This window comes from Pezoporus wallicus, unplaced genomic scaffold (genome assembly GCF_028554395.1).
Source record: "Pezoporus wallicus isolate ANWC-B61680 ecotype Strahan unplaced genomic scaffold, APGP_CSIRO_Pwel_v1 contig_2012, whole genome shotgun sequence".
NCBI lineage: Eukaryota > Metazoa > Chordata > Aves > Psittaciformes > Psittacidae > Pezoporus > Pezoporus wallicus.
In genome coordinates this window covers 576,837-720,109 of record NW_026639840.1, presented here as the reverse complement: position 1 = coordinate 720,109, position 143,273 = coordinate 576,837, and the positions used below count along the sequence as shown (strand labels likewise).

General features: G+C 42.3%; 7 protein-coding genes and 1 long non-coding RNA gene across 10 annotated transcripts; 5 read left to right on the top strand and 3 right to left on the bottom strand.

The window, feature by feature from the left end:
• Window positions 1-12,322: 12,322 nt before the first annotated feature.
• Window positions 12,323-19,602, top strand: COMTD1 (catechol-O-methyltransferase domain containing 1). Its single transcript, XM_057416369.1, has 7 exons — window positions 12,323-12,457; window positions 13,781-13,911; window positions 15,003-15,108; window positions 15,894-16,012; window positions 16,265-16,319; window positions 18,325-18,458; window positions 19,221-19,602. The coding sequence occupies exons 1-7, from the start codon at window positions 12,376-12,378 to the stop codon at window positions 19,371-19,373; spliced, it is 780 nt and encodes a 259-aa protein (XP_057272352.1). The 5' UTR covers window positions 12,323-12,375; the 3' UTR covers window positions 19,374-19,602.
• A 15,136-nt stretch (window positions 19,603-34,738) lies between these two features.
• VDAC2 (voltage dependent anion channel 2) lies at window positions 34,739-46,186 on the bottom strand. Of its 2 annotated transcripts, none has more exons than XM_057416368.1 (9): window positions 46,168-46,186; window positions 42,246-42,317; window positions 41,150-41,199; window positions 38,834-38,986; window positions 38,698-38,750; window positions 38,036-38,263; window positions 36,691-36,841; window positions 35,652-35,709; window positions 34,739-34,937 (listed from the first exon to the last, which is right to left on the bottom strand). In XM_057416368.1, the coding sequence occupies exons 2-9, from the start codon at window positions 42,310-42,312 to the stop codon at window positions 34,846-34,848; spliced, it is 852 nt and encodes a 283-aa protein (XP_057272351.1). In that variant the 5' UTR covers window positions 42,313-42,317; window positions 46,168-46,186; the 3' UTR covers window positions 34,739-34,845. The 2 variants fall into 2 exon arrangements, with proteins under 2 accessions (XP_057272351.1, XP_057272350.1); XM_057416367.1 differs by lacking the exon at window positions 46,168-46,186 and adding an exon at window positions 45,636-45,876.
• A 19,358-nt stretch (window positions 46,187-65,544) lies between these two features.
• On the bottom strand, window positions 65,545-78,945 carry SAMD8 (sterile alpha motif domain containing 8). Its single transcript, XM_057416366.1, has 6 exons — window positions 78,885-78,945; window positions 71,840-72,444; window positions 70,028-70,123; window positions 69,182-69,299; window positions 68,388-68,538; window positions 65,545-67,479 (listed from the first exon to the last, which is right to left on the bottom strand). The coding sequence occupies exons 2-6, from the start codon at window positions 72,415-72,417 to the stop codon at window positions 67,175-67,177; spliced, it is 1,248 nt and encodes a 415-aa protein (XP_057272349.1). The 5' UTR covers window positions 72,418-72,444; window positions 78,885-78,945; the 3' UTR covers window positions 65,545-67,174.
• Window positions 78,946-79,475: 530 nt separating this feature from the next.
• Window positions 79,476-80,695, top strand: LOC130602975 (uncharacterized). Its single transcript, XM_057416363.1, has 2 exons — window positions 79,476-79,490; window positions 80,033-80,695. The coding sequence occupies exons 1-2, from the start codon at window positions 79,476-79,478 to the stop codon at window positions 80,693-80,695; spliced, it is 678 nt and encodes a 225-aa protein (XP_057272346.1).
• Window positions 80,696-87,044: 6,349 nt separating this feature from the next.
• DUSP13A (dual specificity phosphatase 13A) lies at window positions 87,045-89,716 on the top strand. Its single transcript, XM_057416375.1, has 3 exons — window positions 87,045-87,270; window positions 87,559-87,776; window positions 89,057-89,716. Exons 1-3 carry the CDS (start codon window positions 87,110-87,112, stop codon window positions 89,254-89,256), a joined length of 579 nt encoding a protein of 192 aa, XP_057272358.1. The 5' UTR covers window positions 87,045-87,109; the 3' UTR covers window positions 89,257-89,716.
• Window positions 89,717-92,905: 3,189 nt separating this feature from the next.
• On the top strand, window positions 92,906-115,583 carry LOC130602985 (dual specificity protein phosphatase 13-like). 2 transcript variants are annotated; one of them, XM_057416373.1, is made up of 5 exons: window positions 92,906-93,383; window positions 96,097-96,296; window positions 112,088-112,292; window positions 113,410-113,630; window positions 114,735-115,583. In XM_057416373.1, the coding sequence occupies exons 3-5, from the start codon at window positions 112,135-112,137 to the stop codon at window positions 114,959-114,961; spliced, it is 606 nt and encodes a 201-aa protein (XP_057272356.1). In that variant the 5' UTR covers window positions 92,906-93,383; window positions 96,097-96,296; window positions 112,088-112,134; the 3' UTR covers window positions 114,962-115,583. The 2 variants fall into 2 exon arrangements, with proteins under 2 accessions (XP_057272356.1, XP_057272357.1); XM_057416374.1 differs by lacking the exons at window positions 92,906-93,383; window positions 96,097-96,296 and adding an exon at window positions 105,703-105,868.
• On the bottom strand, window positions 93,446-96,543 carry LOC130602987 (uncharacterized). Its single transcript, XR_008973034.1, has 2 exons — window positions 96,424-96,543; window positions 93,446-94,692 (listed from the first exon to the last, which is right to left on the bottom strand). It is a non-coding gene; the product is annotated as an uncharacterized LOC130602987 (long non-coding RNA).
• A 16,106-nt stretch (window positions 115,584-131,689) lies between the features above and the next one.
• LOC130602983 (dual specificity protein phosphatase 13-like) lies at window positions 131,690-141,321 on the top strand. The gene is made up of 3 exons (XM_057416372.1): window positions 131,690-132,417; window positions 133,112-133,332; window positions 140,835-141,321. Exons 1-3 carry the CDS (start codon window positions 132,227-132,229, stop codon window positions 141,047-141,049), a joined length of 627 nt encoding a protein of 208 aa, XP_057272355.1. The 5' UTR covers window positions 131,690-132,226; the 3' UTR covers window positions 141,050-141,321.
• The last annotated feature ends 1,952 nt before the right edge of the window (window positions 141,322-143,273 follow it).

Below are 143,273 nucleotides of genomic sequence, written 5' to 3'. Positions count from 1 at the left end.
GAGTTAGTAGAGCTCACTCACAGAGCTCTAGGTTAGATTCAAAGTGCGAGGGGGTTGTAGCTGGGTTTGAACTAGTGGGGCAATGTTCTAGTATGAATGAAGACCAGAAGGCCTCCCACCTTCCACGGGTGCCACTAGCGTGCTCAGCTCGCTCCCTGAAATGCCTGTACACCAATGCACGCAGCATGGGGAATAAACAGGAGGACTTAGAAGTCTGTGTGTGGTCTAAAGGTTATGACCTGGTGGCAATTACAGAGACATGGTGGGACAGCTCACATGACTGGAATGTGGTCATGGATGGTTATGTCCTTTTTAGGAAAGATATGTCAGCAAAGCGAGGTGGTGGAGTTGCTCTTTATGTGAGAGAGAGACTAGAATGTATTGAGTTCTGTCCAGGGGCAGATGAGGAGCAAGTGGAAAGGCTGTGCGTGCAAATTAACGGACAGGCTGGTATGGGTGGCACAGTTGTGGAGGTCTATTATAGACCTCCTAATCAGGACGAAGGAGTTGAGGCTTTCTAAGGGGAATTGAAAGCAGCCTCACAACTACATGCCTTGGTCCTCATGGGGGATTTTAACTACCCCGATATTTGCCTGAAGACTTACACAGCCAGTCATTCACAGTCTAGGAGGTTCCTCCAGTGCATTGATGATAACTCCTTAATGCAAATGGTGGACAAACCAACTAGGAGAGGAGCGCTGCTGGATCTAGTACTCACTAACAAGGAGGGTCTGGTTGAAGTAGTGACGGTCAATGGCAGCCTGGGCTGCAGTGACCATGAGATGGCGGAGTTTAGGATCTTCTGTGGGAGGAATAGAATACCTAGCAAGGCCACAATTCTGGATTTCCAAAGGGCCAACTTTGGCCTCTTCAATCAATTGCTAAGGGAAGTCTCATGGGAAAGGGTACTAGGTGGTAAAGGGGCTCAAGATAGTTGGTCAGCATTCAAGGACCACTTCTTCAAAGCTCAGGATCAGAGTGTCCCAATGAGTAGGAAGTCAAGTAGGGGAGCCAGGAGACCGGCATGGTTAAACAAGGAACTGATGGGCAAACTCACTGATCACAAGAGTCCAGACAACCTGCTCAGATGCAGGTGCCTAAAGATATTAACTTGAACCCCCTTAAATTCAGGTTTACAGAGCGTTTTTTCAGGGACAAGCAGTTGTTGGAGCAAAGACAAAAAAATTCTAATTTCTTAGCTGGTACCAGAAGTACATCTTCAAATAACATTAGCCTCACATTAATTTCCCAACTCAATTTACTTATCAGTTTCACAGCCTTTGAGCTCAGCTCTGAGCCAAAGACAAGAGTATCCCTTTGCTGCCCTGTATATACAAATTTTTTTGCATTTCCTGTGAACAAGTCAAATCTCCAGTCATCTTCAGGCCCTCCTCTGATTCAGATTGATCCAAAGATAGTGCAGGCTTTAAAAACCTATAGCTCTTTCTTTATCCAAGAGCGTATTTCATGAACAAATAATTTCTGGTCATTCTGTATGAAGTCCAGGACTTTTTTCCCTTTGCCACACACTGTGTTACATTAGAATAGGCAAAAAGGGAAGCAAGCTCCATAGTCTAAATGGCTTTCACAGTCTCAGAAGGAAAGGAGATAATGGGGAGATTAGGCAGGGAGAAGCAACCCCTACAACCAACAGATTGTATGATGACAGTCATAAGACTAACCAATGATGAAAGTTAACATTTTGTTTCTACAAACGTCTGGGAGGAACTGAACAATGCTCATACTGTGCACTGACATAACAGACAAGTTCGTTTATCATGGCAGAAAGTAAGAAGAAGCAGGATTTTTCTCTAGTCTTCCTGCCACTACCATTTTTATTGCTCAGATTCTGGTTTGTGCTGGGGATACTTACAATATTTCACTCACAGAAACTACTGTGCCTTAGAAAGTATTTGTAAAGAATCATTTTGCTACCTCATGGGTTCAAGGCTCTAAAAATGTGTTACCTAAAGGAAAACAGAAGTGAAGGATGACTTGCAGGAAAGCAAGTCATCCTTTGGCTTTGCTCGAGTTCAATGTGCTTTAGAAAACAAAACAGAACAATATGTGGCATCATTCTGCAACAGCACCAGCAAGCAGGAATCTTTGCCAGGGACATGTGTTCAGTCAAATGTTCTATGTGCATTAATGCCTAACAGAAGCTCTTGGTATCTTCTGAGTGGAGCTCCAGAGGATACCCAGATACTCCCAAATTCCCACACTCCATCAGGGACTGTCCATTAAGAACAGATCAGCTGTCATCTTTGTTCTTTAAGGCAGGAAATAAGTCTGATGGTACAGATTAGAGCCAGGCTTTCAAGCACAGCAAATATTTGGGTCTGGAAATTTATTTTAGCACCAGAAGACCTACTACTACTTCTAAAGACATGGCAATACAAAACCCATGGAAAAGGCACAGAAGCAGTCAGCCTCGCGTTTACTAGGATTGTTACGGGGACACGCCACATCCACCTGCAATGCCATTGGCCTTTAAGTCCAAGCTAATTGTACAATAAACACCAAGTCCACATTTTCTGCCTTATTTTAGATATACAAAAACTCTGTAGGCACATAAACATCAAGAAGCTAAACAGTCCATGAAAGACACTGCAACTAGACTGGAAGAGTTACTAAACCCCATTTGGTCAGAAAAATGGTCTCTGCCTTGGAACCGGTCAAACAGCTTTGATGTTCCAAAAGGCATTTCATCAAGAAGGTGTATGGCACACAGTAATTACCTACGTTCTCAAAAGCACTAAGACGGATGACCAGCTGCATACCTATCCTCCTCCTGGCCTAACTCCCAAGCACTCTGGCATTTTCCACTGTTGCTTACATGAATTAGAAGACAAAGGCAAACTGCATTAAGGTTTCTGCCAGTTGGGTAGCACTTTGGGTTTTAAGGACCACAGCCTAGAATTCAGTTACAACAGTTACCATTTACAACATGCTACAAATACCCTGTTAGGAAACATAACAACTCTCTAACTGCAGAGCTGCTCTGTGCTGTGAAATATGTCAGCAAGGCTCTGCCAGGCTACAATGATGTTAGATGCTCTGCATGTCCTTGAAATAAAAAACGTTCAGGCCACCAAGTCTGAATGGCCTCTCACATACTTTCCCTTGATGAGAAAGTGAAGATGACTCAATTTCTACTTTCTGGGGTTTTTTGTGTCTTCACCCCCCCCCTTTTTTGTTTTTTGGGGTTTTTTTTTTGGTTGGTTGGTTTTGGTTCATTAAAAAAAAAAAAAAAAAGTCAAAATAGTGTGTTCTCTGCTCTGTATCACTACCTTGTGTCCTTACAACACAGGACATGTGAAAAAAACAAAGGCAAATAAAGGCAGCTTCTCTTCCATGATGTGATGGGACCAGAACTTCAATTTACCTTCTTCAAGTTACCTGTTACCTCTGAAGCCTCATTCAGGAAAACTTTGTCTTTCCTTGAGGGAAGAACAATTACAGTAACAAGCAGCTGCTGACTCAATTGCCCCATTACAGCTGCTCCCATTTTCACAAGAAACTATACTGTTTCAAGTACTCCTTTGCCTAGCAGAGCCTTTACTGACATCACGCAGGTGTAGTGTAATTTATTTCAGATACAGGAGATCAAGAGACAGCAAAAATAAAGCTCCCAGTGAAGAGCACAGCATGATTGCATTTCCCCTCTGCGGCAAAGCGTAGCAACTTCAAGAACAAAATGGCGTCAGAAACGATCCTTAACACAATGGATTAGGAGGGTGAAGAAAAAAGAGGGGCGGTGAGGGGAAAGGGAGACACTAAAAACCTAGCAATTCTACAGCTGTACTTGTTACACAAACAGATACAAAGAACAAGGTGCTACCCGTAAAAGAAGAAAAGGGCAACAGGGAACAAAAGGTGCAAAGGACGACAGGAAACAGGAGGTGCAAAGGAAAGACTGCAAAGTAAATTTCTCCCAGACAACTCTTCAAAGAGCATGGCAAATTCAGGAATGGATTCCATAGCGATTGTGCAATGTAACAAGAAAGAGCCAACTGTTATCCAGGTATATTTATGATGCTTTATACAGGGAGGCTATTATCCCCTGGAATGGACTACAGAAGAATCATTTTGCTACTTCACAGGTCTTAGGCTCTAAAAATCTGTGTTACACTTAGGAGAGTAAAAGTGAAGTATGCAGAAGTGATCAAAGGAGAACAGGCTGGTTTTATAGCCTACAGGGGAAACAACTGATCATATATTATTCCTATGACAAACAACTGAGAAAGTAATTGAGAAGCTAGCAGAAACCAATGTTGTTACCTCAACATTATTGATTTTAGGCAGACATCTTCATCTAACACATGACAAAACTTTCGTCATTGCAGTAAAATATAGCTTTCAAGAAAAAAATGACATTTATAAAGACAGTTTATAGTTCAGTTAGACATTTCCATGAAGTCATGCCCGGTCTATAAAGAAATGGAAAGAAAGGGACTTCTGAAACACAAAATAATGAGAAAGTTCAATTAAAGAGTGAAAACATGATTTGAGAATAATAAAGCAGAAGGATATTTAGAACTTCAAAGCATGTAAAGGAAGCAGTAAATAACTATCAGAATAAGGCTTCCTTAGGATTTTATCAAAAGGATGACTGCCACTTAAAAATTCACCACTGACCTCTTTCAGGTGTGGCCCAGCCCAGCCCAGTCCTGTCTAGCCCAGCCTAGCCCAGCCCAGGCTAGCCTAGCCTAGACTGTGTTAGATTAGCCTAGCCTAGCCCAGCCTGGGTTAGCCTAGCCTAGCCTAGCCTGGGTTAGATTAGCCTAGCCTAGCCCAGCCTGGGTTAGCCTAGCCTAGCCTAGTCTGGGTTAGATTAGCCTGGATTAGATTATCCTGGGTTAAATTAGCCCATCTTGGGTTAGCCTAGCCTGGGTTAGATTAGCATAGCATAGCCGAGCCTAGCTCTGCCTGGGTTAGATTAGCCTAGCATAGCCTAGCCCAGCCCAGGCCAACCTAGCCTAGATTGCGTTAGCCTGGGTTAGCCTAGCCTAGCCTGTCTTAGCCTATGCAAAACCAGATTATCCCGGGTCAGATTAGCTCGGGTCAGATTATCCCGGGTCAGATTATCCCGGGTCAGATTAGCTCGGGTCAGATTATCCCGGGTCAGATTAGCTCGGGTCAGATTATCCCGGGTCAGATTATCCCGGGTCAGATTAGCTCGGGTCAGATTATCCCGGGTCAGATTAGCTCGGGTCAGATTAGCCCGGGTCAGCCTAGCCTGGGGTAGATTAGCCTGGGTTAGCCTAGCCTGGGTTAGATTACCCTAGCCTACCCCAGCCTGGGTTAGCCTAGCCTAGCCTAGTCTGGGTTAGATTAGCCTGGATTAGATTATCCTGGGTTAAATTAGCCTATCTTGGGTTAGCCTAGCCTGGGTTAGATTAGCATAGCATAGCATAGCCTAGCCTAGCTCTGCCTGGGTTAGATTAGCCTAGCCTAGCCCAGCCCAGGCCAACCTAGCCTAGCTTGCGTTAGCCTGGGTTAGCCTAGCCTAGCCTGTTTTAGCCTATGCAAAACCAGATTAGCCCGGGTCAGATTATCCCGGGTCAGATTAGCTCGGGTCAGATTATCCCGGGTCAGATTAGCTCGGGTCAGATTATCCCGGGTCAGATTAGCTCGGGTCAGATTATCCCGGGTCAGATTAGCTCGGGTCAGATTAGCCCGGGTCAGCCTAGCCTGGGGTAGATTAGCCTGGGTTAGATTAGCCTAGCCTAGCCCAGCCTGGGTTAGCCTAGCCTAGTCTGGGTTAGATTAGCCTGGGTTAAATTAGCCTATCTTGGGTTAGCCTAGCCTGGGTTAGATTAGCATAGCATAGCCTAGCCTAGCTCTGCCTGGGTTAGATTAGCCTAGCCTAGCCCAGCCCAGGCCAACCTAGCCTAGCTTGCGTTAGCCTGGGTTAGCCTAGCCTAGCCTGTTTTAGCCTATGCAAAACCAGATTAGCCCGGGTCAGATTATCCCGGGTCAGATTAGCTCGGGTCAGATTATCCCGGGTCAGATTATCCCGGGTCAGATTAGCTCGGGTCAGATTATCCCGGGTCAGATTAGCTCGGGTCAGATTATCCCGGGTCAGATTAGCTCGGGTCAGATTAACCCAGGTCAGATTAGCCCGGGTCAGCCTAGCCTGGGGTAGATTAGCCTGGGTTAGATTAGCCTAGCCTAGCCCAGCCTGGGTTAGCCTAGCCTAGCCTAGTCTGGGTTAGATTAGCCTGGGTTAAATTAGCCTATCTTGGGTTAGCCTAGCCTGGGTTAGATTAGCATAGCATAGCCTAGCCTAGCTCTGCCTGGGTTAGATTAGCCTAGCCTAGCCCAGGCCAACCTAGCCTAGCTTGCGTTAGCCTGGGTTAGCCTAGCCTAGCCTGTTTTAGCCTATGCAAAACCAGATTATCCCGGGTCAGATTATCCCGGGTCAGATTATCCCGGGTCAGATTAGCTCGGGTCAGATTAACCCAGGTCAGATTAGCCCGGGTCAGCCTAGCCTGGGGTAGATTAGCCTGGGTTAGCCTAGCCTAGCCTCGGTTAACCCGGGCTAGCCTAGCCTAGCCTAATTTAGCCTGGGTTAGTCTAGCCTAGCCTGTGTTAGCCTAGCCTAGTTTAACCAGGGTTAGCCTAGCCTAGCCTAGCCTAGCCGAGCCAAGCCTAGCCTAATCAGGCTCTCTCCATCAGAGATATTTTACCTGGTAAATTCAAGAGTTTCTTCATATTAGGAAACCACAGCTGACTTACATTCCCTCCCCTGCTCTTCCCAACTAACAGTCTACTAGTACTTCTTGATTTTAAGTCCCAAACCATGCCTGGCATGGCTTTCACATGGTTGTGACAAATTTTTAGTTGTGTAACAGCAATCCTACCTAAAGGTCCCTAGGAACCAGGTCTACCCTGGTGATCATTCATCATTCTTTAATATGCTTGGGGCAGATTATCTAAGAACATCCCAATCCTGCACCTCTCCTGCTGCCATGCTGTTGCTTTAGTTCTGCTTTTTGCACTGGGAACTCTAGGACAGCTGCCCTTCAGCTTAATCGAAGAAGAAAACCACCGGGCTTCCAAAACTAGCCTTCATTTTTGGCATCCGTTCGCACATCTGGTGTAAAACAAATCCAGTCTGCTGGCCTTTGACACTGAATTCTTCAGATGTCGGAAAAGGCAAAAGTTAATGGTATGGGAGAGCCTCGTTAGTGAGGTGTCTGTCACAGCTGTGGCTGATTTATTCACCACTTCTTTCATTTTATTTTGCATATCAGAGTGATAAGGAGCAAAATTTGTCATGTTTTGTTTATGCACTATGCAGTTTAAGGCTCAAGTGCAACAATATCTTGAAAATTACAGTAGGCTGTGTATGTAAAGCAGAATGCTCCACTCAGGTTGTACCCATTTCCATCACATGGGGACCATTTGCAGGAGCAAAATAGTACAAAGCTTTATTCCTTGGTAGCAAGCACCCATTGCATCACTGTGTGTGCAATTGCTGGGCCACAGCCTGGAAGGAGATGATTCAGAACAGTGTGCCGCCTGTTTTGAGAAATTCAATGGGCTTCCAAACCACATCCTTCAGTGGCAAACTCTCTTTGTCAGCCGAACTGCTTCTATCATTTTATCTGTCAAGCTGAGCCACTGAACAAGCTATTTCACTGGGTCTCCCACAGTTAAGCTCAGTTTGAGTTTTACAGTCCTTGATACTTGAGGGATATTTTCATAGAAGCCATTAACTTACTTTGCACTAGGAATTATGCTGCTTGGCAGGGGCTATCTCTCCTCACGATACCTGCATGTCCAAAGCTGAACCTAGTCTTGTAATGAGATGGCAAAAAGTAGTCATATATATTCAAAATGTTGGCCTGTAAGCCACAAAGGCCTAAAAATATTTACCAATATGTCAAAATGCTTCTAGCTGAAAACTGTTTCTAAACCATTCGCTGTTTGCAAGTTTAATGGCTTAAGGCTTATGGGCTCATGAATCACCAGCTTTCTTAGCAGCAGCATTTGAAATGTTGATACCTTAGCCTTGAAATAGATGTGAAGGTACCACAGCCTTTACAAGCTGTTATTGAAAGACATATTTTAAAAGCTCCCACAGAAGACTGAATGTGATAGAAGCAGCTGAGCAAGACGAAAGTAACTGAACCAACTTACCTAAAGTCATTGTTCATGTCTGCGTTCCATTTTAGTGATTACCCTCCAGCTGGACAATGAATCACATTAAAGGAAGCTTTGATACTTACAGTTTGTCTGATAAAAAAATCCAGATGACTTTAGAAGCAATGATGAGTATTTGGGAAACTATTTGTCTTATTTCAAATTACTGATTTCAACTATCAGAAGAAAATTTCAGAGACAAATTTCATTTATCACAGATTAAAAAAAAAAAAAAAAGGATTATACCATTCTTACAATACCAGGATTTTCATTTGAGAAGATGTGTGAACATTCATGGCAAAATATTGCTACAACAGCTACATGTGGAATGAGTATCTCTAAGGTCAAGGTGGTTATAGCAGTAAATGGCAAACACTGCATTACAGAACTATAAAATGAAATGTTAAGTGTACACTATAGTAGAGAGATAACAGGGGTGGAAAAGACAAATACAATAGCAAAACCAACTGGAAGAAAAAAGGAGTCTCAATTGTGAATAAAAAAAATAATAGTTCTATATGGAGTTCAAAATACTTTAAAATACTCTAACATCATCTGATTTCTCCAGCTTTTGCAAAGGGATATACACTGTGGAGTGTAAAATTATTAAATATGTACACTTCATCTACAATGCCTGAGACAGATGAATGAACATGTAAATATGGTAAGTAAAATCTGTTTCAGTTTTAATCAAAGAGATTGCAAAACCCCATTAAAATTACATAAATACAAACAATAAAATGTTTACAGGTTTGTTTATCTGTGAGTAGCTTAAAAGGTATGGGAATTCATGGCTTCCTGGTTTTTCTAACTGGCCCCATCCGTACACATCTTCATGCACCACGTCGATGTGGATAACTTGCTGATCTGCTTTGCCAGTCCCATTTCTACATTTTCTACAGAGCTAAATGACACCAAGGTGGTTGGTGTGTAACGTTTCCACATACAAAACACTCCTGGGAGGAAGGTTTCACCAGAACTACTGACTATTGCAGGTATCAATTACCTAGTGTTGTGGTTTAACCCCCACCAGCAGCTAAGCATCAGTCACTCGCTTGCTGTCCCCCAGTTGGATGAGGGAGAGAATCAGAAGAGTAAAAGTGAAAAATCTCATGGGTTGAGATAAACACAGTTTAATAAGTAAAGCAAAAACCACATGTGGAAACAAAGCAAAACAAGGAATTGATTCACACATCAGCAGGCAGGTATTCAGCCATCTTCAGGAAAAGAGTGGTCCATCACACACAACAGTTACCTGGGAAGAAAAATGCCATTGCTTCCAATGTATCCCCCATTTATATATGGAGCATGAAATTCTATGGGATAAGAATATCCTTTTGGTGATTCATGTCAGCTGTTGTGGCTATGTTTCCTCCCAGCTTCTTGTGTATCTCCTCACTGGCAGTGTATGGGGGAAAAAAAAAAGTCCTTGACTTAGAGTAAGCACTACTTAGCAACAACTGAAACATCAGTGTGTTATCAGCATTATTCTCATACTAAATTCAAAACATAGCACTGTACTAACAAGAAAACTAACTTTATCTCAGCCAAAACCAGGACACCCAGTGACTGTGAAGCAGTGAATACATTACCAATATGAATAAAGTGAGGATTTGCACACACTGAGGCCAGCTACTGACTAGCCAGTCTGAATACTGTCTGTCCTACTCTTTATGTTTCACAAAAGCAGTCATGTTCTGGCTTCAGACTGAAGATGCTGCCAAAGGCCTCCTACCCTTTCAAGAATGCTATTCCAGGGAGAAGGCACTTTCAGGCACAGCAAATATACCTACTGACTATAACACTGGGAACAGTCCTGATCTCCTGTGAAGTCTGTACAACTGGATCTACCTTACAGATATAGGGAGCAGTAGGGTTTGTACCCATGTCCACTTCACACTCAGTTTTCATCTCTAGGTAGCCTTCACCTTAGTCAGCACAAGTAGTAGGCAGAAATCTACCAAAACATTTAAATGCTCAGGTAACCACAGCACTGCTATCATGTGCCTAATTAATCTGATTCCTCAAAGTTTCCTATTCAGTAATATTACCAGACCTATGTAAAATGAAGCAGCTGGCTCTTTTCAATTTGGTTGGAAGACTTTACTTCTTTTATGACTCTAAGAAAGTGTTTCATCTTAACTCACATACCAGTTGTCTAAAGGAAACAATGCACTGTCCAATACCCTGAGACAGTAAAACACCCCCTGACACTGCCGCCCCAACTAAGCTATTGCTGTAGAAGAACTTGTGGGGCAGGGGGTTCAGAGACTGTTCAGTATGTCAGCAATTCTGTTCACCAGTTCTCTTGGAGATTTCAGAAACTTGAAGTTTCCAGAGAGCTTCACGTGAGGCAGCACGTTGAGAGTCGAGAGGAAAACACAGCATCGGAAGCTCACAAATTTAGTGCTCCATGAAAAACCAAGTCCCACAGTTACTCTCTCCCTCCTGCTGCAGTTGTAGAGAATACTCACTAGATGGAGTTGCACAGTCACAAATCTGATTTATGGCCGCTGGAAGAGTTTGCTGTCTCCCACAGTTCTGTTCGGCCTAAAGCTGACACATTGCAGCCCTTCCTGATAACTCATCTTCTGAAAGATGGGATGAAAGGTTTCCATATAAAAAAAAAGCAAAATGTACACAGAGAAAGTGATGAGATACTGAACAAGAGAAAAAGAAGCCGACAACACTCACAGCTTTCAAAATCAAATAAATTTTATAAGTGAACTGAAAGATATTTTATCTACCAAGACAGACCAGATAACTTTCTTTGTTCTGCAAGTCAGAAAGCACTGTAAACTCCTTAGTGCGTGACATGATTAGCTGCTGCAAAGGAAATACAAAAGCTCCGAGCTCAAGTCTCTTTAAATAAAGCCTAGCACATACTAAAAATACAGGGATAGGCAAACCCATATCTCATAAATGCCCCAGTGAAATATTTAATCCTGCACTTAGGGTGTGCTTAAAAAGAAAGAATGTTTTTCTGCTAACTGCTTTAACACTAGATATTTTTGCTACCATAGGACCATAGTTGAAAAGTTACCATCCTAACTCACTGGCACACAATTCACCTGCCTTTCTAGAGATTAGCTATTTGCCAGAAGGGAATTTTTACCTGCTTTCATCCCGTATCTGTTGAGGCCAAGTTGCAACCCACTCCATGGCTGCATATTCCCAGTCGTTGCGCAACACTGCTAATTTCATCTCCTTTAGAGATACAAAATGATAGATCTTCACATGTTGCTCGTGTTTTGCAAAGTACAGATACTGCCAGCACTCCACAAAATGAAAATCAAAACCCTGGCCCACCTCCAAAAGGCAGTGCAGGAGCCTTTCAGTGTGTATCTATGTAACGCAACAAAAGAAACAGAAAAGTTCTTTTAGCCTCCTTCCTAAGAAAAGAAAATGGCATAGTCGCTATTGGTTTATGTATCAACTCCCTCAGTGACAGATCAGACCAGGGAGGAGATTCCTAAACAACCTGGCTGTCAGTGGCAAAGGCACTGCTGCACCTCGCCTGGAAGGTGTTGCAGAAGCGGGCTGAAACAGCGGCAGAGGAAAGAGAGTCCCGTTCCCCCTCTCGTGGAAGATCTTCCTTAATCCCTTTCACTTGGAAACTCACAGTTCTTTCGCGCACAGAACTGAACACCCACAATCTTACATCCTTTTGGTAATGAATCTGCTCACACCTCAGCTGCGAAACCCAGCTGTGCTAGGGAGGGAGGAAGCACATTTCCTAGGCTGGTTGGAGGACAAGGCTCTCACAAGCACGTTTCTCGGAGTTCCTCCATCAGAGCCCATTGCTAGCTCTCACAAAACTTGTGTTTCGAAAAGAAGTCTGCACCAAAGGCATACCGGAGCCTCCGAGGAGGTGGTGGTACAAACCCCAGGCGATGCTTCTGTCACCTCACACGCCGCTACAGAACACGCCAGCGGGAGGAGAAGGAAAGCGCGCACCTCCCGCGGGATGCTCGCCCTCCCGCCAGCAAGGCCCAGCATCGGGCACCCCGGGGAGCGGGTAACTCCGGGCACATGCGACACCGCGAGCACCACCCTGCCAGGAGGCGGCAACAGCAGCCCGGGGCCGCCCCAAAGCACGCCGCGCCACATGCCTCCCGCCCCGGCCCCTCCCGCTGCCTCGTCCCGCCCCTCCCCACGCCCGCGTATGACCGGGCCGCGCCGCTCGCACCCGCCGCGCCGCTCCCGTCCTGTCTCGGCCCCGAAATGCCCCTTTTCAGCGTGCCCAAAGAAGTGGCCGTCGGGACGGCGATGCTGGGGGTCGCCTTTGCCACGGGGATGCTCGCAGGTAAGCGGCACCCACGCACCCCTCCATGCACATGGGGGCTGCGTCCTCCTCGTGTCCCCACCGGGGAACGGACCGGACGGGACCGTGGCGTCCCGGCAGCATCCCTCCACCTTGGGCTGCCCCGCGGACCGGGACTCCGCTGAGCTGCGGCGGTAGGTACGGTGGTGCGCTCAGAGCCAGAGCCTCTCCTGTAACCCAGCTACTGCAGCGCTGGGGCCGAGGCCACGGGCCCAGCAGAGGAGAGGGGAGGACACGCTTCCAGCCCTGCCCTAGGTTGCATTTATTTGGCCGAAGCCCGAAAACGCTGTGTTGGTGTCCTGACCACAGCTTTCTCTTCTGGTAACAGTTTTACTTCCATTCCCCGGGGTCAAGGGAAGAGTGAACCCACCATCAGGCAGGGGGCGGAGGGTGGTGTTGCAACGCAGCCGCTCGGGTACTTACTTACCCCTTGACTTCAGGCAAGTTGTTGAAATAATCTACACCTCGGGGTGATCGTCTGTAAAATAGAGCCACTAACAAAACAAAATAAAAATCTCGAAATAGTGTTCTTCAATCGCAAGCAACTGCCAGGAGATGTGGAACTGAGATTTTTTTTGTTGGGATTTGGTTGGGGTTTTTTGGTTGGTTTTCGTTGTTTTTGTTTTGGTTGTTTGTTTTTTCTTTTGTTATTTCTTTAAAATATTTGGCCCATTTAGTAAAAGAAACATTGGGCATCAAAGCTGTGATCAGTTCTGTATTTAAGTAGACAAGCAATAGTCCTTGAATTTCAGCTTTCAGCACCTACTTCCTTTGAACACTGGTTTCACGCTAAACAAGCCACTGAGCAATGCCATATTTCCTCTGGCAAAAAGGCCAGGAAGTATTCGGGAGACCACAGGGCTTGAGAAGATGCATCAGCTGACAGCCCTAAAGACCAGCAGCCTCTATCAACTGCAAAACAAGGTCCCTGGAGTAAGCAAATAGTGTGCCTCATTCATGCTTCTCTCGTTACACTTGCCCTTTGAGTTTTGATGCAGTTACTTGTGCTGTAAGAACATGACAGCTCATAACCTTCACATCAGCCACTGATGCAGAGTACCACAGCACTCAATTCTTTGCCTTTCAGCCTTTGCAGGCTTGGGCTGGACATCTTAGAGGTTAAAAAGAATAAAATTATATGTGTATATATATATATACCCTGTTGAGCTGTTTAGCTGTGTTGCATTTTCTTTTCACTGGACTTTTCAGAGCGAAGAACTATTTAGCCTTTAGTAATACTTGAGTGTTTGCTTTATTTAAGCAGGCAATAACTGAAAAAGATAAATGTTTGTTTGTTTCTTGTAGGTAAAAGATTCCCTTTAATTTTTGGGACACCCAAATCACCCAGGAGTACTATTGGGAAAAGCAGTCCTATCTGGCAATACATACTGGATCACTCTTTGCGGGAACATCCAATTCTAAAGAAGCTGCGACTGGTCGGTATTTTATGCCCTAACACAACTTTCTGTTTAGTATTGTTACTGTTCCACCTAGGGCTTTTTGGTATTGCCCAGACTTCATCCTGAACAGCTGGACTCTGTGTGATACTCCCTCCTCCATCTTATTGCGTACATACTAGATTTTGTTTTGAACTGGTAATAGCCAGATTCTTCAATGTTCAGGCTACCTAAATGAGTGTAATAATATTACCACACATTTTAGACTTGTATTTTTTTTTTTGAGCTATGGCTCCCAAGCCCATGTGTTTGGTCCATGCTTGATTTTGACCTGAACAGATGACTTCTGTTCATTTCAGTTGGCACATAAGGAAATGGTACCTCAGAGAGGCAACACTGGAGCAGGCTCCAGTATCAGAGCTCAGAACAGACCTCATGACTCAGGACTAAGTCATTTCAAGTGAAACAAACTACTCCTCTATAAAACCAATTAAATACCAAGTACTGGAGCTGGTTGATTAGAATGAGCCCTGGAGGAAGAAAGGAAGTGGGTGGACTGTTCAGCTGTCATGGCACAGCCCTGCTACCCCCTCCTCAGTGCCAGGGGCCCTTCCACACTGGCATAGGTACTGCTTCTCCAGCTCTGTGCTGCATAGCCAGAACCATGTGATCTGAGCTTTGGCAACAGACTTTAACCTATCAGTTCATAAAACCATCCTACATGTCTTGGAGGAATAAGGACATAAAGTACAAAGCTTATAGTTAATTTTAAAAAGTGCATCTGTTTATGTAAATTCACAGAAATAAAGGACTTTAACAGTCAAGCCTCCTCTATGGCTCTCCATCAGCTGTAACTATTGCAGTTTGCTACAGTCACAGTAACTCTGGGGCATATTACTGCTTTGAGTGATTAGCCACTGTTTATGACATACACCGCCCACCCTCCTTGGTTCCTGTTAAATTAAAACCAATTTCTAGCTCGCAGACAGAGCAAAAAGCCATTTAAAATGAGAAAGGCAGGAGAATCTGGTTTTTTCTGTTTTTTTCTCTGTGCATTTTCGCTAGGACATTGTTTTGGAAGTTACGGGTTTTTTTGGCTGACATGCTATTTCCCTCCCCCCCCTTTCTAGCTCACCGCTGATCATCCTTGGGGTAGAATGATGGTATCCTGTGACCAGGCACAGTTTATGGCAAATTTGGTCAAACTCATTAAAGCCAAGAAAGTTATTGAAATAGGTAAGAGTGTTACTTTATTCTCTTTATAGTAGAATAAAGCTCCTGGCTGTGCTTCTCCAAATACAGCTGTGTTTACATAAGTATCTAGATACAGGAAGGCACTGCATACCCATCTTAGCAAACAGGTGGGCAAACTACAATGTGAAAAGTAGCATTAGATTTGCACTTGCTTGTCTCTCTTTGCACTCAGCAATTCTGGCATCAACATGGATGTCTTGTCAACTCTGAGGCAATCTGGAAAAATAAGAGATCACCTGGGTCTCCACCAGCTGCAGCACAGGGTGCATTCTTTCCTTCCTGTGTCAGTTTCTTGCCACAAGGAAATGTTTTGCTGCACAGGCCCTGCATCCAATCCACTTTGCTTGATGCACCTGTATTAGCAGGATGTCACAAAGCCAGACTGATGCTGAGCAGCCAAGTATGGGGTCTCACCATCTTCATTCTTGACCTGGTTATTACCTGGCTGTTACGGTTATTTTGCTGCTGGTCCAGTCCGTTGGCTCAGGATTTAGCTCCACTTTTAACTAAGGGTGCTCCTTACAATGCAGGATAAGGCTTTGCACTGCGTGTCCAGGAGACTTTTGGACAAAGCCACCATGAAGGTTTGCTAAAATATTGGTTCAAAACCAACAAAGTTGAAGCAACAATTCCTCCCAACCCACCATTACATTAAAAATGAAGGGGAAAGCCTTTTGTGTCCATTAATAAATTACCATCCTTGCCTCCTTTGGGGGTTTTACTCTATTATTTATGCTAAATGTTCATGACTCTTGTGATTTTCCTAGGTGTTTTCACGGGTTATAATACCTTGAATATGGCACTTGTCCTGCCAGATAACGGCAGAGTTGTTGCCTGTGATATAAATGAGGACTATGTCAAAATTGGAAAGCCACTGTGGAAGGAGGTAAGCAGCATCTCTTCTGTTACTCATTTTTGCATGTCAAGGGATTTTGGTATCTTAGACTTGCATATCCATTAGAAGCATTCCTATCATTAAAGGAGGCTGAGACACTTCAGCTTGGCAAGATAAATGAGTGATGTCTGGAACCTAGAGATAATAGAAAAAGTATCTGAACAACAGTCACTCTTGGGGTGCAACCTAGTGACATGGGTTTTCTTGACTGCTTTCATTAACTCTTTATTCTTTTCATTCTAGGCAGGAGTAGAGCATAAAATTGACCTACGGATTAAGCCAGCAATTCAAACACTTGGTAAGTATCCTAAAATACTTCTGATTTTACCTTTTCCTAGAAATAGAAGATGAATATAATACTGATGAAATGTAAAGCCAAATATGCTTGTGTATGTGATTCGTTTGCTAACAGTAAGAAGGCTTCCCTTATATGAAAAAAAAATACGTAAATCAGAAAACTTCATAACTTTGGAAGTTCATAGTTTTCCTGCATGCTAGCAGAGAGGAGGAAAACGTTTGCCCTATGTAGTGGGCTATACTGGTCAGTCACCTGCCCTGTCCATCACCTTGTTTAATCTATAAAGTACAATTGTCAGCTGCTTCTGGGAAAGCTGATTTACACAGATTAATTAGACAAAGCCCAATTTCTCTTATCCATTGTCCATTCTAAGCAACTAGTCCTTTGTTATAGACAGGAAGAGTTTTGTGAAAGGGATGAGGTGCAGAAAAAAACAGAAGCCATTGTAAAATTTAGTGTATAACAGTTGAATTGTGTCCAGAAGAGTTCAAATTTAGGATCTGATAGTATCATGCAAGGCGATAACTTTTATCATTCAAGAAAATAAGATGCAGGGCAGAGGAAATACTAATAAATATTCTGAAAATGCAAGAAATTTGCTAGGAATGGAGGAGGTAGAAGAAATTTTCCAGGAAAGGATCCAGATCCACCAATAACCTTGTATTACTTCCAAATTCATCCATCCTTTCAGAAGGGGCAAATAAGCAGTCTGCTAGGATGCACTGCTGTCCTTGAAGTCTGATGGAGAGCTTTGTCTAGGCAGTGCTTCAGCCAAAAAGATCCTGACAGATGATGTTGACAGAGGATAAGGGCAGGGGCTGGCAAGAGGGGATACCAAGAACCTTAGGAAGGTAGCAGTCAGCTGCTCCATAAGTGGTGATTTGGAGTTCTCAGACAACAAGTCAGTTTCTGAGAACTTAAAACCAAATTCCACTTGCCTTGGCCAACAGAAGGACTAGTTACAGCAATCTTTTGATGTGATAAAGATCTACGACAGGGTTTGTTCATGACCTGTTGCTGTGGTTTAAGCCCAGTTGGCAACTCAGCCATGCAGCAGTTCTCTCGCTTCCCCCCCCGCCTCTCCCAGAGGGATGGGGAGGAAAATCAAAAGAATGTAACTCCCCCGGGTTGAGATAAGAACAGTGCAGTAACTAAGGTATAACACAAATCACTACTGCTACCACCAATAATAATAATGATAAGGGAAATAACAAGGGAAGAGAATACAACCGCTCACCACCTGCCAACCAATACCCATCCCAACCCGAGCAGTGAGATCACCCTTCCGGGTAACTGCCCCCAGTTTATATAGTGGGCATGACGTGCTGTGGTATGGAATACCTCTTTGGTCAGTTTGGGTCAGGTGTCCTGTCTCTGCTTCCTCCCGGCTTCCCCTCCTCCCTGGCAGAGCATGAGGCTCAGAAAGTCCTTGGTCAGAGTAAACATTACTGAGCATCAACTAAAAACATCGGTGTTATCAGCGTTGTTCCGAGGCCGAAAGTCAAAAACACAGCACTACACCAGCTACTAAGAAGGAGAAAAACGACTGCTACTGCTGAATCTGTATCATGGTACTTGATAAGCAAAGAGAGATTCGCATTTAGGACTTGTTCATAAATGCACGAAAAATCCTAATTCATTTAGGAAAACAACTCTCCTCAATCAGCTCAAAAAAAAATACCTGAAGGTGTAGAGTGTGCCCAGTTTCAAACTGTTTGCCCTGGTTTTACTGCACCTTTCAGCAGCCCTAGCTGTATGCTGCAGTTTTAGAACTATTCCATGAACTTCTAAGTAGGCAGAACTCAGTAACTGAGTGTTTTATGGCATACATTATGTCTAAATTGGTTTCTGTGGGATAGGCTTTTCTGGTAATTAGCTGTAGAGGAATAAACTGCCTGGTCAAGGCACCACAAACATTATTAAATGAGAACTTTGACACAAATGGATGACTTCCTCCCACACAGCATTAACCAGGGTGCAATGACTCACTTTGTTGCTCATCTAGATGAACTGTTGACCAGTGGAGAAGCGGAAAGCTTTGACTTTGCTTTCATTGATGCGGATAAAGAAAGCTACAATGAGTACTATGAAAAATGTTTGCGCCTCATAAAAAAAGGCGGAATAATAGCTATTGATAACGTAAGTACTGGGGTGGTAGTGATAGTGGCACAGGGCATTACTGCTTTTGCCTCCGGGAAAGAAACAAAGTCATAGTGGGATTTTAGTAACGTCATTTCTGACCTGCAACTTGGTTGCCAATTGCAGTGTTTGTTCTATATTATACAACAGAGGCTTTAAAATTCAACATAAATTCCTAAAGTAAGCTGTATGGAACACTAATATAAGCAAGGAATAAAACCCTTTAAAAGAAAGGACTAATGTGCTAAATACATGTTAGTACATAAACAGCCTGTGATAGCAGAAACTTATCAAATTTTTTGTAATATATTATAGAATATATTCATATTATTTATATTTATATTACAAATGTATTTGTCTGATTTGTCTTATAGTATTTTCTACTATATATAGTACTTACACGAGATCAATGTAACACTTGCAATCAGTAACTACTAATAAGTTACCAATTAATAATTTTTACTAGAAAGAAAGAGTGATGTTAAACTTGAAGCACCTTCAGGGTTATGGTGGCACCTGAATAGGGGCTTTTAGAAATACCTATTGTTTAAACACATCTTTTTCATTTAGGCTTCTAATTTGTAGCAGAGGTACAATTAACCAAATCTGTGGACTCCCAATCCCACTTGCTTATGAGAACTATATTTGAGACTAGAAATCTTAAACACAATAAATACTGATTTCTGGAAAATAAGCAGGACCTTTGTGGCCCATGGAACACACTGGGACAAATTAGGTGCATGACATGTCTTTTTTCAATAGGTCCTATGGAACGGAAAGGTGCTAAACCCAAGAAAGGATGACTTGGCAGCCCAGAGCATCCACCACCTCAATGAAAAGCTTCTCAGAGATGCACGAGTCAATATCAGCATGATCCCAATGGGGGATGGAGTCACATTAGCATTCAAGTTGTAACTGAAGGAAACCCAGCAAATGGGAAACAAAAAGTAGCATCAAATAATACGGAAAAATGCAGGCAGCATCAAAAATGGTCATTTAACCTGTAACTCCACTGGGTATCATAGTCTGGGAAAGTAGAATTTAGGAGCAGCAGGATCCTAAACACAGCTAAGTCGAGAAGAGAGACTTATTTTGAGATCCACTACAATTTCTTATTCTAATTGCAATAAAGCAAATAAAGTTATGTTGTTGCCTTTGTAAGACGGTGATTGAAAAACATCTCACTCTGTAGAATGACAGTTCCCAGCAAGTCAATACAACAAAGTAGTTTTCTATCCTAAAATAGGCTATTGAGTAGCAGAATAATCAGTCCTACTATCAAAAGGAAGTGGAGTTTACTAATATTAATAGCCATTATAAAAAAGGGATTTTAATGAAATGTACATGACATCAGGGAGATCATGAGCCTTCTCTAAAATAATGAAAGTCACCAGTAATCTTTGATGGGCACTACACAACAAGCCTCAAATATATACTTGTCAAAGGATAAGTGGGATTTCCAATACAGAGCACTCCCTAAAACCTTTGTGTGCAAGGACTGGGCTTCTTTAACTTAAGCAACAGCGAAGGTAGATTTTTCTGAAGTCAGAATGAGGAAGAACAAATGGACAAGGAGGAAACCAAAAGAATTCTTCCTGTTCCTTCTCTCCCTCCCGCCTGCCCCCAAAGAAGCAACTTGCTAGTGCTTGTTTCTTAGAAAGCTGCAAACACAGAGCATTGGAGGCAAGTCTACAGAAGGAAAATGATGACTGCATGACGATGCAATACGGCTGTTAACTGGCTATATAAATCATTGCTGCAAGCAGAGATTCCGTTCCCTAAGCAGCATGTGACAAAATTATGCTTTCTCCATGCCCTAGCACAGTATTTTTCCTCAGTATTCTTAAGTCCTAGTTAACTTCATTTGCTGTGTCATTCATTACTCTAGTTTCACCCTGATTCATTCTGTAACATATTTGTCCAAGAAACTAGTTGAAAAATCTCACCTTACCCGGGCACAAGGAAAGAGGCTCAAGTTTCAACATTGTTACAACTGACTACTCAGCTCATGTTTTTGACATTTCGGTTGGGTGGCTTGGGTTTGCATAAGGGACAGACATTCAAGGCACAGGTTTTACCTGTCTCAGACACTCATGGTAGTATACTGCAGTGGTAGAGTAATGAAGAAAGGAAGCATTACACGATGGTTTCAGAGTGGGGCAGTGAGCAAGGAGATCCTGATTCTACATCTGTCACTTGGACTTAAAACCCTGATTCAGCACAGCATGTCAGGATGTGCTTAAGTACTTTGCTGAATTAAGGATTGGCTGCTGTAAAGTTAAATCTGTATCTGGGAGAAGGACAGGACAAGGAGCGTATAGCCCTCAAATGAGATTTTTTTAATAGGGCATAAAGGTTTCCCAATTTCTTTTTTTTCAAACTTTTGTGTCCCTCAGTTTTCTTATCTGCATAAAAGAAATAACTCCTTACTAAAGTCTTAATGACTGCAATAGCTCTTAGATGGACTGACTAAAGAAATATACAAGATCATTATACATTTGCTTGCAAAGCTTCTGGCCATGTTCTATATTGAAATTTTACTTTTTAAGTAGGTAACAAATTGTAAGTATTACAAACAAAAAGTGGGTATGTTAGCAGCTGGAGCAGCCTCTCAAATATTCCTACTTTCAGAGGCTATAGATTGACAATCATGAGTGAGCCAGAAGTTATTCAGAATACGTACCCTGGCATAAGAGTACCATGATGGCCTTTCCCAAACACACAGAAGTGACTGGAAGATTAATTGCAGACTCTGTTTTGCTACTAATTTCCAAGTTGCAAGAATCCTGTTAGCAAAACCAAGCCAAAAATGGGCAACACCACGAGCATTTTGCAAGAAGCTGCCAAATAACGGTTCAGCAACATTCAAAACCAGATATAAACAATCATAGGTCATATATTCAAAAACTCTTGTTCTTTGAATGGTGGGAACTGGCAAAGTCCCCATCACCTGTGCTAGAGGAAGACCTGCCGTATGCCTGAGGCTGAAGCTACGTGCAGCCAGCTAACATTTTGTCCCTGCTTTAGACTCTGCTCCGTTTTAAATATGCAAAGCATAAAGTGAGCATTTTATCAAACCTGCCTCCATCCTGATCGCTTAATTACCATTAGAAAGAATAGCAATATGTCCCTAAACTATAGATTGATGAGCCATCTGTAAGCTGAAACAAAGAGCAGAAGGAAGCTTAATTGAATCAAATATTTAGAATACATTACACTATCTTGTAGTTACTCAGAAGCTGGCCTTCTCTTCAGGCTTCTGTCCTGCGCATCTGGAATTCATCACCACTAACTGCATTTAATCCTTCAACCTTACTACAAAGTGACTACTGATAATACATAATTATGGTTTAACTCAAGTGGTGAATCAGCTTTTGGGAATTTGTGGGGACAATGGAAATTTAGGCCTTCATTAGGTGCTGAGAGTGGACTACTTAATAATGTAGCACAAGTCTTTGTCTCTCTCTAATGGCAAGATCATGTACAGGAGCTTGTGTGTCTGCTCACCCCTGCTAGGTAACACGCCTGCCTTGAGCTCCTGCTCACACTGTAGAGGCTCAGGATTTTCCACTGCTAAAGAGGAGCCGACCTGGGAGCCCAGCTGTTTGTGCAACACCATCATCTCTTCTCGTTGCAAGGATTGACCCCAGAGAGGCCAACACAGGTGACATACATACAGCTGGGACTTGCTTAGGAGCAAATGGAGCTGAAGGATAGTGCATTAAAATAAATAAAAATCCTCCTAGTGCAGTAACTCCCAGAAAGGATGTAGTCCTAGGGTCAGATACCCCAGTCCCTGCTCCAAAGATGTCACATTTATGCTGGTGCTGTCTCATATTTGGATGGTAATGGGGAAAGGAACAGAAGACTGTTTCAGAGCAGCCCTTCCATCTCTACTAGCTGATTAAATGAGGACACTCATTCAGCAGTGCTGCCATGCTCCCCCTTCTTGCTGCCCCTCTCAGGTATACCCAGAGGAAAGACAGCAAGAGCTTAGAGACATCTACAGGTGGGAAACAGTCAGGACTCATAGAATCACAGAATGGTTTGGGTTGGAAAGGACCTTAAAATCGTCTAGTTCCAACCCCCCTGCCATGGGCAGGAACGCCACACACTAAACCATGTCACCTAACACTCCATCCAACCTGGCCTTGAACACTGACAGAGATGGAGCACTCACAACTTCCCTGGACAGCCTGTTCCAGTGCCTCACCACCCTCACAGTACAGAACTTCCTCCTTATACCCAATCTAAACTTCCCCTGTTTAAGTTTTAACCCGTTACCCCTTATTCTATCACTACAGTCCCTAATGAAGAGTCCCTCTCCAGCATCCTTGTAAGCCCCCTTCGGATACTGGAAGGCTGCTATGAGGTCTCCATGCAGCCTTCTCTTCTCCAGGCTGAACAGCCCCAGCTTTCTCAGTCTGTCTTCATATGGAAGATGCTCAAGCCCCCTTATCCTCATGGCCCTCCTCTGGACTTGCTGGTGCTGTCCCTCCAGTTGAGATGCATACAGCTTGGTTTTATCTAACCCATCTACTGAAACTGCACAAGGCCTCCTGCATCCCTGCACCACCCTTGCACTTCCATGAGGAATATCACCATGCTGAGCAGCTCCATCTGCTGTTCCAAAGGGTGGGTATACCAACACATTTGGATAACCTATGACCTCCCCACGCACAAGAAATCTGCATCCACTCTGGGTGGTTTGCAGTACGTTTGATTTTACCACTCATTTCATTTTCACAGGAGCGGCAGCACTATCACATCCCCCCCCCCCGAATGAAAATGTGGAAAGCCACAAGCAAAATGAGAAGGGTCGTTTGGAGAGGGGTGTCTGATGAAATCCCAAACAAGAAGTACTTAGTGGGAACGACAAAGCCAATTCTTCCCTCTTTACATACATAAGAGGCGCAAACCAGCATTTCCTGACAGAGTGAGCACTGAAGTTCCCTTGGAAAAACTTAAAGGTAATAATTTCTTCCTTTTATTGTCTCCTCACCCATCAGCTGCTCTGTTCTCTGGCCTGTCAGGCCTTGCCCCTGGGCAGTGGCTTTTCTCTGCTGCTGCATATTGTGCCAGTGATTTGCACTGGGATGAAAGGCTTTGCACTGCAAGTATAAAGCATTACCTCTGCATAATTCTAATCACACACAAATTGGTCTTATGCATTTGCATCTACTGGTGGTTTCTAAGTCACCTCTTTTATAATAATAATTTTTAAAGCAATCTTTTGAAAAAGGAAATGAACAAACATAAAACCTGTAAAAGAGGAAAATTAATGTGGGATTTCAGACAAGTTATTTATTTTCCTTTTTGGCTCAGTGTAATACTGCAGGGATAAGCACATAACTAGCTGCTTTAATATTTACTCCTATTATAGGAAAAGTAAACATTGCTGATAAGTCACTGCTTTCCAGGATTAGATTTCATATTTTAGAGACTGCTTTAAATTAATGCAGAAGCAAACATTATCTTTTCTTCTTATTCATATATTTCCCTAATGAGTTCCAAGCAAATTGTGCCTACTTATATTTTATGATTTTAAATAATTAAAACATTTTATGGAGGCAACTAAAATTCTCCCCAGAGTTAGCAGAAAGATTATGGATTGAACAGATCTGAAGCTACAAGGGAAAAATTATTATTTAGTTTAAAGGCTCGTAATTTTATTCCTGTTCACCTACTGAAAAACCAAGAGGCTCTGTGCATTTTTACAGCAACCTTTTGAGTTATGTCAGTGAGCCGAAAGTAGTAACTTCTTGACATCATGAAATTAGACTTGCAGAAAATAGTTAATGAAAAGCATTACTGCTGCTGTCACAAGCAAACGCAATCCCTAACTACTGCATACACGCACAACGCCACAGTGCTCCGTATCCAGGATAAAGCCTGGCTGTACGTTCACAACACCAAACATTTGAATCAGATCTACAAATGCAAAACGTCAACAGAAGAAATCTGATCTCGGGGAGGACTGATGCACAGGACACCCAGGCTCTATGTGTCCTGTCACATGGCATGGCCACAGGAGTCCAGAGGGTTATGGCCCAGATGTTACTGGCCTGTAGCAGAAGCCCCAGCAAAAGAAAGGGAGCTTCTGCCAGCATGAGAAGAAAAACAAACGAACCAAACAAACCACAAGAAGCAAAATGGAAACTGACCAATGCATTCTAAAACAGGTATAAAAGAAATCTGCAGAATGGATGCTTGAAAATCTAAATGGAAATAAAAACCAGTAACAGCTGGAGATAAAATTGAGGCTTATGTGTAAGGAACTACCTGCTTGTCTGTGATGTCACTTGTATCTTTAAATGTATGATTTTTTAGGAAGCAAACCGCAGGAGTTTACATTTAAAGGTAAGCAAAACCTGCAGCTCCTTGGGCTAGCTTAAAGAAAAAAAAAAGGGGGGGGGGAGGAAATTACAAAACTTATGCAAATACATATATGTACATATAAAGGTCCAAATTGCTGACTTATAAGCATTCTTGTTTACCCTGTAGGTCCTACCCTTTTCCCTATAACAGCTAAACTCACACAGGCTGTGGCTCATGACGCTCAATGCTTACCTTATTTCTTTATAAGGTACGTTTTTTTGCATTTGCCTACTACAAGTCAACATTGCTGATGTCTGCTACAGGTTAAAGCCTGGAAGGCAAGAGGAGCACTAATACCTGCAACCAGCAGAAGTGGAAAGTTTCATCAGATGGGGACGCACACCTTTCAGTCCAGGCAGTGCCATGAGGGCTTTGTGGGGACACAGAAGAGGCAGCGAGAGCTCCACAATGCTCTGTCTCATGTCAGCCTCCACCTCTGACAAGGTCCAGCTGCACTGTCAGAGGTAACAAAGCATCCATCCCTCAGGTGCTTCCACCCAACAATGTCTCCTCAGCCTCCTGGGCACATCAGCAGGGTATTGGTATGCCACTTCTGCAGTGTCACCTTCAATGTCCTCTAGCCTTTAAATGTCAGCTGCTATAAAATGCTCTCCCAGACACTTAATCCATCTTTTCAATGTAGAGTAATTACTGGGGTCACTCTGAAACAGAAAGCCACAGTTAATTGTGCAACTACTGTGACATCATATATTATAACAAAGAGATTAATACAACCTAAAACAAATTGCAGGGCCCTCCTTGGTTTCCTTTGAACAGCAGAGCTAGACCATATTCCAGTGAGCCTCAAAGTCATCCCCACTGCCAAGGAGCATTAATTCACTAACCAAGTGCAATCGCAAAACAATTCTCACTAGGTCGAACTCCCAACACAGTGGTTCCTTTACAAGAAACCACAGTTTCTCCACATATGTATAGAGTCAGCTTATACAGCACCTCTGGGTCTTCCCACAGCTGTTGTGGGTTTTAGGCACAGTCATTTCCTGGGAACTATTCCCACCAATAGGCAGCAGTCCCTCTCCTTAGGTCATGGGGGTCACCAAGAAGGAGCCAGTAAGGTGTCCTGCTGAGAGCTTGGGCCACAGCACTGTAGCTGAGCAACCTTGCCCCCCATCAAGGGCTGCTGCGTGGGGTCAGACCTATCCTCGCAATCTGAGGCTGATCCAAGCTATCAGTGAAGACTACCTTGAAAGAGAGAAAAGCACAGACACATTTAATCAACACCCAGAGAGCTGGGGCCCCAAAATTCCTTCTGGTTACAGAAAGCATCCCAGGTACCACAAAGCCCATTATACTCCCCTCTCTCATGCATCTTTGGCTACTTTGATGGGTGCTACTAACTTTTGCTTTTCTGATTTTCACCATAACAACTCACATACCAAGTATGTGGGTGATAACCTTTAGCTCAAGCTTAACTTTAAGTGTATATTTAAACTACCAGACATGTACCAGACATAAACTGACAGTCATTCTAAGGCAGGCTAAGGCTTTTGGCTCCTTGCTCACTTCTGCATACCACAATGATGGTTTTCCTTACTGGAACTTTGCAAGTGCTCAGGCACAGAAACCACCTGCTAGGCAAGTCTTGTCTGGGTACCCTCAGCCATTTGCTACAACATGGTAAACTCCTAACAAAAAGTTCAGGCTTGCAGTTGGGTCTGCCTGCTGAACTTGGGAACCATTTATGGTCACCTCCACAAACTGCATTATAGACACATGATTAAAACTGCAAAGCTAAGCACGCAGAAGGTTACAAAAGATTAAATTAATTTGCACAAGCAATCTTAATTTTGACCATCCTTATTACATATAGGCATTATGATACAGATTTTATGATTTCTGCGTTCTACCTCTTACGTGCTCCTTCCCGACATTATTAAGTCTCATTTTACTTCTTTTGCCTTCAGGCTAATAAACCGAGAACCTATAAATAGGTAAATAGCTGGCTTTACACAGGCTGTTCCAGTAGAGGATTCCTAGATCTCAAAAGGGCCAAGCAGCCTTATGCCACGGTCATGTTTCTCTGGAGAAAGAGGTGGATGAAATTAGGAAATCACCAGCAGAAGCTGTAAGTGCCTTTTCTATGTTTAATTATCTTTTCTTTGCACTTTGTGTTTATCTTACTTCATCTACATAAAAGAAAATTGAACTCTAACAGCTACAGCAACACAAAGTCATTTTAGCTAACTCCCTGTACTTTTCCTCCAATGGATCAAAGGCTATCAAGTAGAAGGGAAGAAAAACAGAAGAGGTAGGAGTGGGTATTCCTGGACAACACAAGAGTTATCCAGTGGAGGAAAGCATTAAAATTAAAGCCTGTCTTTTCCTGGAAAGTTTGTACTTTGAATGCTTCTCTTTCCTCCTCTCCCTTGCTGTCAGCCAAGCTGAGGTCTTTGTACCCAAAACCCTGCATGCTGGGTATGCATTTGCTGCTGTGCAGGCAACTCGGCTCATGCAGCCAAGGCAGGCACGTACCAGCTTGCAACAAACACCAATACAATCACTCTGCAGTACGGCCAGCATGCAGGGCTCAGCTCTGCACCCCACCACACCAAACTAAGCATGAGTCTTACAGTGACACTCCATATTTTTAATTCAAGAAATCCCTAATTTCAGGACGAAACTGGATAAACCTAACACAAAAGCCTTGCAAGGCAGTGGGCTCATGCTTCCTGCAGAGCACCTTACTCTGTGCTCAGCAGTGAGTGATGCTTTGCCAAACACAGGGAGAACCAAGAGCAAATGCTGAACTCCATGGCATTCCTCTTGGGATGGGAGTGTGCTGTGAGTTAGGAGGAGCTGCACCTCTGAGAGAGGCTGCTGATGGATGACTGGGGTGGGAATGTGTGGTACACCCCTCTGCCACAGCTTCCCACAGAAGGTACGAAATGGGACTTTGAAACAACTGTTTAGACAGCCGCGAGGGAGAGAAATTTTGAAGCAGAAAGTGTGTTAGCTGGGTTGCACTGGCTGGGAAGGAAGACCTACCAGGACTCCAACATACGCACGTGCTCATGGACTTGCCTTGTGATGAGCATGATAAACCAAGTAAGCTTCAGGCTGCATGAGTATGCTGCACACAATTTCAAGGGCATGCCGATGTACCGTAAATGCAGAGAGGACCTTTGCTACAAAGTGTTAGGTCTCACCTGGAGGCTCACCAGTCTCGCACCAGGACTGAATGCTGCACCAGATTTCCCAAGGAACTTCAAAAAAAGTAAAGCAAAATAAAGTATCTCCTTAAATATGGTGGAGGATCAGCCTTCTGTTACAGAGCCTGCAATACACCCACACTAAATCACAGTACCCTGGGGAGGTATTTGTGAGTTGCTGCTCACTAAAAAACACTTAATAAGGCATTGATTTCTGAAGCACTGGAGTTGCCCACTCAGCTAGTGCCATTTCTGCCAACAAAGACTCTGCAGCTGGAGGGCCACCACCTCACTTGTCACATCGCGGGGATGTCTGTCAGAGCTGATTCCATTCAGCCCAACTGGTGAACCTCCCAAGCACAACAACGAGCAGCCTGCATCCTTACTGCAGCAAATACAACTATACCCTCCTTCACTGTGGGCAGGTTTTCTCCAGGTTAAAGGACACACATCAAGCATCTCCAACAAGGAAAGCCAGAAACACTCCTTGCTCTGCTCCCCAAAGCACATGGTGCTAATTAGAGAAGTGAAAATGATAACAGGTGATTCCCATGATCAATTGCTACCCACCAAACATAGCAAGTTAAAAATCCCTAGAACTGTAAAACTGGCCTGGGCCTGGGCCCAGCCCCTTACTGGGGCACTTGGTAGTGCATGCACTCCTCCCACGCGCAGCACCTGAGGGGCTCAATGCATGTGGCAAAGAGGTGCTTGCTTGTCTGCTTGGTCAGAGACATGAGACCCCAAAAGACCAACAAAAATCATAGAATAGTTAGGGTTGGAAAGGACCTTAAGATCATCTCGTTCCAACCCCCCTGCCATGGGCAAGGGACACCTCACACTAAACCATGTCACCCAAGGCTCTGTTCAGCCTGGCCTTGAGCACTGCCAGGGATGGAACATTCACAACCTCCCTGGGCAATCCATTCCAGTGCCTCACCACCCTTACAGTAAAGAACTTTTTCCTTATATCCAATCTAAACTTCCCCTGTTTAAGTTTTAACCCGTTACCCCTTGTCCTGTCACTACAGTCCCTAATGCACAGTCCATCCCCAGCATCCCTATAGCCCTCCTTCAGATACTGGAAGGCTGCTATGAGGTCTCCACGCAGCCTTCTCCAGGCTGAACAGCGCCAGCTTTCTCCTCCTGTCTTCACCGGGAGGTGCTCCAGTCTCCTGATCATCCTCATCAACCCTTCTACTGCCCTGAGGATCTCAAACTTCCCAAAGAGGGGAGCAGGACACATTAAGGCACCCTCCAGGAGCAGGCAGTGGGGAGCTCAGGGCAGCAGTGCCAGCCACATGGCTCATTGCCTGGCACCATTGATACGCTAGCATTCTGGTTTTGTCTAGGAAAGACAAAACCTTGTCTGTCTGTGAACAAAAGTTGTCCCCGCTCCCCACCTTCCACTGAAATATCATGCACAACAGCTGTTAACAGCCCTTCCGTGTGAAGGGGAGGGTGGTACAGCCACTACTTACAGCAGTGCTAACTACCCTGCTACTGCTTCCCAGGGGAGGCCAGTGCCCCACAGCACCAGCAGCTTAAGCAACCAAAAGGGTACCTGTGCTTCACCACAGTATCCCCATGGCACAGGCCCTGAGCAGACTTGCTGGGCTCTCATCCCTGTCCTCATACTCCAATTGCCTGACTGGGACTCAAATTAATTGCAAAGATGAGGGAAGAGTCTGTGAACTACCTAGACTGTAGCAGTGGAAGACACCTGGGCTACAGCCATACAGTTGGTCCAGCCTCACCACAGTACCTGATGCCATCAGACATGGGAGGACCACAAGTGAGGCAACATTTTGCATCCTTCCCCTTTGTCTTCTGTTTTTCTGCAGCTGGTATGCCCTGTTGTCCTGTCAGCAAGCACTCTGCAAAACCGAGGGAGGCCAGAACATCTCTTTAAAAATCCAGGTATTTCTATAATGGTATTGCCAAGCCAGGAGCATAGCAGCAGTCGAGAAGATAACCTGCTGTATTAATTAATTTGTTCAGAGTCTCTATTGGCAGCCAAATGTAGAGAACAGGACCAGCTGCTCCTTTAGAGGCCGACAGGCGCTGCCTGGCTCTCTGACACGGGGCAGGAGGGCACTCAAATTCCAGCATACGCAGTGTTTCTCCTCCTCGAGTTCTATTCCTATAGCCCAGAATCAGCCTTAGAATGAATTAGCCTTGACGCGTTTATTTCCCCGCTGATTTCTCTCTGCCGGAGAGCTAAGCAGAGGTACCCGAGAAACACCCGCGTTAGTTACATGTGGCTCCCTTGAGACGGGTGAGAGTACGCCAGCGGCCACGAGGTGGCGCCGTTGTCCCGCGGCTGGGCGGGCGGCGCGGGGCTGCAGCTCGATGCCCCCCCCACCAAGATGCTCCCGGGCCTATGAATAGCGACGGTGCGACACAGCCGGGCATTGCAGCCGCTGCGGAGGCAGTTACGGACACGGGCACTAGGAGTAGGACGTTACAGGAATGCTCTTTGAGCAGCTGCAAGGGCAAACAGCGCGGTCACATCTACGCAGAGAAAAACACCACCACCACCCTCCAGGTGAGAGCCAAGCCCCAAACACAGCTTAGCAAAACTCACGATTTCTTACTCAAGAAGTTATGAGCACCAAGTGAAGGTTCAGTTAAGGAGTGTTCTTAATAATGCCACGCACCACGGGTCAATAAAACATCCAAGGACAAAGCTCGCTGGTTCCTCACTAGCTGCCTCCTCCCTCAACCACCCCACCTGTGCTAGGCACAGCTGCAAGGCTGGGCACTTGTGGCTGACTCACACTAGCACACCCAAACCAGCCCTATAAAGGACACCAAGATTAAGCAAGGTCTGTGTAACAGCCATGTAGCATTTAACAGTCACAGCATGGCCTGGGTTGTATGGGACATGCAAGATCATCTCGTTCCAACCCCACTGCCATAGGCAGGTACACCTCACACTAAACTAGCCTGGCCTTAGGAGCTCATAGGAGCATAGGCAAAGTAAACAAAAATGGTACCGAGTTGTTAACAATGCAAAATCACTAAACAAAATCAATTAGCATAAGGATCTTCCCCCACAGACATCCCATGAAAACACCTGCAAAGCCTTGAAACATTTCTGATGTTTGCTCTCGTTAACCAGCATAAAGTGTACTGCAGGTATTGCCATGGTGCTGGTTTCAGCAGAAAATTCTCATTCAAAAACATGGGCTGCAGTAAAGGTCAAATACTTGGATATGAAGCATTCTGCCTGCTTGCTATCTCTAAAGGCCTGTCAGCACTCTTCCCAACCCCAGTAGGTAAATGAGTGTAGACTTGAACCAAATCTGTGCATAACACCCCACATCTAATGGCATTTTTGAATTTCAACTGCGTATTGTTTTTCAGAAACTGCTGCACAAAAAGATTGCCTTTTTAATATGAGCATCAGTATTAAACTCACAGCTACAGAAGATGCCGTATGTTACACTCACAAAAATTAATCCAGTAGTTTCATTACTTCCCATTTGACCCAGAAGCATGTGGAAAGATGAATACAATGGACAGCTAAAAGGCAGGTCCAGAAACAATCATGAGAAGGAAGATGTAACTAAGATACAATGAGTACAGACTACAGTGATTGATATAATCAGTGTTTTTATTTCTGTTCCAGATGAGGAAGAGAAATACTCCACTGCAAAGGGAGGCTGACAAACACAACACCATTTGCAACAAATGGGGCCCCACATAACAACCACACCAGCTTTTTGGGGGGGTTTTCCCTCTCTGCCAGTACACAGGAAGCATTTGTACCTGCCATTAAGACACTACTGCAGCAGGCGTGACCCAGCATTTGTCATCATTAGTGGCTTACCTTGTGTAGAATTACTTTCATCTGTGCTGAGTGGTACCATAAGGAAACAAGGACCTTTAACATAAACCATGCTGAATCACCCATGCATGGGCTGCCTTCTGTTTGCTAGGTTCTACTTCCCACGGAAGCACAGTCACTGTAGATTTTAAATGCATCTTTGCGCCCAGGAAACGGACTATTGCCAAAACAAGCCAAACGCCAGAACAGGACATTAGAGGGCAGTAAGCACACTCTATTACCACCTAGCTTTATCCCAGCGATAAAGAACCTCCACCATGGTGCTGAGGGGTGAAGTTTCCATGGCCATTCCAAAACGGGTCCGAACAAATGTCCTGGTTTTAAAAAACCACTGTGCAAGAGGCAGATTTAAGAATATACCACACCAAGCTGAACCACGTGAAGAGTGCAAGGTTAACTGAAACAACCTGGAGAATTCCGACACCACAATGAGAACACAGGTGCTCAAGTGCAGCAGACCATGATCTCACGTGAAAGGATTTTTATTTGTGAAAGCACGATTAATTCTCCTCGTGATACGCACACAGACAGCGCCTACTCCAGCTGCACCAGGCAGGAATGCAATGCTACAGTTCACACAAACAAGACGCACAGCCATGCTCAGGTCATTGGTTAACTCAAGTTTTTTTGTTGTATTCAGAATGACACCTGACAAAAGGCTGGCTAGCACTTAAAAGCTATTATTAAGGCTTTTTACATGTTCTAACAAAATGGACCTATTTAAACTACTGACACTCCTTGCCACAAAACTCCAATTACACCATGGCTTCTCTAACACACTTGAAAGTCTGAAAGCCATTTTTATAAGCTGCACTTGAGAGACGACAAGAGATAGCCACTGATTTTCCTTTTCATGCTCAAAGTAGTGATTTATGACAGAATATTTTAGAAAAAAATCGCATTTCCACAGTTGTCTTAACTACTGCAGAGCCCTTTCATTTCTCCAGTTGCCTATCAGCATTATAACAAATTAATTAAGGTTTATAGGGTGAGGACTAGTAAAGTGATGCACATAGGAACAGAGTAAAATGAATAGGTTAAAGCTTTCTATTACAAATATTGTATGAAGAGTTGAAGAGAAGAAGCCTGGAAACACTGTGAAGCAACAAAACCAGTTATACTAAAAGGAGAACCCACACTAAAAGTCAAACATTCGGCTGCACAGTCACTAGGCTTTGTCTAGTGCATGAAAACAATTCAAAGTACAGTTCACAAATATTACCATACAGTACGAGTGCACTGAATTGCACCTTACATTCCTCTTCCATCACCAAGCGGTGGAAGTGCTCCTCAGACAAAGACAGTTAGTGAGAGCAGTAAAGGAACTCCCAAGCTCAAAGGCTGTCAAACCTTATGTCACAGTCATATTACAAAACTAGTCAGACTAGCAAGCCTGGCCAAGAGCCTGAGCTGGAAGCTTAAGCTCCACTCTATCTTCTGCAAAGGTGGCTCAGCTTTTCCACAGCTAAAGCCTAAACATGGACAGTTTACAACAGAGTACTTAACTCAAGAATCTGAAGACAACAATGCAGTATGACTCAAGACCTCCAGCAAATCACCAAGACTTCTAACAGGTGAAGTCTAATTCAGTATGAACTGAACACACCTTGCAAACGGGAGATAAAGCTTCCTGATCATAAACTAGCCACCTGCCCTATAAAGGAAGATGCTGTGAACTGCAGACTGCAAGACTAAGTATTTTACCAGGTATAACAGACTGTAAGAATTAGGCTCCAGGCACTCCCCTGAACTCAATAAAGCCCCATTCTTACATGTATATTCCATATTAAAAGCATTCACAGCTAGTTACATTTGACCTTAAAAGACTATGTTCACAGACCAACTATCCCATATACTTCTTTCTTAATCCTTCCTGGAAAAAGATGAGTTTTACCATTATCGGGCATGTTTCTCACCTTAAAATGGGTATCTGCCAAGATGTAGTTGACAACAGGAAAGCAAAACTGGATGCATTTTCTGCCATCTCCATTTAAAATGAAGCCTTTATTTCAGTCATTTTAAGCAGAAACCTCTCACAGCAGTTGGCATAAGTAGGCTGTAATACCATTACACTGTTACATTCAGTTGCAGAGATATGTCTCACTTCATACAAATATAAGCAAAAGGTGTGTTTGTGGTGAGGTTTTTCACCCCTCGGGCAACAGCATCAGGGAGCAGTTCTTAAAATCTCAGTGTGTCAAGTTATCACTTTGCACTCTTCGCATCAAGAGGCCAACTAGTACTACAGGAAATCTTGCCCATGGAACACAGGGGGAATGAAACAGTTGTGTCATGACAAATCTTACCAACAGAAAAACACATTCAACTTGCTTGAGGAATCCAACTGTTCGATGAAAACCATCTATATTAGGTGTTGTCATGGGTGTGGGTCCTTAATTGCACAAAGGTACAGAGCACAACTTCTTGGATTATTTTAAATTAAAACTTAACTCAGCACTACCCTTATATCTTAACTCTTAAAATATCTGAGGCACAAATATGTGTGTGTACTCACTTTATTCATAATTTGTCTTGGGATACCGAACGTATTTCTTCTTCAGGTGATTAAACAAAATTGTTGACCTCATTTCAAAACATCCGCTGATCCATTTTTCATTCAATGGCAATATCAAATGTTAAAGGGAACATAAAAACAAACATGCACACACAATTGTACGGTTTCCATAGATGTCTATTTCATTATTTGTGGGTAGCGCATTAAACAGTTAAATACATTTAAATAATGTTTAAGTGACTGCACTAATGCAGAATTTTAACTAGACGGGCAACCAATTTAACTAGAAACCAGCTAACAAGTAACTGTCTAAATACTTCAAATACAGCTCTTGTTCTAGGTCATCCTTCTTGGGTGGGTGGGGGGGGTGGGGTGGTGGAAATAAAGAAAAGCCTGCTGGTCACATTGGAAATACATTTTAAGGCCAAATTCTTCCGATATCCCTTCTCTGAAGCAGTTTCTTCACCTTTTTTAAGCCTCCAGTTCCAGGCCAAGACCAAGTTTATGGCCACCAGCGTTGATGCTCTTTCCATCTATCAGGGCAGACAGTGTAAGCTTCACACCTGTAAGATTTTTTAAACAGCATGTTTACAACATATAATCAGAGTAGCTTTCATGCAACTCAACTTCCATAACTGCAAGTCCCAGTTGTAACTACTTTCCTATTCCATTACTTTTCTCAAAAGATTTCTACAGAAATTTACCCATTAAACCTATTTAAAGCTACTCATGTGAATCACGCTGTATGTTTTCTGTAGATGTTATAAAGCAGACATACAGTCTCTAATTGATAAGTACAAGACCTCTACTCCACATCAAGGTGTGCAAAGGAGAAAAATCATGCATAGAAAGACACTTGCACCAAGGAAGGGATGGAATGAAACTATGATTTTTATTGTTTTTTAAATAAAGAGTTAACCAATAGTAATATAGCATTAGCAGGTGTTTTCATATTTAATCAGAAGAAGTTAAGTTATGGAGGGTTTACTAAATACAAAGAGCAGGAAGTGTCATCTTTTGGCAACTAATGATTATTTCAAGACCTGCTATCATTCAATACACTATGTTGCAGAAACACCACCAGATACAACAGAATTTGTCTTGCTTAGCTAAAGGTTTGACATGCAAGATAAGCTACTATAAACACATTTACTTTGCCTTCAAGACAAAATTATTCTGAAGAGGGAAACAGTTGCATATGATGCATAGATCCCAAAGATTTTCTTTGTGATGAATAAAAGTTAAGTATATGACATAATTCATGGAATGACCCTTACCTGGCCTCAGGGTCTGGGTGTAACCCACTCCAACTAGACTAGAATTGTTCACTTTTGCCTGAAAAAAAAAGCAAAACAGAACAACATAAACAACAAAGCAACTGAAATGCTGTAACTGATTAGTTTTTTATCGTCATTCAGAAGCTAGAATAACTATAGCAACACTGTCATTATCAACTTAAACTTTACTTGCGCTTTCAATGTCTCTATGCTTACTGGATTCTCTCCTCCCAGCTATGCCCTTGCCCCTCAGCTTACAGCTGAAGTAACATATTTAAGAGCAGACAGAACATAAGGGTTGGGAGAACTGTTACCAGAATGTAGTTTGGCAGGAGACCATTCCCACTCCCCGCGTTTCATAAGACCACAGCAATTTACTACCACAGTGTCCCAAAACAAGCCACTTCAGAAGAATCCTCCACATTTGTATTATTACAAAAGAACTGGCATCTTGCAGGTCCAATCAGTCAAGCAGCAAACATTTCATAGTATCAGCATAAACAATATGTGCAAAATTATTTATCTTACTTTGCATTACTTCCTGTACAGGATGACTCCAACAAACCAGGTTCAATTCTAACTTTGTAACATACAGAAAACTCTCTCTCTATATATATATCATCTTTTTAACGAGTATCACCAGAGTTCCTGCACAGAACATGACAAAGCTTCCCCAAAACTAGTTTTAAAAAAACTACATGAAGTTACAGAACTAGACATGAAGGGTTTTGGGGTTCTTTTTTCCAATTTTTTTAAAATACATTAAGTTCTCTAGGGTAGCACATCTGACAGATTCTAGAAGACTTTGCTGTATGCAGCAATACAGACTTTAAATACATTAAACCTTTATTTAAATATAAGTTATATTGGTTTTAAATTTATTATATTGCATTATATTTTATTATAACTGTCTGAAGTGCAAGAGTAATTCCTATGCAGCTTCCTGACCTATTACCTCCTTTTATACTAACACACAGATCTGCAGAAACTGAAAGCACACAGCGTTTAATGTTACCTTTCTGGTTAGATCAATACTTACAGAGATAGAAGCAGTGGAATCCAACTTGTATTTAGCTGCAATGCCAAAGCGAGTGCTGTTGCTACCTGCTGTCCAAGCCAGGTTTACAGCTGTTTCAAGACTGTCACTCACTTTCTGGTAAATTGACCCACCAAATTCTGAACCATCATTGCTGCCAAATTAAGCAAAAAGTTAAGTTTCCTGTATTTACATAACTCCAACTTTTTTTAACCACTTGAAATTTTTATTTACATGTGAATTCTGAAAGTCTCAGTTGTTTCACATTTTTCAACAAGTGAAGAGGAGACAAACAAAGGCTTAAGTGAAAAATTAACCTGCAATAATTCATGGAAGAAAAAGGTATTTCAGAGTGCTACAGCTAATTCTTGCACTAATGCTGAATTAAGTGCTTGAATGTAATTTCAAATCACATTCTTAAAAAACTAACGGATAAATGTTAATAGTTAAGAAATGGGCATTCTGAACTGCATGGTTATTGAACACATACGAAATTCCTAAGGAATAAGATGACCTTTTTAAAAATATCTGTTACGATATCTGACATTAGTAAACTGAAATTGAATTTAGTCCACACTAGTGTTTTGCAGCTTCTTGCCATACTCCATTTCCAAAAGCCCAGAGACACACAATGCCCGTCCTCCACCTCCGAAAGGACAAACTTCTACCTCAAAAATCATGTCACTTCCTAACTAAACACACTAGAAACATGACAATTTTAATTGACTTGGATTGAAAACAACATGTTATTCAGTAGATTTTGATCACCTTTCTCAGAGGAACATTAAAGATCTGAACGTGGCAAGTCTGAAGAAAGCTTATAAACAAGATGACTTATAATTGTTTAGTTACATTGTTTAATGCACTTTTCATCCCAGACACACAAGAAATTGAACCTACTTGAAAAGTCTGAAAACCAAGTTCTAGTCCTGCTCCAGGAACTACTACTGGCCTATTTACACAGGGCACCACTAATTACTACCTCTAACAAATATACTGCCCTTAGTCAGATATAATTCAATGTAATGGGAAAGCTGGAAAAAGCATTATGATCAGCTCTGCATAACTGAACTATTACACTTCCAATTTGGATGTACTTCAGTATTTGGCAAGCTGTACATCATGCTGTAAGTGCTAACAAGTGGCAGGTACTTACTGTTTTGAAAGAGAGAGATACAAAGTAACCAGTTTACCATTTATTTAGTTTCCTATTGAAAAATGAACTCCACCTAATGGCCTTGCAAGCACCTCTTTGTATTTCAAAGATTTGTATTTTAACTAGAAGGAAAAGAAGGAAAAGTAGAGAAAGCCTGCTTCTGTAAATCTGGACACAATTGTCAGTACTTACACATTAGTATGCAGTTGGAAGTCTCCAGTCTTGTAACCCACAGAAAAGTTATTTCTTGTCAATTTTGATTTGGCACTATCAAAAGTCATCTGATAACCAGCGAGCCAGCCTTCATAACCGAAGACAGCTGAACCATGGATTGCAGGTCCAGCAAAATCAAAGTCAACATCACAACCTAGGTTTAGGCATTCACGTTTAAAAGCCGACTTAATTTTACCACTTTTCTTTCTGAAACAGAGAAACAATTATCTTAAGGTATGATCTTTCTTAACAAACTACCAAATTTGAGCCATATGACTCTACACAATGTATACACATCCACATTCATCTTCTAGACTGAGCCAAAGCACAGCTAGGCCATCAAGAAAGCACAGGGCTACTGCAAACAAGCATTTTGTATGGATGTAGAGGTGTTTTCATACCTCCTGCAATCTTACAAATATTTCTATCACAGAAAATAAACAAAGTGCGCTGCTGTGAAATGTACTAACTCTGTAGAATAAGATGTGATGCTCAAGATCAGAAGCCTTTAGCATTGGGATTTGCTAATTTGGATCAACAGCAAACCATACAAACATTTCTGTCATTACAACAGATCAAATGAACACTGACAGACTGTTGTTACAGCCCTAAATAAGGTTAAACTGTTAAACAATTCTTACCCTGTATTTGGTGAAAAAGTTGTATCAAATGTCAACTTCAAGCCTTTGGCAATCTAATTGAAGGGGGAGAAGACAGAGCTATAAATTTAGTTCTGCTAGTTACAAAAACCAAATAAATACTCTCCTAATCTATTACCTGATCTTCAATTGCAATTTCTGTTCCCAGAGTGTTATCTGTGTTCCATTTTTCTGTGAAAGTCAGCCCATACTCAGCCCACTTGTATTTGGTCTCCAAGCTCCCATTCACTTTTCCAGTGTCTGTGTTCGATGAACCAGATGTTGTGAATTCCTAAAAAGGACAGTGTTCATGTTATACAGAAGATTAATGTGATCCTTAAAGCCCTGCACAGTGCCAAAAGGGAAAAGACTTTCCTTTAGAAATACCAAGATAATCTTATTCTATGCTACAAGTTTAAGAACATTAGGCAACTTGAGAAGGGAGAAGGGGGAACAACATGGACAAAAACTCGACAACTCATGCCACATGGAGTCCTGTCCCCACTTCCCATCACACTGCAGTTTCTGCCACTATTACAAAATGTACAGGGTTGCAACATAACTCAGAAGCAAGACAGGAGTCTGCCTGAAAGCAGAAACAAGTTCTTGAAATACAAGGTTAAGTTGATACTCCTAAGGAGCAAGTTAAACATCAAACCAAGAGCCAGAAACACTATAAGGCATATAATGCAACTCCAGTAAAATTCTTTGAAGGTCACATATGTATTTCCATTATTCCAGTCAACCATCTTCAAAGATAAATCATGTACAACTGTACAATGTCATAGAATGCCATTATTTTTCAAATTGGGGGTGGTGGACTGGTTGTTGGGGATTTTTGTTGCTTTATAAGACTTCTCAGTCTAACTGATGCACCACTCATTTCACACAAGCCATAGGCACATGTGTTTTTACTAGCAGCTATCAAATTCCTATTCCCATGACACTTTGGTTTAATGACACACAGGAAGAACATTCATATTTGAATTATGAAGTAAGTATACAGTCTTACTTGGAATTCTTGAAAGTAGATAAAAGCTAGCAGTATCACTCTCATCTCCCTGTTTAAGTAGTTTGCAATGTCTCTATTCGATTCTCACAAAGAACAAGTAATTATTCAGAAACTAAAGGCAATAACTAGCAAAAGTGCAATTTGTTTTGCAAATGCATGTTAAAGAGCAACTCCCACTGAAATATTATTGCCCTTATGATTTAAGAATTTTTTTTAATTTCTTAAAACATATAAATCAAAATTTTATCTCCAACTTCCTCCAGGCACAGTATTATTTTCAACTCCTCACACTCACCTCCCCCAGAAGGAAATACGGGTTTGAAGTTACAACTCCTTAAGCATTCATATTCTCACAGCCCAAGACATACGGCACCTCGCAAGCATGGACGAGACTGCTCTTTAATAGTGGCTGATCAAATTTAATCATGGCCAAGACATTCACTTCTAGCATGTTAGTGAACCTCTAAAACCATCCACACAGTTGCATAATTCTGGTAAGGTCTATAACCTGGCAAGTGACAGGGACTACACAAATTCAAGTCCTAATAGCTTCAGCTTTAATTTCTTGCCTTGTGCTATTTCTACTGCACAGGTATATGTGACTGCAACCCTTGTGGTAATAGCTTCAGGAGCAGCTAATTATTACGTTATCTCTTATCTCATTTGCAGTGTATACATGCCAGCAATTACTCCTATGGCTTATAACTGATACGGAATTCACACAAAGGCTTAGATTTTTCAGAGGTTTATCAGTATTACTGATAGTCCTCAAAAGAAGTAAGGTAAAATAAGAACAACTACATAGAGGTCTTGCAAACTGTTTCAGTTGGGATACAGACTTCTGGAAAAAAAAAAAAAAAAAACACACCACCACACCACATAACCCATGCACCTTATTTCTAACAGCCAGTTACACTGTTAACGCTTCCAGACATATAAACTCCCCTAAAAATCAACCTTTACATCCTGCAAGTTCTGTAAAAAAGTTACAGGAATCACTGCTTGGATGACGAAGACACCTTGTATGACCGTTACTACAAAACTAGCATCTTTAAAGAGGAACAAAAGATTCAACATGCTAATTCACTGCCAACTACTTCACACAAGCATGAAGATGACAGAAATTTCCTAACATAAATAGTATTACAAGATACTTTAGAAATAAATTATGTGTACAATCACTGCTATATTAACATACTTCATATATTTGTCAGCTATTTGTTTACCTTCAGACATAAGGGACAAATAATAAACCTTATGCAGAATACATTCATATCTTTAGGGGCTTCTGAAATGATTTTACACCAAGATTTATTTATAATTTATGTATAAATTACATAATCTATAAACTACTAACAGCATCTGGAAGGTATCCTTTCTAACTGAATACCAGAACATATTAAAAAAAAACAAACAGAATTATTAAGAGGTATTTAAACTCACCACTCCGCTTGCAGATTTTGTTTTCACATCCAGTTTCACCAACCCAAAACCTTAACAAACAGAAGTCAAAGTTACACCAAAAGGCTTTAAGACCATGCACATTTTCCAAGAAGCTGGTTTCCAAGCAGTCTTAGCAGTGTGACTGCTATGACACACATACATAAAACCAACCACAGACTGACTTCAGTAACACTCTTAAGTTTTAGATGCCACAGTGGGTAGAGAAGGCTACTCTCAAACAAGCCAGGAGTTCTGTTCTGCTATCATTACGTAAAGCAGATAGTTACCTCTCAGTTGTACACTGCACGTTTAACTACCAGTGACTTCCAAAAGTAAATTTAGTGACAGACAAAATGCATTCTTTGCTGCTTCTGGGATGGCATCAGCTTTGTAGTCAATACCATTGGAAGAGCTACTCCAATACATAAAATTCCTCTCTCAGCACCAAGAATAAATATCTCAAAATAAAAAAAAACTGTAAAAGTGAAGTCACTGGGAAATACACAGCCATTGGAACTGTAATATAAGTAGGCTTTATGGGAATATCAATTCATATTGCTGCCCTCTGAGCTGAGTGACAGTCTTGGTGTGAAAGCCCCCACATGTCTTCCCAAAGACCAGAAAGAAATAGCACTGTAACAAAGCAGAATTTATTTATGCAACTGCCTGGTATTAAAACATTTGAAAATGTTGAAGGATCCTTAATCCCAATAGCTATTCCTCTTTCTATTCCAAAAAAGGCTGGTGTTGCAATGGTGTGTACCCCTTTCTGTAGCAACAAATGTTGTGGCTCAGACAGATGGTAAACAAAGTGTACTCCTAAGTTTAATTACACTTGACACTTACATTCTTGCAGGCCTGTACACCTCTGACATTTATGTAGCTAATGCAGTAATATTTAACAGACTTCACACCAGAGCAGCCCACAAAAAAACACCAATGATCTGTTAGTTGACAGTAATGATACTAAGAACACCACTGCCTCCCCCTTCCCAGAAACTCAGGCATTCAAACATTCAATTTCACATCTAGGTTTAAAAAGGCAATTCATTGCTGCACCACAAACACCACGTTTTATAACAGGTACTATTCTTACCATATCCTTTATTGAAGATATCTCTGGCAGATTTGCCAAGGTCTACATATGACGGAGGAATCGCCATTGGAGCTGAAAGGTAATGGGCTAATTAGTAGTGAACCTTTTATCACTGCGCAGGCACAAAAAATGCTACCACAACTCTTTAAAGATACTCTTTAAGGCAGATTCATATATGAAGGCATTTAACATACAGAAAGCTCAAGCAATCACAGTATTCTCTGAAACATGCATAGATTTTCACAGTGATGGTCACTGTGAACAGCGTTTTTCTTGGCTTAAGTAATCTGCTTGTACAGAAGAGGCATTACAAGATCACCCAATCCTTAAGTTTCCAAGTAGATTTCTCCATACATCTTTAATTATCAGAAATCAACTAACAGCTCATGTTTCCAGAGTTGGAAGTGATCACCAAAAACCAGGAAACTTGCAAACTGTCCTTGTGCCACACAGTCAAATTTGACAGATGCCTATGAAAATTAGCCGTAGGGACCTACAAGGGTTTATTTTCAAAATGTAACAAGAGTGCGTATCTGTTCTGCAACACCGTTTGCCTTGTATTCCAAATAGCAGACGTACAAATTAAAAGGGAACATCTAGTGCCATTAACTAGCAATCAGTCTCTCAAAGTTTCCTCCCTCCCTAGAATATACAGCAGCTGAAATCTGGGGGGCTGTCTTGTTAGCTTAAAACAAGCAAGTAGTAGGAGTGCTGGGTCAGTGAGAAAAGCACTCTTTAGAAGTCCTTTTCTAAGACAAGGAGCCTCTGGCAATCTTGCTGTTAAAGAACCTGTCATTCAAGACCAGCTATGACCCAGCCTCCCTGGCTCAATGGACAGATAGCAGCCTACATGGGCCTGTATGGTTCTCCCTGTGAAGATACACTCTATCTGTACCTTCCTTTGGGTAACTGTTACCCCAAGATTTCAATAGCAAAAGGCCACTGTTACAGTGCAAAAGAACAGAAAACTGCACATTTTTAAGAATTAGTAACTTCCCCCATGCTGTGTAGAGAGGGTGTGGGGGTGACACATGGACAAGGAAACTAACTAGATAAGAGCAAAGCCTAAACACACACAAAAGAATCATCTCTTATCTTTTTGAACTGATTAGTCACATTTGTTTTGTGGAGAAAGTCAGATTAACATAACTATCATTTTTGTCAGATTTTTTTGTTTAAGTAAATGGAAAAATATCTTTAGAACCTCAAAAATAACAAATGCAATACTCTCAAGTTTCCTCTCAAAAAGTTTCTTCCCATTTTCATGGGAAAAACTTTACTGGAACATCCAAATCAGAAAAATTTCCTTTAGGGCACAATTCCACTAGACACTTGTTTCAGATCAGCATCCACATTGAAGAAAAACAACACACACACACAAACAGAAATAATTACACCTGCCATAGGCAGCCTCATTGTGTTAGCTGCTACTATTTAAAAAAAAACACCCAAACTTTTCTAGCAAGCAAAGGCAAGGCACAAGACTTTTTGATCTTTCTACAATTTGCAATGCAGTCTTCCAGAGTACCTTACTCCACAACCCTAAACCATAAGAGAATAACTTCAACCACCTTCAAGGAAAAACATTTATATTCACAGCTTAACTATTTTTGAAAAACCCTTCTTTGGTAAGGAATTCTAAACTCTACGACCATGTCACTATAGCAAGACATCCTTTAAGAACATAAGTCTTGTTTTCCATAGTTAAAGTAAATTGTCTCTTAAAACAAAAAAAAGGATATAAGAACGACTTAGAGCATCTGAAGATTAAAAGACTTGGCCCAAATTCAAGTCTATAACTATATACATCTTGAGAAAAACAAAATATCTATAGCAAAACAGACACTAATCCTGGTGACAAGACATTAAATGGTTCCTATTACTTATTCAATAAAAAGAAGCAGGTGGTAGACCAAATTACAAGAAAGTGGGAATGCTTCTCTTTGCCCTCTAAATTTCCACTATACAGCAACTGTACAATTCATAAGCACTTTAACTTAGAGAAAGTTTAGCTATGCATCTTTCCTTTAATGAATAGGTCTTACTTCTAACTAACATCTTCAGAAGAATAATTATTTCTGATTTTGAAGTTTTATACTAGCCTTTACCACAGACATGCTTCTACAGTATAAATAAATGAGCTGTTCACTTCTGTTTTCAACGTCTCAAATCTGACTAGACAACCATTACAGAGAAGACAAGCTAAGCAGTAATGTCCTGAGAGAAGTTAACAAACCGGTACCTGTGTCTAAGTGCAAAGGATTACTACAGTAATAAGGGTGCTGCCATTTTATCTGGCCTAGTTAAGCACCCCTCCCATCACAAGGAATCCAACCAGTATTTGTCAAATATTCCAGCCTACATATCCCAGTTTTACACTAAAAAGTTAAAAAAGAGTACAACTGTCACACTGCTATTCTAATCCCATACCAACAGGGATGGACAAAAGGGAAACATGGAGTTAATTTGGGGTATACTAATTACCTGATAAGCATTGCCATCATCAGAATGTCCATTAAATGAAAACAGGGCCAAAAAAAAAATCATCCCTGCATCCTCTAATACTGGCAAGTTAACTAGGTTTGTAAATTCTTATAATCAGAAGTAATTTTCTTCAGCTCTTATTCTGAAGTGTCTTTCAGTCAGAAACTACTCAATAAAAGTAACTCAAATACAAGTACAATTTAAAAAGAGCTTTGCTGTGAAAACAACTATCAGATAATCTTATTCCTCATTTTAAAATCAAGTGGGAGCTCCACCCTGATCTTTGTTTCATGCCACCCTTAAAAAAAGAAAAAAAGCTTAACTGATCTGTTACTTCAGAGCCTTTTATCTTCTGCAAAAAAGGTAAAGAAACCCAAACATCTCAAGAACAGAAAAGTGTTTTACTGTTATCAAAATTATTACATCACCGTTTTCCTTAGAGGCAGTATTTCAAAACTTCTCGTGCCCTGTAATTAAACGAATGCCAAGGACTTCTATGAGGATTTCTAGCAATTCTGAATATGGAAGATCAGGATACAGGCCAGATCAGGCTATAATTAAAAAAAAAACCCTAGCATACTCATGCAATGAAGAAAAATAGCAATAACTGCACTTAAATTGTATTCAACAGTGTAAATCGCAACAGAGAAACCGGTATTAATCAAAAATTTCTTTGCTCCAATACACCGGACACACGCTGACCTTTAGACTTACACTGCTAACAGAGCTTAAACAAAAAAAAAAACCACCTCACTGCCCTTGCTTCAACTCCATTCTTGTACCTCGGAGGCGGACACACTGGTCTAGCAGTCACGGCTAGGCCAACTTAGAGCTTCTTCCATGGAAAAGCGAAAGGAAATTAAACACGTTCAGAAATCGAAAGCGGGGCGGAGCAGAGCCTCCCACCAGAGAAGGGCACCGAAAAGGGGATGCGGAAAGACAGGCCGGGACGCATGGGACAGAGGTGCACCCCCCAAGGGCAGGGCCCGGGCGGCTGCGCCCAGCGCCAGCTTCTCCCCCGCGCCCGGGCCCGCCACCGCCACTGCCAGGCCCGCCGCCAAGACGAGCGGCGCCCGCTGCCGCTGCAAGGTGAACTCCTCCACGCGGCCATCTTGGGCATCCCGGCCTGACCCCCGCCCGCCGCGCCTTTCCCGCCGCCCCTTATGTAACACGGTCCGGACAGCACGCCGAGGGTGCGGCGCCTGTGGAGGCCATGCGGGGAGGCGGATGGAGACAACGCGTGCGGAGAAACACACATAAACCCCGCCCCGGCGGCCACACCGCTAGCCTGGGCGCTGCGGAAGGCGCCTCCGGCCCCGCCACCCCGGACTCCACGCGTCCCCCAACCCCGCTTGCCACCTACACGCCCGCTCGCACACGGGCGAGCCCCGCCCGCCTCCCCTGCTCCCGCGGCACCGGTCGCGGTCGGAGCCTGCACCTGGCTAGCGCGGGAGGGCGGCGGGGCCGGGGGCGAAAGCGGGTCTCGCCGTGAGGAGGCCGCGCTGCTGCTGCCGCTGGCACTGGAGGGCGAAGTGAAGGAGACACCGATCCGCCCGCCCCGCCGCCGCCGCGCAGGACCCCAGCCAGCCGGGGCCGCCCTGCATACCGCCTACCAGCGCCCGCCGTACCGAGCCGCCGCCCGGCCGGCGTATGGCGCCGCCGCCCGGAGCCAAAAGGCGGGAGCGGTGGGAAACGCCGCATCCTCTAGCGGGGAGCCGGGCGGGGGTGTCGCGGCCCGGCAGGCGCACGGAGGGCAGCCCCGGTAGCGGAGAGGGGTCCTGCGGACGGGCGGGACCCACGTTGGCGGGCGGGGCCGGGTGGCTAGGGGCGGTGGTGGCTGCCGTGCCAGGCGCCTGTGGGGCGGGTGGGGAAAGCGTGGTCAGGCGCAGCGGAAGCAGCGGCTGCTCGGGCTGTGGCGGCCTCCGGGTGCGGTGCTGCAGGGGGAGCGAAACCGGGGGGTGGAGAGAACAAGAAAGGGCCGGGGGGGCGCAGCGCCTCTCGGGGGGATGGCGAGGCAAAAGGCGCCGCAGGTACCGGCTCCGCAGCTGGCCTATGGCGGCCGCACCCAAGGCGCATTTTAGGAGAGTTTAAATGGGCGTTCTCCCCCATGTGGGGATGAGTGGTTGAAGTGCGCTCTCTGCAGTACATAGAGGTGGATCCGTGCCAGGGCTACTGCCTTTCCCGAGGAACTATTAGTGTTGCTGGGAGGGCCTGCCTGCTTCCAGACTTGGCACACAGTCCTTCACCGAGAGCAGCCACGGAGAACAGCTCTTCAGCCCGCCAAGGTGGCATCGGTGGCGTTTGTCCAGAGAGTCCTTGTTGAGGCAGCCCTTGCCCCTCACAGCCCTCAAGACCCTTTGCCCCATAATAATGGCCAGGCCTTGCAGTGCACAGGGGTGATGGTACACTGACTAGCATCTGTCTACAGGGATGCTTGTGTGTACTTTCCCCACAACTCTTTGAACACATTACACCTAACATGCTACCCCAAAACCCACAGGTATACAGCAACATCCAGCAGCACAGCTCTCCCATAGCTATCTGATAGTCATCTAACAAGCTTTGCTACCTCTTTTGTGTGGCAGTCTCCAGTCACCTAAGCTAAATTTTTACCTTCCAGTCATCTCCCACTAGAAGACCCACAAGCACCAGAAGACAGCATTTCTCAGGTCAAGAGAAGCAATAACCCTCAGAATGCTTTCTTAGATAGGGCTGTCCTGGTCCTGCGTAAAACCTCTTGGAGAAAACAGTCATGGGACTGTTCTGCAAGAAGTCACTGCACACCTCTGCAGTAGGAGTCACTGAGTCACCAGTGCAGACTGTTGCTAGGACAAGGACCTGCAGGATAGGCATTCAAGAAATTCATGGTTCTCCCCTGCTAACCTGTTTTACAACCTGATTGAAATTCCTCAAAAAAGTAAAACTCACAAATACAAATTATATTTGCATAGTATGAAAAATGTGTATTATCATCCAACACCACCAATTTGCCAGAACACATGGTACAACAGTTCCAGCTCATTACAAAGAGCAGATTAGCAGCAAGACCTGATATCTTGCCAGTCCCCTCCTGCTGGTTATATTAGTAGATAAGCAACTGATTTTTTTGGTGTAAGTCCAATACTTTCAAATCACAAGACCCAACAGGTTAGTATTTTTCATGTTGATATTTTTATAGAAGATGGGTTGGCATTCCACAGAAGAAAATATATTGACGAGTCAAGAAAGAAAACCACATAGCAAGAGAATGAATAGCAGTAGGAAAAGAAAACTCATCATATTGTGCACAGGAACATCTGTTAGGAATAAATAGATAACTGATTAAGTAAAAATAGATTGTGGCATAAGTTATTCATTATTTAAAGAAATGCATTTATTATTCATATCCATAGTATAAATCCATTCTGAATAAAAGTTCAATTACTTACATGAGACATAAGCTTTTTTGCCTTTTTTTTCTTTTAAAGATTAATATTTCAGTCACAGTTCGCCTTTATTTTTAGCAATCCAGGAAATTAATTACTGCCCCACCCCAAGCAAAAAAAAAAGGCAATGAATCACTTGCTTTGTGAGACAGAGCAGAGACCATTTCAGACAGACAACAGCACACAAACTCCTCTGCATAAACATTCCATGCTTCTGTAGCAACAGCCTCCGCCTGCCAATGTTTTTCACTCTCACTCTCCCCATTCCTTACTCATACAACTGCCTTATTTCTTGCAGCATGTGCTAAAGCTTGACACACCAAGAAAGGCATGCCTTCAGGCCTGCAATAGTAAGCCATCTAAATTATTCTGGACCTTTCTTCTTAGCATTTGCCTCACACCATTCAGTGCACACACCTCCTGTGCCCGTGTGTTCACTCTAAATGGGATGGGTTTCCATTGAAACTGAGCAGCTCTTACTTTTTTGTGGCACTAGCATTTAAACTATTACCACTTCATATGAATATGGCCATATGGACACATAACTGACAGACTCATGTTTTATTGGTGCCACTTGGGGTTGGGGAGTGGAACCAAAACAACCAGAGAAAAAACACACATCACTACATCAGTTTACGGCCATTTGGATGAAAACTCTGCTTCTCTCTCCTTATATTCACTATTACTGAAGTGATAATGTATGTGACCAACAAAGAGAGAGCAAGTGGCTACAGTATCCATCTAATGACTTAGGTAACTTTATGTTCACTTCTAAGGTGAGCCTGAAGTCATTGTCTCCTCTCCCCTCCAGATGCAAACCTTTGAGTTGAAGATTTAGTGGAGAAGAAACCCTGGCAAAAGTCTAGCAATAAACAACTAAGTAAATTAGAACTCCTCAGTCTGACCTCAGGGATATAACAGAGATTATAAAAGTATAACCACCAGGGAAAGGGTGGAAAATAGTTGAAGCTAGCAGGAAACAAGTGTAGAACAAACAAAGAAAAGTTTGTTTCTCCACTAGAGGAGTGCCACTCAGTGGAATGACCTGCCACAAGAAGTTAAATGTTTATATGGGCTCCAGGGAAACTAGGCAGATTTGTGGAAGAGAAGTCCAGTGAAGATTACTAATTACTAATCCATTCATATGGCTCTACAGCCTCTTTGGAGTCAGAAAATCCCGAAAATGCAAATGGGGGTGTCATTTAAATTTACCCTTTTTTTTTTTTTTTAGGCACACGTTGCCTAAATCATTACTTAATTCATTGTCTTGGAGGCAGAAATATTAGGGTAGCTACACCTTTTGGTTAATACCATACAACTGTCCTCATACAAACCAGGCACCAGGAAAGCCCTAAGAGGACAACCAGAAGAGGCCCATACTGCCAACATTCTTTAGAGTGACAGACTTAATGCCTTTTAATTCCTTCCCCTGCCAAGCAGTTTTAGGTAACCTTCTTTCAGTTTAGTTTAAGCAATGAGGAGGAAGTTTAACTTAAACCATATTCTAATATACATTTAAAACAACAGGCCCATACAGAAACCACTTTTAAGTCATCTGATACAAATACATATGCAGATAATCCCTTAGCTCAGAGGAACACCAACAAATATTAGTCTGTGACTTTAGAGCTGAGAAGGCAAACAGAAAACAAGTCTGAGAAAGCCAACAAGGGAACCAACTTGTTTGCAGGCCCTGCTAAGGCTAATGAAGACACAGAGCACCTTACAGCTACATAGGTAGCAAAAGCCAATTGCTTACAGCTCTACAGCCAAGGCAAACGAAAAATCCAGTCCTTCTTGTTATAGCCAATGGAGACACTGCAGACTTTTCAATGCTAAAGCACCCTATTCCCAAATAAGCAGTTAGAGTGACGTGGAAGAGGTTCTGTTAAAGAGCAAGAAGAAATGAAACCGAAATAAGAACTAACCACATGCAGAAGAGCATATATTTACTCTTTCTGTATTTATCATTGGTTTATCTTAAACTCTTTTCCTTCCGTTTTCTTTCTGTTGCAGCTTTCATTACCCCAGGATTTATTTTTTTTAATCATTTTTTTAATCCTCTGTAGCTCAAGGAGTAAGCAACTTTTTAACCAAGCTAACTCCTACCTGCTGGATCTACAAACCATCAGGTTTCCTGACACCATGAAATAAGTAAATGAATAGGCTTCATTCTTTGGAGGAGATATCACCCAGAAAGGGAGGGGCAGTCAAGCAATCAAATGCTGATTTGTAAGGAAAATACAACCATTCATGCAAAACTCACTTTTTGAAACTTAAAGATATATGGCCACTGTTCCTAAATCATGTGGAGGAACAGGTCTGAGTGATTAATGTGACAGTTCTCACCTGAAGTAAGTATGAGAATGACTACTCATTTCTGCTGACATTGCTGACATTTCTGCCCATGGTGTAGACTGTAGCAGTTACTGTATCAGATGGATGCATGACACTTAGTTTTAGAGGTTTACAAATTTTTCAGTTCTCTACGTTTTTTCATAAGAAGGCGAATGAGAATTACATACCTCAGAAAACTCAATGCATTTTACACCAAAGAAATACCATTACAGAGCAATACGGTTCCAAGACTTTACTTCCCTAACTGAAAACAATTCGGTTGCCTCCATGAAACACTGTGGAGGTGGGGAGGAACAAAGCAAAGCTAAGCCATGGGGGAGAAGCAGGAACATCTGGAGGTCTGTGCCCAAGCCATTGCAAGTTATGTACAGTGTTCAGAAGTGCTATCAGGGGGGTTAGACAACAATTTGACCCAAGCAAATCCTTCTCTGAGAAAAAAAAACTAGTGCTTCCCGGGCATGACAACCTGTTACATTGTTTACAGGGTATCCTTATTATGCTCAGAGTATCCTTGTGGTCTTTATTGTAAACTTTACTGTAAACTGCTCTGAATGCGCAGCTCCAAACCTGAAAGCATCTCTACGGTAACAGCACATATTGTTGGCCATTTGATTTTTGAGGGACTAAGTTTTCTTTTACCTAAACAACACAAAAATCTTAATAATATTTGCTGTCATTCCAACCTGTACTTCAGTCAATTTCTCCCTGAAGGTAAGTCTTTCTAAAGTCACCTCTCTTTCTAGGGTGCCTGTTTGTAGCAGGCTTTGCAAACACAGCAAATGGTAGGAAGCCATTTGGAATAGTCAATCTGCAGGGGTTTTGGATGGCTGTAACCTGAGCTCCTGTCCCAAATGGCCTCAGACTTTGAGGAAGCTGCAGCCGAGGCCAGGCTGGCTGAGGTCTGACACAGGTGCGTGCCTCAGCTCCTGGAGGCTGAATGCCTGCATCCCTTCTGTGTAGGTAAGGCAGGTTGTTGTGGGGTAGGGCCACACTGTGGAGCATGGCTCTTTAAACAGGTAGAAAGCAGCGGATTTCTGGAAGCAGATGTGTTAGCGGTAGGTTGGCGGTGCTGAGTGACAGGGCGAAGCTGAGCTGGTCAGTGGGGCCCTGCACTGTGCTGCAGTGGTTGCTTTTTGGTTCTGGGTGCATCGTTCAGCTGCAGCGGCTGGATGCGATGCCAGTGACCCCTGAGCAAGCTCAGGACTAGCCATTGCCCACCCATAAAGAGCATGGGTCAGCCTCAGTTTTATCCTGTGGACACGTAGGAATAAAGTGCCTGCTGTAAACGTCTGCTCTGTTCTCAGCCCCAGCAGTCAAGACACTTTGTGGAGGAGTTCCCTGGCTGCTGCCTTTCAGGAGCACAGGCAGTGGAGGGCAGGCTTTCCCGGCTGGCTGAGCGCAGCCAGGTCGGGTTGTAGGAGGAAACTGAAGTGTAGATCCTGAGATAGAGCCCAAACTCCTAAAAACAGGAGAGGGGAAAAGAGGGGGGAGTTGGGCTTCTTTCCACGTCTTTGTAAAAGCAAACTGACATCCTGTATTACACCGAGTGCTTGTCAGTAGCTCCCACACCACCCAGCAGCACGTCTCATGGGGACACAATGTAAACGAAGTTAACCTAAAACCGATTGATCTGTGATCAGCTAGAGTTTCACTGGAGCAATCTGACACAGTTCGTTATCTGGAAGGACTGGCTTATCTTGATAGGACAAGCCTGTTATAAAACCTACAGGAAGTGATTTAGCTACAGATCTATTTTGACAGCTGTCATGCTAATGAATACAAAAGTAGCAAAGGAATTACATTTTCCACCTATATGATTTCCTTAGAAAACTGTGTAATCCACACACTCACATGGCATGGGCATGTGCAAAGTGAGGAACCTTTGCCAACATACATGAATTCTCCAGTCCTTCAGGGGTTTCCATTTTTATCTGAATATAAGGTATTAGAACAAACACACACAAAAAAGGCCTGTGGGCTAATACGCTCTCTCTCTATGGAAGATTATTCCTCTTTCACAGAAATTTGACTATGAGTTTGACAATGATGCTCTAGTTAGTTGCCAGGTGCTCGGTGCAGCAAAGGTGATGATAGTGATTCTTGTAATTATGTCTGCCTAACAAACCCCAGTAAAATGTTGCATTTTAGTACTACATTATTTCATTGGCTCCTTTATATTTACTTGGGGTGCAAGTCCTAGTCTGAAAAACTGCATCAGCCTGAATGTTTTTCAAAAATCTTGATATAAATGTTCAAGGTTTATAAGGAAAAATGTGCTGTTCTTATAACGATTTAACTGAGAAGGTTCTGTGCTTTTCGTGTTGAAACAGGTATTTCAGACATCATATGGAAGGACTGCCCTTTTGCTGTCTAGTGAAATTTACCAGTTCAATCCAAACTTCATAAGGATCTCCCATGGTGCAATTTGGCAATTGATTTCTCCAAAGAGTGTATTGATAGAGCATGCTTAATCTCTGCACTTAATGTAATTGGTCTAAGCCGTCTCCCAGGAACAGTTGTGCTTAATTCATCCCACAGCTGAAGAAGTGCGCTGAGATTATCTTATATGATTTTAACTGTATTGTAAACTTGACCTTGTAAAATGTCCCTACAAGTAACCATTCAGGAGCATAAGAACCCCAAATGCCTCCTATGCTGGGAGCAAAGAACAGAAAAGTGTATAGAAAGAAAATGCATGACAAAAGCAGTAATACAAGTAAGTACTAACACAGGGGCTAATGAACTGTGATGGGAACAAGGGCAAAGGTGTCTGTTGACAAGAACGAAGAAATTGGGCCTTTACTGAAGATTTATCTGCAGCAATTAATTGTACTTCTCTTTCAGACTCTTTGCCCTTCTGCAAAAAGGTAGTAATGATATTGACCTCTTTTGTAGAGCCCAGCACACAGTGAATGTTGGAAAAATAATTGTCCTGTTTCCCAACCATTACATAACTACAGGTTCTTTTTTTAAATGTCACATTGAAAAACTTGCATGCTCAGGTGTAAAACAGACAGAGCATGTAATAGGCAAACAGGTAAGATATTGTCTGAAATCTACACAGACAAAAATCCTCCAGAGTCAAAAGTGACAAGACAGGTGCAACAAATGTGGCCTGTCTAGTTGAAAGAGGTTGTATTTGTATACAACCAAACCACCAAGAGAAATCACTCACCATTCTAAATAAAATTAAACAACTTCTTAGCTGTTCCCTTTTCTTTCCATTTCAAAGGAAAATGTAGCTAGGCATACCTATTTCATACCCTGAGGATACATTCACCTCATTTTTAGAATTCAGGCATTTAAAAATCTTCTCCTACACTATGGTTTGGAGAGATGTTTGTCTGGCCCATCTGCCTACTTGATTTGAAATAAATTCCCAGTGTTTATAACACAAATGCTGAGTGCACAAATGAGCACTTTCTAGAATAATGAAGTGCTAAGAGAAATTTTAGATCATTCAAAACATTAAGCAAAGCAGAGGATGGACATATAGACATGCTGCTTTGTCAGAGCCACCAAGAGCTCCAATATCTCTGAGCTGGAAGAGAAACTGTGGTGTTCTTATAATGGTAATCTGTCATGGATAATCTGGACATTCATAAGCACATGCCATATGAAGGCTAACCCTTGGATGCTGTCAATGTCCCACCTCAATTTCACTGCAAATTCCATTATAACAAAACAATACATAAAAGAGGAGTAATGTCTTAGAGGTTTTTACCAAAATAGACAACCTCATCTTTTGTACCTGATGCTTTGGTTGAAATATGCACATGACTACTCCGGGTTAAATATTCATGAACATAAAGTGAAAATTGAAATTTACTCAGCCTACACTTCAGGTAGACTTTGCCCAAGCAAAGAAAAAAGTAATTTTATTGCACATGTGGCTATGTTCAAAGAGCATAAAGTATGTTACAAGTTTTAAAAGAGGACAAATTTTGAAAATTTGTATTTTGATGGAGGAACAGGAAGAAATAGTTTTTATATTGGTATCTGTATATAAATGTATTGTCAAAACTAGCCTAGCAGTATGCATGAATCTAGGAAAAATTCTAATGACCACAAAGTTATTGTTTATATGACCTGGAAGGCAAATGGGCATTAACTGTGTTTCAGAAAGTTATTTTGCATTTGGTAGATATATCAAATGTGACATGAAACTAAGTAGAAGGAGTTATTGCTAAAAATTACTGTCTTTCAGATACGGAGACTTGAAAAGCCTGTGTTTTTGGTAAAACAGATAGTATGGTTTTGCAGCTGTAGGTTGTAGAAGAATTCAGTATCACTCACTTCATCAGTGTTGGTTATAACAAGAAACAAAGATCTTCAGAATGAAGACCTGCAAGTAATGACCCACAAAATACATATTTCTTAAAAATAATGGTACTGAGGACTTGCAGTCTAACAGACCTCTGTCACTCGATGGGTATACATAGCAGGACACAGCCAACAGTTCAATTAACCCATCAACAGATTAAGGAAGCCATAAACACTAAGAGGCTACCTAGTACATATATAGGAAATATATGGTTCATTGATCATAAGGAGTGGTTAACAAGAAAGGAGTCCTTTCAGAGAGAGAAGTGAGCCTTTGCTCCATTTTTGTCATGGAGAGGTACGTTTTCTAGAAGGAAGCTTTCAGACCAGGAGGAAAGTTTCCAGGCTTCCTCATAACTCTCATTATTTAAGCAGAAAATATAACCTTAAGAAGCATAATATAACAAAGAATTACAATTCAATTCAATATATTTTTATACACATTTGAACTCCACATTACCAGCTGATTAAGGCTTATGTACACAATATATATTTTAAGTTTATGTATGCAGTAAAAAAAAATTATCTTGACACAAGTTGAATATTTTTACCAAAATAACTTCCCACAATTTAGAAAATTACTGGTGAATACTGGTTGTCAACAGATGTATTGCCAAGGTGAACAGCAACAGCTTAGTAATGTTGCCTAAATGCCACTGAGGTTGGAGTATCACAGTTCTGCACTGTGTCCAGGGTCCACCTTGTATGAATCCACCCACTTGTCTGATAGGACTCATGAAATTGAGAAGTAAAAATGGTTTAGATGCTTCAGTGACTACATATCTGACTTTGTGCATTCCAGAAGTTTAAAACCCCAGCTTTCCTTCCTGGTGTGTATTTGCACTAGATCTGGCTTCTCGTGTATCTAGTTTTCAGCCCCTTGTGCCAAACTGCTTTAAGTTATCCCAACCCAGGTATTCCTTTGGAAAGGATTAAAAGAAAATTCTCTTATTTTACTTCAACACTTCAATGCTTCTCACAGACAGGCTTCAACATTCCATCAGCCACCATAATTATAGTTCTGAGTAAGGCTTGAACTGTTACGCTTCCTTTATCAGTACAGTCTCTCCCTATTTCCCCTGACAACAAGGATAAAATTTAAAGCTTTTTCTGCATTAAATAGAAAGCTACTAATTAGAATAACCTAGATATAGTCATTTCTTCATAGATTTAAAAAAAATACAAGGCTGTACCAAAGTTGCAAATAATAGTAATAGAGATTTAGCTGTGCAGGAAGTCTTATGATTGTTGTTTGCAATCCTGCATTTCCAGTATTATTAAATCAGTAGGTACCCAGAAGTAAACCTTCAATATACAAGATTCATCCACCAAGATTAGCTATTCATAGGAGAAAACTGTAATGACATCAGAAGATAATAACGTAGGATTTATTATACAGTACACTAGAAGTTACAGAATGACAAAGATAAAACTTGCAAGAAGCATGTACAAAGAGATCTGTGGAAACAGCTCCATCAGGCAGCAGCTTAACATGCATGACATCATCATCCAGGGTTATGCCATCACTGAAAATTCACCCAGCAGCAGTAAACAGAGAACGCTTCAGAAACGTGAACTCCATCAGACAAGAAGTTAATGGTTTTTTTTCAAGCTGTTTTAGGCCAGGAAAGGCAGAATAATCTACCCTTTGAAAGACAAACCCGTTGGAATCCAAGCTTTCTGTCAGTGTCTCAGGATGGGAAAAGGCAGTAACAAAAAAAAAAAACAACAACCCAACCAACCAATCAAAACAAAACAAACACTCCCCCCCCCCCCAAAAAAAAAAACAACCCCCTCCCCCCAAAAAAACCAAACACCACAAAACCAAAAACCATAGCAAAAATCCTAAAATAAAGATGACCTTTGCATTAACAAACTGTAGCTTGAGGCTGTGTTTCCACCAACACAGTCTAGGAGGACCGATGAACATCTGAACTTTGTGCCATTATATGGCTGTTAACATTTGTTCAGCATTTGTACAGCATAAGATTAACTGCACTAAGTGTCAAATACAGCATGTGTTATATTGTGTACAACTTGACCCATCCTGGGGGATCTCAGTAGACCTGTGGTCATTCCCATGAGAGATATATTCTGTCTGTAGGCTTTCATGCTTCCAGCACCATTTTCACTATACCTGGCAGCTTGCTTCTGACATGTTCAAAGTAGTGTCAAGTGATGCTGTGGATGCTTTCTGATGCATCTGCCTCCCTGGCTTTTCTCTGCAGTATACAACATGCCAATCAGTATACAGCATTGCCTTTCCTGTTCTATGACTGGCACTGCCAGCAGCTCACAACTTTCTTGTGAGCTGGCTTATGTGGACTGCTAGACGAGTGGGACCAAGAACAATTGTGTACATGTTGGGGTGGGAGTTTTGTTGTGGTCTGGGGGGCATTTGGGCTTTTTTTGAGTTTTACTCAGCTGTTCCTTGCAGGTACAGTTTTTCTAACAGTATGTTTATTTACCTTGATAGCAATCCCGATTTCTTACTGCTTAGGGAATTTATATGTAGGAGACTATGATTTGAAGATACTCTCACTGTTTTAAATAAGTTATCTGAGAAGCCAGATGCGGTATGCAGATTTGTCTGATTAAGCTCATTGAAATCTTTGGCATGCCTAAGACTACTTCCATGCTTTCATTTTCCAGAAGGATGAATTTCAAACGTGCTCAGAGCAGGATACAGATGTTCAAGTGACAAAAGCCAGTGCTCAGTAATCTCAATGCACAAGCATACTTGTTTTGGCAGGATCCTGGCACTCCAGCTGTTATGCCGATCTGCTGGCCAGCTGCTTTCCATTAATCACTTCTGTCAGAAGAAAAGGACTTCCAAAGATCTTTCACCTTTGGCCTATACTCAAACAGCAAAAAGGATGTTGCAGTATATAAGGCCTGTGCCAAAAGGGGTCTTCAGCCTAACATAAAGCATGAGTCTGAGGGTTTTTTTTGCCATGAAATTCCCCACAAGTCCATTGTGCAGGACTCAGCAGTCTTGTTAGCCACACCACAACTTAGGTTTCTATGTCTAAATAGGTTGTTAGAGGTTTGGCTATTCTGCCTGTGCTTGCAGTTACCTGACAAGTTAGTTCATGGGATTGAGTGCATCCTCAGCAATTTTTCCTACAACACCAAGTTATGTTGTGGTTGTCACACTGGAGGGAAGGGATGCCATCCAGAGGGACCTCGACACACTTGAGAGGTGGACCTGCACAAACTTCATGACCTTCAACAAGGCCAAGTGCAAGGTCCTGCACCTGGGTCAGGGCAATCCCAGGCCGGGCAGAGATTGGATTGAGAGAAGTCCTGAGAAGGACCTGGGGGTGTTGATTAATGAGAAGCTCAACATGAGCCGGCTTCAGTGTGCACTTGAGCATAGAAACCAACCGTATCCTGGGCTGCATCAAAAGGGGCATGACCAGCAGGACGAGGGAGGAGATTCTCCTCTACCATGCTCTCATGTGGCTACATGTCCAATACTACATCAAGCTCTGTGGCCCCCAACATAAGAGAGATGTGGACCTGCTTAAGTGAGTCCAGAGAAGGTCACAAATATGCTCAGAGGGCTGGAACACCTCTCCTGGAGACAGGCTCAGAGAGCTGGGGTTGTTAAGCCTTGAGAAGAGAAGGCTCAGGGGAGACCTTAGAGCAGCTCCCAGTGCCTAAAAGGAGCCTACAAGAAATCTGGAGAGGGACTGTTTACGAGGGCCTGTAGGGATAGGACAAGGGGGAATAGCTTTAAACTGACAGAGGAGAGATCAAATTAAGTATTAGGAAAACATTCTTCATGATGAGGGTGGTGAGACACTGGCACAGGTTGCCCAGCAAACTGGCAGTTGCCCCACCCCTGGAAGTGTTCAAGGCCAGGTTGGACGAGGCATTGAGCAACCTGGTCTAAGTGGAAGTTGTCTGTGCCCATGGCGGGGAAGGGGTGGAACTGGATGATCTTAAGACCCCTTCCAACCCTAACTATTGTAGTTATTTGTGCATATATATATATATATATATATATATATATATATATATGTGGAACATCAAGGGCAAATCAATAACTATCAAATTAGTCTACATCCCCACTGAAAAGCCAAAGTGAAAATGACACAAGTTATGAACCATCCATCAGTCATGCCAGCTAGTGCAGGTTTGAATTTAACTCAGATGTATTTGGACATGGTAGAGACAATGCTGAAGTAGTACTTCGTCTATGGATTTAGCTATTGGTGTAACTATCTTGTAGGCAACTATTCCTGGAATAAAATCAGTTAATTCTGGTGTATAAACACTATCCCTCTCCCAGTCAGTGTGCACACCACCTCAGTGCTGCTTTAACGGCCATACCAGCCTGACCTTGCTTCAACAATCCCAGTATGAAGCATCAAGGCAGCATTTCTGCAGCTCTGGGAAAGAAATGACACCCAAGTGGTCTTTCATGTTGCCATCTGGAAAGAAGCAGACACCAGCATTTTGCTAAAGCTCTGGTTTTCAATTACTGTAACCCATAGCTTGGAGAAACAACCTGATTAAGAGAAAGCCAGAACAACCACACAGAATACCCCCTTTATGAAGGCATCATCTCAGCAACAGCCAGGGCCCATTGCAAACCACTCTTCCTCTTCAGTCTCCTCTTGCTTACTTAATGCAGCCTGCAGGAGAACAAACATTTCTAGGTATTTCCAGTCTCATGACTGATGGCTTGTCATTGTCACATGAGGGGCTGTTACACCCCTTGGCATTAGCCAGGGTGGCTATTTTTAGTAGGTAGGACACAAATCGAGGTAGAGCCTTCAGCCGAGTACTCTGCAACCCTCTGCTACTCACAGATCGGATCACTTTTTGGCAACCTCATTAAAGCATTTCGCTAACAAACTTAGTTTGCTTTCCTCTTCATAAACACTGGTATCAGCCAGCAGCTCCCCCTGCAATACTGTGAATTACTGTTTTATCTTGGGGTGTTGGGCAGGACAACACACCTTGCAGTCACGCATCAGGCACTGTTGATGAGGTTACCAAGAGTTAAGAAAATGCAGAGCTTGTTAAGATAGCACTGAGACCTACTGAGAAGCAAAATAAGGGCTGCAGTCTAGGCCCAATTTGGGCATTGACTACAGTTTAGTTTGGCCAGAGCCTGATCTGGTAAAAAACAACATTTGTGGTTTTACAGAAGCTGGAGTTAGTGCTTCATGGTTTTATTGCCTTCTCTCCCCATAACTTTGGCTCTTCTTTCCAGGTCAAACTGCCACTTCATGCAAACAATTCAAGTGAGCTTCTGAAGACCATATCCCTGCTCCTCAGGCAGGACCTACTTACCCTCCTTCGCTTTCCATCATAACACGAAGTACAGCTGGTGCTTACTTCAGAGCACAGGAGGATGGGGAGAACGTCACTCACCTTGTTTCTGACAGAAGCATGCACAAAGTAGGTTTGCGATATGCAACAGTTTATCTGCATGTATGAACAACAGCCATATCAGGTTATTATTCTGTACGTATTCAGTATTACAAGTCTTCCCCAATATTAAAAAAAAAAACAAACAACAAACCCACTGAGGAATCCTTTAGAAAGTGCTGTTAAAATACAGAAATCTTAACTCTTCGCTTTGCGAACCCTCCCCGCCTCCAAAACCCTAACATCCTGAAGTAATGTGAATCCAAAACCTCCAGCTCTGCAAGGAGCCTCTGTGGTGAGATTTGTAACAAAGTTACAAAAAGACCAAACTTGCAAGTTACAGCCTTACCAGCTCTGCCAGTGCTTCCATTCAAGTACCAGAGACTACTTAGATGACACAGTCACCTCCTGAATATGTTTTGGTAAACCTATCAAGCTCCATACTTCACTCTCCTTCACAGGATCCATGAAATCAGTTGCTTTTCATTTACTAAAGACCCTCCTTCAGTGCTACAATAAAAATAGCGAATACTGTCTGCTGCTGTCTACTCTTGCCCTCTGCCCCTTTTGTTTAGGGGTATTGTCTCAAATTACAGTAGAACAAATGGTCCAAGAAGGACAATCTGAAGTTGATTATCCCCACATTCTATCAAATAAGAGTGTAGGATAGAGAGAGGTGTTTTACCTGCATTTTAACACCAAACTTAAGCCCATCTACACAGATCCTGTTTTATGCCTTCATTACAGACAGCAGCAACTATTTCTATCTCTGACTGTAGCAGTTAACACAGAGAAGTGTAAGTTATTGCTGAAAGATTTTTTTTTTATTCAAAGGTTGTCTCTCAAAGCAGTAGTGTAACATATTCTGGGATGCAGGCAGCTATTTTCCCTGTAAGTCTTCCCAATCTGTTTTACTTACACACAAAGCACATACTTACTTAAAGTTGCCTAGAACACAATCTACCTCTTCCCAGAGTTATCAGACCAAAGACCACATAGTCTGCAAACGGTACACTGAACCTTACTGCTTTTGCTTCCCCCTCTGCCTTTCTTTGAGTAAGATGTACTGACACACACATTTCTTTTTTGAATCTGGTCTTTAACAACTGATTATTAAAAAAAAAGTCACACTGAAGAAGGGCTTCACACTCAGAATTTTTCATCTAAATTATATATTGACCTACATTTTATAATTGAGGGAGGTAAATGAAAAACTTCCTAACGTTTCAGTACAGTAAGTTTGCCTGGCTCACACTAATCAGAGAACCTTTCAGCTAGATTAAGATCACAAAATAGTTTAAAAACTGCCATCTGCAAATACAAACATGCAGCTCCAGGGCACACAGCATACCTGGTATCCTGTTCCAGTTTCTCCATAGGAGAAAGTGTACATTCTTTCATATATTTCGATGACTGAACTATGTGACTGAAAACAAGCCTAACATAAACACATTAGAAGAGTAAGTTTTCAGAAGCTGCCTTTACTCTTTCACAGTTTTTCCCACCAGTTTTTAGAGACTAATTTACTGTACCGCTATTCAGCGCCCATACCCAGAGCCATTAAAATTACTTCAGCTGAAGAGTATTTGAAAGCCCTCTTGTCATACTTAACTGAAATCTTACAAGATGGAATGCATTTTCCAACATCTCAATAACAAAAATATAGAAGTAATTTGCCAAAACAATTTACAACTGGCAAAAACATCCTGCACCCTGATACAGGCATTATGCAGCATGCATTTTCACACCAGTAAAACAGAGCTTTGAGGAAAAACAATTCTGAATCTGAGATTACTCAGGTATATGCCTACAGTCACAATGCTAACAGAGATAAAGAGCCATCATTTTAGACATGACGTAAAACAAACACTTGTCATCTTTCAAATATTTTATTTTAGTACTTTTAAATATGTTTTAATACAACAAAGATATAAAACAATATATTAATTCAATCTGAGTTTAGAATCAAAACAATATTTACTTATTTACAGTAAACTTCCCTGGCATACCTTCTAGCCATTAAGGTAATACTATTTTCTCTGTCAAAACAAAACTGAAGTAACCGTTCAGTGTGGAAAGCCATGTTTCTACATCCCTATTATCTTAAGTACCACGTACAATGCAGTTAGTGGTTTCTTACATTTGACAAATTTCTTCTATTTGCAAAACTGAACTGAAAGAGCAAAATTAGACTTATTCTAACTACACAGTCACTGGGCTAATAGGTCAGGTTACTGTGCTCCACATTTATCATCTGAAGTTCTTACACACTTTATTACAAATGGGCTTTAAAAACATCCATGTCACTGAATTACATACATGATACTCACTGCAAATTTCTTAAGATACAAATACTAAGTATGCAGGATACTGCTATATGGGAAGTTCAGTGTTCACAATACTATAGTGTTTGAGGGCTTGTGAGGGTCTTTTTGGTGGTTTTCTTCATATAATGAACAAGACACCAGTAGGTTCACTCCAAAGCACTTTTTTTTTTTCCCAAAAAAAACCTGTTTCAATCAGAATAGCGATGATATCAAAGATACATCAGAAATAGTAATCTGTATAATCATCAGTGGTCTATCAACTAACCCTTGATGATAAAGTCTAAATGCACAAAACAATTCAGAGGGTAAAATGATTCACTGCTATGACTTCTGCCAAATATATTTCCATCTTGACAAGCCTATGGTTTCTGTAGTTATAGGTCAAGTTCCTACAAAAGTATACTAATTACTTAAAAAAAAAAAACAGAAGAATCAATATTGTCTGTAGATTACTGCAAATTCTTCAGTAAAAATTACATGGATAGGATGAAAACCTATCAGTCATTACAGGTTAATTTTGTTATTCTCCAGGTCCACAAAACCTGCTTTCTTCCCCACCGCAAGATACCTGCTACTTCTTCAAATGTGTATTTATTGATTAGGACTCAGCTCCACAATAGTTTTGGTGCTTGAAAACGTAGTGAACTTTTGTCCACTAGCTAAATAGTAGCAAACAAGCATAGCACTATGCAAGCGCTGCTTAAAACCCAAGGAGATATCAACTGCTGCAAAAGACTTGTACTGACATCCGAGTTCAACCTTCCCTCCTTCCCTTCAACACTTTTTGGCACTTGAGGCACAGCCATACAGAAAAGATCACAGGAACCTGTGCTTTTATCCTCACTGAAGAGTTTCAATACTTCTAAATAACCTTATTTAACATACTTGCATTAAAAAAAAATAACATTTTATTTAATCATTTAACTGGCTCTTGCTTCTTCAAGCAGCTATCAAGATTTTGATGCCCCCCCCCCCCGCATCCTTTTCCCCAGATTTATTTTCTCAGAACCCAGTTAAGTAGTAATTTCTTTGAAATTCTACTGGAATGTTTTCCTCTATAGCAGACTGGAGGGTGGAAGACCCAAAAGAAAGTGACACTACCTATTCCTATTAATGTAGAGTATATGACATATAGCACGCACTTGCCCTTATCCAAGAAAAGGCTTACACTAAACGGTGGTAACTGTTACTGAAGTCAAGAGTATGTAGTGATTGCTTAAAGTTAAGCATATAATTTGCTTCATCACAAGCAATATACTTGCAGGATCCAATTCCTGCTAGTCTTGGACATTTAAATACTTTGAGCCTATCAACATTTCTGGAACAATACTTTGTGTTATCTTTTTGCCAGAGGACATGAAGTTAATTAGCATATATGGAAGCTTTCTGTATCATTATTCAAGAACAGTTGGAGGAACCTTGCTTAAAGATCCTTCCACAAGCTTTTGTCAGTGTAATCACAACTTGCTAAAACCACATCTATTAAAAGTCTAATTTCTGTATGCAGGTGTAATGTCATAAAACCACTAGTTTAAGACATATTTTAGAAAGGAAAAACTACAGGCAAAAAGTTTAGGAAAGCTTTGTAAGATGTATCATAAGACACAACATAAAGAGGAGGGGGGAGTGCCTATGTGTCTACCACTTGCAGGTATGTGCATACAAATCCCCAAACTGGTAATAATAAGGAAAAGCTTAAGACTATTGTCAAGTCTCAAACATTACCAGATTTGCTAAATTCTAAATAAAAAAAAAATAAAGTGATCCTCCCCTTCCTTTTTATATCCAGAGTTATTCAGTTAAGACTCTTCTACTTGATTAGACTGTGCACTTTGTAGTACTAGACTAATGTTGTTCAATGCTTGTACTTGCTGACATAATGCAGCAATTCATTAATTACTCTGAATTCAGATTATGTGTGTGCTCCCACAGGCCACAGAAAATGACTTTACACAAAATACATGCAGCAAATCAAAGGACAGCAAAAGGATTGGTGAATGAAGAAAAGGGAGGAGGAGAGCCCTGAACATACTTAGCATTAAATCCAAGGCCAAATGATGCTCTGCTGCCTTTACTTAAAAGCGCTCGTCAGCAATAGAGAAGCAGTAACACTGTTTAAACACTGACTCCTGAAAAAGGAGGTACAGAACTTTAAGCCTGTCAGTTACTTGCAACTGGTTTCCATTTCATTAACAAAAAGCTTACATTACCAACTTTACAGACTGACCTGTGCTCTTTTGCATGTTAGATCAGATTTTCCCATCCAATATCAATCGATTTCAAGCCTTGCTCTTGCATGTTTACAGACAGACAAATGAACTTCCAAAACTGAAGAGGGCAATTATCCTGACAATCTTTTAACCCACTTCAATGCTCACAAAACCAGTGTCTCATTACTTACCTTGGACTTGGATATTTAACATCAAGGGATTCAGCACAAAAGAATAAGCTCCCTTTAAAAAGAACTGATAGGCAATACTGATTTAAAACATGGATTTACTTAACAGAATTTGAAAAATTAAATTAGAACAAAGAGAGAAGTTTTATGCTTTAACTGTATGAACTTCATTAAAAAAATAGTATTGAAATGATAGCTTTACTTTATGTAAACATTGTTACACTGGGCTGTACTTGAAAATTCTCCTCCGTGTCTAAGTTGGAAAGTAATTTTTCAGTTTAGACATGGCTATGCCAGTTAGCACTGCCATAGCTCTTTTCAGAATCAACAGCTTTGCAAGTTTAAGTGCATACCTCACCACATGTTGTAATTCAGGATAGAATTCTGCACTTCCTGAGAACAGATGTTTCCTAGAGTTAAAAAAAAAACCCTGTATTTATAACTGTGTGTGCATTGAAAAGGTGAATATAAATTAACAAATAGAGCTCTTCTATAAAGTCTCAAGGGAATGTTCAGATTGCCTTTCTGAAATCAGAAAGATAAGAACAGCAAATTTAAAGTCTTCAAATCTTTCAGAATATTTTCTCATTTCTTTCTTAAAGTGTAAGCATACTCCCCCAGTTTGGATGGCAAGAGCCATCAGTCTATGGCAGATTGAATAATATAGTATTAAACCTGAAATTTTGCTAAAAAATTGGAATGTTAGAAAAGTCTGCAGAGTAGTACAACGTATGTGTGCTCAATACAGAGATACCCTAAGATGCACGACTGCTCTGTGGAATAGGAGCTAAATTAGGTTAGAAAAGTAACATAAGACCAAATTAAAAGGTCTGCACCATTTTTATAATTTGCACCATTTACCTGGAAATTTTCATTTAGCATAAATCTGATTTCAAACCTTTACAGACAACATTAGTATTGTCCCCTTACAAATGACTGAATAAGAGATTACAAACTCTGTGAACCTTGCTTATGCATTATTGACTCAGAGACTGGGTTTGGGAGGTATGTTGGTGTGTTTGGGATTTTGTGTGTTTGTGTTTTGGGTTTTTTTTTAACAACCAAAACTCAACTGCTTATGGTACTTTTAGCTTTCAGTGCAGTACATGAGCAACTTAAGAACTAGTCTCTTTCCATACTTGTTAGAAGAACATATACTCTGTGTGTTTATATAAATAAGCAAATATACTGTGTATATATATCCAGAGATATTCACCATATTGTTGACACCAGAGTGCTAAAACATACATCAATATGAGCACTATTTCCAATACTCACTATTATTACTTTTCTTGAAAGAGTTACTACATGCATTTTCCCCATCCATTTACGGGACAGTAAAATATATGAATATAACTTCTCTGGTTTTCCAATGTTAAAAGAGCTGCTCCTAAAAAACATGCACAGGTTTGGGTATAAAGCAATTAAAACCACACAAAAGTTATTTTGTGGCTTTAAACTCACTAACGCTAAATTAACTTTACTTTCAGTAGATGTAGCATTTACTTTCACTCATTTATTTAAACACAAAAGGGAAAACTTCCAAGTGCTAGAATAACCATAGAGACACATTGATAGACTAGATTAATAAGCTCTCATTAAAATAAAACATCATCACTGCATAGACACAAGGCAGACTTTCATTTTTGGCAACCTGTATGCAGACCATTTATACTGTTGGTTATACTTTAAGACTTGTTACTTAACAGTTAAGAGACCCTTTTAGCAAGAAACGATACTGCTTTCTTCATTATGACACAGTACTCCTCAATCTTTAAGTATAAAGAGTTTGTTTTGAAAATTACATTTATGATTTTTAAAAGAAAGTCTTCATGAAGTTCTAATTTTAGTAAGTAAATGTAAAGGCTGGCATGTCAAGTAACAGATTATTTGGACCTGTAAATAAAAACTCCATTATATTCAGTACAAGCAGGTATTTGAGGTTAAAGTTACATAAATATTCACAAAGAACCTTACTAAGGGTAACAGTATTCTGGTTTATATTCATGGTTCACTGATAGCCTTTACCAGTCCCCACTGTTTTCTATTTTAGCAACAAGAAAACAAAACACAGCCCTGTGAAGTGTGGTAACACCATCTTATGGCTAAGAATCAAAGGGGAGGAGATCACAGAGTGAAAATTACTACTTTACATTCCCACACACACACTAGCCTTGTAGGATCTTAGTCATAATGCTTCATAAAAATCTGAACTGACCTACACACTCTTCAGCCAATCAATCTTTTCAGTATAGTAGGTTTTGAAAAAGGCCAGCAATACTCATTGGGAACAGTACCATTAACATTGCATTCAAAAAAGGAAAACATAGGAAACCAGATCCTTGCTCTCCTACTCTGTTGATATGCTCTAGTATTAGCCAACGTATGGTAATACAAAAAGAGTCTTGTAGTGATGTAAAAGGCAATGAAGACGTCTATGGAGTAATGTTCATGTGCCGCCAAAATGAAGAAGATTCCAAAGAGATTCAGGACCCAGGACAAGGTGTGCAAGAAGTTCCAGCTCCTTGGCGTATCTAGAAGAAAACAGAAAACAACTAACCTTGAATGTCTCAAAAAATCTGGGTCATTATGAAATCCAGGCCTAGATATTTCAAGGTTTTCTACAGATTTTTTCATCCAAAAATGTGATGAACTTACCATCTCCACATAGAAGTACTGTTTAAATCTACAGGTCCAATAAAGCCAACAAAAGCAACGGCATAAATCATAAATGTCTTTTCACTTCATAACTTCATTTATAAATACAGCTATTAAGCATTTATGGATGAACAGAGTATCCTAAAATGGTTTAGGACTACACAAAGCAGAATTCTTTGTTCAATCAACTTCTTTTAATGAAAATCACGCCTTTTCTCCATGTACTAAGGGGAAAAACATAAAACACATAACCCTGTTCAAAACATATCAAATAATACTTTGTATTTACAGAAGAGCACTACTGTTTCATATATTCTCATTCATTATGAGGTTTGGTAGTTTGGCTTTATGGATTACTCTAAGTGTACAGCCAGGTATTCTCCCTAACAGGGGTCAGCGTCAAGATACGTAGGGAAGTGTACATGAACAGACAATCTTAAGTATCTTCCCTAGTACTGTCTCATTAGCAAGCTAGAAAGCCTTTCTAATTTTCTTGGCTCAGGTGTTCTTTCAAATGCGCCCTATTCATCTCTCCATTAATCTAGGTGCTGTTCCTTTCCTGCCTGTAAGTGAACTGTCTCAAACCTGAGAAAGGGCACAGATATTTTACTTTTCTTTGTTTGCTTAAAAGTTATACACTGAACTTTCTGAGGAGGTCAAGCACCAGATACTCTTTAATACTTAAGGACATTTAAGTATTTGTACTCTTGCACCCTTGGTTGACAGCAAGCAGCCCATATTCTTAACACTTAAGGACATTTAAGTATTGATGCTCTGTACTTACATTCTGTAACAAAGAAGTTGAGCATAGTCAGGACAACAGTGTGGCCACTGAACATATAATCTCCACATGTATGTACTCCAGTCAGAGTCATGCCAAAGCCACTCCATATTGCAAATGCCCGCTGGAGTTTTGCCCAAACATTGCCATACAACTGAAAGACAGCAATATTAACATTTACTATGCTCTAACCCCACTTCCTGAGCAGTTGTCTTGAAAGTTAGCTTTGTAACACTATGCCTGTTTAATACATTTATCATGTATTTATTATGGGTCTTTCATTAAAATGCAGGTTATCAACCTCCCCAGTGTGTCCTTGTCAAATTTCCAATATATTCAGCTCAACCCTCTTCTAACTACAGGTTCAGATAAAACCACAAAATCCCATGTTCTACAGAATACCCCTGATTAGAAGGGGTGAAATAATAAAAGGGGTTTGAGGGGATTTTTTTTTTAGCATCCAACATGGCATAGATGCAATTACTCCACTTTCAACATTTTCTTCATGAAGTCAGTACCACAAGTGCATGCTTCTCCAATGTACTCTCTCCACTTTACATTGTAAGATATTCTCAACACCCCTCACCGAGTAACTATCTCCTCTCCAAAGTGGCAAGTGCTTCTAAGACTCCTAAGGACAATGGCAATTAACGAAGGGGCATTCCATAATGAGTGGAACAGGAGAGAACATCACTGTTCTTACAAACACACATACAACATTATGGTCACACCAATCTTAATTATATATATGTGTATATAAAAAAATATAAATTATTTAAAGCATTTTAAGTTTTTACCTTTCCAGTACACTGCAAGTGCTGGCCTGGCACAGAGAGTGAGGTAACAAACATTGTAATGCAGCGTAATAAGAATACTGTTCCCATGAGGCTGCACAGCCTTCGCAGAAGTATAGATCTGGGGAAAGTGCATAGGAATTGATTGCAACAATCCTAATATACTGTATTTTTTAAATCAGGAAGGTTATGATGAAAACATTTCCCCACATCCCAAATTAATCCCATACAGTCCCATCATCATTGCTGCAAGTTTCACAGTAATTTTGTTGTTTAATTTTTTTTAAGTAGTACTGTAATGGTTTCACATGACAGGGAGAGACACTGTAGCAAGCTTATTGTCATCAAAAGGTATAGCTCCACTCCTCTGCAGCTACACTTGTTTTAGCTTTGGCACTCATACCTTCTGCTGGCAAACTGATAAAAATCAACAAACTGGTAAAAATTTAAATGAAAATATGTATGTACACAAAAGGGTTTTCTACCCTTTTGTGACAGCAAGCTGCTAGGCTGGCTCAGTCATCCTGCTGAATTTCATTCCCACAGGATTTTCCTATATACAAAATTGTTAGAGTATGAGGGTATATACTGGCAGCTCTCTTAAATACCTATGTTCTGAAGGAAACTACATAGAAATTTGGTAGAAAAGTAAATTCAGATTATTCCTTTGTAAGATTCACAAGTGACCATTCTTGATTAACTCCTCCCTAACCTATTTTTTAACCAGGACATATTAGAAGCTTATAATATCCCTACTGAATGGAAAATCTTAAACAATCATCACAACTTTCTGTTACAGTCCTTTCTCTGAATTAAAGTACCAGTTAATTCAAATTTTATATACTGTACCTGTGTTTATGAAGCAGAAGAACCAACAGCCAAATGTAGCAAAGAATTACACCACATACTTCAGTCATAGCAAAAGCCCACGGTATTCTAGGGACGCTAACAAAAAAAAATGAAGCAAGGAAGTCAACTTAAAATACAAAGGCTTAATTTTTATTTCTAGTCTCAGTATTGAGAATAAAAGCATATAAATTTCTAACTACAAAACTAACTTGCATTAATCTGACAAGAGTTTAAACTACAGCCAAAAATTATTTTGTTAAACAGAATGAAATAAAATTTTACTTAATTTTTAATTATCTCCTTTCTAATAATTATTTTCAGCAGACATTTACAAATAATTCACTAAGTCAAACAAAATCACTAGTATGCTCTCTTAATTTACATGTGCGATTTACTCACAGGATGTGCTCCTCTACCATTGTTTCCCAACAGGCTTTTTCGTTCTGACACACTTGCATCATGTCAATTATGTTGCTTATGTTTGCAAGAATGCCATGTCAACACAATTAATGAAATGCTGCAGTCTAAAATCCTAAACACTTGTGACAGAGCCAAATGACACAGAAAAGCATTAGGAAAAAATAAAATTTGTTTCTAAAGTTAAATCTCAGTGATATGCAGCCTTTTGGCCTTGCTTGTCAAGAGATTTAGGACTTTCTTGCACACACATGGCATCAGTAACAACTTCCACTCCACAAATTCACCAAAATACAGACCAACAGATTTCAAGAGAGGCTGTTCCTCCTAGCTTTGTGTTTTCCCTGATACAAAGGGGCAGCAAAGTACTGTTCAAATGCTAGCTCTGTAGTAATCTCCTCATATTGTTTTGCTAGCTGCTGTTTTCTGACTGCCCACTGAATACCATGGTAGTGCCCTGTGAACAAAATCCAGTAATGCCATAGCTCATGTTCTCTCTCCACTTGCTGAATTATATCTACATTTACTTGGGATTCTGCACACTTATTTGAAATTAGATTTCTACTGGCATCATGAAAACCATTAATGAAAATGGAAATTACTAGCAGCAATAAGATCACAAAGACTGAACTCTTAACCAGTTTGTCTTGTCTTTTAAAACCCTCTAGGCAATAAGCCCTCTATGGTGCAAGTATATTTCCTCAAAGGGAGCATTTATCCTCTATTAAATCTGTAGTCAATGACTAAATTTCACTTTGCTACTGTGTCTCTTTTTTGCCTGAAGTGAAAAATTTTCTTTAAAAAGGAGTGGTTAGTGTGTAAGTCACAAGACTGTTTTAGGACACAGATACTCTACAGTTAAAAAAAGATACTGGTCTATTCAGTCTACTTCAGAGTCTCCCTAAACCATTTTCAAAAAATGGACATCAGGGAAACAGCAGAAATACACTATCTATGCTATTCTCTTTCAATTTCTTGCTCGCTAGCAGACCAAAGTATTCCTCCGTTGAAAGATTTTCTATATCAAGACAAGTCAGGCTTCATAGCAGCACCTGGATTTCAGAAAAAGCATATGGCTGCTTATCTATCCCAGCTGACCATCACCCTTTCTACTAGAATGAGAGGTTAAACAAATTAATGCCTGTGTTGTGATTAGCTAAAGATGTAGAATTAAATATATATAAGTCAGATCAACAGCTCAAATTATTTTCCCTTAAGGAAGGCTACATCTCTGCATCCAATTGATGCACATTTCAATCTTAGTAGAAGGGTTTAGTATAGTCCAATTACTATTTCTCAGAGGCATCTTCAAGAGGACATGAAATTTTAAGAATGAAAAAAAGCCTATATTTTAATTATCAATTTACTATTTTGTTTTAAAGGAAAATTTCTTACCTATCTAGAAATATGTCTGGTAGAGGTGGATACGTTTGCATGTCAGGTACTCGCTCATGTACTATAACCATAACAAATGATGTAAAGCCAAACACTATGAAGACATACACACAACTTAAAATTGTCTTCCAATATTCTGGGTCCAGTCTTCGTGTAGAGTGCTTGTTTTTTCCATTTGCATATTGATACTGATCACCATTTGAGTCAGTAATTGGTCCATCATAGTCCCGAGGTACTTCACCATTACAAAACCAATCTGTGCCCTGCAGCGAACCAACACTTGGGCCTGTGCCAACATGACTATCACTGTTGTAACCCAGCTCTTCTAGGACATCAATATGTTGCTTCTGTAGTTTGCGTATGGACAACATTAGCCTTTTGATATCCCCCAGGACTTTGATTTCCAAAGGAGGGGATCGTAAATCATACTCAGTAAGTGTCAGCAACGTAATTCCATCTAGCCTGTGTCTATTGCACAAAACATCCACATATTCACAGAAGCCTTCTTCCTTCAGCCACTTGGCCACGTTCTTGGTAGTCCAACGTCGAATGCAAAGCTGGCTACTGCCTGCCATCATCCTTCTCTATACGCCAATAAAATTGACCTGTTACATATTGGAGAAAAAGACAAGACCCGAATGTTTAACAAAGCTTAACAAAATGCCAGTGTATTTTGTGCGACTTTAGATGCTTAATTAGCAAAAGGTTTTTTATAGAAAAGCCAGCTAAACCACAGACATATAAAGTAATATAAAAATGCTTGTAAGACATCTTTTATTCACACAAGAATAAATTAAGATTACATTAAGATTATCTCACTTGTTCCTAAATAGAAATATAAAGCTACCAAAAAGCTTAATTTATTAAGCTTTTTTTTTAATTATTTTGTTAAAATAAATTGAGTTTATTAATTGCGCCAGGAGATGGAAAACAAAGCTTACTCTTTTTAAATACCAGCTTAATCATTAGTCTCTTCCACTATTTGCAGTTCATAAATTAAGCAAGAAAGTATAGCCAGCAACCACATAAAACTAAATTAAAGCTAAAATAATACATTACAGGTCCAATACATTCCACTGTTTTAAAAAACACACCAAAGCTTTGCTGGCATGACATTTCCCCCGAAGCCTCTCCCCAGTAAACCTAAGACTAGATACCTACAATAATATGGATCTGAGGTATCTTAGTTGTATGCTGATGGTGCAGTCATCACATTTATATCTTTCTTTGATCTCAGTAATTTAGATGCTTATTATATTGCAAATACTTTAAAATATCCAGCTTTCCAAATAACATTACTAAAAATTAAGCATTAGCTTTAATTCCAAAGTATCTTCAAAAGTAATGTGGTAATAGATAACACACAAATCCGAGAAAATACGTTTTGTCTTGATACAGATTTCTCAATAACTGCTTTCTTGACTCTAGTACATTGTTTGATGAAGGCAAGACATCTCAGGAACATTTTAGTTACTTGGAGGTGTCAAGTCACCAGAACAATTTAGAACAACCACCAGAAAAAAAATACAACCACAGAACTTTATGTGGAATACACAGAAAAACTTGAAAGTGGTGATGTCAAAGTAATAAAAAGCTTATCCAATATTTAAGACCTACAGCAGTACAGAATGGATTTGTGCATAATTTATATTTGGTGGCTTATGTACATCTACCATCCAAGAAACGGCTACCATTTCACAACTCTTCTTTTGTACTCAAAAAAAGCCCAATTAACTAACTAGCATGCTTCAGTCATGCTAACCAGATCTCAGAAAATACAAGACAGTACAATACACTGCCCCATACATCACTCAAGGTTTTCAGACTGAAAAGAAGGAAACGATCTATTTAATCTATTATTTAGCTTCTGTATACAGTGAACAGGTACTCAAACCCATCATGAATATTCAGCACAGGTGTATATCTTTTTCAGGGGCATAGCTCTTCCAAAACCAGGAGCTCTTTCCTCTCATTTCTCTCTTTAAAGAGATACTGTACCTCTTACTGTTAGAAATAGCTCTTCTCCTAATTATTGGATGAAACTTTTTCTTCCAGCTTATAATAGGATCACATCCTATTTTATTCTCTATTAGAGAAGATTCAATTTGTCCAATGATATTTCCCAGCAGTGCAAAAGAAATAGTTCAGAAGAAAATAAGTGCACAGATCAAACTTGCTCTTAAAAAAGATTTACGGGAGTGATACTTCTGAAGATACTCTCTCTTGAGTTGACTGCATGTACTTAATGCATAGTTTTAATTTGTCAAAGCTCCATACATGGTCAATATGTGTAAAGCTTTAACATCTTGATTTAAACAGTTACCAAAACATCCATAAACCACTACTAGAATCTCTGCATTTACTGCACTTTTCCTTCTCCATATGAAACAGTATTTTTTCATTTCTGTGTTATTTTACTATTTTTGAAAGTCTGGCTCAAGACAACTACTTTGCTCACAGAGCTATTAACAAAAGAAATTATGAAGTTTAATTTGTAATTAGTGATCAGTTAATTGACCTTTTTTTGGTACTACATATTTTTACTTTATTCCAGTGTTGTGGTTTAACCCCAGCTGGAAACTAAGTACCACACAGCTGCTTGCACACTTCCGCATCCTGTCCCAGTGGACTGGGGATAAAAGTCTCAACCCAAACTCATGGATTGAGATAAGAACAGTTTAATAATTGAAATGAAGTAAAACACAATAACAACAACAAAAAGGGAGATAATGAAAGAAGAGAGAGACAAATAAAATCCAAGAAAGACAAGGGATGCACTCCTCTATCTGCTGGCCGATACCCAGCCCGTCCCCAAACAGCAGTTGGTGGCTCCTGGTGAACTTCCCCCAGTTTATATACTGGGAATGATATCCTATGGTATGGAATACCCCTTAAGCTAATTTGGGTCAGCTGTCCTGGCTGTGCTCCATCCCAGCTTCTTGTGTACCTCCTCATTGGTAGAGCATGGGAAACCGAAACGTCCTTGATTAGGGTCAGCACTACTTAGCAACAACTAATCAGTGTGTTATCACCATTATTCTCACACTAAATCCAAAACATCCAGTAAAACAAGCAAACAAAACTTGAGTTGCTCGTCTGGATTTAAAGCTTTCCTTACTCAGAAATACAGATGGAATACTGAAAAAAAGTTAATCATGGTGTATTTTATAACACTGTAATAATCAGAAGTTTTCTACAAAAACAGTGAATTTAGGCTCACCAAAAATACACTCAGCTTATGATTCTGACTTCTAACTGAAGCAAAGGGCAAAGGCAGGAAACTCTTCCTAACCTAGAAGGATTCTGTCCATTTGTCACAAGTCAGGTAACCAGCCTAGTGTTTCTTCATCTGGCACTGTGGGAATAAAAATGAACCCTTACCAAACATGCAATAGAAGTAACCTTACAATGCTGAATGAGCATACTCATCAAAGGTTACTACTGAATGGGCTGGACCTGGGAGAGTCTACATCAACCTTAAGATGCACCTGAATAGACCTGCTCCTGTTTTCTAATGCTCTCAAAAACATTTAACCAACTGGAAAAGATAAAGAAATCAAAAGAAGAAACAAGCACTTACAAAAAAAAAAAAAACCACATATCATTGCTCACAGCGGGTAGCTAATTTTGTCTCAACAGTAACATAATAGATTAGTTTTGATGACAAGGCAATTTCTTTTAACTCAGAAACTGCCTTCTCCTTCAAACTACTCATTTAGTGCCACTTTTGTAGTTTAAACCGTAAAAAGTACTTATCCTCACATTCTTTGCACCTGGAATACAATAGAGATCTCTGTGCCAACAGCTCCCATTAGTTTTTTAAGCTTAAGGATGCTACGTAGTATCTCCAACACCACCAGCCTGCAAAGCAAGACTGATGAACACAGCAGATGAGACCAAGCCACCTAGAAAACCATACTTGTCTTTTGAAAGAAAACAGCACTGGTAACTGCTTGGCCTTCTACATTACTGGTTTCATTGGTGAAACAGGATAATGGATAACATTACTTAATGATGAATAACGTGCATGAGTAACACAGAGCAAGCAAAAACTTAAGCGTCAGAAGGCAAACTACACTTTTTTTTGCCTGACATCAGCAACATCTGTAGCTAGCTAGTTGATTACTGTGACGTTATACTTAGTCAGCTCATCAGCAGTACGTATCATGTGTCCTGTTTCCCTTTTTCCCTCCCCAGCCTTTTAATTAACACCACGAACACAACTGAACATGAACTTAAAGCACATGTGTGTAAGCATTTATTTTTTTTTAAAGAAAAAACATTACTGTAGAAGCCATGAACATTTCTACAATTTGGTTAGGGCATTTTAAGAAGAGATGCTTCTGAGAGGCTGAGTATACCCTAGTCGTGAGCACAATATTTTTCTTGGATTTGTATTTAAATATGGAAAATTAATCTCTCTCAAAACGATTGCATGTAATTCTATCATGTTTTCCCCTACTGAATTACTGCCAGTCAACCATTAAGTACTAACTTTCCTAGCATACAGACTTTGAGTCAGTATACCGAGGTAAAAATGTGGGAAAAGTTGTTAGCACTACTCTACCCAAGCAGATGTAGCAATTATATCACACTAACATTAGGCTGCAATCTTGTTACAGAAACAAAATTTGATTACACCAGAACCATAGCTGAAGGGTTAAATAATATCCTCGTTACTCTGCAGCAGTTAGCGGAATGCTGACTGGATTTGTTTATTCCAGACGTGCGCAAAACTACCAGCACCATCACTGCTTCAGCACTTGCCCTCATGGGCCTGGGAAAACCTGTGGCTCTCTCTGCTGATGTGCCTCTTGTCTCCCCCCCCCCCCAGGCTCAATTCTCACTATCCTTGGGAGGAATTTTAGGAAGAACACTGGAAAAACTATTAGATATCAAGTGATTTAACCTACATTTCTTTGCAGAAGGTTTCAAGCTGAAGTTCGAATACAGGCAACTCCAACTCAGCCCCTCCTTCGCTGGGTCTGCTAGGCTAGGAGCACAACATCCCGCATTTCAGGGGAAAAGTTTTTCTGTACAAAGCCTGCTGGTTAGCAATGTGGGCGAGACCCAGATTTGAGATCCCCAGCATAAAAAAGCCATACACAAAAACATGTGCTGAGCCAGCCTGCAATAAGGAGGCTATTGTCACATACCAACTTAGTAATGCTGTGCTGGACAAAGAACATACAGCACTACCTTTTATGCATCAAAAGCCTTGGACGCTCTGCTGACTTGCAGCAGAAGCTAGTCACTTGCTCTTCCTGAAAACTCTCAATTCTTCAGTGCTTATTTCAAGCAAATAGCACCAGAGGTTTCATTGCTATACAGTATACAGTGACTTCATCCTTACCTTCTAAATGCCACCATATATAGTACAGTATCTTGTAAACACAAAAAAGAACACTTGCAAAAACAATATATGATTTTTCAAGTGCTTTTAATACAATAACTACCATGCTATGTGTTAAACTAACCAAATATAGCACAATGCCCAGCATGAGACTGAAAAACTGGTGAAGTATTTTCCTGAAGCCAGCATACAATAATTTGAAATGCAGAAAGATCTCTGCAAAACTTGCATTCAGTTTTAGTGACTTTGCTGTCAAGTTGTTTCAGTAACATTTCTAGTAACTGAGATTATCAGCAGTATTTTATCTGTACCCAAGCGTCTTAATGCTATTTATGAAGGCAAGATAAGAAATGTAGTAACACTCATTTATTATATATATATATATATATATATATATATATATATATAGTAACACTCATTTAGTTTACTGCATGTCTTAAGTTTTAAACCATCAAGGAAAACATGCTTTTCAAGAACCATTTACTGAAGTGCTGCATTGTGGAAAATATAGAACTGATACTGTAAAAATCAAAGACGAGCTCCATATACTTGGAAAAGTCCTTATGTTGGAACGCCTCCATGCAAAACCGACAGCAGCTACTACAGAAAGTCCTCCTGAAAGCTAAAAATATTTGTCTTAAGAACCACTAAGTGCAGTTACATACTGCAGCAAGCTAACCGCTCCCTGACTTTTACACCTCATTAAACCAAATGGGTTGTACTACACTCAAGTGAACACTTAGAGCAGCTCAACTCCTAATCTACTAACCACCTAACAAAATAATTTTTTATCCTACCACCATAATTCAAGACACACTCAAGTGATTTTTAAACAACTGATCAAGTACTCCAACCACTTCTCTTAGGATGTAATTCACAGTATTTCATTAATATTTGTACAAGACCTTGAACATTTCACACGCTAAATGTCAAGTGTCAAGTATTTGTTCCTCCAACTTCAAGAAATAGTATATCCATCTCCTAACAGAATGTCTTCTGCTCTTTATCCTTATACAATTTAGCAGTGAAACAATTCAAGTCTGCTTTTCCCCTTTTATTGCTTTCTTTTCTTCCCACACCCTCATTTTAGGATTGAAACAGAGGAGGACACGAATAAACTCTCCATTAACAGTATCTGAAGTGAAACTGTGTTTGTTCTTAATCTCCACAATCATTTACAACCTGACCTTTCTGGTCTAGTGAAAAACCTATGAGCCTTCCTCATTTAGAGGCATTAAAATAAATTAGAAATAAAAAAGTTTTAAAAGTTATGTGGTTATCAAATAAACATTTAGAAAATAGTATGGTTTACAGACCTCAATCAGCTCAACAGGCTGCAAAACTGAGCTCTGCACAAAGCAAAGTGATAGTATAGAGCCTGAAAAGACTGCAACTTTTAGGCTAACCTGTGTTCTTAATTCTATGCTACAAAAAAAGACCCCAACCAGCTGGCAAAAATATCACGCAAAATAGCAAACAACATAATTCAAAATTCTTGCTCTTTACCAATATACAGAATGTATTCTTCAGATCTAAGTAGCACTTGTGCAACAAAAAGCTTATGAAACTTCCCAAAGAATTTCCTTCCACTGGGTATAAACATCACTTCACCCGAATCCTGCGAGTTATTTGCACCTTTTTTTTATATCACAGAAAGCCAAAGTAGGAACAAGACCAGAGGCATTTCCTTACCTTTGATATCCAGCAAGAGGCACCCCCTACCAAACCTGAGGGGCACTTAAATGCCAGGAAATGTCCCACTGAGCTCTTGCTACTCCAGAACACAGCGTGAACAGCTGCTCTGTGGAGGTGGTACAGACACCATGTCCAGCTGTACATGGGAGCTCTTTGGAAATGAAGCATACAAGTGGAATCTTCCATCAGGTCACAGAATGGTCACCTTACAATGCAGGACGTGCACTGGGTTTTTATAAAGCAAATTTTGCTAACTGAAATATCAAATACAAAACCATGAGACCACTTCAGTTACAAACCAACACATACCTGAACATTAAAACTGCCCCTCCTTTGCCTCTTCTTCCATTAATTTACAGAGCTGAACAACCCTAGCCTTTTGAATTATTATTTTTTTTAAATAGCAATCATTAAGTGAATCATTAATACAAAAGGCCACCTACGGCGTTAGCGATGTAGATTTGAGACACTGAGCAGATAACAGTTCCCACAGAGCTTCAACTTTCTGAGCACACTCAAGCCTTAAACTCACACAAAGTCTGTTCCACACAGGCACACTCCTCCATTTAATCCCGAACCTCGCAGAGCATGCATGCAAACAGGGTAACAGCACTTTGCCTTGTAATTATCAAATCCTACATGCTCAGAAAATCTTTTACTCAGAACTAAATACTCTGCTCTCAGGAAACCCACGAATTTTTTACCATTGGCAGAGAAAGATCAGATAGCTGAATATCAGTTTCGACCTGGTACAACTGTTTCGTTATCAAACTGTAAGACTGACACAAAGCATCTCTCCCAGAGATGAGCTGTTTCCTGTGCAGGCTGAAGCAGTAACGAGAACCCAAACGACTTCCCTCTTTCCCCAGACCTGCACAGTAGCAGCACGCCCGAACCCACCCGGTGTGTGGCCCACTCGCGGATCCTGCCTCCTCCCTGACACACACTCTCACGCCCTGTCCCCTAGCGAGGCTTTCTCCTTGTTTATCACGGTTGAATAGAAAATACACAAAGCTCAGAACGACATCGACTCAACCAGGCACCAGGACTAATAAACCACTTCATCCGCTCCACAGCGGACGAAGTAACTTAAGCGAGAAACACGCACGATTTTTACTGTCTGAGCAAACTGGTTTCCTCAAAAGCCAGCTCCGAAACCGCAGGGCTGTGAGGTCGACAGCCTGTCTGCCCGCCCGGGGTGGCGATCGCACCTCCACGCTGAACAGGATTTCAGCGACAACAGGCAATTCGAGAGGCTTTTCCCCAGCTCCTGCGGCAAACCCAGCTGCTCTCCCGCAACACAGCCACCGGACCGGCGCAGCCCTGCCCTGCCCTTCCCTTCCCCTCCCGAGACCCGCGAAGCCCGCCCGCAGCCCGCACACACAGCGGAGGCGGCCCGGAGACCGAACCGCTCAGCAGCGGGCTTCCCTCCCAAGGCCCGGGGGATTTCGGCGCTCCGCTGCGGGGAGGCGCACGACCCTCGCGGAGAAGACAGAAGAGGAGCGGCCCACGCCGCACGGCCCCGCAGCTCACCTGCCGCCGCCGCAGCAGCAGCGCTAAGTGGCAGTGCCGCAGCTCCCAGCCCCAGAGCGACGGCGGCGGGTCCTGGGCGCCGTCCCTCGCTCCGGCGGCGGCGGCAGCGACAGCAGCGGCGGAGACCACCGCCACCACCCCATCACCCTGCCGGAAGTGGCCGCCGGCAGCGCCAGCACGCCCCGGGACGCGGAAAGGGCGGGTACTGCGCTGAGCAGCTTCCGGAAGGGGCCGCAGTCGTTCCTCCGGTGGAAGTGTTTGTTATGTGTAAGTGAAGTGAAAGCTCCTTCGGGCTGTGTAAGACACCCCTAACGTGTGTAGATGGTTGGCAACACATGGTTTAAAAGGCATAAAAATAACCGACTCCGAATCCCCACAGAGATTTGCTGAAGGGAGAATTACACAATCATCATAGAATGGTTTGGGTTGGAAGGGATCTTAAAGAACATCCAGTTCCACCCCCTGCCATGCGCAGGGGCACCTTCCACTAGACCAGGGTGCTCAAAGCCCTATCTAGCCTGGCCTTGAACACTGCCAGGAATTGGGCAGCCACAGCTTCCCTTGACAACCTGTGACGGTGCCTCACCACCGTCACAGTGAAGAATTTCTTCCCTACATTGAGTCTAAATCTCCCCTCTGTCAGTTTAAAACCATCCCCCCTTGTCCTGTCCCTACAAGCCCTTGTAAAAAGCCCCTCTCTGGATTCCTTGGAGTCTCCTGTAGGTACTGGAAGATTGTTACAAGGTCTTCCCGAAGCCTTCTGCAGGCTGAACAACCCCAGCTCTCTCAACCTGTCTTCATAGAAGAGGAAGCAGGGGTATCTTACTTTTCTAATGGAAAAAGAACAGAACATGCTTAAACCAGGCTGAAGGTATAAAACTATTCCCGGAAGATACTGTTATTTTTTTCCAGCATGATCTTTCTGCCCATCATTGGGAAGTACCTTAGTACAGCTTGGATGTGAGAAAGAGATGAGAGGTTTCTAACCACACTAAATGGGATTTTTCATTGATTTTTTAATGAGATGAATTAACACATGGAGTGATCATGACATAATTTAAAAACCGAGTAGTGTAGTAATGAAAATATCCCCATTCTTCATCAAAGACATTTGTCAAGACAAAATAGCAGGAGAAACTTACAGGACCCTCATCCTGTCAATTTTCGTATCAAGCAGTCATTGCAAGAGATTACTTTTCTCTTTAGATGCACCATTTTTGGCACCATTATTCTTTCCTGATGTCTGTAGAAAAAAATAAATAAGAACTGGCAGCTGTCTGGCAGCACTCAGTCATTTATCCAAGGTGAGATAAAGCACAGATGTGAACAGCACAGATGACTTATGAAAGCTTCAAGTAGGTACTGTAACTTCAGGAGCTCCGTAACTTATAAATAATACAAATGAAGAGGACAGAAGGAGACAGGCAAATTAGAAACAGATGACTTCAGAAATAAATTGATTTTGTATTCAAGTGCCCCTGGTAGCAGCCAGCCTCACCAGATTGCTGGAAGGAAGCAAAAATGAAAGAAAAGTTTCCTTATCCTGTTTCCCTACACTGTTTATAGCAAGACCAACAATCCACTCACAAACAATTCCCAAATTCATTCTCCAGATTTCAGAAGTTCAGGCTGGGAAATGAGCTGCATTTATATATGCATGTGAAGTTTACCGGCCCTAAGGTATGTTATATCAGCAACAGATTTCCATGCAGTGAACCCCTGGCCAAGAGCTGCATCCACAGTAAAAGCAGAGCAGACTTATGCAGCCTGGCCATGTGTCCCTGCAGAGAGCCTTGTGCCTGGCTGTGGAAGCTGCTGGGTTGATTTGCAGCAGTGATTTGGCAACCTCAGCACCGGAGGAAGCCTCGATGGTCAGTTTCTATCTGAAGCTATCACTGCTAATGGCATTTTTCTGCTCTGTCTAGTTTCATCACCTAATAAATATTTGGAAAATGACCAAAATCAGCTTGCACAGAAAAGTGATAAAGAGTACAATTTAAAACTTGTAACTTAAATGAAAGTAGACATGTAGTAGCTGCTTAGACACTGCACTTCAAAGCCGAAAACTACTTCTCCTTGCTAACATTTGATGTTCTTTAACAGGGTGAATTATCTAAATAGTTTATGCTTTATTTAACAGAAATTTCCAGTAAACCTCATTCCATCACTCTGAGTTATGTCACTTCATGCCATGTGACATGAAGGCACTGATATAAGTTTGACAGGCAGTGGCAATACTGACATGTCAGTCTGAGAATTTATGACAAATTATATGCTACAGATATTTTTAAAACTACTGTGGATTGCCAAGAAAAAAAAAGTCTTTAAAATGTGTAATTACACTGGGTATATCTTTAGATTTAAAACAAGATATTCACTTCACATAGTTACATTGATGCAATGTTCAGGCTGACACTTCATCAAAAAAAATGAAAGGAAATTTATGTTGAAATATTCCAAGTAGCTCCAGTTATATATTATATAGCAAAGGAAAATGAGATGTGTCAATGTAATACTTTTGTAATTTTTTTAAACACTGTGTCATTAAGTAATACTGTTAGCATTTAATAATTTGAAATGATCAATCTCAAATATCAAGAGAGGAAAGAAAGGCCCCACCTGAATAGAGAATGACTTATGAAAACTCTATTGCAGCAAAGACTACAACATAAAAGAGGGAGGAGGGAGAAACTTTCACAAGAAGTGGTACTGATCTAAAGCATGTGTTTTTCTTTTTCTGGGTTTTGGTTTGTTTTTTTTTTTTTTGTAATCTCATTTTTGTACAAATTACTTATAATTTCTTTGTAATCTCTGTACTTCAGTTAAAGCATGGTTAGATCAGTCATGTGTGAGCTTTCAAGCATCTATTTTATCTTCAAATTTCTTACCCCCGTAATGGAAGAAAAAGAGACTGAATGCCTAAGAACTAATCAAATTAGTGAAGCATAATCTTTTTTTTTTCAAGGCAGAAGATTAGCTTATTAGAGGGGAAAAAAAAATGAAAGGAAAAAAGTAAACTCTATGTGCTAATAGGACATAATTGTTCCATACATTAAAAATACATTTATATTGTAGAACACCAGAAAATTCAATATTGACCTAAATGCACCAGAATTCTATTTGTTTGATTCTTCTTCAATAACTAATCATCCCAGAAATCAAATCCTCAAAACAGGCTCATGACGGAAATGAGTAGATCTGTTGCAGCTGGAGGTGCTGTATTTATAGAATCTAGCTGAACTTCATGCCATAATGTTTTCATTCTGATAGCCTTCTTCTTTCAGGTATATGAGTCTGATTTCAGCCCAGTGTGTTCACTAGAGAGATGGAGAGGTGTCACAGGCATGGCATCGGTTAGTACTGATAGCAGTATTTTCAATAGAAGGGCCTCCATGAACATCTTGGTTTTGACTACTGAACATTTTCCTGGTAATGCCAGGTAATTTGACTGCTGAACAATTTCCTGCTGATGCTGTGTGCTGCTAGAGCACTCCATGGCAGTTTACACTGTTGCCACCTGGTACATTATTATCCAGGGAATGTTTGCAGTAGATTATTGCACCAAGTTCTACCTACAAAGTAATCACAAAGGCATAGTCCGATTAGAAGGATGCCTTCTGTTGGGAATTCTGAAATCAACTTAAACAGGAGCTGATTTAAGAGCGTACATAATTGCACACAGATGTTTGGCTTAGAGCTGCCCACCATCCCTACAGTCAGGAGAATATCCAAACTCTTCAGAATCTCAGAAAGTCAAGTCCGTACTGCACAGAAAGCTGATTCTGCCTCTGTTCAGTGTAACCATGTATCAGTTTGTTGCTTTTTACATCAACCTGTAGTGACTTTAAAAGGGCAAGGAAAGAAGCAAAGCTATAGAGAGCCAAATCCATCTGGACAAAAAAATTCCACCTGGAAGGGCTCTCCTGCCAACTTTGAGGACAATGCTAAGTTCATGTCTTTTGTAGTTTTTAGCGTTTGCATTTATACAAACTAAAATACAATTCTTCACAAAGAGAACTGTGGCCTTTTCCTGAATGTTAACACACAGACAAAATAAAGCAGGGACAGAATAAGGCACTGTAGGAGCAAGGAGATGATGGAACAAAGCCTTCAGCTTCACTTAGGGGAGTTAGCACTTGTGCTGAGAAGGCTCTCCAGCTTCCTGAGAGCTTCATATCAAAGCACATCTCCATAGCAGAGAGCCTGACTGTCTTGTATCGACCCACAGACCTGACGGCTAAATCCTGTGCAAACACATGGAAGGAGGTGTACACTCCGAGACATCCAAGCCCAGTGCCACAGACAGAACAGCAGCAGGGGAGAACATAGGGCAGGAAGAGATGATCTTATTCTCTCTGAGCTCATCTGAAAGCCGTATCTCTGCTTCCTGTCTGTTACAAAGGCAACTCCTGGCAAAAAGAAAAAAATCAGTAAACAGCTTTACCAGTCGTGTTTGCAGACTATGAAGTGTTTAGCAGCTACTAGGTGTGGAAGGCCAGGGTTTTGAAGGTGTACGTCATACAAATGTTGGAGGCACACATGGTTTGGAGATCACTCTTCTGGCATTCATGCTTTTCTGTTCAACAGCTTTCATGCCACAGTTTTCATGAACTCTGAATTCTTAGTGTGTTTGGGGTAGAAGCCAATAAAACTTTTAGAGCTGAAAAGGGCCAGGCTTAACCATGAGTGCCACCTTTCTGACAGAACTTGACTGGCAACAAAAGGGCTGGACTTGCATTAAAATAAAACAAAACCTGCTTATAAAGCCTCACCTTGAGCCTCCACCCAGAAACCTGGGAAAAGTAAACCAAATTAAACAACTTCACCTGCTCAGTCAGTTAATTTTCCTCATCCATAAGCACAAATCAGTCAGCTTTAAAAGCACCAGTTTGGGAAATGAAAAAAGAACAAAGGAAAAACAAAACAGAAAAACAGTGTGACATATTAAGGACATATACATAGTGCTTGAAGTATAACTTTAAGCATTTTTGCAGTGGTCTCCTCTGCTGGATCCGACCAGCTGCTTGCATTGCTCACAGCAGGGCCTGCCCCACTGCTCCTCTAGATAAGCATTGCAGCACTATTGCTTGTAATTTCACTTATTTCACCTTTTAGGCCAGAACATATATGGCAGTGGGAGCTAACAGTCTCTTTCTATACAGGAGGCTCTTCAACAGTTTCTTCTCTAAATTCCCAGAATTGTAGCAGTTTCTGCTTTGTGAGAGACTCTAAACAAAATCACTTCTTTTTTTCTCTTCTTGCATATAACTTTTGCCCTCTGATGCTAGAAACTGTTGCCTTGATCTCTCACCCTAAGTACTCTTAAGCATAGTTAATTAGTCCAGACTTTAACCTGGTTTCAAGCAGCTTTCCACAATATGACTTTTGTTAAAATAAAATAAAGCAAATCATCTCTCCATCTTAGTAAATCAATGCATGTGAAATAAAGGTGGCTCACACCTGACCAAAGGTTCTTTCCATTCACTGCCTTTTTTTCTACAGGGGATAGTATCATCAGCAAGTTTCTTCTCTTGGGTCACCTTCTCTTCTGCACTGCTTTGGTAGAAGAACCATGACTTGTCAGCATGTCAGCAGCCAGACTTACAAAGGAAAAGCATCAGCATTTCATGTGTTTCACCCTGTAGCTCCACCACTGACACTTTTGCAGCCCCCTGCCAGGAATCACATATCCTGCAGACCAGAAGCACAGGCACTTGAAAGGGCTCACTAGTATTACAATTTGATATGATGGGTCTCCAACCCGAGGCTCGCCAGACCATCCTATTCAAGCTAACTCAGTGGCTCACAAGTTTCACCTGACAACCATTATACTCACCTCCTTTGTTCTCTTTTCAACAGAGGGAGGTATCATAAAATACGTGGCAGATGTATTTATACAGTGATGAAAGTAGTGACTGCAATAGAAAAGATTAGATGTATAACCTACATTTAGGCTCAGATAATTTTACTTGGTGAAAAAACAAGAAAAATCCAAGAAATACATTTATCTAGATTACTGGTGATAGGCAAGATTTCATCATCCACTTGGTGTTTAACCTCCTGGTGGTCATGTCAGTAGGACCCACTGGTGTATTTCAGACCCTTTCACAGCTATTAAGTTTTTAAGAACCTCAAAATAAATGACAGTTGTTACTGGGAGAGAGTTGCCATTCTTTTTGCACTGGATAGGTTTCCATTTTTCCTTGATCAGACCTTTAATTGCTTGTGATGAGCCTCCAGTTCTCACTGTCTGCTACTGCAGGGTTGAGGTTACCATTGAAAACAGTCATGGCCATGTGTTCGTGGGTGTCCTGTGGGCAGGGGGCTGCTGCCACATGTGTCTGACACCCCCAGCACCAAGACTGCTGCGCAGCAGAGCAGTGTGGCTCTGGGGACGAGCAGACTGGAACCAGTAAGGACCCAGTAATGCCTGATCTGGTACATGGCATCTGTTTCCACTGGCTGTGCCTGCCAGGGCAATGCACAGGCAAGCGGCCAGTCCTGGGGAGAGGGCTCAGGGGATAGCACAGCGCAGGGGCAGTGTGGCCCTGCAGCAGGAGCTGCTGCCCGGCACCTGCCTCAGCCCATCTCCCGGCTCACCGCGTGACTGTCCCAGGGGCTGGCAGCACCCCAGCACACAGCGCCCTGCCTCTGGCTGGTGGGAGCGGGATCTCTCCCTGGCTCTTGGCATGTCTGGGGTGGAGGTGCTGGGCTCCCAGGAACCCGAAGGCGCTGGGACATGCATGGAGGATGTCCCTTCCATTAAGGAAATTGAGCAGCTCCTGAACACTGGGCGGCCCTCTTGCAATCATGTTGATGAAGTATGGCCTAATCTCTTCTTAGGAGACCTGTAAGTACAGCTTTACAGACATACCTCTGCCATACATTCTGTCTGTTAGTATGCCTCATAGGTGCAGCTTTAGACAGCTCATAGTTTTGCTAATTGCTATCATTTACACAGAAGACAGCACAGTTTCCGAGAGAAAATTATGACTAAGCTGGTACTTTCTTCTTGGTTAGCCCTCAGAAGCGATGCACCAACACTCCAGCAAATGGCTTGGGGGATGCAATCACAGCACTTTTCCTGCTCCGTGATTATCTCTGCGCACATCTCAATTTGTCTTTGTCTTTTCCTTAGAGTAACAGCTCAAAACAGATTTGTTCTCTGGAAGATGGGTGTGACCCATGTTTTAAATGCTGCCCATGGCACATCATACAGCCACGGAGGCCAGGACTTCTATGGAGATACCATTGATTATTATGGTGTACCAGCCCATGACCTCCCAAGCTTTGATATAAGCCAGTTCTTTTTCTCTGCAGCACAATTTATCCACAACGCCTTGAACACACCAGGAGGTATGCAATTATTGTTGGTCTCATTTTCATGCAAGTTGGCAGTCTCTAGCAACAGGTCAGCTCCACAGACTTGGTGGCAGACAAGTCACTGCATGGTCTCCTGCCATCCTGCCAGCTGCTGGTCACCTGCATGTTGGGTGGCAGGAGGAGGGAGCGCTGGCTACATGGATGTAGCTCTAACTAGGTCTCAGAAAGCTGGTGTGAGAAAAGGGCTGAACAGTGTATGAAAGAGACTGGGGCAGAAAGGGGAGGAGGGGAGAGGAGAGGAGAGAAAAATATCTAGAAAGAAAGGCTGGTTCAAAAAGGGAGAAGCAAAAACATGCATGTTGTAGATGCCCCATCCCTGGAGGTGTTCAAGGCCAGGCTGGATGGGACTTCAAGGCAACCTGGTCTAGTGGAAGGTGTCCCTTCCCATGGCAGAGAGATTTGGAAATAGGTGATCTTTAATTTCCATTCTAACCCAAACCATTCTATGGTTCTCTCCATTTAAAATGGACACCCTCTTTTAAGACCCTCTTACGGCAACTGTATTTGTAAGAACAAATTAATAAAGAGACAGAAGTCCTGATTTTTACAGCCACCAACTACATGAAGAGGCTCATATGTTGCAGGTGAGCTTCTTGAATGATCAGGGCCTGAAGGGCTGTGCCCCCAAGGAGAAGATTTACATTTACCTAAAGAGATTTATAGTGTGTTGCACAACAGACTGAGCTTCTTGGCACTGGTGCAGTATAATACTAATTAACATGTATTACATAAAAGAGCATTTCTTAGCATAAGCAAACTGGCATTAATGGAGCTGTCTCAGTGTGTGCCTTCAAGAGTATTATAGGGGCAGCTGATTGCCTTATTATGCAGTGGTACTAGGCCAGTCTTTTTTCTTGGTGGCTAATGTGTTGGTGCCATCCTTTCAAGCCAGATTTTAGCATTCTTCTTCACCAAGTAAGCGCTTGTGAAACCAATGGGTCTGATTTTTGTCTTGTTCACAACAGAACAACTTCATTACTTCAATAGGATTTTATTTGATTTACCTCTGAGATCAGGCTGGAATCTCATGGCACTTCTCATGCAAGGAGTATAAAAATTGCAAATTAGACTTAATTGTTAGCAGTTCATGTGATCTATCAGAAGGGGAAGAAATATTGATACCATGTATGCAGTGTTACTCTGACTAAGCTGGAGAAGGCAGAAGGGGTTTGCTTTCCCTGTAAATTGAACTACATACACTGTACTGCTTCTCTTCTCTGGTTATATATGTATTTTATTCTTTTCTTAACCAGCTAAAATTTTGGTCCATTGTGCAGTTGGAGTAAGCAGGTCAGCTTCCCTCGTCCTGGCATACCTCATGATAAATCACCACCTCCCGTTGGTTGAAGCCATCAAAACAGTGAAAGAACATCGATGGATTTCACCCAATCGTGGCTTTCTGAAACACCTGCAAAATTTGGATGTTCAGCTACGGCAAAAGAAGGACTGCTGAAAGGGCAAAACCATTTACATTCACTTCTCTGAATTTCAACCTTCATAGTCATTGTGCTTCCTGTGCTTGATGCATATTGAAAAAAAATGAAGAAAATTATGCATCAAAGAAAAAAGTCAACAGAACTGTAAATTGATTCATTCTCATAGCTCAGTTTCTCCAAAACCAGTACAGCCAAGATCAGCACCATAAGCACTGTGTGCTGCAGTGCCTAACACAGTGCAACCAGATGACTCCACTGGAGTGGTTAAGATGGCCAGAGATTGGTCCTAGTTTGTGCTAGTGCCAGAGGCATGTTCAGTAATTGCATGTATCTGTACAGTATGCTTGCATGCCCTTTACTTTGGAGTGTAACAGCCAGTTTCCTCGGTTTGGTTACAGTTCTTCTGTGTGTGTTTTCATAAGAAAATCTTTTTGTATTTCAGGCCTGGTGATGTGGTGAGGAAAATTTCTTAAAAGCACAGGCATTGCTGTAGAAACATTGCTCGTTCACTGGCCTTCTAAATACTACAGAGTTACTACAGAAAGCTGAGACAGCCTGAAGACCCACAGCAGCAGAATAGACTTCTGTGCAGCTCTCTGCAGTCTCTGGGTCAGCAAATCTGCAAACATTTCCTTGTGTAAATATGTTTTCAGCAAGATAGTGGATATTATGCAGTATACTGAGGACATTTAAAAAAAGATGTCAACTCTTCAAAGCGTTTTGTAAGCTCATTAGTTCACTCTCCCTCACAATTATCCCAAATCAGTTCTGTGTAAGTGGCTTTGAATCATCCCTGATTTATCATCAGGTAGGAACTTTGCTTATGTCAGTGGCTAGGCTTAATTGATAGTAATTAGTTTTAAGCTGTTTTGAGGATGTCACTTTTCCTATCACCAGTTAATTGGTACTTAAACCAATGTGATGGTTCATGCAGCAACAGCTGTATTTGAATTTCATGCTACTACTCTGCCTGAAAATTAGCTTGTTACTTTGTGATGAACCATGAAGTGATAATCAAATCTATTTTTGCACTTTGCTACTGGTTTGATTTATTGATTAGCTGACCTTTTAAACCTTCCCCGCAAGATTAAATAAATACATTTATGCTTGTTTGCATTTGAAGCATCAGTTCTGATCGTTTTCCTCTCCCCTGAGAGAGACTTGCAAGGTTCTTTGAAAACTTAAATAGTGATAACTTGTGAGTTAAAACTCTTCCTTCCCAGGACCCCTATACTCCTTAATTCTTGGAGAGATTATAAGATGAATACTGCTACTGCCTAGCACATATAGGAATGTAGAATTCCCTCCCCATTTCAGTGTACACAAATGCTTTCCAAAGTAAGCAGATTTAAGATCCTTTCAGAGGTCTATTTGATGATCCAGATTTTCCTAGATGCTGCCAAAGAGCTCCACTGATGAGAGAAAGAGAAGACAGTGTAGTGTAAAAAGATCAAATAGAAAATCACATTTAAAGCCCAACAGTGCTAAGACAATCTTCGTACCTCACAAAGCAGCAGAGTGGTGGAGGAGGGGGTGGGTTTGCTTTGAAGTTTTCCATTAGAGTTAATAGGGACTTATATGAGCTAATATTTCATTATAATTTATACTTTATTCACGTTACAGTAGGTTTTAGTCTGGAAACCCTTTCAAGACATGGCATTGAAAAATCTGAAATTCACTTGAGTGGAATAATGCATCTTAATGGCCTTAGGCTGGGCAAAATTAGACATGTGTGAGCAAGATTAATGGACCCCCCCACCAGGATTATGTTTTGCATGCCCCTGAACATCTGTCCCACAAAGCCACAGCTGTGAAAGCTGCTTCTGTTGTAAATTAGTACCTGCTCTCAGAGATACTGCTCATCCTGGGAGAGGATTGTTTCATCAGGAGAAGAGTACAAAGCGAAGCTGAGTCAGTATAGCATCTATGCCACCAGTGACATGGTAGTGATCTTGTACAGCAAGACTTACCCCAGTGGAGGGAATGAATTAGTTAGAAACTCTTTTCAAGGACACTGGCAAATCACAGAAGTGTTTCTTATCTGTGCAGTCAGTATTGTCTATATTTCCTGCCTGGGTGTATTGCTCTCTTCCTTATATACAGTTTAAATTTGGCTCCAGGTCTGCTCAGGGAAAAAGACTCTAGTCAACATAAGCAAAAGGTCTGCTCAGGAAAAAAAAATCCAGTCAACATAAGCTAAAGCAGTAGAATTAGTCCTGTAACTTCTTAAACCAGAAAATACTGTCTGCTGTGATGTGCTGGGAGGAAAAGGGCCTTCTCACCTGTCACTTGTACTACCCATAGTTCAAGTCATGATGTGACGTGACATTAGTACTTCACTATTTTCCACTATCAGTGGGAAAACTTGTATTTCAATTATTGGTTTGGCAAGTTAGACTAAGGAACCAAAACAAGAGAAAATACTGCTTCACCAGTGGCACTTCAGAAAATGTACATCTGTCAATAGGGCCTAAGCAACCCAGGAGACTAAAGGAATTGAATATTAACTCTTAATTGAGGGAGGGTCCTTAGAAAGATATTGAAGTACCTAAAGGTAGCCTGGGTACCTGCAGAATAGGCCAAACTACCTAGGTTCATGCAGCGGTGCCTTCATGCCCCCCGAGGAGCCTGCAGGAACTACCAATTCTGGAAATCCAGCCTGGCCAGGAGCTGATTACTTTCCATCTCCTCTGAAACAGGCACACAGGCATTCCTACCCCAGACTTTCCTTGTCCTGGGGTCTTTCCTTTGTCTTTTCTTAATTCCTTTATCCCTTTTCAAGTTTCTTCATTTAGTTTTTATGTTTAGCTTTAAAATGCATCTGACAAAGTCCACAGAGGAGTGCATATGATCCAGGAATGAGCCCTTCCTGTGGGAAAGGACCACGCCAGAACAAAAAGTTGGACCTCCTCCGAAGACAATCTGAAAACCAGGTTTTTATTCTTTTGAGAGCAATTTTCATTGAGACCCAGTTCCTGAGCCACCTTACCAAGTGGGTAATGAGGACTAGTGCCAGCTTAGCAGAGGCTGCGAGTGTGTGTCTGTGAGCAGAGAGCACAGTGGAAGGGACTGTCCCAACTACAGCTGACATATATCTGCTTAAAGCAGTCACAAAACCACAGTGTTGCCTGAAGTGAACCATGTAAAAGCCCACTGGAAACTTCTCTTAATTTTATTTTCCAGTACAAGAAGTCAGGGAATCAAATGAAGTCAGTAGAAGCCAGGTCTAAAACAAGAGGAGGGGGTTTAGGTGAGCTGTGTAATGCCTTGCTGCAGGATGTTGCAGAGGGTAAAAGCCTATAAATGTTCACAGGATACCTAGAAGAGCTAATGGGATAGAAATACATTCAGGGTTACCAAATACTTAGAAACTCCCTCCAGATCAAGAAGCTCATGAGCTGCAGCCAGCTGGAAGCTGGGAGAGTGCTAGAAAGCAGTGTAATTTATGTTTGTGTGTTCTTATTTTCTGTAGGCATCCACTTACAGCCAGTCATGCACAGGATAGTGCACTCAATGGACCTTTGGTAAGAAGGCCCAGGACAGCTGCTGTCGTGGTCTTTATTTTGAACTCCCCCCTAAGATGAGCTGTCCCCTCTTTCCCGGTAGCTTATTATTAGAACTGAGTCACATGAGACATTTGGGACTGCATCTCAGTTGCGTTGACCGACATTTCTTTCACAGGGAAAGCTCTATGCTGGCAGGCACACCAATATAGCTTACGTGGGGAGGGCAGTAGCAGGGGTTTTGTGTGAGATTCGCTTCGTAGAGAATCTTCATTTTCGTGGCTGTTCCCCATTGCATCAGGGATGAGGCGCTGAGCTAATCCGGGGAGGCGTCAAGGCGCGAGCTGTATTTAGAGACAGCCACCTGCTTGGGAACGTCAAGCAGCAGCAAAGAGCATGCTTCAGCAAAAAATATCCCCTGTGGATTCTGCAGCAGCGGCACCCAGCAGGATCCCCCCTGCCTAAATCTGTGTGTGGCCACCAAAGGGGTCAGTGCCTGAAGACAGTCAGACCTTGTCAGCCCAGGAATGCTCTAAGCCTGGTGCTCCTTCTGCCCAGGAACTGCCAGATATTTTGGACAGCTGCGATGTGGAGTTAAATCACATGGGTGAAGAATGGCCTAATCTCTACATAGGCAATATGTAAGTGTTATCTGAGGCTGTGCTGCTCTGAAGGGCTGGGGAATACAGTACTGGTTAACATATGCTGTCCAAATACTTTATTTAGTTAGCTTGTTAGACTTCGTTGCCTTAAAATAGGCTTACAATTATCATAGAAGAAAGTAAAAAGATTATTAAAAAAATAACCTACAGAAGAGAATAAAATTAATTAAAAAGAGACTAAGACTCTCTTTATTGCTTTGCATTATAATTATTCAACATACAGATTTTATATATGCTGCAACATTTACCATATAAAGCACAAGGCAGACTAATGATCCTGAGTAGACTTAAAATTGAACTATGATTGGGTCTAACTTTTTGAGTTTAATTTTAACTAGAATAGAATTTTTCACAGAAAAAAAGCATTCTACTTTTTGCTGTTTGTATGACAACTTGATTTGCAGTTGAAATTGATGACAAAAAAATGTATGGTTATTCTCCTGAATATATGCTGTCTGCTGAACGACAGCCAACTTCACTGTTTATTTCTTGTACTTGTGCGGATGGTTATTTTGCTCTGGAGCATGGAGAAAGCATGCAGTCACCTGCACTCAACATGCCTAGTACCAAAGTTATGCCAAAATGAGTTCTTTCCACCACCAGCAGGTTGCAAACTTGTTGAAATATCAATAATCAGTAATTCCTATATGAGAGAAGCAGGAGGAACTAACGATCCTTTGGCCAATTAGACATTACAAGCTAATTGGTCATTATTTTAGCTATGAAAAAACCAAGCCTAAAAATGAGGTAGATGACAGGGAAATAATCTCCATTTACAAAACTTGGTTTTAGAAATTACAGCCTGCTTCCTAATCTGTGTTTCTAATCAGGAATGTGACACCCTGCAGATGAGCCATGTGCACAGCAGGTGGGTGGCTGCCCACTGGTAGGTACTGGTGGGCACCCAGAAACACAGTTGTGTTGGCCTGGCCTGGATGTGGAAAGGCAGAAGCCAGCAACATGCAATACTTCAGTGAACTGCCTTGGTGATGGGAGTGGGAACCAACCTTCGCCTTTCCAGTTAAAGGAAACTCGTAACTATACTTGGAAATTGACTTTTTTACTGTAGTAGAACCATTTGCAGAAATAAGGATTTGCAGGATTGAGCCCAACAGGTAGTAAAAGCAAAGATTTAAGACTATAAAGATCACTGAAATTGTATTGTCTTAACACCATCATTTGACTGTAGACATTCTTCCAAGTGCAGTTTTAAGACCTCCATTTAATCCCTGTGGGTATATATGTTCCAAAGCATTCTTGGATGTTTATTCTCAATATCATTCTGTCTCTTGGGGAAAAAAAAAAATGGTGGGGAAAAATGTACAGATAAGACAGTGTGTACATGTAGTAACGAAAAGACGAACTTCAAGAACATTCAGCTCACAAGAATAAAATTGTAAACAGGCTTGTTTGCTAATGCAACAGCTGATTGCTAATATTGAGCTTAAGTACAACGAGTTACAGACTGCAATCAGTGAAACTGGAAGTTTATCAAGTGCTATAGATAGAATTTTCTTTGCCAACATCAATAAGACAAATCAGAACAGCACCTGAGAATAAGGTTTCATGGGATCTTCCTGAGGGAGAGACGCGGAATAAATAGGGTATTTGCATTTAGAGCCCAACCCAATACTCAGTGAAGTCAATAAACAGAGGAAGCCTCTGCTCCTGAGCAAACCTATGCCAACATCAGGACTTGTGCCAGAGCTAAAATAACCCGAAGCAGTAGGGTAAATTGTCACTGCTTGTTTTTGTGGAACCAGTTAAGTGCAGTTTATATGGAGCTACCTGGAAATCAAAGTTCAATCTAGAATTAATGCTGTATTTGATAAGAAATATTTCTCCTCATGACTTTATCAGAAATTTAATGGTCAGCTTTCTTTAAAGAAGTTAAATATCTCTTGTAAAATAAAGTATGAACGGCTGACTTTACATGATGAATTTCATGTGTTTCATCCTGGAGGACTTTGAAGTTGTGAACAAACCAATTATTAAATATTTGTCTGTCTATCAGCTATTGCTGATACAAAAGGCCAAGGCCTTTAATTAACTAATTAATTAAACCCTTTGGGTTTGAAAAGTAAAATTTTTTTAAAGTGATAGATAAGCATCTAAGGGAAAAAGATTTAAAATATCCTGCAGAAATCAAACTTCATGCTGATCTTACGCAGGCAGGTTTATCAACTGGAGTTTAGCCAGATTAGCAAGGCTAATACCGCTCAAAGAAACTGCACAAAAGAATCAAAGAATACTATTACAGGCTGAAGCAAAATGGTTACAGGCTATGCTAAAACCTGGGCGTGTTCTTTCAACATGCATATTTCAAGTCCAGTTGTAGGAGGACCTGAGCTACTTCATGAACTGAATTTCCGTAAGGTGTTTGGGCCAATAATTCACAATGACTTTATAGTCAGCTGGAGCCTGTAACACTTGTTAAAAAAATTTAGGAAATTATAGGCAGGAAACTGTCTTTACATAAGTGAAATAACTTGGAATCCTGTGTTTCCACATATATTTTGCATATATTCAGCAATCACGACCTTTTACTTTTCTTTTACTACCTTACTCTTTCTTACACAACATGTCTCAAAACATGGTGGATGCTGGACTCTAGAGATAGGAATACATTGCAAGATAACAAGGCACCTTGAATTGCTTTCTCTTGTGAGTTTTCACATATGATTCTCCACAGCTCCATAGCCCATAACAAGAAAGTCCTGAAGAGGCTTGGTGTCACCCATGCATTGGATGCTGCATGTAGGGAAGCAAATGAGATCAAACATTTCACGGCCAGGAAATGCATTATGATGGAATACCTGCAGAGAACTTGATCGGCTTTCACCTTGGTGCACGTTTCTGTACTGCCTCTGAGCGCATTCACAAGGCCAAATGGTGAGTCTCTCTCCTGGTGGTAAACCACTGCTCTTATGCAGCACTTTCATTAAGCGATCACAAATCACTTAAGCAGCATTAACTAAACCTCACTCAACCACATGGGTAAGCCTAATTATCCACTTACAGACACTGTCTTTGTTGGCAGGTGGTAGGACAGCAGGATCCTGAAAGATTAGGAGCAGCCAATGTCCAAATCAGTGGCAAGGATCACAGTGGTTTACTGGGAATCATCAGAGTGTATTTCTGTAGCAGGAGAAAAGAAAAAAAAAAAGGCAATTATAAAAGGGAATGATGCTGTATTATAGAGAATGCAGAGAAAATTCTGAGTTCTCAGCCAGAAACCACTGATTTCTTAAGTTTTTCAGTATTGATTCATCAGCATACACAACACAAGAATTGTTCCTTTCAGGTTTGAGAAACAGCCAAAAGCTGCAAAGAGCTATCATAGAGACATGCCAATTGGCCATTTAAAAAGCCTAATGGCATGTGTTTTACACTCTTTCCGGACTTGGATCTCTAGTAACAAGAAGTGGTTCTTGATTTATGGAAGGATGAATGTAATACCCTGGAGGCTGCTTTATCTCAGCTGCTGTAAATTGCATCTCTCAGAGATGAGATGAGATGTGAATGAGGCAGGAGTATGAGCTTTGCAGTCTATGACCGTGGCATTATTCCATGCAGCCTGGAACAGCACTACGTGTATTTATTTCTATTTTGAAGGGGATATCTTTGTCCATTGTATTCTTAGAAGAAGCAGATCTGCTTCCCTTTTGCTGGCTTACCTTATGATCTTCTGTTACTTTCCTCTAGGCAATGCTATCCCAAGAGTTCTCCAGTAGCGAGCAATTTTATCAAGCTGCAGGATTTACGTATCGAACTTAGATACAGTGTACACCTATGTAAGCTCTAAACTCTTATGACATAAAAAAAGATCAAAGAAACAGGAAGGAACATCAGACAGACAATCTGAATATGAGATAAAGATGAAAGGAACATGACCTAAAGCTTTGGCATCAAACCTAACTTTCCTCTCTGTTTAGGGGCTAGAAGGTTTCTAAATTCCATATGTTCCAGTCTCTCCTCAGTCATTTGGTTAATGAAGGCAACAAAAGTGCTAGATACTCCTCTAGGATACATTCCCAGTTTGTTGTCCATTCTGCTCAATAAAACACTTAGAACTCAACACCAGAAGAAAACAGTCCCCTGTTTAAAGGTCTTAAAGATATCCCTTGCCATAAAAAGATGCTAACCTGTTTTGCTGTATTGGGATCAGCAAATGAAAAGGGAAAAAAATGTCATAGTCCAGCATGTACAAGAAGTCACCCATGTGTGGGACAGAATTTTCCCACCCTGGTGACAATAGATGCTCACTGGCCAGGGACTTCCCAGAGGTGGCTTCTTCCTACTATGCCCTCTGCCCAGCTCTGTCTAGTTTTATAAACCTGAGATTTACGGCAAATGTAATAAATTTTCAGCCATAAATGAGCCTTCATTTCATGCTCAGAATTCTCCATTCCCATCAAAATTTTTTTACACAAATATTGATCTGTCTTTTGCACTAATGAACACAGAATTTCTTAAATTTACAGAGATATTTCGTAAAGGAACTGGTCTTTCAACCCTACTCTGCTTCCTCAGAAGACAGGTTTCTCCCAGTACCCTGTCTACTGACTGTCTCACAGAGGAAAGGGGATTGCAAAGATAAAATACTACTCAGGCTTTTGAAATGACTGCCCAAATTGGCAAGTTAAGCTAGACAACTCCATGGCAGAGGGGTCAGAACTAGGTGATCTTAAGGTCTTTTCCAACCCTAACTATTCTATGATTCCATGACCCTGGGGTAGTTCTCAGAGCAGGTCATCTTAGAGCTGTAAACCAATTGTAGTTTTAGACTGAAGTCCTAGACATGCAGAGGTAAATACCTGGGGAAAGTTGCTGGTGGCAATTCCAGCATCTCAGCAGAACTATGTAGCATTTGCCCAGAGCTCATTTGCCGCATGCATACATTTCCATACAAGACAACACAGTGCAACAGCAGAACACCAACACTGGGGGCAAATTAATCCTCGGGGAAACTCCCACCAAAACCAGTGGTGGAACCCAGGGCTGAATTTGCCCTCCTATTTCCGAAAAGAGAAGCCTGCCAAGGACGGTATGGCCGAAGAGGCACACAGAGCTGGCAGGCTCTCAAGTGTCAAAATAGAACCAGCATCGCTGGCCACGTACATCTCATGCTTTGCAGGCGAGACATAGACAAGAAAAACAATCAAGTTGTCTGGTGGAAAAAGCAGTTTCCCAGGATCGCTCTAGCCACGGTGTAATTGTGATCAATCTACATTGGCAAGTACCAGCTTTCCATGTGTGTTTCGCCTAATGCAGGCTGCCTGTGGAGAGCAGCTCAGGCAGGCTGATGCATGCTTGTTATCGCTGGCGTAAATATCTTTGCCTTGTGTTATTGTGGCACAAAGCAGCTGGACCATTTGAAAACCATTTAAAAAGCACTATAAAATTAGGGCTCCAGTGCTCTTATTTTATGACTTTCATGAGCAACCATTGCCTGGAGAGAAATTATCCTCTTTATTTTCAAGGCTAAAGGTTCTTTTAACATTCATCAAAATCGAAGTGCACCCTTGATAACACATTGAGCTGTTACTTATCTCATACAGATCTTTACCTTCTGCATAACATAATGTTCGAGATCTCAGTTCTTCACATACAACTCATTTCATTGTTGTCTGCTGTTGTTAGCACCAAGTGAATTTGTATAGTTTTAGGAGAGACTGGCTGATGCCCTGAAACATATTCTTTCCATAATTCCCAATTCTTTTTTAATTTCTAAAACAATAGCCTGGAGTGGTTTTGTTACTAATCCCTCTATAAAAATGGTCAATTACCTCTTCTGGCAATGGATTTGCACAGACCAATTAAACACTGTACGATTTTTTTCAAGGGCATGAACAGTACTTAGGTGCATAACCTGATAGACTCTGCTTTCTGCCTTTGAAAAATCTCTCCCCCATGTTTATATATATATATATATATAAAAAGTTTTTCATAATTTTCCTTTTTTTCTGGTCTTGTTTTCACAGACAGCTTCTTTACCAAACTCAGGAAAACGGTGAGTGAACCAACATAGAGTGACAAAATGTAAACAGTACAAAGGGAAAGTCATTCTCTTCAGAAATAAAAAAGAAATGCAGCTATATTGAACATACTTAAAGCTCAGATTGAAGGGCTTAGGAAGAGACATTGCATGAAATCCTCAGCCACAGGGGTTGTAAGTGGAGAATAGTGACACCCTGCACATCCTCTGTCCTGCAGCTCAGGAAAACCACTGTTTTTTCTCTGTGTTGCTTAACCTGCCCTCGGTTTCTGTAAGAGACTGGTCCCCTTATTATTATCCAGACATCAAATACAGACTGCTGATACAAATTTAGGAAGTCATAACCCTAGCTCTGTTCTCTTGGTTCCCTCTTTGGCCAGGATTTTGTCTTTATTTCCTCTGGGGGTAGCAGGTTGCCTTCCTGTGCCAAAAGGTGGCATGCTTTCAGATCTCTTCAAGGGGGGCTGATGATGCTAATAGATCCCGCTGTGAAAGTGATGTGTAGCTATGTAGAGGAGCTGTAAAGTCAAGATGCAGCATCCTACATGGAAGAGATGTAACCAGGCAGAAGGCAGGCTGTGCGTGTGCAAATGAGAGCCTCATCACCATGCCAGCACCTCTGCTAGCAGAGGGAGTTTGAATTTTTTTACCAGAGAGGTCTTGCCTGTCATCAGCCAGTTTCTGACTCATCAACAGGATGCCTAAGCTAACGGATGAAATGGAGTTACTTGGTAATCACAATTGTTTATGATCCTAGGAAGGAAAAAAATGGGACAGGCATGATCAACAGATCCTAGCACTGTCTTCTGTCACCATGGATAAAAAACCTGGGACAGACATACAGTCAGTCAGGATAAGACAGCACCTCAGCTCTACCGCATGTTTTTCTGTTCCAATAGTCAGCAAATCAATAACCCTCTTCCTGTATCTGACAGTCGCAGTAATAAAAAAGGAGCCCAACTGAGCTGACATAGCTCTGGGCATTTCAGACCAGATTTGACCTTTTGGGTTAGGACCAACCTACTCAATCTCAGCCATTACTTGCAGCAATGGTCAAGAGCAAGCAGCAGAAGAGCAGAGTTCAGTGCAGAACCCTCGAGCCCTGACCCAGCACCACAACCATGACATATCACCTGTGTAGGAACATCCTCCTTTCTGAGCTGACCTGCACACTGTTCCCTCACGTATATACACCTCACCCAGTAGAATAGAAATAGAAAATCCCTTTTACCCAGAACTTTCAGTTCCTGTGCAGCTCCAAATTTGTCTTTGTTTTGCGGATAAACCTGTGCAGAACAGTTTCTTGCTATAGTCTTCACTTAAAAAAAAAAAAAAGAGAATTAGCTGAAAGAGGAGCTTCTGCTTTCAAGCATGGAAAGGGAACAGGTGTCTATAGCCCTATACACACATACCTACTAAAACCTCAAGGTATAAAGGGTATGTGCTTACTCACCTCATGTCCAGAACAGGATTAAGCATACCCTGGCACTCCTTTGATCTAGATGAATCATTGCTGGAAGCCTGGCAAAAGGACCGAGGTGGTAGTATGTCCTGGATGAGGCAGACTGAGAGCCATCTTGTGCTCTGTTAAACTTGCCCATTTTCAGGAAGGCTTAATCTATTTCTGAATAGCAGGTGGAACCCTGTAACTCAGAGGTAGGCAGCCAAAGGGCAAAGGAAAGATGCTGGATGTTGGCAGTGTTCTTGTGGTGTGTCAGAAGCTGCAGAGCTTCCGTTCTTTCTTCACAAAATGAAGCTGATTCTGCTGCTAATTGCAGAACCCAGCTGGGTACAAAGTCATTTTATCAAAAGCAGCAATATAAGAAACAGTACCTTAAAAAGCCAAGTAGGATTGGAATCCTGAGGGGGAAGGTGTGAGAGCACTGGGGCCTGTGTTAGCATCATCTCAAGGATCAAAAGTGTTCCTGCCTAGGTGATGGGTGTCTATATCATCAGTTGCTTTTCCTCATCATTAACAACAGCTGAAAGTCACTTTAAATATTCTTCTTCTTCACTCTTTATCCCTTGTCATTCTCCTCCTTGCTGCCACTGTGAAACGCATGTTGGTTCATACTGATAAATGTATTCCTGGCCTGGGAGGCACATGCTGGATGTCTAGTGCCCATGTTGTCTCATCTGATATCTAGTTATGGATATTGTGAACACCTCATGCATAAGGTGGAAAAGGTGGCAAGACAGGTTAGACCTGAAGGCCTGGCTAGTCAGTCATTCTCTATCAGCCCAGAGCAGAGATTAGGGGAAGACAGCATAAGAAACAGGACAACTGTGGAGTGATTCTTCCTCTGTGTATCTTTCAGCTTTTAGACTTCAATAGCTTGGCTGCTTCCTAAACCTCATGATGCTTTTAATTACTGCAGAATGAGCAGAAGGGCTGGTCGTAGTGTAAACCTCCCTAATTGCCCCCATCAAGCACCTTGCCCCCATCAGCTCCAGGGATGCTGACGCAGGCTGTGGGGGCCAGAGAAAAGGGAGGCTGCAGGACGGGTGAGGAAGCTGGCGCTTGTGCAGAAAGCTCGCCGAAGCCGCATTCCCTCCCGTTTCCTGGAGGCACGGAGACACCTGGTGGGGAGCGGCGGCGCGGCTGAGACCGCCACCCGGACCCCCAGCCACCGCGCTGTGCTGCCGTTCGGAAACAAGGTTAATAAGCGCCCCACGACCTTTTGCAAGTTCTCTTCAGCTTTCTCTCACCTTTCAGAGGATGCAAGGGGAGCTTTGCGCTAGATGGGGGAGAGGAGTCATGCCTTTGGTTAACTTAAAGTCCCCCCAGTCTGAATGCACTTTCCAAAAGAATTTCCATTCTTGCAGAGGGTTTATTTCTTTTAAGAAAAGTGTTTGAAGTAAAAGCGGGTGGGGAAAGAGCATAAACAGCATAGACTTCTCCATCCAAGCCCTCCTTTAGAGCCCCACAGCTCAGTCCTGGCAGTGGAAATGTCCCCTCTGTGAGACCTGTATGGCTGAAGGGTCAGCTTGCCCCTGGAGAACAAGCAGGAGAGACGCTGTCTGAGGTGACAAGTAGCCCCAAACCAGGCCAAACAGCACTGTGAAGATTAAAAATGAGCACTGTTACAAGCACTTCTTATACAGAGAACCTGCACGGGAAACGATACAGTGTCCATCATTTGATATATACACCCAGGTCAATACCAGTTTAATTTATCCAGTACATTTCACATTTATCTTTCATCCAGCCACTGCAGTTTCTTGCCTATCAGTAGCAGCTCCCTTTAAAGGCCAGCCATGAGTACACTATTTTTAAATCATTCAAGATTGCTTTCTTCTGCCATCTTCTGGCAACAAGAAAAATCACCGTCTTTCAGTAACAGCAGTGTTGCTGTGCTGGTCTCAGGCAGGGGTTGTCAGTAAAGGCAGTGTATAATAAGATCAGTTGATATCATTGGTAAAAGTATAACCTTTCTTGCATACTGAAAAACTCATCTGATTTTCCAGCTCTACCTGTTGATCTCGTAGCAGTGGTTCAGTGGTTATCCCAGGACAAAATGTTCTGTTTCTTGAATGCCTGTAACAGCAAATGAGAGTTGATAACATGTGAGGCTTTATCATTTTATAACAGGACTTCATCAAGTACACCCTAAATATTTTGAGAAGAGTCCTTTTTGCCAGTTTTGCTCTCAGGTCTTTATAGCTTCTTGACAAAAGACATTTTTGTTTCCTATGAAACCACAGGAAGATCTCATCTGACTGATAGCCATGTAAAGCTTTTCCTTCTACTGCAGCAGCTAGTTCTATCTATCTGATGTCTCAATACAAACATCACAAATCGTGCCAAAACACCTTGCATTATTTGCTTAGCACTAAAAGAAAACATTTTCAATATTTTGTTAAAAACATACATAAGATTTATTTAAGGCTAAATTTTTGTTCCTGGAATTCCCCCCCCCCCCCTTTTCCTGCAATCACACAGAAGTTCTTTGTAAACAGTGACTTGTAATCCCCACTCTCCTATCACAATAGCTTTTCCCACGTAGTTGTGCTAAAAAAAAGAACATGATACATGATGATTCTATAAATTAAAAAAAGAAAAAAATCCGAAAGGAGAAAGCACAATATTTTCACTTAAAATAGACTCAAAATTCAGAGCCAATAAGAAAAACTATCCACAAAATTCTAGCCTGCAAAGACAGCATGAATAAAAGCTGTCCAAAGCTTTGTTCGTTTTTACTAGCACCAGCAAGAATGACTGCTTGGGATGCCAGGCACTGGAGAGAAAGGATGGTGATGCTATTTATAGCTCATGGGTGGCTCCCACTACCATTGTACCTGAGAAGCTCACAGTCCTTAATGTACTCCTGCTTACAGCAACTTTCTCAAGCAGAGAACAGCCTGCCCAGGGCTGAGCTGGAGGCACTGAGGTTTGCTTTGGGAAAAGGGATTGTTGCACTTGCAGCCTGTTCTCAAACTGTCTATTATAAACCTCCTGCAGCAGGCACAACCTCCAGCAAGGCTGCATCCCTCCCTGTTACCTCTCCTTCTTGGGAGCCATGAGGCTGCTGCTTTGCTGGAGGCTCTTCCTCCCTCCACCACCCTACCAGCTTTGGCATCAGTCTACAGCCACACCAAGCCTCAGCAGGAAACAGCATCAGAAAAACAGCAACATAAAACCTGATAACATAAAAGTGAAAAGACCCTCCAAAAACTTCCTGGCACGTAACAATCCTTGCTCCTGCCCAGCCTGACCTACTGCAAGACTCAGGGAGCACCAACATGGTATCTGGGCAGTGGGGCAGCACCGTGCTGCCGGCTCCTCGCAGTGACAGCACAGCAGGGCCTGGTGGGGAAACTACTTCCCACCAGTTAGCAAAAGGCAGGACAAGCCTCTCCCAGTGACCTTGGGACTGGATATTCCACAGTGCAGCAACAGTATCCTCCCAGCTGCCCTTGGCTCCTCATCCATCACAGCCTGGAGAGGTGGCTGCACACGCCACTTTACCCACATCCCCTGATGAGCAGCTCCCTGGTTTACCTGGTACCCCAAAACCAGGGAGGAGCAACAGGAAAACCACCCCCACTTTTATTTCTTCAAATTCAAGATAAGAGCAAATAGTCATCAGAAACATAACCAAAAGTTTGCAATAGAAAGTAAACCTCAGTTCTAGGTTTTAGTATCTTCTCTCAGTTGTTCTCATGCACTTCATCACTGGTCAATTCCTTTGAGACATACAATCATCCTACTTAAAATGCGACTTAATTGAAAAACAAACTGTGATTTTAAAGTCAGCAATTAAAAAAAAAAAAAAAAAAAGCGTAAAGGAGGAAAACCAGTCCACTCTGCCCCAGCCAAGCTGAGAATGTCCCTTGAAATCTCTGTGATGTGCTGGAAAAAAAACTTAAGTGACAAAACAGATCTTCCACTGCAGATTTTGAAGTCTTTTTGCACTTGATTCCACTGCAGAGAATTTGTACAGCTTTGTCAACCTCAGAAAGAGGTGCCTTTTTCGTATGTACCCTTTCAAGAGAGGCAAGGCAAGGAGAGCACTTCACTGCTTATGTTCACTTCGAGACAGACAGCTCGAAGACTGAGGATTATCAAAACCCTGTTACTCGTGCCTTCAAATATTCTGAAATCCCACAAGCTTGACAGCATTTTCAATTTTGTATTGACAGCAGCAGTCAGACAAAAATAATTTGAGGAGTAAATCAAGGAGAACCCCCACCTCTTTAATCCACAGTCACACAAATCCATACTGCCTGCAGAATGGCAAGTGCTTTGGAGCCTCTTTTAATAGCAATATGTTAACATCCTTGTTTGTCTTTCCTGAAGCTTGCAAGGCACCCCTTCCTCCCCCCCCCCAGTCTGGTCTTTTTGACATAATTTGTATCAGAGCTGCTCATAACTCACTCCTATCGACAGCCTGTGACACGGATGAAATCTCGGCAGAGCGCTGGCTGTGACAGCACTCACTGAACTGTTATCAATATCAAGGTCACTTTGTTTTTCTTGCTCTTGCTGGAGCTCATCTGCCCTGAGGGCACAGGCTGCCCAAGAAAGCTTTCTGTCTAAGCTGCTCACAAGTCACAGCCTCTCTGCTCCATTACTGGCGTTACATAAGATTAGAGTGAAGTTTCTACTATTAGAAGCAGTTAGCTGCGTGGTGATTTTGTGCTCTCCTGATATAGCATATAGCACAGTTATGGCTGCTGGCAGCAGAACTTAGAACTACAGCTATTTTTAGTTCAGGGAGAAGCATGAGTGTAGTCAAGATGTGTCACAAAAACCAGTATTTTTTCAGGGGGAAGTGGGGGTGGTGTGGGGTGTAATTCCTACCTGTGGTACCCTGGACAAGAGGGCCCCAAAAGGGAATTATCGTCATCCTAGGCTTGACAGATACTCACCAACGAGTCGGAAATCATGGTAGGAGCCTGTGGAGGGCAGCGCTGTCTTGCTGGGGATGGTGCATTGAATAGCTCAGAAATACCAGCTGCTAAGGTAATACTTTTTTTCTATCTCCTTTGAATCTGAAAGCTGCAGATGTAAAAGCTGTCGCCCTGCTACAGCCATGGCCTGTCACTGCACGCAGGACTTCCCAGTTTTCCACCGACTGCCCCCTTTTTTCAAGCATGCTTTCCTGCAGCTTTAGCCCTGAGCCCTGTGCCTAAGCTTTGTGGCTCTTAAATGGGGCAGTTTGAGGGTTGGGGAGGTAGGGGGGGAGTCGGGGGCTGGAGGCAGCACAGAGGTTCTCTTCCATTAGAAAGATAGGGTCTTGGGAAAATATGTGCAGATCCATTACATTGCAAAGGAAAGGAAAGGAAAGGCTCTCCGGGAGCACTCCCATGAGCTGCAATAACATCTTCTCCCCCCACCTGGGACCTGCCTCACCATCACCGGCTCTCCCGGCTACCTGAACCCCCGGCTGAGGCTGGTCACCCTCACCTGCCCTGCCCTCTGACTGCTTCCATTCCTGGAACAGCCTCTCATGTTCCTGCCATCCCTAGCTGCATGCAGCTCCCGTGGGGCAGCAGCAGGCTGCCTCTGCCCTGCAGCAGCTCCTCCAGCTCCACGGGCAGCCCTGCGTAGGGATTGTAGAGCTCACGGTGGAAGGATTCTTTAGCTCTCCAGCCCAGCTCAGGCTCCTTGCAAGCAGAAGTTGGTACCTTGCAGCTCAGTTTGGAGGAGTCAGAGGGCCCCATCGTAAATGTACAAGGCCGGATGTGAAGAGAGGTGTCAGGAGGGAGACCAAGCAGTGAAGAGGTGTGAGGACTCAGATTTTCTCTCACCCAGTAAAACACGGCTGCCAGCATAGGGCAAGGGGCATCTGCGAGCTGAGCTGAGGGGGTAGCCACAGAGGAGGCGTGCAGGGCTGCTCCCACTCCTCCTCGACATTGCGGTTAAAGAGAGGGCTGTGTTTTGCAGAGCCCTCGATCTGGCATCTTTCCCGGGTAGTAAATTCTCTTAAAACCCGAACCAAACAGAGCTTTAATTGTACATTCTGCTTTTCTCTTCACTCTAGAATAATGGCAATGGCATTAATACAGTGCTGCATTGAACATGCACCCGCACTGAGGCCGAGGGACTGATTCTGCTTTCCATTATTCAGGGGCTCTGCCTCTGGTGAGGCAGATCAGGGTTTAAACAGCAAGCAGGAGCAATGAACTTCTACTGTTCCCTGCTGTTTGAGTGTGGGCAAAATAAAAGGCCATAATATATGATGCAGTCAGCCAAGAAAGCAATATTGCTCTGCCATGTTCACAGTCTACACTGAGACAAGTCCAGGATCTCATTTCTGAATTCCCATAGGTGCCTCATTTAAACCATCAGCCATAACCTGCTTCTCATTTTCAATACCACTTGGTATTAGAGCTGCAGTGAACTGCTGGTGAGAGATTCTAATTCCTGCAAACAAGCCCCTGTAGGCTTGCAAGGAAAACAGAGAGTTCCCCTCTCGGTTGCCTGCTAGGTTCCCATCTGGCTGTTTTAACTTTGCTATTGCTTTTAAATGTGCCTGTTTCTGCACATGAGGCTTTCAGCTCTACCTCAGGAGACTCCTGGGTTCTCTTAGCATTGAATTCTGACCAAAATGTAGAGACATGGATTGGGTCTTCTTAATAAAAAGAAAGATCAGATTTCACATTACAGTATCTGAAAGATTAATTCCACTTACATATCATTTCCCTGTGAACCACACTTCTTTCCATCTGGATTTTTCCATCAGGAGGACAAAGAGGCATAGTGTTAAGCACTACCTGGGAGAAAAGAGCAAGGAGTGTAGAAGATAAATGCAGAGATGCTTGCTGAGAGAAAAGAGAAGAAAAACAGAGTAGATAGCAATTTCAAATGCATCGAGAGGCGGCTGCTACTTTTTTCTTTCTTTATTTTTCCACATTAATTATATTTTGATCTCATGCTTTGCCGTTTTGAACCATTTAGTTTGTCAGGTTTTGATTCGGGAAATTTAGGGTGTCTGACTGCAGGAGCTTTCTGTATCATGTTATTGTTAGCTGTTGTCTGTGTTATTGTAGTAACCACAGGTCCAGCCAAAATTAGCACCCTGCTGTGCCCAAGGCTATCAATAATCTCATGTAAGACCTTGTTATTGAAAGATGCCTGTCCCTATCCAAGCTATCATTAGAATCACAAGGAGAGCTGTGCCAGCTAGGAAAAGGGATAGAGGAAAGATGACTTGGGGGCTAACTAATGCCCTGCCACTGTCTCCTCTTCAGACAGTCATTAACCTCTCTATAGCCCAGTTCAGTCTTCAGCTGACAAGGTAACAAGCACAGCAAAATGGTGAGAGGCTTTGCACCTGATACAGAAGTTAAACTTAGGTGGCTGCTCAGTTAGTTTGTGTTCATTTTCAGTTAAACAAAACCTGTTTTTCTCAACCAGGAACAAGCCACTTTATCTTGTTTTAATATTTTAATAGATTTTACACAATGCTGAAGTAAAATTCCAAAACAGAAGTAACTTTGACTAGAAAACCAGAAATGGTCATTTTTATTGAACTATTTTCAAACCTACAATACTGGAGTGTTTGCTTTTTTCACAGAACTTTGCTGAGTTTTTTTCACTGGAATCTGCAAATGCAACACAAATCTGTTAAATGCTTTAGCCAGTTGAAGTCAGTTGGGATTGTGTGGTTGCTTCTTTTCTTCGCCAGAAAAATATTCAGTAGAAAACAGCAATTGTTTCCAGTGTAGGAAAAAAAAGCCTTGCAGACTGTAGCATTCAAGTGGTGGGTAATAATCAGAAGATACAAAGCTTAACTAGGATGTTGTAGGTGAGGTCCCAGAATGGCACAGCTGCATGCAAACAAGGGTGCGGACTCACCCACAGCCCTACATGCTCCTGCTGCTCAGCAATGCCAGCACCACAGTTGCCTGTGCCTCCAGCCTGGCTCTCATGCCCACCAGGGAAATTCAAGCCCCTGTGACTCAGGCTCCACACCTCAGACAGGAGGCTGAGCAGGCCCTGCCCATTTGGGGTGCAGTTTGGAAACTGATGTGTAATGACAGAGCTGTTTTAGAGCTTGTGCTACCTTGTATTCTCCCAGGGAAGCAAAGAGATTAATACATCTGGATTGCCCTTAAAATCCCTATCCAGTCTCAAATGCCTACTATAGGTAGAAGGCTTTATTTTATTGTTTTGTTTCCTGTTGTTTTGTTTTTAACCAGAAAAAAAAGAAAAAAAAAGGAAAGATGGAAAGAAACAATCTAATGAGATGGTCTTTAGGTACTTCCAGGCTACAGTTTAAAATAAAAGTAATCCTATTCAACTTGCATGGCTTAGTTCTCTGCAGAAACATTATTGACCTTGTAATATAGAATAATTCCCCCCACTCCCCACCCCCCCACCCAGTTACAGAGGCTCCTGCCCTCCTGCAGTCACTGGCTCTTTCCAACTAGAGCAGCTTCTGGGAGCCACCCGGAGGGAGAAGCTTAGAGAAATGTAATCAGTGGCAGCACTTCTGCTAGCTTTGCAGTATCTTACAGTGGAAGGCAGGGGGGACGACACTTCTAGCAAAGTCCCTGGCCTTCAATTAAAAAATTCATATTACTTTCCTCATTAGTTCAATCATCTGGTATAGCTATTTCCAAGCTTACCCCAAAGGCCCGGCAGAGCAATTCAATTTCAAAGCCAGTGCAACGCAGGACTGAGCGGTGTGCTTGGGAGGAGCTATGCTTCTTGGTGTTGACATGAGGAGCTCACTTGTCTGGCATTAGTCATGTGAAGCGAATGATGTTGACACACTTTTTGGAAAGAGGACTGCTGAATGAAAGGGAGCTCTGTTGCAAAACACCTCCCTGGCTACAAAGGCTGGAGTTGCCTGCTAAGTTTCACCGGCACCAGAACGACTCAATTCTTGGAGAACCTCCTCAAAGTTGGGTCTCGAACAAAAGGCTTCGCAATGTAATTCTCTCTGCTAAACATCCCTTTCCCTCTCTCTGCTAATCATCTCCATTACTGTAACTAGCTGACAGGCTGCAACAGAAGTTTAAAGAAGCGGGGGCTAGGAGAACTGCAAGTTTAATATCCGTCTGCTTACCTGCACAACCTCAGCCTTTAAACATCTGCAGCAATTGAGAGTCAACCACACTGCTTGAAAATGAGCCTGTGATCTTATGAATCTCCTGATGTAGAAGCTGTATTTATTATCTTTTTCTTGGTTTCCTTTTTCTGCTTCAGCTTAATGTTCTGTGTCGGTGAAAGTACAAACAGGTCATCATGACAATGCTGGCAGTAGCTCTTGAGCACAGTGCATGACTTCTGCTGCAAGGCAGTAAAACTTGTAGGGCAAGGCACAGTACCTTTTCCTGTGCTGCTCTTCATGCTAATCTGTGCTGGGATTGCACAACATACTCTTTTACCAAAGCTTTTGGTGTTATGTGCCCTGAAAAATTTGTAGGCTTTTACTTATATAGTGCTCTATACTTCCCTGCTGTTCTTTTCCTTCATCATTAAAAGTAAAACCAGTCAGGTTTTTTCCATCTCTCCCATCATTTTTATTGTGCTTTTCATATTTTCCTTATTAAGTAGTTACCCTAGGGAGACTTCCTTTTTACTGGAACATACAAAAAGCTGTAAGTGCTCTTAACATTCCTGGGGAGGAGGAGGGAAAAGGGGGCAGAGGAAGCAAATTTAGGCTGAGGTCACAGAAATATATATGGTGTGTTCAGTAATATGCCTTGCATCATCTCTACTTCTTTTTCCATAAGCAACAAGACATTTTCCCTTGCTCTCTGCCTATTCCCCAAATCAACGTATGCTGTTCAAAATCAGGTACCTGGATGTTTGGAGCAACATCCATCTGGCAGCTGCTGCTGCTGGGCAGGGGTCAGACTAGATGACTTCTGAAGGTCCCATCTGCACTTGTTTTCTAGAATTGCTGGGAAAATAAAGCCAAACTCTAGATGTAGGCATTCAGGCGCTACAGTGAAAGTTGATGCCATGTCAGAATAAACTGGCCACCTCGCTTTGGGAAGAGTTCTATTATAGCCTTAATACCAACAAGCAACCAAACAAAGTTTATCAGTATTCTCTGGGGGTGAGAACAGCAACTCAGGATAATGAGAAATGCTCGTAAAGTCTCAGGGAAGGGACCACTTAGATATCATTGAACTCTTGCTCTTGACTGAAGCTCTGCTTTAGGCTGGACTGACTAGTCCAAGCTTCCTGGATCTAAACCAACATACAACATTGCAAAAGGGATACTCATCTTCTACTGCATGATCTGTATGGGAACAAAGCTGTATGGGGTCCTAGATCGGATTCTCAACAGGGCAACAAAGCCAGAACTTTCAGCTCTATAATTTCCCAGAATTGAGAGCGTTTTTTCTCACATCCCAGGTAAAGACCATAACCCTCATATGAGAGAAACAGCCTCTCTCTGGAGGCAAACAGCTATCACATTATTTATACAAAGTAGAACAGCTCCCAGAGGAGAGACTGAGACAGACAGATGCAAGCATACCAGTATAGCTGAGTGTTCAGGGGTATTCACCTGAGAGACAGAAAAAACTAGTTCAAGTTTTGTCCATTTATATATGTGCAGACACATATATAGATATGCATATATACGTGAAAATCCATTTATATGCACACATGTATGCATATATACGTGTTAAATACACCCCATAAATGAAAGAAAACTGTATGCACATACATTTGATATATGTATATATATATACACTGTATGAATATATGTCTTACATACACATCATAAGATTTTCACCTTGGCTCTAGGAGCTTTGTAAGTATAAGTCAGTCCATTGGTTCATTCTTTCAAAAACTTCCAGTTTTAACTAATCAGAATCAAGCGTGCACAAATGCTTTGGTAACTCCCCAACATGAAGTATTAGAGCTTTCCTGCACACACTCATCAGCGCTATAGTAACAGAAATAATACCTGCACCTACGAGATACAGCCAGTGCTGCATTTTGGTGGCACAGGATGTTCTTTTTCAACAGCATTACTTGTCAAGAAATTAAATCATATCGTCTGCTGCTGCTGCTGCTTTCTCAGGGGATGAATTGCATGCCTGTAGTCCCACCACAGAGTCAGGCCTGCTCTCTGGATGCTTTTAGCAACACCTGCAGGCCCTGCTACACACACTAGTTAGAATAATGTAATGCTATTTGGAGGGTAATGGGCAGGACTGCTTTCTAGGGAATATTATTTCTGTATGGAAATCTCCTCTTAATTCATTTCAGAAAAGCTGTCTCTGATATAGCCCAAGTGCGTGCAAGAGAGCAGCCAGATGCTTCACACCAGAGACTCTTCATCTCCCACGAGCAGTGCAGGGAGCACTTCCTATGAAACACCAGCGCTATCAGACCTCCAGCGGCTCTTTTGGTTTAGAGGAGGGTCTGATAATCACGTGGACCAAGTCTGGCCGAATGTTTACCTAGGAGATGCGTAAGAACCTATGGTCCTATTGTTGAACTATTATTGGTCCCTGGGAGAGGGAGGAAGGGGTGTGGTACATTGGGGAGCAGCTTTTGGGTCTGCAGGAATGCTTTTGCTATGCAGGCTTCCAAAACTGGTAACAGAAGGAGTTTGGATGTCATGAAAAACATGACATACAAAATGGTGTCATACTCACTGTGTGTCTGAATGGGGTTTTCCATATTCTGTGTACTGCAGGGGATTTGGCAGGGTAAGAATTGTTTGTATTCTAGACAAAAGTCTTAAAGAACCCATCTCACATTGGTGTAAAGTCTGAAATGCACTATCTATCTACCCTGGAAACTGTGCTCTAAGACAGCAGATGAGGATAGTAGCCCTTACGTTTAAATAGGAGTAGCAGGATCAGCAGCCAGATGGAGGAGAACTTAAAGGAATTATATAATAGGGATTTTTCCAGTTAAAACCCAAACTTTCTTTCAAGGATGGTAAAACTGAAAATACCAAACAGGAATTTTCATGCAAATACCTCATTCTTGCGACAACTGCCATTTATTGCCATTTGTTTCTATTTGGATTGCTGCAGATTACATAGCTCATCAGCTCATTTTTTCCCAGTTCCTCCTCCTCATGAATTCGTTAGTTAAGAATCACAGTTTTATGAAATAACTTTAGTCTCATTTCATGTTGGGCAGAGGAGAGAACCTGGCTGGTAAACATGATGTGATGCAGCCACTTCATTTCTGAACCAGGAATGAGGTGCTGCTGCATCTGTTCTCACCCTTGTGACCCATGCACACTATGAAAGAGAGATTAGAACTTGCTAAACAACTGTTTGCAGGAAAATCTCAACCACTTTATACATTAAGCCATGTTCCCAGGAATTACATGCTGGGAGGCATTTTCTTAACAGTATCCCACTGGCAAGTCCGTGCTCTTGCTTCTCTCCACACCACCATAGCATGTTTTTCAAGTGTGAAGCACTATGGGCTTCTCAAAATCTGCTACTCCGTGAACAAGATGCAGTTCCTGTATCCTTCCCTAGTGGGAGCAGGCACTAACTTTAAACCATGCTATGTTAGCAGGATGTTAGGAGTGGTGCCAATGAGCTCTTCGCGTCTTTAAACAGGTGGGCTGCTAGGAGCAAAACTACTCTTCAAAGCCTCAACATTACTCATATCCTTAATGCAGCAGATGGGCCATATAACATCAACACAGGAGCCAAATATTACGAAGATCTGCAAATAGAGTACTATGGAATAGAAGCATTTGATGATCCTTCCTTTAATTTAAGTATCTTCTTCTACGATGCTGCCAATTTCATCAGCAAAGCCTTAAACACCACAGGAGGTAAGAGGGAGGCAAAGAAGCTTTGGGAGGAAGTTTCAACACGAGCCAAATGGCATCTCAGTGCAGTAACAGGCAGTCAGCAAAGCTCATATTCAGCCCACAGTTCAAGACTACACGAGCAGAACCGCTGCATGCAGGGTGGGAGAAGGGCACCTGTGCCACGCACTGCAGAGAAGGTGGCCATAGCCAGGCCCTGGAGAGCTGGGGAAGGCTGGCTGCCTCAAGCCCAGCACGATGGGAGGAAGTGAGAGGCAAAGGCAGAGGTTATGGCACTGTGGGTGCTCCCACTCCTGCCCTATTCCTGCAGGAACTGTCAGGACCCGTGTGCCTTCACATGCACCTCGCACCCTGGCAGGGTCTTCATCCTGGCCCCACATAATGCAGCCCTGCTCTTGCTCCTGATGCACTCAGATGGGAGCAGCGGCACTTCAGCGTTGGTTTAAATGCTTCACATGCTTAAGTGCTTCACAGAATTGGAGCTTTATTCGGGCTGTCTATTAAGCTAGAGAAGCAGCAGCAGTTAATGAACTAAGTCAAAAACTACGAGCCTGACCCACAGCCTGCTGAATTTTTGTCAGCAGAGTTTGGATTATGGCTTAGTTATCATAATTTCCATTTGTTCCAGAGTTTGCTCTGACTCTGACTGGCTGCGAGATCTGCTGCTTTCACTAGAGTGCTTTATTAAATCCCCAGTTATAGCTCACACTGGGCTGCTGAGATACTGTAAATTATGAGCCCGGTTTTACAGGCAGACTATCCTACAGAGTTTATGGGACTTGTCAGTGATCACGGCCAGGGCTGGGCCAAAATTTTCTGCCAGAACTGTTGTAGATTTTTTTTTCCCACAGAGAACGGCACTAACAAGTTTAGTCACAGAAAGCTTCTCCCTTCCACAGAAAATTCCAGCTATTTTAATCTGAGGCCTAAATTAGATGCATGAGGTCAGTACGAATTGCCTAAAATGTATGGCATGATTTTATGCTAATCCTCCCTGAGTATCCGCTAATTGTCACTGCTGTTTTCCGGTGTTTCTAGTGTTTTTTTTGTCCTCGCTTTAGAAATGCTAAAGACCACTCACCTGCTCTGCCTCTTTTGTTTTGGCAGGTAAGGTGTTTGTTCATTGTGCCATGGGGGTGAGCCGCTCAGCATCTTTAGTGCTTGCGTTCTTAATGATCCATGAAAACATGACAATCGTGGATGCTCTGAAAACAGTGAGTGCTCACAGAGACATCTGCCCAAATTCAGGGTTCCTCAGCCAGCTCCGGGACTTGGACATTAAACTGAACGAAGAGAGGAACGGAACCAGAGCATCTGCTACCAAAGAGCTGTAAGAGAGCATTGCTGAGAGGACAAATGTTACTGGAGTTTCCTGTATTTCTTTTTAATGAATTGCATCTGTAAATTGAGGATGAAAGTTTATGATACACCAGAATGCATGTTATTATTGAAAGTAGATTTTACTTGATCTGTCCATTTTGCAAAGCCTTCCAAGACTATACTTACGGTTGGTTGTGCACTGCATCCTTCACTCTCCACCTTAAAACATTGCTCTCTGCTGGTAAAAAAAAAAAAAAAAAAAAGAGAAAGAAAAAGATATCAGGTTCCACTTCAGAAATAGCTGTGTTTCAGCAACTAGTAAAGCTCATATCATTTTATGAAGTGTTAGGCTATTTGAGGTGAAAGATGCCATATTATTTATGCTATGATAATGCTTAGAAGTTTTCTTCTGAATAAGCCCCCCAGCCCTTCGCTCCCCATATCTAAGATGGTTGGTATTTTGAGACTTGAGTCTGGTACTGCTTAGTTCTTGCTTTTACAATTGGTGGAGCCCCCGATTTAGTGGTAAGAGGCTGTTTAAAGGCAGAGCAGCTGGGAAACAACATAAGCCACTCTAAGAAATTATTCTAGGTCTCCCTATAGTCTTTTTCCTTTGACTGTTCATCAGTTTGGATTTGGATTTTTTTGGGGTTTTTTGTTCTTTTCTTCTTCCATGAAAATGCCTTTTTTTGAGAAACCATTCAAATATTGTTCATCTTTCCTGGTAAAAATCATCCAGGAGATGGAGGTTATGTGGAAAATGCATCCAAAGACAAAGAAGGTGGGTTCCCGGCTGAGGCTCCAAATAGCTGCATGGGCAGTGGGAGGGGGTGCAGAAAAGCATTTGACAACAAGTTTGAATCTAGCCCAGATTTGTCTGACAGTCCAACATTATAAAACTTGGGATTTTCTTTCCCCAGAATAAAGGTCATTAACATTGCAACATCGTGTTCTGTGGCATTTGCTTTTGGGAGGGGACTCGAGTGAAAACTGAAGGGACACAGAAATGGCAAGGGAGGTGCTGACAGGCATCAGGCTTTCATCTTTGTGTCTCTGGGCCACCATAAAAGCACTCAATAGCTACTGTCATCTGATGGATCAGTGCTGCCTGGAAACTATGTGAAGCACATCTGGCTCTTGGTTCCCAGTGGACAAACACTCCAGCACAAAGCCAACTGAGGGATTGCAGTTGTTTGCATTCCTAGTACCAAATTCAGGAATGCAGAGGCATGAATACTCCCCACCGTGTGAGCTGGCTAGTCAAGAAGAGCACAGCAACAAGGGAAAACATTCCTTGTCATTCCTAGTGCTATGTACAAGGCAAATTTTTACCTTCAGGACAGATGACTTTTATAATGCTTTTTGGCAATATCTACATCTGCCATAGGGACCAGGCTATAGGAGCGGGAGCACAAGCCAGAGCAGGTGGCACTGAAGACCTAACCCTCACCCCAAGGGTGCATCTCAGGTTTTGCTTTGGACTAACCCTATGGACTGGACATCCCTGAGCAGCAGGAGAGCAGTGCTGGAGCATTTCTTTGCTTTAGTTCCATGCATAAGGAAACCTGCTCATGAGCTCCAAGGGTGGCTCTGCAAGGCCAACAAAACCACAGCAAATAGGAATGGTCAGCTTAATGGTATGCTCGAGACCCAAATCAAAACTTAACATATGTGTCTCAGTTACCAATTAATTCTAGGAAACTGATGTCAACTTACAGAACAAGCTGGGGGAAAAAAACAACGAAACAAAAACCGATGGATGGGGCTATGGATCTGAACCAGCCTTGAGCACAGGAACCCTATCCCATTCCCTTGTGCTTCTCACTGTAGGAAAGCTCCCGTTGCCTTTAAGCAGCAGCAGAACTGAGGCCCACCAGGCATTTTCAGCTGTAGGGTGAAGGGCATCGCTGAAGATGCACTCGCTGTGGGTACGAGAGTACGTGCAAATTAAACGCATTTCACGCGATAAAAACGCGGTTTTAAAACACGGGTTGTTGGAAAATATGCATCTTACTCCGACGGTAAATCACTGTGAACACTGCAGAATAACACACAGAGCGTAATGCCTCACGCTGCGAGGTGACACACGCTATTCTCCCCTGAAGCCCCGGAGCGGCCCTGCGGCCTCCCCACAGCCCGCGGCACCGCATGTTGCCGCCAGGTGGCGCCGTTAGCACGGCACGGGCGGCGCCCAGGCCGCAGCGCCAGCCGTGCGGTGCGGTGCGGTGCTTCCCAGCGCCACCGGGCCTCAGCCCCGCATCGCCCCGTTTGTTCCGAATGCGGATAAACCCGAGGGAAACGGAACAGTCGTTGCGGGGGGTGCGTCCGCCCCGGCACCCTGCAGGCGCCCTGTGCCGGCCGGGGGCATCGAGCCCAGCCCCCCCGCGGCCTCACCGGCATGTGTCAAGGGTAAAACTGCCCCCCCCCCCCCCCCCCCCCCCCCCCTGGTGCCAGGGGTAACCCCAACCCCGCAGTGATGCATACGGCGTGGTAAGACTTCTCCTGGGAAAACGGGCTGAGAGAGCTGGTTTTGTTCAGCCTGGGGAAGGATCCAGGGAGACCTTATAGCAGCCTTCCCATACCTACAGGAAGCCTACAAGAAATCTGGAGAGGGACTTTTGACAAGGGTAGGTAGGGATAGGACAAGGCGGAATGGCTTCAAACTGAAAGAGGGGAGAGTTAGATTAGATATTAGGAAAAAATTCTTCCCTGCGAAGGTGGTGAGGCACGGGAACGGGGTGCCCAGGGAAGCTGGGGCTGCCCCATCCCTGGCAGTGTTCAAGGCCAGGTTGGATGGGGTGTCTGGGGCAAAACCCAGCTATCCCACTGCCATTCACATCTCTAGTGCAAATCCTAGTACTGCCACCAGCACTGTCATGCCTAGCGTAAAGCAGCAGAGCCCCAGGAGGCCAGGTCAAATCTGCTTACACCACCTGATGGTCAAAACTCAGCCCCCTGCTGCTGCTGCCCTCCAGTTGCCTCGCTCTGGCTGCTGCTTGCGGGTTCAGAGAGGGTAGTGGATTACAGTTTATAATTAACACAATTAAAAATAGACTGTGAATAAGCTGAGCACAGAGAAGCTAGAAATCTGGTGTGCAACTGCCACATTAGGAGGAAGCCAAGTGGTATTACTCAAACAAAGGTTATCCAAGACACCGCAGCACAGGAACTTCAACTACCAGGCAAGTACTTTTAAGTTTGTTTACAAACCAACCCTCAGTGAGCTCAATACATGCGCTGAGCAGCATGAACTTTACCACAGCCAGCTCTGCAAGCAGCGAGACAACTGCAGGGCTAGGCCAGATTATCGTCTCTGCCGTTGTACTCAGAAACTCCACATTTGTGAAATTCCAGTTTGCTTTCCAGCTGGATTCCCAGGCTGAGGCTCTCCCACTGAAAAACATCTTAAATTCAAGGGTGAGTTTCTTTAAATACCACTCCTGCTATATTTAAGTTTCTTACAGATCATAGCCATGAAACACTGTACCTGGATTTCCCTCTCAGCTGATGGTCACAAGAGTCATTCCTGGGAAGGGAGAAACTGGCCATCCAGTTACACTGGAGCAAATGTGAAACAGGCTATGAATAAAATGCTGTGCAGCTCAAATACAGAACTGGGAGAAACAGAAACATCAAGAAGTTTGAGAAGGAGGTGGGAGGGGAATTTTTTTTCTCCTTTTTTTTTTTAAATACTAACTCTTTATAGTTGGGTTTCTATGGATTATTTATTACTAGGATAGACTTTTCAGACAGAAATGGGATTTTTAATATCAGAGCCTTCCTCATAACATTTTTACTGAGGAAATAATGTTTGTGTGGCTGTGGAAGCCATCAGGATGCTTGAGGTAAAAGAGTACAGAAAGAGAAGACTGGGTTAAATTAATTCCTGCTAAATACCTACTAGCACACTTGCTGTCTATATGGGGAGCTGGAGACAGAATTGTACTAGGGTAAAAAGGATACTGTGTCTATTTATAGCCCTGCCTTCAACAGTGTAGGAATTCAAAGGAAAACTCCAACTCAGCACAGTCTTCTTATCATCTTCTTCTGTCAAGATTAAATCAGAGCTGAGATCATTCCCTTCCCATGCAAATCTGTGTTAGGAAGGATCTGTTCCTTTCTGCAAACTAAGGAACTACAGTGGTACAAACCACTCCAGAGCTCATATGGTCTGGGAGTCCTCACCCACCTCTTTCCTCTTGTTAGTCAGAGGAGGGGGAGAAAAACAGCCTCACTGCCTTAGCAGGGAAGACCTAAGGCATTTCACCTGCTATGCATCCCTGCCCCTCTTACCATTGCCAGCCCTTCCCTTACACCAGCTGCTCAGGGGCACTTGTAAATAAAAGAGTATCATCATACCAGCATCCCACCAGTGAGGGGAAGAGGAACAGGGTCCCTGCACACAATCATGGTCACTCATGGTGTTGCCTACTGAGATGAGGCCCTTACCCTACAGGGGTATGTGCCCTCTTGCCACTGCAGGGCCATCCATCTCTGGGAAGGAGTGGGCTCCAGTAGGTGTGTGTGGCACCTATTTATCAGTAGAAATTATCTCTGATGTTAAGCGTACAAATGAGAGCAGCCTTGGAAAACGTATTAGCAAAAACCTGACCACCTCTCTAAAAATAAGGCAGGCTCCTGGAGTTCCTTATCTCCACTCTCAGCATCATGGTGTCCTAGATCTTTCCTTCTCATCTTCCACCTTTCCATTTCTCTTTAATAAGAGCTGCTCTTACATTCTTCACAAAGCACTATCTACTCTGCTCTCTTGGTATTCCTCTTTTGTAATTCTGTTATCAAGCTGTCTGCTAGGTGGGGAGCAGAAGGTGCAGGACTTGGTACTGCCTTCGAGGGACAGGTAATTATTATGTGCATCTGTTATTGTGGTTGCTGCCTCAACAGGTGGAAAACATGCTGTTCTCTGATGGATTTGCAGCACTCTTTGCTCCTGCCTTGTCTTTTCTCTGAAGCCAGGCGTGTGGTGTTCCTAAAATAATAAACACAGCCTCACTGCTGCCACAAAAATCCCTGGTAAATATATTTTTATGGGAATGAAATATTAAAGGATTTGAACAGTTATTCACTGAAAGCAAAATATGAGCAGTAAGGTTGGGTAAAGATTCAAAGGCTGGTTTGCTTCCTTTCCCTGGGGCACACCAAGGCTGTACTGTTTGCACTTTAGAGATGGATAGAGGGGAATTATTTAACCCAAAATGATGGAAACAATTCAAACTATAATAATATAGCATGAGAGTTTCTCACATTACATCTATTCCCCATACTGCTGGCTATATTCTGCCTTCAGATTCACGTGCACGACTCTCACTGGATTCTGGAGGAACTGTATTTGAAGCCAAAATGCATTTCATTGTCTTTCTGAAGTCTCTCTGTGGTTTACTCGCTAAATCCTGAGCTCAAGGACTGGGGACAAAACTTGTCTAAACATTTCCCAGAGTCTGTCTCTGTGAGATTCCCATCTGCTGTGTTTTATTTTGAATTTCATCTTCCTACTTTCCTGAAAACACAAAGCAGAAACACACGTTTCCTCTGCCCTGGAGTGCAGGAATCACCAAATTTCCCAGCAGGTTTTCTCACAACATATGATAGATCCAAGTTTGTCTAAAAACGCTACAAGCCGTTTGTGGAGTAGAAAGGGAGGAGACCATAAACGCGGGCCAAGTTTCGGAGTGTTATGAACACCCCCCATCCTCCAAAGGGACTCCATATCCTGTTTCCTCTCTCCCAGAAATTTCACCTGGCTGTGGGTTTCATTAGGAGAAATACACACTGCTCCAGTCCAGGCTCTAAGTCTTCGGTTTGTGCTTCCTGCTGACACTGCAGAGACTGCGAGAGCCACAAAAGCAGAGTCTGACCTGGGGGCTTCACATTTACTACATAGTAGAGCAAATTAAATGGAGAGCACGTTAAGTGGGTTGGGAGATTGTTGTTGACCAACAAATCTTCATTAAGGTCTCACACCAAGCTGTGCTGTACCTCCAATGAAACTGATTACTGTGTCTCCATCCATGTTTCAACTATTTCTCCACCAGGCCTTAAAGAAATTCAAACTTGCTTTAGGTCTAATTAGAAATAAACCACAATATTAATCCAGCATGCTCCACGCACGCACCCACGTTGGAGGTGCTGGTGTATTATTCAAACAGACCAAGCTCTACTCTGTTTACCACCAGTTATTTACTGCTATGGGTTTTGCTAGCTCTTTTATTTACTGCTAGCATTTCACAGAGACTTTGTTCACTGTTTCATGGGGACTTTCTGGATTACTGGTTTGCACTACCAAAGACAAAATCTGATATCAGTTCCTGGCACTGCACTCCAGACGTTTCAGCTCAAGAGCCACCAGTGTGAACACCAACAGTTCATACGACTCACACCTCCCCACAGCAAAGCCTGTGCTCGGCATAACAGCAGCTTTTACAGGATTAGAGCAAAGCCCTTTTCTGATATTCATGACGGAAGGGAGGCTACCACAACTAGGGCTTCCGACAGCCTTCCCCACAGACCACTACTAGAAGTGCAGCTCCACAGGTAAAACTCAGGTGCCAAGCTACTCTGCTGTATGGGCTTTAAAAACACTGACCAGTTTAGGCCAGAGAGGTTTGAGGAAAAGGTGTAAGGGAAAGCAAGGGGAATTGAACAGCAGTACTGAGAGTTACATAGCTTTAGCTTCTGCAGTGTACATGCAGAGTAGGGTCTTCTGCCACAGACTGCCCTTGCCCTAAGGTAAGGTAAGAAACATTTATTAGGCATTTATCTTCTAAATATAAGGTAAGAAATAAAAGGTACATGCATGAATGAGGGAGTTAGCCTTCAGTATTATTCTTTGCCAGATAACATTTATGGTGGGTAAACTATATGGAGATTGGTTGTACTCCATACCATGTTGTCCTCAGAGTCAGCTAACGCTTGAAGAACACGGATGGGACTCAAACTTTTCTGTAGAAGTGCCAGAGAAGGCACTGATTATTTGAGTTTATGCAGCAGCTTCCCTGGAGCATGCAGATTGTTACTGTTCCTGGCACCTGGGTACTGCAAAGCAACCTCCCCTTCACAAATCTGCCTGTTGCAGCCCAGGCAAGACTGAAGAGTGCAACCACAGCAGCTGCCTTCTAATGGAATCTGAATTATCTTTTTGCTAGTGGTTAATTGGTTTCTATGTTCTAGAAGAAAATGTGTTCTTTTTGTACCGGGTGATCTATGACGTTTGGGAGCACGTATTTTAAACTGCTAGTTTGTTTTAGAGAAATGGTAAGAGCGAACCTAAAGGACAAATGATTGGAAATGCCTGTAATCCCAAGAGCTGACACAACTGCTGGGAAATTGTGGACCTCAAATCAGCTGTGCTACAGAATATGATGAGTTCCTATTTTTCCCCTCTTCAGCAGGCTTAGTAGTGAGATTTTACAATGAGAAGAAAGCAATCTGCTTAGCTGAACTGGGATTTCATCTCCTTCCGTTGCATCTCTGACTATACACATCAGCAAGTAAGTCTCAGCTCTGTTCAGTCTCAGTCTGACCTCTGTACTAACTTGATTTATTGTTTTTAGTTCTCAAATAGTATATTACACTATACCCCAAAGGGTCTGATTAGAGCTGGCCAGTATTTTAAGGATTTATGAGGGGCATCTGGGATTGTGTAGCATACGTGTTGTGTCACTGCTGTAGGAGGAATCTGCATTGATCATACCAGCATGCTCCAAGACAAGAGCGTGTCAAATTCCAATAAGCTTTACTTCACAAACCTGATTTGACAGGTGGCCAGGCTTGCACTGGGACTGACCATAGTTCTCATGGTGGGAATAAAATAAAACAGCTGGATTGCCTCTAACCATTGCATTATGAGAGGATTTCCATTACTTTCTCTTGTTCTATTTCTATCTTGCAGTGCTTAAGGAGGTGTTTATCCTTCCCAGTTCTGTAGCCAAAAACCTGGGCAACAGGAGCTTGCTATCAGCTCTGTGGTTTATCTTTCTGCCAGAAGATACTGGTGAGAAATACAGGCTACTGAAACTAGTCTTGTAAACCTCTCCAAGTCCTACAATGGCCATCACATTGCTAGAAAGGCTCAGATCAGAGAGGCTGGGATAAGAGAGAGAAAGAAAGATGAAGAAACAATTAGAAAGACTGCAATTGTTTTTAAGCCATAATGTCACTTCATTTAATAAGGGATTGTGCTACCTTTTCTTTTAGGGTATCTCTAAAGAAGGGCTTCGCAAGCACTGAAAGAAAGGTATTAGGAATAGAGCACGGTGATACAGTTTCTGTGTCCTTGGTTTGATTTTGCATGTTCTGAATTCTGTTTTGAGCCCAAAGCCAAAAGCTGCTGAAACATTCCTAGGAAACCTTGTCCCCCAGCATGGAAATCCAAACATGACCATGACTTTCACCACGTAACGCAAGCTGCCCTTGACTCACTGGAGGTGGGCACAGCTTTGAACCCAAATTAAATCTGAGGGTGACTCCCTGCCCAGGTTCAGCTATCACTAGCAGCATTTGGCAGCACTCTGCCCCTGGGTTGCCTCCCAGCTCAGACTTGTAGAGAGATATAGCAAAATCACTTACCATTTCCACCTGTGCAGTGGAAACAGAGTGTCTTCCTCACAGGCTCACTGTGATAGCAACTATAAAATGCATTCCAGGGCTCAAGAAACACCATGGAACCGTGGCTGCCTACCTTCTGCTGTTCTCCTGTCTCCTTCCTAGCAGGTTACTCAACCCTCAGGCTATGCAGGCGTAGGGATATGTGTCTGCTTGTCTCCTGTAAGTTGGATAGCATAGAGCTATCTTTGTGGTGCTGGCAGAGACCCCAGGACACGAACAAAGAACAGTGAAGCTGCCAATGCCCCCAAACAGAATAGACCCCAGAAAAAGGCTTTATATTGTTTTTAAGCTAGAACATACCAGAGCCAGTCACAGGGGAGGAGGGCTTTGCGTTGTGCCATCCTTTTGGTTAAAACCATGGGGCAGAAACCATTCATTTGTGCTGGGATTCTTTGAATTCTGAAGCTTGGTGTTATCAGCACTGTGCTGGAGGATACTGCTACATTAGCTGTTGTTACAGCACCCTCATTCACCTTCAGATGTGGCCTGCTAAATGCTGGTGGGAGCACAGGACACCAGCCTAAGGGACTGCATTACAACAATGGTTCTGAGCAAAGCACAGCACAGGAAATTCCTTGGTCGCTGCTGAAGCAAGAGACAAACATGATTTCTGCCTCAGATCATTTTGAAGGTGACCTGGGAAAATTAGATCAGGCCACACAGAGTAAGCCTGAAGAGTAAAAGCACAGCTGAGGGGCTGGAAACAGCACCTAAGAACGTTTTGCCCTTCTCTCACTAAGCTAGATGCAGAGTGCCCAGCAACCCATCCATGGTTTTCTTGTGTTGTGTTCGGTTGGAACTGCGATGTCTGGATGGACACCCCTTGCAAAGTAGACAGTATGTGAAAGAGTGTAGTAGTAGGGCTTTTTGGCAGCTGCAGTTTCACCCCAAACAGCCACAGAAAGGGAGCAGAGAATGTACCCTGTGGCGTACAGCACGAACAGGCTCTGCTTCCCACACAGCGACAGTGCTGAGGCTGAAATGCATCACCTCAAATGTGAGCCTCCAGTCCACTGGATCTGCTTCAGAGAAATAGACTCAGCACATTTCAGCCAATCTGTGAATAAACCCAAGCTTGTCCCTCTCCGCAGGGTCATGCTGTACTAACATCATCCAGTAATGAGAGCACCACACGCTCTCTGCAACTGCAGGCTGCAAATACTGGGAAAGCATTACTAAAAGTCATGAAAAAGCAACTAGGGTTTTTGTTGTTCAGGGAGGGCAAAGGCTGTGGAGTGGCTGTACCAAAACACCAGTGTTGGCCAGACAGCCCAACTGGTTACTGGCACCTCCAATAGGAAATTAAAGGAGCAAACATTACTCCTGATTTACAGCAACCCGCATCAGCTTGCCAGCCTATCTTTCAGAAATGTTTCAGCCTTTGAGTTTTTCAGTAATCTTCTGAAAATTCTGAGGCTGTTTCCAGAAGGAAACACAATTTACCCATTCAAATCATCCTGGCTTTTACCTTGGACAAGTCATTACTGGAGGTAGTAGAGACACAGTGATCCTACAATCCTTGCACCCAGTAGAGACAGCCTTAACACAGAACTGAATTTTAGGCAAGCTTGTCTTCAAGTAGGAGCATAGGGATAGCAAGAGTGTCTCGTGAATGTAGCATGTCCAAGAGCTGTTTAGTGCTACAATATGGTAAAGGGGGATTCTTGTTGTCTCAAAAGGGAGTGAAAATATCAGTACTGAATGGAGGAAGGAGTTACAGACTGTCAGAACTGATCATTGGTCAACTATGATGGCTGAAGTACATTGCAGAAGATGACACTAGCAATGATGTTTGATGTAAGAGCTGTAGCCTGGCAGGGAGCTAGAGAGATTCTCGAATATGGGCATGCTATTGCAGTAACAAATAGCATGGAGATGTGGTAGATGGACCAGCTTTGACTGTCCTTGAGTCATACTACTGTCTGACTCATATGCAGTGTGTCCGATTCTTTACCAGCTCAGGTTGGGTTAATGGGTGTAAGGATGCACTTGGCAGCTGAGAACACAGGAGTACCAAGCAGCTCCAAAGGGACCGGTTTTGCAGCTGAACTTCTCTTCTCACAGCCAAAAGCCCCCACATCTTTGCTGGGACTAGGGCTGGAGGGGAACCGACTTCCCTTTGCTTGCTTGCCAAGAGCCAAGTTCAGGTCCCTTAGAGCTCTGCAGTGCTCTCACTCCAGCAGATGACTTCATGAACACCTACTGTTGGGAGGAGCACAGCTCCCTGCACGGCTTTAAATGATTGTGTTTCCCTGCATATGCCGATGACATCATTGCCACCTGAAGGCCCGAACTCTGGTCTTGGCAGGTAAAAGCCTTTCGGGTCACCTTACATTGGGGTTCTTGCTTTAGATGCATATTTATGTAATGATTGCTAGATGGCTGTAATTACATGACTGTAAAGCACCACCTAAAATGCACTAGTAATAAATTCTTAATAGCTAATGCTATAACAAGCAGTTACAAAAAATATATCATAACATGCAGATTGTTAACAGTGGCTGGGCCTGTTTAATGCTCAGTTTTAAATAGTTAACAATGCACACTATTAAAACGGCATGTAAAATTTGTAACTAGTAAATAAAAGGTCCGATTCAGCAACAAAATACAACCAAGCTTCAGTGGTAAAGAGGCCACAGAAAAGCTTGGGGTGGATGAGCCATCTCCTCTTATCTGCAGCACTCTTCTGGTGGTACTACCTATCAGCCATAGTTTCTGCAAAGCATACTGCATGTGCCCTTACCCTGCATGGTGTCCTCTCTGTCTTGCCTCAGAAACATGATTAGGAGCCCATTTATGTTACAAAAATGCAACTCTGTCCAGAAAACCCTTAGTTTTGCATTCCATGAGTAAGGGGTGGGTCAGGCCATTTAGCTGCCCAGAATTTTACCTTCTCTTACACAGTCAAAGCTGCAGTGTGGGCAATATCTCTATAGAGAGGATTTCCTGTGGCTAAAGAATAAAATAAATATACATGCAAGACCAAGAAAAATGAGCAAAATCAGCAGGTGGCCTGGTTTTGCACGTTTGGTACAACATTGCTGCACATGAAAGGATGGCTGCTTCTGTCCAGCCACCACCAGGAGCCACACACATGGATGGCAAATACAAGCGTACTAATCAGCTAATGACAAGAGAATGTTTTATACTACAGTTACAGTCAAAAGTGAGGCCACCCTGCCTTGGGGCTGGCATGACTATGTACATCCTGAAAGAGTCAAGGCTCTTGCCTTGACTGTCAAGTAAGGTCTGAGCCCTGCTGGCTGGCCCACAGACTTGCTATGAAGAAATTAGACATTTTTGAGGCTTCTGAGGCCTGGCAGCCTGGAACATCATTGGAAGCTGTGGTAAGTTCAGCATATTTGAGAACCAGGATGGGCTGATTAATTTCTTCCTTACATCTGAGTAGTGCTTTGCATCAGAAATTTGATTTGCTTGGATGTCCCACAGAGGAAAATTCTACTTGGACAGAGGAGAGGTGTCATGATCCCTCTTCCACTTAGGGCAGAAAATTTGGTACCAATGCAATACTGAGGGGAAAACCCCCTATCAGATAGTTGCGTTTCCTTGTGCTCCTCAAAGCTTCCTGATACAGAGATTAGTCTACTCCTCAGCACAGGAGCTGCATCATGGTCTGTAGGAAGGAAGTCCACCTAAATGGATTTTGCCAAGTCACACCAAGTGGGTGCCTTACCCTAAATGTATAGCTGAGTTAAAGTTGTGGGTCTGGAAGCCCCTACTAAATTTGGAAGTGCTGTTCAGATTACATCCTCCAGCTGCTGGAGAGATTTTCTTACAAACAGTTGGCTACTCAAATACTTCGTGCCTCCATGAAAACTGCCTCTATCTCAGCTTTCAAGTCCAGCCAGCCCTACCTCAGTCATCGCTGTATTTGATTCATACCATCTATATCCTAGAACGCTCCTAGCAATTGATAAATTATGGTTCCAGCGAGACTATCGGGTTAAACATCAAGGAAGAAAGAATGATGACAGTAATACTTGTCATTTGTGCAGAGATGTAGCAACACAAACCCTCTCTAAAACATATGTTATCTTGGAGGAATCTTTCCAAGGGATAGGCTTTCTGAGAAGCATTTATGGTTTTGAATGCACGATAGGCATGAACTTGACATGACCTACTTTGGCCAAGCCCTGGGCTTCAGCCTGGTCTTTTACCACCACAAATCAGCCTATTTGAAGTGCAGTCAGACTGATACCTTCACTGAGATGACAAGGTTACAGCACATACTGGCTTGAGAAAAGCAGGATGTAGAGCATATTGTTCTCAGGATTTAAAAATTCAGAAGTATTTTTACTAAAGCCAGAGGAAAATGGCTATATTTTACCTATACACAAAAGCCAATACAACGACTAGGATGATTAAAATATTCAATACATCATTGAAATGAAAGCACTGACATCCTTGTATTATACTCAAATCCCTCCTTTATCTTGGCATTAGAAAATGCAAGGAAAAGCAGAGAATATAAAAGCTTTCTACTAAATGTCCTAGACACAAGAGTTGGTTTTTCCTCCTGACTTCCCACAGCATCATACTCCAGGGCTTTGTGTTGTGCCATCTCACCCTTCACACCATCCTCTCAGCTTAATCTCATACCAGTATAATGCCAAACTGTCAAATTACACTGACTTTTGAGTTTGTTCTTGTTTAAATACTGTGGTGTTGGAGAAGTTGAATAAAAGGTGGCACATGTTTCCAAGGACTGAGATACTGGGGCCCTTCCCTCAAGCACAGCATTGAACAGCACTTACGGATAAAGCTGTAGTCACTGAACAAACTGAAAAACAACCAAGGTGTCCACAGTGTATGCAATCCACAGGGGCATTCAGTGCTCGGACGAGAAGAAGCCTGAACAGTCAGGAAGAAGATTCTCTCTGGGGCCTCTTACAGGACCACTTTCCTTTCTTCTTGTGTTAGTCTCCTCTATAAGGAACCATTGACCTGGCTGCTTTCATAGCCTAACTACAGCAAAGGCACTAACCGGCTTCCAGAAAGGCAGCTACAGATGCAGGCATGGCACAGTGATATGTATGGCCTGTGTCATACTCTAGGTCACTGTAGATCAGCAGAACAACCTTCTGCTCTGTGATAGGCTTCTTTGATTGCTATTCTCCTGCTAGTCATAATTAAGGAAATTCTATTACAGAGTTCAGATACAATTACAGTTGTAGTACAAACCAATCCCAAATTAATCTAAATATAATGTTAAATTTCTCCTACACGATTGAATAATTACTGCAATACGACTCCAGTAGGGCAAAGATCAGGAACATTTCATATGAATATCATTCAGAAACTGGCATTTTAAAATTGTATTGCTCATTCATACGACACACATCACAGAAACAGATCCCTTACAAAACGTGGGTATAGAGGAATTGAGCTGAGATCATTAAAAACATATTTAAAAATGAAGAACAACCACATTATTACATATAATTATTTTCCTTTCACACTAATTTGTTTTAATCTATTCATGCTCCTTATAAAACATTACACAAAATTTTAATCGTAGCATTGTTTTCCTTAAATATGTGCATTTCAGTAAATGACACTTGCATGTATAAATTTAGTGAGTTAAAACATTAAGCTGGTGTTAGAACTGAGCAGTCATTTACTCAGGAAAAAATTGCCTTGTTTTCATGTCTGTGAATTTTCTATGGAAAGCTATTATTTTTTTCAGTGTATTCATTATTCAACATATTAGTTGAATAGTCCTACAGAGACTTTTCTGCTTTTGAATCATTCACAGCCTGTTAGTTCCAATTATTTCACATTTGAAATCTGAACCCCAGTCCTTCCTTTTTATTGGACAGAGTTTACATGAACTGATGCTATTCTCCACGAATAAAAATAATGTGACCAGAATGCAGATTAGATGTTTTGTACACGGCATCAGCAGTTCATGTCTGTGTTTCAACAGGAGTAAACTTCTCAGCTATAATACAAGATCAATGTGAGCACAACCTGAAAGTCATCTAAAGACAATTCCAAGAAGCACACCTGTCTTACGAAGACCGTAATTCTACAACTTTCAATATCCAACAAACAAACAAAAACCCCCAACAACTCTGAAGAAGCGCTTTTCCCAAGGTGTGCTGTACCTCAGTTGTCCATCCAGCTGTTACAGGGATGGAGTTATGGACCTGGAGAGCACAGCTCCCACAAGGGCAGGGCGAGTAAGTTGCTGCCTGTCCCTCCCCAGCTGAAAGACACAACATTACCAGGGCTTTTGGGCAGTACCCATAAAAGTGTTTCTCCACTCCCATGAGGCTTAGGAAAACAAGGCTGACAGCAGCCTTCAGTCCCGAAAATCAAAGTATTTATATGGCGGAGAGGGTGAGTACTAAATAAGAGAAAAACCCAAAACAATTGAAAGCAGTTTTGTTGGGAGTAAGTGCCTGCCCTAGAGTGGTCATTAGCCACACTGCAAGGAATGAGATAGATACATCAAAAAGGGGAATATTTGCTGCAGATATTACGAGGTGGGAAGGAGGCTGTTATTCTTGAAAGTATTTAAGGAACTCGCAGACGGCCTTACAGACAGGACACAGGAAATGCAAGTCCCATTTCTGCTGCAGACTTCCTATATGGGATCAGAGAAATCATGCCTGAGATTACAGACACAGTAGAACTGGGGTGGTGAGTGTGAAATCAGCTACCAAAATCAATAGGAGATGTCCATTCCAGTATGGGAATTCCTCCATGCCTCCTCTTGTATAAAGCCATCCAAAATGGGCAAGAACATCTGCTTTCGTTTTCACAGTAAAAGTTGACACTGGAGGAGATATGCACATTTGGGAGGCAAGCACATTTCACAGTAGAGCTTTTTGTAATACAAGTAATACAAAACTATCCTGGGAACATCATTATTTGGTGAAAGTTTACTGTATTTAAGAGGACAAGGCTGCCTGGGAAGGTAGCAGAGCAAGGTATACCAAAACAGCAGAGTCCCTCTTGGCAGCTGGGCCGCAAGGCAAACCACCCCCAGTGTATGGCAGAAGGGTGGCTTCTAGTCAGCATTCAGTGGCCTAACACTGACAAGACAGCCACCGCTTCCCTCCATTTCTGTGAGCATTTCAGGGACTTGGTTGCTCCATTTCTCTTTCAGCAAAACTATGCATTGGTATAAAGGTGCAATGAGCTGCCAGGGCAGGCTACTTTCTCCCTGTCTGTGCATGCAAACCCAAGTATTTTTAGACAAAATTACACCAAAAGGTGAACTTTGGGCTAGTGAACGTACCTTGATGGGAAACCAGGAAAACCTTTCACCACAGTAGTGTTTGGAAAGAAATTGTCAGTAGGAGTGCTTGAACATGATAGAGATGTTCAGCAAAAAGATGGAAGATTTCAGGTTTGCTGTCCTGGACTGTTCTACCCCAAACCATCCCTCTAATTGTTTATGCAAAAGTCATTCAAGTAGACAGTTCCAGAGCAAGACTTTGATTCAGTGGCTACAACTTCACCTATGTCCTAAACAGATGCTTCTGTTCTAAAGCTGCATGAGTTGACAGACTTCCTAATATCTCTGTAATGCAGATGCTTGACTAATGTTTAGAACATAGAAGAAGAAATGCTTTCTTAAAACAGAACTCTGGTAAAAATAGAATTTCTATTCCCCTCTTAAAAAATCCTCCCAGCAGTTCAAATCTGTATGTAACACAAGGAACTACTATTTCAAAAGAAATGTCCCACATGGGAACAGACATAAACTGAAGCCTAAAAAAGTGGTTTTCCTTGTAACTGAAGCACTTATTTCAAGATCAGAAATGGGATTGCTCTTGGAGGGGGCAGAGAGGAGAGCAAATGAAACAACCTGTGAACAGGTTAATGCTCATATGAATGGCAGCTGGAATCACTGTAACTTACTCATGTAGATCTTTTCCTACAATGAACATTGTTCATGAGGACAAATATGACTGGTAACTGCTACTGGAAAGAATCAAAATACTCCTTACAGAGTTTCCCTGTTGAAGCTGACAACTAAGAGCGTACCAGTGAGTAAGATTTTTCATGACCAAATGCTACATTTGTAGCTGCATTTACCCAACATTTCCTGCAGCATTACCTCTTTCTACAGGAAAGCAGAACTCACACTGGCATATCAAGGGCTGGGCTGCTCCACTGCAATAACAACAGTGTCTACAATTCCACATAGTATGAACTTTCCCACTTCCTATAAAAAATATAATCTTTAAAAATATAATAATGAACTTTTAATCAAGAGTTTGTCATACCTAGAAAGAGAAGTTGGGCAGTCAGGTCAAAATAAGCCGCCTTAGGCCTTGAGCCTCATGGTTTGCAAAAGCTTTCGCTTCCAATTTACCATAATAATGTAAAACCTTACTTTAGAAGCACAGGCACTGAAATCACAGCATGGGACTATGAGCCACTGGATTGTCATTGTTTAGATTGCAACAGTATTCCCAAGTCCAGCTGTGGCCTCTACTGTGATAAGCTGTCAATGTACAAGAGAAAGACACTATCAGCCCCTGAGGTTGCCCTCTCACTTGCTGTGAGCCACTGTGACTGTGGGCAAGCTTTGTGAGGGGATAGGGGAAGGCGAGAGGAAGAGAGGGCCATCTCAGAGATGCCTCTGGCTTGCGGTGAATGTCTGCCCTCCACCCTTCAGGATGGCCTGGTACACCCTGTGCAGCGGGGACTTGCTGCACCCCAGGATAAGGAGTACCTCAAGCCGGACGCCTGGCAGCTGGAGCCATCCTGGAACGCTGTCCCTGGAGGAGCTGCGGTGCCTGCTCTGGAAACACATCCCCTCCACAGGGCACGTGGATGAAGTCTGGCCAAACCTTTACCTGGGAGACCTGTAAGAGAGAGGGAAGGGTTGAAGGTGTTAATGCAACTCTTAATTCCAACCCAATTCTCCTTCACTTCACCCCCAAACCCCCCCCCCCCCCCGAGTCTTTCACTCTGTAGAAAGTAAGTCCAAGTGTTGAGCAAGCCTGGACTGTGCATAGGATGCTGTAGCACAGAGAAAAGGCATCCTATCTGAAAAGAGTATTTCCTCTCCAGATTTCTCCTCCTCCATTAGTACAGAAGTCCCACACTACAAAAGCCTAGTGGGGCCATGGCACCGGTACTCAAGGCCATCATGCCAGAGGCAGGTAAAACAAGTTCAGCCTCATTTCTCCTCACACTAACAGATGGCATCAGTCCCCTGAACTGATGGATGCTCAGCAGAGGTGAGTTGTTGAGAAGGCAAACCAGAAAACTCTTGGCTTATGGAGAAATATCACAAGCACCAGCACCTTTTTATTTTTCATCAGTTGAGAAGAGCCACCTAAACTGGCGTTTGGGAGAAAACCACAGGAAATCTGAAAATCAATTTCCTAATGGGTCATTTCCATCTTGAACCGTTTTGGTGGACTGTTTGGACCTGATGAACCTGTCAGAAAATAGCCACTAGAGCTTCATGCAGTTTGTAACAAACTGCACTATCAGCAGCATGTTCTACCCTTCGTCATGCAGCGGGTGAATATAACCAACTGTCTTTCTTCCAGGCACATCGCTCGTGACAAAGAGCAGCTGAGCCGAATGGGCATCTCCCATGTTGTGAATGCCGTTGCCAGGCGATCTCACATCGACACTGGACCCGAGTTCTACAAAGACCTGCCTGTGGATTACTATGGAGTAGAAGCGGAGGACAACCCAAACTTTGATCTCAGCATTTACTTCTACCCAGTTGCTCAACACATAAAAGCAGCGCTGAATTCCCCAAGAGGTAACTAGACCATCTGTGCATGTTGTGTATCTTCTGCATAGCAGCCATGTAGGGCAAGTTATCAAACAGTATTTGGCATAACCACCTGCAGATACAGGTAAGAATACCTTCGTTTGGGGATCTCCCAAATTAGCATCACACCTGCCTCCTGAACTGCCACAGAGTGGAAGTTCCCTTGCTCCCCTGAAACAAGGAAGGATGCACTGACAAGGCTTTCGAAGGGGCTTTCCATATGCCTAGTGCTATTGCTTAGCAAAAAAACCCCACCAAAATAGCAAGTATGTTTTATTATCTCTAGGGAAACACTGACCTGGGAGGAGACACATAGAGTTGATCTTTTCAAAGTAGTGATGGGGTTTAAAATATAGGCTAGGATGGGGTAAAAAGAGAAGGGCAAGTATCACACTTGAATAAGAGTCAACTATAATGCTGTGCAAGTCCCGCAAACACAGGATAGGGCAGAACTTGCTGGGAAGCAGTCCTGTAGAAGAGGACCTAAGCAACACCACCAGCCAGGAGATAATGCTATTGCTAGAGAGCATATAACCTTGGAATAGGAAAATAGCCTGCAAAAGCCTTGGACTTGCTAAACACAGGCCAAGTACAATACCAGAGGCCTGGAGGTAGTGGGGGATCTTATTATTAAGGACAAACCTTGACAAAAGTCTCCACTGTGTCTCAAAACTGTACAGATACCCACTCAGACATGATTTATTAAGAGAACAGCTGTGCACTCAAACTGTTTTGCTTGCATCATGGTGAGCTTCAAAATCAATGAGAGTCCTAAACCACTAGCTACCCAGGTTAATCATGTGCAACTAGCAGAGCCGATCCATACCACACAAGCTAGGAAAGGGAGACACAATAGTGAAAAATAGTGTGCCTCTGTGCTAGATGCCTCAGCTTTTACTGCTGTTTGGAGGGCTTAATCCATCCCATTAGACAGTATTTGCCTTTATGCAACTGAGGGCTACATTTGGATTTCAAAACCACTAACATGTTTGGGGAACTTGGATCTGCACCCATTTCTATTGCTATTTGCAACTGAAGAAATGATTGTTGGTGCTCCAGAGAAAGGTAAGATCCAAATCTATTAATGCATGTGTAAGAAAAAAAATGTTCCAAATCAATTGATAAAAGACAGAAAACCCAGATGAATCCTGGTGGCCACAAAAGCAAACAAAACCAGTCCTTGGCAAGATGGTTGCCAAATACTGGAAGTTATGAGTGCAGAAGAAGTTAGGGCTCAAGGCATATTTATCCCTACTTCCCTGCTTTTAGATATTACTTTACTGAACTCCATATGGAAGCAGGGTTCTCGGAATGGAGACAAGGTGAAATTCAATCATACATAGTCCAGCTGTTGCTGACATTCATCATTTTAAGGAAGTGCAACAGTTTAGAAAATATATAAACAAGATGTTCTGGAAGCATAATTTTCTGAGCTACAGAAATTTAGCAGCTAAATACCCATGACCTGTGCAGGGATGAGACAGGGAGGGGACTGTTACTCACATCATTTAGAAGAAAAGAAAAAATAGCATTTATTATAAGGAGTGATGCTGAACAAAAAATGATACCAGGTGACAAGAGGCCTGTTCATATTAAATTCAGGATGTAACAAGGTACTTCTGTTTGATTGAGAAGTCATTTAAAACTGCTTCTTAACTATTACAAACAAATTTAACATTTTTTTTAATGCAATTATATTATCTTTTTCACCTGGGAGGATAAGTCAAAGTTAAGACTGTATGAGGCACAAGCATACTTAAAACTATGAATCAAATACTTGTTAGAATTAAGTAAGAATCATTACTCCTATCGCACTTGAAGGAAAAATCTGATGCCTTATACCAGAAGTCCAGAAAACAGCTTGGTCAGATTTATTGTATATTTCCAGCTTAGCTGAACAGAATGTGTCTTTGGTGATATAAGGAATTTTTTTTTAAGGGAATTTCTTCAAACCTGGATGCCAGAGCATGAGCAAAAGGAAGCAGAGGAGCACGAACCCACATGCTCCTGATTGGGAGTTATTCCTTTACAGTGGTTAGTGGCTGCCTCATACCCTGAATGACTTCCTTCATCATCTTTGTGATACAGACTAAGAAATACATGCACTACAATTGCAGCCATACCATATAATCATTATTTTATGAAACCTGCTTCCTTGGCTGCCTTTCCTTCAGCACAGCCCTGCTGTTCCTTTGCCCACCTAACGGAGCTGTTTGGGAAGGCCCAGCCAAGAGCAAGCAGATACTCAATCTGCCCTCTTCTCTGCAAGGAAATCACAGACAGGGAAGTACTGGCCTTCTCCCTCATGCTCATGCTCAAGGGGCAACAACTTGAATATCAATCTTGCCATTTTGCACGGCCGTCTGTACAACCTGCTTTTTTTCTGGAGCGCAGCTAAACCTAAGCTTAAATTAGGAGGGTTTGGTAAAGTCTAGTGGAAGAGGGAGGGAGAGAGAACTTGAGAGCATACATGAAAGCACACCATGAAAATTATTAAACTAACACCATCCAGAGAGACAGATTCTGAAGTAGACAGCTTCTCCTTTTACTGACCTTCGGACATGTTTACAACAGGCAAGTTAAAATCGTCCATTAAATTCCTGAAATGGCAAACCCTCTCAGAGGCATCTCCTTCTTCCACTTCACCAAAGAAAATCAAAAGCCAGCCTTCCTCTCCTGCTGCCTTCTTGGTGGTGGTGATTATGAAAGAACCTTAACTTAGGAGAAGAAGGCTCCCCTCTCTTGACTCTGCTGCAGGAGCATCACATACATCAGTTTGACCTCCCACACTCCAGCAGATGACAGCCCTTACCTGTTCCAGGAGGCGTAGGAAGAAGGGACACGGCACCACTTAGATCTCTCTGTAGGCTGCTTGCTATTTTCAGCTGTGACACAATAGACACTTGAATAATCAAGAAAAAGACAATTGATTCTGCACCTGGCTACAGGATGGTGGCTAAAAGGTAACAGGAGATGAGAAAACCACAGTGGAGCAGGAAGAGCCCCTGGGGCCCTCCAGCCCACCTGAGCTCTCCTCCTGGTGAGCAGCATAATTCTGCTGGATTCAATGGAATGAGGGTAGCTGGGGTGCTCACTCCAGATGACAGATCTCAAGCCTGGTCTTATGCCAAATCGAATCCATGCTGCAATAAAGCAAAGGCTAGCTCAGGACATTTAGCTCAGTTAATGATGAGTGCAAAAGAACAATAAGATATTATGCTTTTTAATGACTGATTTGTTCAACAACATTGAATTTCCCAACTTGAATTTGGCCAACAAACTTGAATGTGCAAACTTTATCCCTAGTGCAAACCCTTTGATGTCAGTGGAGTTACAGCAGGCATGAGCTGGATATAATATCCATAATCCGTTGTTAAAAACCAAGTGTTATTGTTCTGCACAAATCCCAGGCAGATGACAGTTATTGTCTGCCTCTGCTAAATGCAGCTTGAGATGCGCGATGCAAAATTTCAAGTAAGGATTGCAAGATTTAATAATGGCAGAAGCTAAGTGCCCCCACTTCTCTTTAGTTAATCCCATTATTCCTAAGGGATCCTGTTACACGCTCAGAGAGAAGGTTGCAACATGGCCCTCTAATGTGGGATCAGTCCTACTTCTCTTTGCACTGTATGTTAAAACAAATGGGGACAGGGAAGGCACAGTTGGAGAATGCTATGCTCGCGGCATAGATTGTGTGGTACAGAAGATGTGGTTATAACTTCCTTGCCCACCCCATGACAGGGGTATGCACCACGACTGCCTCTGCGAATGCTGCTTTCCCAGGCTGTGGTCCAGCAGCCACCCGGGAACCCGAGCCTCCCATGAGAGGCTGATGCCACACATGTTACCAAGCCCACTGCAGACAGCCCACATGGTGCAGACATGCTTCAGGCGCTCGTCAAATGCAGTATATCATGGTGGGTTCAGAGTGCCACTTAACCCATTTACAGATACTGCTAAGAGACAAGGGCCTGAGCCTGTAAACAGAACCAAACAGCAACACAGCTTTTGTTTCCTGACTCAAGTTTAACATTCAGTTTGTTTGCTACAAATAATCACATAGTAAATTCAAATCTGCTTTCATTAGAGCAATTTTACATTAATTAAATCATTTCACATGACTGATTTATCTGTAACAAACAGTCATTTTATTGTCAGTGTACCAGCATTTATTGTAACCTCTGTGCATGGTGAAACAAAGGCTAACAATGTGGAATAGATTCTGCACGTGTGAAAAAGATAATATACCTGCATCCTCATGGGAACCAGTGTCTTAGAGAGCCATGCAGATAAGATTCAAGGTCAATAGTTGGGGCTTGTCCAGGTGTTGATCTAGGACAACTCTCCTGAAGTGAAGATAAGCTAGAGATGCAAGGAAGAAAATTCAGTGTGCTCTTACTCACCACCTCCTGCTCCCAGATACAGAGCTAGATATAAACCATTAGAGAGCCAGCCTATACAAGCAGGGGCTTGGAATTTATTCTGCTTTCTGTGCCCCTAACAAAAACACTCAGCAGCAGCATCCTTATCTGTACTCAGCTCCATCTTCAGTTCCAGACTGCAGGTGGTGCTGAGCATTTCCCAAGGCAGAAAGCTCCATCTGGGTGGAAAAAAAATGGACCCAACAACTTTACAGAAATGAGGTTCAGGACAAGTGTCCTGTCCCCTGTCCAATTTCCAGCCAAACAGATTCAATTTTGAAATATTTACTGACTCAAAATCAAATCCAACATCAAGACCATCCCTTTCTGGTTGTTTTTTCTTTGTCTCCCCTCCCTTCCTGGTGCAGTTGTAGAGTGTGGGTAGCTTAGAAATTTTCAGACCAGCCCCTGGCACTATGTTGCAGTCAGGCCTACTGCAGACTAGTGAAGCATGCATTTTCCAAAGACTTTTTGGTCTCAGCCCTATTCACAGTATTTGTCAAAGAGACATTCTGCTCCTGGTTTCTTTACCAGGAAAATCTCAGGACTGGGTTATTTGGGTCTGAAGTGCCTCCTCTGGGGAAGGTAATTCGGCATCCATATCCCACGAGGCTGATGTGAAGGCTAATGAAAAACATTGAAAGCACACTGAAAAAAAGTCTAGTGAAAATTCAAATTAGCATTATCTTTAGCAGGGGTGCAAAGCTTTTCTCCACACTGCCATGAAAAGTAGGACTTCACTTCCAAGAATCCCCATGGAGTTAATGGCAGTAAATTGTATCTCAGTAAAATCCTGTGAAGCTGTATCTGAATAGGAAAACACAAACAGAAATCACTTGATCTTCTAATTCTGCAAAACTGACATGATGTTGGAAACCCCTTTTCCTTCCCCCAAAGGTTTTGACACCCAGTCCAGTCTGCTATCACAGAGCTGTTTTCGCTGCTTCCTTGGTGACTATATTTGTCCCTTTATTTCTACTGAAGACATGTCTATCTTTAGGGCTGAGCTCAGATTTCTCATGCCAGGATAATGAAAGGTGGCTGTGTCACATACATTGTGGAATTCAACACTTCCCTCAACCTGCTGGCCAGAGCAGGTTTTCACAACACATGCTCGTGCTCTCTGAGCATGTGGCTATGCCATCATCATTAGTCAGAACTGGAGCAGTTGCTAAATAAATACTCTGTCACAAACAAAATGGGATTTAAGATTAAAAGCTGGGCACAAAGTACCCAGAATTAACACCCAGGAAGATGGGGGCAATCAGTCTGAGGGTTTTGGCTGGATCTAGGCTTATCATCCAACAAGGGTATTTTTGTCTCACTCACTGCTAATAGAGAAATTAAGATGCTGTAAGCACAAACAAAACAAGGAATTAGCCCAGAAAAACTACCCATTCTTTGAACCCTTCCTCACATTTTAGAGAGAAGCAGCTTCTGAGACCCTTTATTCCATGTCCAAAGGGAAAAAAACAACCTGGGATGATTATTACCGATTTTCATTTTTTTCTGGATATAAATTGTGTTGTTGTTAAATTGCATTTGCTGCAGCTTTACAGCTGGTAAATGAGAGACCACAAATGTGACAGGCTAAAAAAATAAAGATTAAAAAAAAAAAGGCAGAAAATCTTTGTTTCAGACTAGGGAAGATTGCCAGTCAAAAGGGCCCTGGCGTCTCCATGCTAAGACAGCAACATTTTCATTCAGCTGCCTTAATGGGTGACAGAACTGTCCATTAGGTGGTCAGAAGTTCAAACCTGAGTCTAGTCTCTGTTAGTTTAATAACGCCCAATTGCTGAGCTATGGGCTCTGTGAAAAGCCTAGATGTGACTGCAGAAAGGAAAGAGTTTTTTCAGGCATGGCTATAATTGAGCCAAAAATCAGAACTCTCTTTTTTCCAATTAAAGATTTCTCATTGGATCATACCTTTTTGTGAAGCTTGAATCATTTCACAACGTGTACAAGATGCAGGTTTTCATGTTCCAGAATGAGATCTTTGTTCACATGCAGAGGGAAAGAACTACAAACTTGATCTTTTCTTCTGACAAAACTTCCTTTAATTTCACATAAGACCATTTTAAAAAGTGTTTACCTCCTTCCAGCACGGGTCAGACACACATTAGACACCAGGAAGCAGTCATGATAGAGAACTGCATTTCTCAGGCTGCTTCCATAAGCAATCACAGCAGAAAAAAGGAAAGCAAAGGAGACAGAAGGAGGGAGATATACTCTTACATCCCTGGAAGGTCTTCCCTGAAGCTCGCTCACAGCAACATGGGAGGACTCATGGTATTACTCTTAATGAAGTTCCAGACCTCACACTGAAATCTCTGGGGAACTGGAGGCATGTCATGAATTGTTTCTCTAGTGATCACCTAATACAGAAGGGATTAGGTGATCATTAGGCATTAGGGAAGCATAGTGACTAGAGATGTACCGGGTAAGCTATAAAAATAAAAATCCATGAGCTGATGCAAATAGCATATACAAAGAGGAACGGTTCTTAATGGCACACAATTCCAACAAGGTCTGGGCAGCAGTGAGCACCCTCAGAAAGCATAAAGCATTACTACCCTAAGCAAAGAATTAAAAAGAGCTTGGGGAAAAAAACAGGAGTATTCCTGTAATAACAGCAAGCACTCCTGAGCACTTTTGAAATCCCAAGTTTCCAGGCCTACCGGTAGGAAGTAACCCGCCAAGGCTGCTTCCCATAGCATGGCCTTCAATTATGACAACTTGAAACTTTGCTAGCAAGCACATCACTCCCCAAACCACATGTGCAGGGGCACCATAGATGCAGGCTGGGCAGGAGGATGAGGGGCATGCCATCAGGCTGATAGATAAGCCCAAATATGGATCCTGGAATACAGCTACGAATTTTCTGTTCTCAGCCATTAAAAAATGCATCGTTCTCCAACCAGCACTGCCCCAGGTCTGCTCTGCAGGGCTGAGCACACTGGCTGGCTCGCTTAGCCTCAGTGTCAGCACCACTTCCATCTCTGCTCCAGCACAATAAACCCCACCATTTGGCCTCCTGGCATAATCCCATCTCTCTCTCCTTTTTTCCAGGCAAAGTACTAGTTCACTGCGGAATGGGAATCAGTCGATCTGCAACTCTTGTCCTCGCTTTCTTAATGATCTGTGAAGATATGTCCCTTGCTGATGCAATTCAGACTGTGCGTTCACACAGAGGGATCTGCCCCAACTCCGGCTTCCTCAAGCAGCTTTGGGAGTTGGATCTCCGGTTAGGAAGGAGGCAAGGCAGAAGAGCAGCACTCTGCTAGTGCCAAGGGGACATGGCTCTTGGCACCATACTGAGAGATGCTGCCCTCACTGAAGACAATGCAAGGATGCTGTCAAGACTACTCCATCCATAGCTGCTGCACTAAGAAACACCCTGGGAGATGGCTGAGCATGTACAAGCTCATAGGAATTTAGTATGTGTTTTTTGGATAAGCCTACTAATTAGAAAGAAAATGAAATAAAAAAGGATTCAAACTGGCAGTTTTGCCCACCTGGGCCTGATTATTTAACTACCTGTTGGGCAGGGCATAGGGAGCAGTTGGGTTTTCATGCAGAATTAAAAGGCACTACAGTCAACTTAAAAAAAAGGCTTTTTACTTGCTTATAATTTCATTTATAATGCAAGAGGGAAAATGGCTAAACTAGTAAAAAGAGAAAGAAAGTATGAGGCTTTTCAGCAAATCTTTAACATTTCACATCCAGCTGGCTTAGGGTGAGACTTCAGGTTTTGCAAGCTGACATGCTCCTTTAGTCTGACACAGTGACACTAGTCAGGATCCAGCTCAGACCTTGGGCTCCCACTTTAAAAGCCATGGAGGCTCTTTCTGGGACCTCCACACGTCCTTTTATTTCAAATGTATGGCAAACACTCAGAACTTAAAAAGACCACGAAATCCTCAGGAGCCGACACTGGAGGTCCCAGCCAGATGCTGCGCCCTGGGGCATGGCTACCACCAGCCTCACTGCTGGTCAAGAGGGAAGGAAGGTGGCCCCTTGCAAAGCAGGGGGCACGCTCAGGGCACACTGCCCAACGGTGCACTGCGGGGCAGCAGCAGTGCCAGACAAACATCCTCCACTTGGCTTGCAACCAGATGCTCCAAATCACATTCCCCAAATTTCCCTGTTTTAATGGAAAACCAGAACTTAATGTCATTGTGTCAGAGCAAAAATGAGCAATGCCTCTAACAAATCCAAAGCAGCAGCTCTGCATTTCAATTACTCTTTTACGCCCAATTGGCCACATTTAATCTTGTGAAGAACTCTAAGCAGATATTTGCTTCAGCGCAATTACAGCCACATACAGAACATTGGCAAATGCAAACAATATAGAATTTCCACTTGACGGCAGATTAATTTGGTGTGATGTTTTCCCTTGAGAGGTCTTAAAGGCTTGCAGTTCTGAAAGTACCCTGCAGTTTGTATTTATAGCACTACGGATGTTGGATAGAAAGAGAAAATCATACTCATTCTGAACTGAAGTTTCTTTTGCCTCCATACATTAAAAAAATTAACTGAGCATAGCACACTTCCACTGCATTTCTCATAATGCAATATGGAAACATGATTTCCCCGCAGAGCCTATAGAGAAATTCACGTGGTGTTTCCATTTCTCTAAACATAGTAAGTAAAACACAAGCAATGCTACAGACTTATTTCCTCTCAGGGAACAGAGAGATGGGTCTTCCTTGCAGAAAGGGTCCCAGCCCTTGAGGCTGAAGTAAGTGGCCAGAAGGGAGGTCATAGCTATAATGATGGAAAAGAAAGAAAAAAGAAAAACAATCAGTGAACTTATAGGTTTCACAGGCCTCTCCCTGGCCACCACAGCAAGGAGATTAGATTTCAGTGAGCATGGTGGTGGAACCACTCCTGGCACTTGAGCCTCCTCCACCTTGGTCTGTCTGGGGATCATTTTTTATCACAGACTACACTGAAGCTGTTTTGCAAGTAGTCTTTTTAGTTGCCTTACGAATCGCTGCCTTCAAGTCTCTGTAACTGAGCCTATGCCAAGCCAAATGGCACTACATTAAAGCAGAAGGAGCATATGAAACACAGCGGTCCAAAATCACTCTGCATTGAGCCCATCAGGACAGGCCATAATTCTCAGCAAGCTGCACATCTGGAAACATCTGTGGTTTGCAGGGTAGAACTTAAAGTGAGTAACTTCTCAGAATGACCGAGTCTACATTTACCCCAGCTGAGGCCTGCTGGCCACTGCAGGACTATTTCAGCTGGCCATGGACAGCCGTAAGTTCCCCTGCCATGTGTGACTTGCAACTGGGAGCAAAGTCAGGATGGAGCTGTAGCCTGCTGGGAAAGCCAGGGCACTGGCAAAGCAGGGCTGATGGCTGTATGTCACTGTTTTCACAGGTGGAAGCTTCCTCTTCAACCTGGAAAACCCTGACCAAACAATGAAGAACAAAAGGTCAGAAACACTGTCTCTAAGACAATAAAGTAGCTATTCAAGCCCAGGACAAAAAAAAAATC

Excerpts from the sequence above, each read along its gene's own strand:
- COMTD1 (XM_057416369.1), top strand. The coding sequence starts at position 12,376 with ATGCCCCTTTTCAGCGTGCCCAAAGAAGTGGCCGTCGGGACGGCGATG. Across the intron at positions 13,912-15,002 it reads TTCTAAAGAAGCTGCGACTG|CTCACCGCTGATCATCCTTG; the intron begins GTCGGTATTTTA and ends CCCCCTTTCTAG. Across the intron at positions 16,320-18,324 it reads GCCAGCAATTCAAACACTTG|ATGAACTGTTGACCAGTGGA; the intron begins GTAAGTATCCTA and ends TTGCTCATCTAG.
- VDAC2 (XM_057416367.1), bottom strand. The coding sequence starts at position 45,849 with ATGCCCAAGATGGCCGCGTGGAGGAGTTCACCTTGCAGCGGCAGCGGG. Across the intron at positions 36,842-38,035 it reads TTCCAACTGCATACTAATGT|CAATGATGGTTCAGAATTTG; the intron begins GTAAGTACTGAC and ends TTAATTTGGCAG. Across the intron at positions 35,710-36,690 it reads ATTCCACTGCTTCTATCTCT|GCAAAAGTGAACAATTCTAG; the intron begins GTAAGTATTGAT and ends TTTTTTTTTCAG.
- SAMD8 (XM_057416366.1), bottom strand. The coding sequence starts at position 72,417 with ATGATGGCAGGCAGTAGCCAGCTTTGCATTCGACGTTGGACTACCAAG. Across the intron at positions 70,124-71,839 it reads CCAGACATATTTCTAGATAG|CGTCCCTAGAATACCGTGGG; the intron begins GTAAGAAATTTT and ends TTTTTTTGTTAG. Across the intron at positions 67,480-68,387 it reads CAACTTCTTTGTTACAGAAT|ATACGCCAAGGAGCTGGAAC; the intron begins GTAAGTACAGAG and ends GTTTTCTTCTAG.
- DUSP13A (XM_057416375.1), top strand. The coding sequence starts at position 87,110 with ATGTCTGGGGTGGAGGTGCTGGGCTCCCAGGAACCCGAAGGCGCTGGG. Across the intron at positions 87,271-87,558 it reads AATCTCTTCTTAGGAGACCT|AGTAACAGCTCAAAACAGAT; the intron begins GTAAGTACAGCT and ends TCTTTTCCTTAG. Across the intron at positions 87,777-89,056 it reads CGCCTTGAACACACCAGGAG|CTAAAATTTTGGTCCATTGT; the intron begins GTATGCAATTAT and ends TTTCTTAACCAG.
- LOC130602985 (XM_057416373.1), top strand. The coding sequence starts at position 112,135 with ATGCTTCACACCAGAGACTCTTCATCTCCCACGAGCAGTGCAGGGAGC. Across the intron at positions 112,293-113,409 it reads AATGTTTACCTAGGAGATGC|GTGGGCTGCTAGGAGCAAAA; the intron begins GTAAGAACCTAT and ends GTCTTTAAACAG. Across the intron at positions 113,631-114,734 it reads AGCCTTAAACACCACAGGAG|GTAAGGTGTTTGTTCATTGT; the intron begins GTAAGAGGGAGG and ends TTGTTTTGGCAG.
- LOC130602983 (XM_057416372.1), top strand. The coding sequence starts at position 132,227 with ATGGCCTGGTACACCCTGTGCAGCGGGGACTTGCTGCACCCCAGGATA. Across the intron at positions 132,418-133,111 it reads AACCTTTACCTGGGAGACCT|GCACATCGCTCGTGACAAAG; the intron begins GTAAGAGAGAGG and ends TCTTTCTTCCAG. Across the intron at positions 133,333-140,834 it reads AGCGCTGAATTCCCCAAGAG|GCAAAGTACTAGTTCACTGC; the intron begins GTAACTAGACCA and ends CCTTTTTTCCAG.